Source organism: Pithys albifrons, chromosome 3 (assembly GCF_047495875.1).
Source record: "Pithys albifrons albifrons isolate INPA30051 chromosome 3, PitAlb_v1, whole genome shotgun sequence".
Lineage (NCBI taxonomy): Eukaryota > Metazoa > Chordata > Aves > Passeriformes > Thamnophilidae > Pithys > Pithys albifrons.
The window spans coordinates 79,850,848-79,995,026 of NC_092460.1; the positions used below are offsets into that span (position 1 = coordinate 79,850,848).

At 40.2% G+C, this 144,179-nt stretch overlaps 3 protein-coding genes and 1 pseudogene across 6 annotated transcripts; all 4 read left to right on the forward strand.

The window, feature by feature from the left end:
• Nucleotides 1–6,769: 6,769 nt before the first annotated feature.
• Nucleotides 6,770–15,657, forward strand: LOC139669508 (hyaluronidase-1-like). Its single transcript, XM_071550005.1, has 3 exons — nucleotides 6,770–7,687; nucleotides 14,014–14,103; nucleotides 15,229–15,657. The coding sequence occupies exons 1-3, from the start codon at nucleotides 6,770–6,772 to the stop codon at nucleotides 15,655–15,657; spliced, it is 1,437 nt and encodes a 478-aa protein (XP_071406106.1).
• Nucleotides 15,658–29,952: 14,295 nt separating this feature from the next.
• LOC139669588 (hyaluronidase-4-like) lies at nucleotides 29,953–30,898 on the forward strand (annotated as a pseudogene).
• Nucleotides 30,899–46,198: 15,300 nt separating this feature from the next.
• SPAM1 (sperm adhesion molecule 1) lies at nucleotides 46,199–90,433 on the forward strand. 4 transcript variants are annotated; one of them, XM_071550007.1, is made up of 5 exons: nucleotides 46,199–46,233; nucleotides 67,348–67,619; nucleotides 83,588–84,775; nucleotides 84,938–85,027; nucleotides 86,838–90,433. In XM_071550007.1, exons 3-5 carry the CDS (start codon nucleotides 83,807–83,809, stop codon nucleotides 87,540–87,542), a joined length of 1,764 nt encoding a protein of 587 aa, XP_071406108.1. In that variant the 5' UTR covers nucleotides 46,199–46,233; nucleotides 67,348–67,619; nucleotides 83,588–83,806; the 3' UTR covers nucleotides 87,543–90,433. The 4 variants fall into 4 exon arrangements, with proteins under 4 accessions (XP_071406108.1, XP_071406110.1, XP_071406107.1 ...); XM_071550009.1 differs by lacking the exons at nucleotides 46,199–46,233; nucleotides 67,348–67,619 and adding an exon at nucleotides 71,920–72,014 and having other exon boundaries at nucleotides 86,838–87,276; nucleotides 88,978–90,433; XM_071550006.1 differs by lacking the exons at nucleotides 46,199–46,233; nucleotides 67,348–67,619 and adding an exon at nucleotides 71,920–72,014.
• A 4,427-nt stretch (nucleotides 90,434–94,860) lies between these two features.
• On the forward strand, nucleotides 94,861–120,217 carry LOC139669511 (ADP-ribosylation factor-like protein 8B). The gene is made up of 7 exons (XM_071550011.1): nucleotides 94,861–95,214; nucleotides 99,730–99,810; nucleotides 110,976–111,049; nucleotides 111,705–111,798; nucleotides 113,899–113,966; nucleotides 117,157–117,227; nucleotides 119,962–120,217. The coding sequence occupies exons 1-7, from the start codon at nucleotides 95,026–95,028 to the stop codon at nucleotides 120,009–120,011; spliced, it is 627 nt and encodes a 208-aa protein (XP_071406112.1). The 5' UTR covers nucleotides 94,861–95,025; the 3' UTR covers nucleotides 120,012–120,217.
• Nucleotides 120,218–144,179: the final 23,962 nt, after the last annotated feature.

Consider the following 144,179-nt stretch of genomic DNA (forward strand, 5'->3'; position numbering starts at 1 on the left):
AGGAAAAGAAAAACCTGTTGGTGCAGGCGAGGGCTGTGGTCTGGGCGAGAGCGGGGATCTCCTCCTGTCAAGGTCCTGCTGCTGCTCTGGATCCGACGAGAGGTTCCCGAGGTCTTCTTACCCACCCCTTATGTACCCTCAGGGAGCTCTCAGTCCCTCCCCCTGGGCGGGGACTCACACAATGGGTGATTAACTCTGGGAGCCAGGGGGTGTTGAGCTGTTGATGGCCCATTAGCAGCTCCGCCCCCCTCAGGCTGGGTGTGAAGTGATAATGGCTCCCTGGGCAGCTGCTGCTAATGGCCCATTGACCTTGGGGAATGAATAGAGGGGGTAGAATACACAGCTTTGATCACCCCCACACAGGGTTAGCTGGTCCCTCCTGCTGAACTAGGACACTGCCCCGGCCGGGGCGGGCAGGCTGTGACGGTGCAGGCGGTGGTCAGTGCAGGCGGTGGTCAGATTGCAACAGAGGCCGGGATCCCAGATGCAGGAACCAGGAGAAACAGCAGCGGCAAGGAGAAAAAACCAGCGTCTCTGCCAGAAGCCCCAGCAGTAGCCAGCAGAGCGGCTTCCCTCCTCAGCCACCACCGCTCCCGCCTGCTGCCGAGCTAAGAAAAAAAAGATGTCCCCAAGAAACAAAAGAAACAAACCTGTCCCCATCCAAGTGATCAGCAGTTAACTACTTCTTTTGTTAACTGCTGGCATGGGTAGTTAGTGGCAGGGGAGAGAATTTACATAATAATCCCAAACTACAACACATAGAATCACACGATCATAGAATCACAGAATTATAGAATGGTTTGGGTTGGAAGGGACCTTAAAGTTCATCCAGTTTCAACCCCCTTGCCATGGGAAGGAATGCCACCCACTCACCCACCCACTAGGTCAGGTTGCTCAAAACCCCATCCAGCCTGGCCTTGATTGCTTCCAGGGACGGGACAGTCACAGCTTCTCTGGGCAACCTGTTTCAGTGTCTCACCACCATCACAGGGAAGAATTTATTCCTTGTATCTAATCTAAACCTACCCTTCATCACCCTAAGGCCATTCTGCCTTGTCCTATCACTGTATGTCCTTGTACAAAGTTCCTCTTCAGCTCTTTTGTAGGCTCTCATTAGGTACGGGAAGGCTGCTCTAATGGCTCCTTCTTTTCTCCAGGTTGAACAACCCCAACTCTATCAGCCTGTTTTTTGTAAGAGAGGTGCTCCAGCCCTCTGAGGGTATTCATGACGCTCTTCTGGACTTGCTCCAACAGGTCTGCATCCTCCTTATACTGTAGGCCCTGGAGCTGGATGCAGTACTCCAGGTGGTGTCTCACAAGGGCAGACTAGAGGGGCATAATCACCTCCCCTGGTCTGCTGGTCGCTCTTCTCTTGATGAAGCTCAGACCAGGGTTGGCTTTCTGGGGTGTGAACACACATTACTGGGTCATGTTGGGCTTTTCCTCAACCAACACCCCAAGTCCTTCTCCTCAGATTGTTATTATCCTTCTGTTCACTTTTTGAGATCTAATGTGAGATATATAACCTGGGGAATTATGAAGACATGTGAGTCAAGAGACTGAAAACTGGTAGTTGTGAGGACACAGTGAATGCTTCATCTCTCTCTGATGCAGTTTTACACTTTTGCATCATAGAAGGTTTCGGGATAGGAATACTTCTGTAAAGATGGTCACAGGTTGTCTGTGTCCATCTTACCAGCTTACTAATATGAGCCATGATTCAATGAAACTAGGAAAAATAGGGCAAACTTGGAAAAATGTTGTAAATCCAGTTTAGATCCCAAAACATGACTCCTTTGTGTTGGAACTCTGTGATTTAACTGTACTTCTTTCTTGTTCTGGATTTTAAATTTTTGTTTGTCAGATACAGGTTAATGAGAGAACCTGAAGTGGCTGTTACCATAGAAACTCCGGATTTTTTTTTTCCAAAGTGCGTTTCTGAATTCTGAACTAATTGTTGAGTTCAGTGATAGATGTGCAGGCTAAATCATACTTCATTGATAAAACCAATTGTGTTACAGCTAATTGTATGGAATATACTTCAAGTTAACATATGGATGAGTATAGAATGAGAGGATGCATTTGCTGGCTATTATGAAGTTGTGTTGGCTGGTTATATGACCAGCATAAAAATCATAGTCAAAAACAGCATCTCTAATATCATGTTACAGTGCAAAGAATGCCAGAATAATCCACAAAAACCTACAGAGAAGAACTGACCATTTAGAGAACACCACTGATCTGTATTGGAACACCTGGTATGCAAACAGGTTTCTTTACCATGACAATCTATATTTTTATGAATTTTAAATGGTATATTTTGGAATCAAAGTGTGTAATTAAGATGTCTAGCTCCCCTGTTTTCAGCTATTTGGAAAAGAAAATATAGTAGAATTCTGACTAATAAACACAGTTGAATACAGGTTGGACTAAGTTAACAGCAGTTTCCTGGGAAAAGCAAACCTTTTCTTGTTTCTTTTTGCAAAAATTATGAAAAGAATATGCAGAAATTAACTATTTTTTTCTATTCTAGAAATAGTAAAATTGACGATTACTAAATGATATATTGAAATGCAGCCATAATCTGCTTCAGCCTAAACTGCATAGTAGAAACCAAGGCAAATAGAAAGCTACATGTTATTTTGTTCAGTGAAAACATGATCCAAGATTTCCTGAATGCAATAAAAAAGTACCTCATCAACTTCATTGGATTTGTGATCAAGCCCTACTTCCTTCACTTATGAAGAATTAATTTTTGTTTTTAGAATATAGAGCAGAAACACTGAGAGCATATTCTGCTCTGAAAACACTGTAGTGCCTCAGAAAGCTATCTGCATCTTTGGGAAGTTAAATTGACCATGATAATATGTCATTGAATAAAAAAAAGAAAAAGAGAATTTGAATCAAAGTTGATAATGAGCTTCATGGAGGACTTGTTAATGTCTGTGCTCATTAAAAACGAGGGATTAAAGCAGTCCAATTAGTGCCCATGCATAAGAGTAAAAAGGATGAAGCCCAAAGACACAGCACAGGAAATTGTAATAAAAGATGGTTTGTTCTTGTGTAGAGGTTCCTTCATTTGTGAAATGACAATTTATTTTCTGCTCTTTCAGAACTATAGGCTTACCTGGTTTTTTTTTTAAAAAAAACTTGTTTCACTTGGCTTCAGATGACTTTTTAAACAAAAAATAAGTATCTGTAATTAAATTCCCATCTGCAAATAGCATCAGAATTAATTGCAGATTAATGCAGCTAGATTGGAACCTTTTCAAAGGACCTTTTTTCTTTTATTTATCTCCCCTTTAATGAATTGTGTATATGGTAATGTCTCTTGTGTAGAATAGAAAGTAGCAGGAAAAGTGAGATGCTTTGCAATGAAATGCAATACTTTATTGCAGTGAGATGCTTTAGATGTCTAAGAGGTGTGCATGCTATCTAGGTAAGTACCACCTTATTTTCAGGTTAATAGAGATGGCTGGGTGACTAAGTCCTTATAGCTTTAACTAAGGAATTTATAGTAACTTTTGGAGGTGTCCAGTATTCATTGGAGAATCCTGAATTACTATCCTTTACCAGACCACTAAGTTCTAAATAACTTAAAAAGCATTAGACAGATTCCTGCCTTTTTCATGGGATTTATCTTGCAGATGCAGAAATTTACATGTCTACAGTTCAGCAAGGTGACCAGCCTTCTTCACAATTTCAAAGATCCAGTAAAAAGACCTTGACAATTATTTGATATGCCCTGAGATAAACATTTTCATTGTGTCACTTGTGGTTTTATACATGGTCCTGAGTGACTTGTTCTAGGGGTGGGCCAGGTAACCTCCAGAGGTCTTCCAACCTTAGCCACTCTGTGATTTAAAGCCTTGTCAGGGACAGAAATAAGAATTGCCCAAGAATTAAAAATATAACTTAAAATTACCCTGCAATGTTATTTCCTGGCCTGTTGTGATTTATTATCTGCAATGTTCTAATGCCTAAAGCTGTCAGATCCAGACAAGAGCTGTACTGTATTAGTCATTAGTATCTGACAAAATGATCTAATTATATGCACATAATAACACAAGGATGAACAATCCAGCATTTGGATTGTGGGAATAGGCAGCTGGGATCTTTTCGCAGATTTTCTTACACAGAAATTCACTAATGGTCTTTTCTTTCCTCCTGGTGCTCTTCTCATTTCATTCGAGCTATCACTTTTTGCAAAAGTCTTTGTTTATATTATGGACTTGTGCTCATCTACTGCAAAGCAGTCCAGTCCAAATAATGAAAAATCACTTACCAATCCACTAAAATAATTTGCTGCATCAAAGCAGGAATGCAGATTACTGTGGTGCCTTCCTCAGTTTGTATAAAACAGGAAGTGAAAGGCACATTTTGTGCCTTGTTTGTTTGTTTCTGAGCCTATGGCATTACTTAGAGGGTTATGCAAGACTGCAGGAAAATGGAGAAAAATACACCAGTTGCAAGCATAAGACTTTCTTCCAGCAGATCAGTAGACTGAAAATAGCCTGCCATCCTTTTCCAAAAGGCAGATGTGTACTTAGTACTGGCCTGAGAACCTGTGGCAATGGCCCATTTCACCCAAGAGTATTAGGACCTTAATAGGACCTAAGAAATTGTGAATAAAGTTATAAAACTTGGGTGCTAAATCTATATTTAGGTATGCAAAACAAGCATTCAGAGAGTGGGTGAGGTGACAGCATGACTGTAAATCTCTAGTTTGCTAATGAGGGCTTGCCCCTGGTGAGTCCTGCATTGTGGCTTCTTCCTGCTCTCCACTCCCTGCCCCCAGCCACTGCTCAATGCACATTGCCTCTTTCCCGTCTCATACCAAACCACAGGTTGGGGGCACTCAATGCTTTTCTGGGACTGAGGATGGAAAATCTCAAGACTGAGGATAGAGGAGAGAAAGGCTGTTCTGTAGGAGACATAAGGACTAAGTAAGAGACTTAAGGGAAAGGGAAAGATTAAGAGAGCGGTGGCAGACTGGAAAAGATACATTGAACCCAGAGAATGGAAAAAAGGCAAGGAAGGACAAATGACAGAGGGAGAAATCCTGGATTATATTACTTATTAGAACAAATCTATTTTCAAAATGCTGAAAGTTTTTTCTGTAATAAGTTCACTGTCAGATTTGAATAGGGGTACCTTCAGCCTTCCTGTACATTTGGCATCCAATTACAGATTAAAAGGTAATATCCAATAAGTACTCCAAAATCTAGTGTTAAAGTAGCATGTCATCACACCGGTTTGGAAAACAAGAAATGTAAAGATCCTGGCTGTGAGCTCTTGCATGATTTGGTGTAAACAGCCCTCCTTGTCCAGGCAAGGAAATAAGTAATTAACTGATGTTAACTGAGAAAATACCAGGGACAAGTGAAGCTAGACTAATTCTGGTTTGAATACTTGGTTTTGACTTCACAGGCAATAAAAGGAGTCATTAAAATGGATTTAAAAATAGGGAAACATCCCGTTTCGGAACATTTCAAATTCACATTTGGTGCATGAACAGAACCTGCAATGAACACAGTGATTGCAATGATTTAACATGTGACTAACATGGATAATCTAGACAGGTGAATGATAGAAGATAATAACTGAGATGATAAACCATGTCGTGTCACTTTTGTAAAAAAAAACATTTTTATGATCTCTGGATTGTAAAAAGATCAGCAAAGACACCTGAATGACAAACTCACGACAGAGCTGAGTTGTGCTTCTTGGTGAATAGATGAGAGCAGAGGCAGACTCTGGAGAGGCCGCCTGCAGGCAGTGAGTGAACAGTGGCTCCTGGGGTGCAAAGTAGAGGTGTGGGTGTCCGGGGTGCCAGCAGCCTACCAGCTCTGGCAGTTCCCAGAGTACTAGCAGTCCCCAAGCCAATGTCACTGTCAGGAAAAACAGCAGACTCTGAAAGAAAAAATTAATACCCTCCACTTCTACAGACTAGGTCCCTTTTTCAAAGACACAGCATGTTGCTCCAGCTGGTTCAGATCTGCTTAATACGTTTCATCTTCTTTAACGTATTGATATTTAATTTGGTTTTTGTATAATAGCTTAAACTATTAAGACATTAATAGTACCACCCTTCTAGCCTGCAGATTGATTATAACTCTTGCCTCTATTAATTAGAAAGTGAAAATGAAATTCAGGGGTATTTCATACACTGAAAAATGAAGCATTTCTAAATTCTCTTCATTAATCTGTGTGAGGTAGAAGTGTCTGCCTTTTTTTCTAAATGATCCTTCTTATTGTGACCATTAGAATTTACAAAAAATAAAGGAGGCCTTAGCCCCACTGTGATGATTTTCTAGACAAGACAAGACTGACCACAGCAGAGTTTGCTTGGAAGCTGAAATTTCAAGAGAGCAGCACATTATTTTTTTATACTGTTGTTTTAGGTTATTACTTTATTAACTAATGTTTTGTAGACATCAGAGAGCAAATAAATATTAGGGAAGGTCTGAATCAACTATGAGAGGTGTCTGAGTGAAAGGGAAAACAAAAAAATCTGAGCATCAGAACACACTTCTGGACAGCAAAGTCTACCAAAGAGTTTTTCAAAGCATTTGAAATTAAGCTTGAGTTTTACAAGATCAGTTTTGCACTTTTCTGTTTGCATTGACTGTTATGTTACCAAAAGCAAATCAAACCAAAATACCTATCCTTGTCATCATATCTGCCTTCAAGCCACCCCTCTAACATGTCTTATCTTGGTTTTGTTTTCAAGGGCACATCATAGCAATTTCCCTGAAAAAAACATACCATGGATGTCTGGGCCAGCCAGTTAGCGGTGATGTTGCTGCTTATTATGGTTGATGCTCACCTGCCAAAGCCGGCACGGGCCCCTCTGGTTCTGCACAGGCCTTTCATGGTTGTTTGGAATGCACCAACCGAGCAGTGCAGGCTGCGGTACAAGGTGGACCTGGATCTCAGTGTTTTTGACATTGCATCAAACATCAATGAGACTTTGAGTGGATCCAATGTGACAATCTTCTATCACACTCACTTGGGATACTATCCTTACTACTCAGATCACGGAGATCCTGTTAATGGAGGGGTGCCCCAGAATGAAAGTCTTATCAAACATCTTAGTAAAGCAAAGTCTGACATTGACTATTACATACCCATGAAGAAATTTCAGGGACTTGCAGTCATTGACTGGGAAAACTGGAGGCCCCAGTGGGATAGGAACTGGGGCAATAAAAGCATTTATAGAAATAAATCTCTTGAGATTGTTAGGAGACGGCATCCCCGATGGGCAGAGGAAAAAATTAGGAAAGTGGCTAAAGAGGAATTTGAAAATGCTGGCAGGAGTTTTATGAACAACACTATCCTTCTGGCTGAGCATATGAGACCAAGTGGTTTGTGGGGTTACTATCTTTACCCAGACTGCTACAATTATGATTACAAAGAACACCCCCAAACTTACACAGGGAAGTGCCCACCCATTGAGTCTTTCCGCAACGACCTCCTGCTTTGGCTGTGGAAGGAAAGCACTGCTCTCTACCCTTCCATATACTTGGATTATATACTGAAATCAAGTCCAAATGCACTAAAATTTGTTCACTATCGAGTTAAAGAGGCAATACGTGTTGCCTCAATTGCTAGAAAAGACTACGTTTTACCTGTGTTTGTTTATTCCAGACCCTTTTATGCCTATACTTTTCATGTTTTAACAGAGGTAAGCAGACAGACTTCTATAGAAATTTAGAGATTAAAAACAAACTCTTAGAAAAAATATTTTTAAAAGCTTTTCTTCTATAAAAGAATTTACATATTTGCTTATCTTATTTAAGACAGCCCCTCTGAAAGGAAGTACTGTAGTCACAGTACAAAACTCTATACCTTTCAAGAGTTAATATTCCAGTGGTTTGATCTGATTCTGTAGGATAACACTGTATATTTTTAATGAGGGTAATTTAGAAAGAAAGTACAAAGAAAAAATTTCTTTAAGGAAGTAATTCATTCTGATATTTTAATTCTTCAGAACAGCTTGTGAAATGAACTTGACAAATTGCAGTGGAAAGAAAAACTTTCATCAGAAAGGACACTCAGTGGGGCGGGAGGGTGTGTTTTTGTTTTTGTTTTGGTTTGGGTTTTTGGTGTTTTTTTAATGCAAATGTAAATTCATTCAGTATAGAAATAAACCAGTCAAGTAAAATAATTTAGCCTAGAATTCCAACTCCTGCATGATAAGCATTGGCCATCTATCACTTTTCAGAGGTACAACATCTTCATTCCAATATTTAGTGATAAACTGTGGGGCCCTTTTATTGAAGAAACCAACTTTTTGAGTCATGCAATGTTCCTCAACCAATAATCAAGTACAATAAATATTTAGTAACATTCATAGCACTGATGGTAAATTCTATATGATCAAATCCCACACTTTCTGAATATCTCATGATGATTGTTGCTTTGACTTCAGTTATGCACATAACAGAGGGGCACAGATGCCTATTCATATTCTCTAGTGGTTGTCTCATGTGCCAAAAAGTTTTTCTTCATTTGCTATCAATTCTGTGAGAGGTGAGAAAATCTGGGGCAGAGAACTTAGGGAAACAACCCCTTGAGAGTAAGGGCATTTGTCAGTGCTCCTTCCCTTTGTTTTATAGAGATCTGCAAGACATCTTGCTTCTACTGCTGCCAGAGGCAAGTTCTTACTCAAACTAGAACAGAAGAAGGCAGAGAACTGGCAAGGGAAAAGGCAAAAGTCAGTCCAATGAACCAGAAGCTCCATGTGGCTGCACAGAGCTGGAGCTGAGGAGGTGCAGCAGAGCCCTGAAAGCCTGAGAAGTGTTTCAGGCTGACCCCAGGAAGCAAATGGTACTTTCAAGCTGCCTCTGGAAAGCAAGTCATATATAGAAGTAACCATGAATTTGCTTTGATTCATTTTTAGCAACCAGAGACTCTCTGGAGCTGTTTTCTGTGTGGAAATCACAGGTCCTATCTGACTCAGAAACCATGGGCAGATAGGCAAGCCTGGGTCACACTGAAGGCAAGGAGCCACTGGGGTCAGTACAGGCAGAATTCATCCAGAACACCTTTAATGAAGAACTCAGGCTAGGAAATACATGAGCATTCTTCAAATGCAGTCTGTAATACTTTTTAATAAAACTAATTAGTCCCTTGATTGATATAAAAATACCATGAACGTTACTGAAAACTATCAAACCTAAGGTGCTGTTACAAGTTATGCGTGAGTTCAAAATCTGTAGTGGTATAAAGTTACTGTTTTACCTTAAGCTATTTTCTGAACAGTACAGTGGTAATTTGAAGTGATGCTCCTCTCAAGTTATACTCTTTAACTCACCAGCCTGTTTTCCAATTGCATGTAGCCTTTTACTTTTGGATATTTTAAAGTTTGCTTTACATGCAGCCAGGGAAGATCTTTGCATAGCCAGAGAAATGTATTTGGATTGTGCTCACTACATATTTTCTAATACAGACAGTACCCATCACCACAGGCAGCCATGGGACAGGGCTTGACACATCTCCAGGCTATACACATCATCTGTGAGAACAGCTTGGGGTCTGATAGGATCTTGCAGGGTTGCATCTAATGACATTTTAAATAGCAATGATCCAGAAAATAATATTCTTGGGGTTTGGATTTTTTTCATAACCCTGGAGCCAGCAGGGTATTTTAAATGTGGGGTTTGTGTTCAGATTTTAGTCTAGATTTGAGCTTCTCATTTGATCCAAGCCATACCCCTAAGAGATGCTCCCAAAGTTACAGACAAGGCATGAAACCTCTGAGTTCCAGCAAAAATCTGCATGAAGGTGACAAGAAAAGCTGCCAGTGTAACACAGTGCCATCCAGGCTAAATGGCCATAGCAAAACTGGGATAGTGGGCTAATAGTTCAGTAAGCTCTCTCAGGGACTGGGCCGAGAAAACCACTGCCCTGCTCCATCAAGTTGGGCAAGAGCTCTGTATTCTATTCCAACAGAAACACTGCTGACACATGCAAGACTTGTGTGTAAGCCCTTCTGTAAACAGTATGAAATATACAGTAAATAGCATAGTGGAATTAAATAAAATAGTTATGAGTTGAAGTCACTGAGGGAGGGACACAGGTGTAGCAGACCTTCAGAAAGATGAAAGGCCCAGGTCCTAAACAGATGCTGTAGTTGTGTGTGCTGTACCTTTCAGCCTGACTGCATCTGGAAATCAGGTGAGTTGTACATACGTTGTCTGAGAAATTAATCCTGCTTTTTATCTTGGAAACAATTTATAAATTCTGAATTGGGATTCAAATCATTATGAAAGATTTCTGTATTTGCTGGAAATGCAGTTTGCCATCTGTAGGGTATTTAGAAACTTTGCCTTGACAATTCACTACTAAGTGTGTGGGAGATGGAAGTCACATAGTAGCATCTGTGCTTCCTGACTAATGGCTGAAGTAATTGATAAAGCAGGATGACAACTAGCAAATGATGAATAATGGATAGCAATCCTCTTGTTCACCTACGGATAGTCTTTTCTGATGACCAGATTGTGCATGTGTATAGATACTGCTCCCTGCAACTGTGCCAGGCTTGCACTACCACTCCTGAACACAGAAAACATGTAACTTAAGACTTCAAAATTTGAATGAAAGATTATAGATGTATTTATTTTTCTCTCCACATCATGTAACTAGAACTGACTGTCCTGTTTCTTCTCTAGCTCCAAAACTGAAATGTTTTATTACACCTCTTATTTTTTTAGTGTCCTATGCAGTGACTTGGCTGTTCTAAATATGGAAAAACATTGGCAGAAACTAAAGCCTCCTCCTCCCTGCCAAATCAGCTGTCTGTTTGGAGATAGCCCAGCACAGTCTTGAGGATCTTTGGTTGTTGCACACTGCCCCCAAAAGCTTGAACAAGAACGAGCATCAGAAGGGAAGAGGCTTTGTTCGCTTGTTAATCCTTAGGAGAAATATCAGTTGCCTATGTGTGATATAAGGAACAAATTAGGATTCTCCACCTAGACAAATGCCAAGATGCTTGTATTTAATTTTTTTTAATTGCCTGTTTTCTTCTATATGAGGTACTTCTTACACTCAGACAGCAGAGCCATGCCAATGAGCTCCAACCAATGCCAAGCTGTGTGAACTTGGTTCAGGCTCAAAACAAGACTTCTGTGTCAGCGGCTGCTAGTGGAGCTCGAATACCTCTCTCAGGTCTTCATGGAGACACCTCTCTATCTCTGCTCCAAATTTGCTGTCTCAGCCATTTGGAGAGGCAGATATCTTTCCTTTTCTCTAAATTCCCAAATAGGGAGTGAAACCTTTCTTTTATAACCCTGTTTGTGGCAGGGGAGGGGTATGATGGTGACTTCCCCCTCATGTGACTATCCACTGATCAGAGCACCTACTTTTGGTGCAGAAGCTCTTGGCTCTGTTCTCTTCCCAGTCTGCTCAGGATGAATCCAGCAGCCTGTGTTAGACACCAGGGAGGAGTTAAGGAATCATCAGACCAAAACCAACAAGTGATGAGACAGTAAAAATAAAGGTGAGGTTTCAACCCCCTGTCCATAGGTTATTTGGAGAAGAGCCCTTCTGTGTTGATGGTTTTTGAGGTACTGAACATGACAGAGTCATTCAGTAAAAAATGTAGCTATTAGTAGAAATGACAGTCAGAAACCTTACTTCTTTCCTTGTGGGCAGGTTATCTAATTATTAAAATGAATTTACAAACTGTAGTCACTTTTCCACGTGTTTCTTGCTCTCCTTTGAACCTTCATTGGCATTAGAATGGCATCAGAAAGACATCGTCTGTAACTGCACAGTGAAAGTAACCCTCTCTAGAAAGTTAGATGAAAATTATGTATCTTATGAGCATAGGGAAAGACAGAAAAATTCAGACCATGTCTTTCTAGTTTTTTTTTCTCCTGGGTAGGACTCTGAGCATGTAAAACTTTGCTTTAAATAATATAAAAAGAAGACATGCAAGATGAGAGTGTTTAAATGAAGTCCCATACAAATTTTTTTTGCAGTGAGCTGCTGTTTCCACCAGCATCCAGCACCTGTGCAGGTGCCATAAGAGTCCTTAAAGCATCCTTAGAGGAACATACCTTCCAATAAAAAGCCAGATTTTGGCCTTAGCCTGAGAAAAATGCTGAATTTCTCAGTTAATTATTGATTGTTTATTCTTGCTGACCAATAAGTTTTAATTAATTTGTTAATGAGCTCTGAAATGTGTTAGTGATAAATCACTCACCCATCATATGACTAATGTAGAATCACAGTCAAGCCTTTGTGTCTGAGTAAACTTCATAAAATGCTTTACAGTTGAAGAAAGCCTAAGAACTCTCATTACCAAGACCTCACACTGTATTTCACATTCTTTTCACATGTGATATTTGGATCTTTAACTAACATACTTCTTTTTTTTTTACTGATTAATTAATTCACATAGAAAATGACACCTCCACTTACCACTTGAAAATAACACCTGCAGCTCACACCACTATGCTTTTAAAAACTTACACTGGACTGTACACTTTTAAGAGTAATGTCAGTCTTTAAAAGACTGTTTGGATGATCAGCAGCAACATAAACTTCAGGCAAGACCAATTATATCATTCTGAACCTGCACTAAGAGCCACTAGGCAAGCTCTACTCTTCCAGACTTCTGCAGGTTTTCCTGCACTGTTTCGTCCAGCCTTTAGTTAAGGGTCAAAGCCTCTGCTCACTCTGACTTCTCTGTAATTGTCTTCGGCTGTTCAGCAGATTCTCCCTTTTCCAGGGTATTTATTTGTGACTGCTTTTATACCTCTCAGGCCATAAATATTTGAGGAAAGGGGACTCAGTAACCTTGCATTGATAAATCAACAGGCCCACTTACACAGAGAAATAAATTATTTAGTAGTAGTTAACAATGATAACATGGTTCTCCCACTCTATAATTTTCCTTTTCTAGGGTGCCACCACCATACCAAGATGATTTGGCTGGTCTTTTGCATTGGTTTTTCCATAAATTAGGTGCCAAGTGTATCAAAGGCCATCAAAGACTATCACTATCTTTTTAAAGCAACTTGCTCTTTCTTCATCAAACCAAGAAATATTGTAATGTCTGTCATTCTGTCATTACAAATACTGATCAGGAATTACTTTTTAATCAACTATTGTAGACAGGAATGGTTTCAGGTGCAACTGATCATGCTTTGAAATTCGGGAGAAGAAGAGGTTCCTTTCTTCATATTTTCTAAGATTGAATTGCATTTCTCTAGGCACAATATTCACAGGCTCAGGGAATGGCTTTAAGACACTTGCAAGATGCATTGCTATGCTGTTACATTGCTATGCTGTTATATTGCTATGCTGTTGGCACCAGTTACTTCTCTTCTACAGTCAGGCTGCTCTGATAGAGTTGCTATTGCTAGTTATGGCTGCTTGTTGGTTCAATTCTAAAAGCAGATATGATTAAATCAGTATGCAAATATGTGTGCTTTTCTTTTTTTCCCCCACTTGACACTTGGTAGCAGGGAGAGAGGCTTGTTTCTCAAAGCTATATTTCCTGGACTAATGGCATGCATTCTGGTAAAAACAGCAGCCCTATAACTGTGTTGATATGGCTGAACCAGCATGAGTTAGACTCCTGCCTGAAGCCTATCAACAGCAATTAGACACCATAAGGGTGATCTGATGATGTGTGATCATACTTATCATCACTTGCCAAAAATTGTGCCTATGTAGGTTTGTTAATCATTCAAAGACTTGTGGATAAAACATATCATTCAATTCTTCCTGACTCCACCAGTTTGGTTGGAAGAACCTTTGTGAATAAACTGTAAGGATTTCTATTACTATTATTTAGTAGGTCATCAATGCAAACCTTTGGAGAGACACAGAAGAGCTGTCAAAGATAAACAGTGATTTTATTATGAAGCATATACTGCAGGAACAATGCTGCCTCTGCGAAAAAAAATAAAAAGAAGGCATGATGCCCATATTAACACAGTGCTTTTTTACTTTTGTATATTTGGTTTTCTGATGTACAGTTTTGATCTGCTTTTCCAGAGGGATCTGGTCAATACCATTGGGGAAAGTGCGGCTTTGGGAGCAGCTGGAGTTGTTCTCTGGGGCAGTATGCAATACGCCAGCTCAAAGGTAGGTCTTACCAGTTTATCAACATTTAGGTGTCACCTCAATACTTCTTCTCTGCCACCACACCATCAAGAGCACTTATCTGTCTTTATCAATATCATCAGCCAGCAACTGAGGATGATGGCTCAAGTCTTGTTAGTTCTACACTTTTGCGAGGTTGAGAAGTTCCATTGATTCAGAACACATTGCTTTGGGCAGGTCATTTGTAGCTCGGTGGAATACTGAGTCCAGGTGAGAAGAGAGACATGTTTCAGAACAATGTCATACAAATACAAGAACAGTTTGTTTACTGTGTTCTACTTTGTAGCTATGACAGTTGTGCACATCCACTGAGAAGGAATGGAGTCTGGAGATACAGTATTTTCTCTGATTGCTAGTGTTGAAAGGACACACTGAAAATAGCAGTGCCACAAGAAAAGCCCTAGTTTCTCCTTCCAGGCTCTCCAGTCTTTCACAAATAATCCTTGAAGTGATTGAGGAGATGGGAGGCTGCACTGGGGTTTTCCAGGAGGCATGCCAGGGTCACCTACACTCACTCCTAAACTTCGGCTGGGCTTTGGTGCCCACTGCTTTTCATGCAGTCTGCTCTCCTTCTACTAAGTCTATAGCAAAGCACTGCTGGCTAGGGCAGAGGAAGCAGAAAATCTGAACTGCAACCTTCTAGCTGCAATTGCAACAACTTTTTTGCTGGTTGATGAAAAATTTTATGGCTCCTGGTAAACTGAAGGATTTGGAGAGATTAGGGCCAGAGTGGTGACCCAATACATCCTTTAAAAGCTGTTGGTTCCATGCACTGCTCCAATCAACACTTACCAGAAATATCTAGTTAAGCAGCTAGTTAGTCTTAGATTAACATATGAACTCTCTTTCTGCTTCCTGGGACTCCTTCCTAGTCTATATTTGCATTCAAATAAACAATATAGTAAAAGTCAATGTGTTTCTAATATTACATATGAAAATAAGATCATTATAACAAGTAGATCACTTCAGCATCCAACTCCAAAAAGACTTATCTCAACTGGTTGCTTTAGCCAAGAACAGTTTAGTACTGTCATCTTCTTAGATATAATAAATGTGGGCATAGTGCTAGCTACTGAGAAATATATCATGGTCCTTTATTATTTACAGGAGAGCTGTTTAACTGTGAAACAGTACGTTGATGGACCCTTAGGACATTACATCATTAATGTGACCTCAGCAGCCAAACTCTGTAGCAAAGTCCTGTGCAAGAAGAATGGAAGATGTATCCGCAAAAACAGCGACTCTTCTGCTTACCTCCATCTGTCACCCAATGATTTTAAGATCCGAGACCATCACTCAGAGAGGGGCCCCAGGTTCCAGGTGACTGGTGAACCCAGCCTGGAGAGTATTGAAGTCATGAGGCAGAGATTCATTTGTCAGTGTTACCAGGGCTGGACAGGAATATTTTGTGAATTGCCTGACCAAGGACTATTGGAACACTGGGTTCATGTAGTGTTCAGTAGATCAAGAAAACAAAAGCTATTTATCTTCCTCTTAGGAGCCATGCAGCTGCTTCTGCTTTGTTCCACACACTAAAGTATTCTGAGTCACTGGAAGGAAATGAGAAATGGTGCCTCTAGGTGTTCTGTTCCTTAGCAAAAGGGTAAAGGCATTGTTGATTACATAATTTTACTCTGTTTTATTAATTTCCCACTTCTGAAAGTGCTTCAGACATTAAATATTTTGAAAGCAGATCGTTTTTTTTTTTGTCAGGTCCTTTATTCCTAACTCATGTTTTACTCATATGTGCAACAGATAAAGTTTCTGCAGCAACAGTTGAAGCTTTACCTGAGTAAAAATGTTGAATGAACTTTGTACAAAGATTCAACCACATAAAAGCTTAAGAAAGAAAACAAACACAAAACCTTTTTATTTCAGGGCTGAGTGATTTAACATGGTGATGAGGAGTCTTCATGTGGACCAGGGATCGCAAATATAACTGCAGCTCTTGCTGCAGTCAAGTGGCACTTTGTGTGAGCAGCAGCGCTGTGCCCAGACCCACAGCCACTACAACTCACTGATCCTACTGTTTCTCCATGGGCAGTGTGAAGAGTATGGAGTAATACATCAGCACACACTTTTAAAAATGTATATTTCAATATTTTGAGTCCTCATTTGATTCTCTTTACTTCTAGAGGTCTCAGTATTTACAGGGCCATCAATTTCAAAGGTACTGTTTGACTGAAAATCTCTGCAAAGGTTTTTAGGTGAGGGGCTCCTAAGCTTTGAGAACAGCACTGGCAGCTGGTACCCCACAGTGCTTCTGCCTGGGCAAGCAATAGGGAAGCACTTCTCTGCTCACTCTAACCCCTTGGGAAGGAGGCAGCCTTGCTGCTTGGCATTCCTGCTGCCTTTGGAGCTGCTGCAGCTCTATGCTTTCTGCTCTCGGGTCAGCAACTTGGAAATGGGAACTGTCTCACAGACCCCACTGTCACTGTGCATCTCCCTCATGCAGACCAGAAGAAAATGAAGAACTCTATTCAGTGGAATATTTTGGCTTGCAGCCTTCAGTTTCAGATAGGGACCTCTTAGAAGGTGGTACAGCTTAATGAACTACCAATTATTGGTTATTTTATCATCCACCCACCACACGCCATCCTGTCCGGCTGTGGCCTGTCCACTTGCAGTTATTCATTGGTTCAGGTTCATGGGTGAACAAATGTATTTTCTTCCAAGACCTCTCTGTCTTCCACACAGCCTTTAGATGTTACAATGGATGCTTTCACCAAATTGAAGACAAAACCAAAACATTCCCTACATCTCTCTGATTTACTGAAGATACTAAAATAATTTTTATTTGAAGCTTTTGTACAGTGCATTAAACTGAGCATTGTTCCAGATCATGGGCACAGAGAGTAATAACAAACCCACATATGGGCCTAAAACTTATTTTTTGGCCCTTACTAGTGACTGTGTTGATCATCTGTGGCCTGACTACATTGCTTACATTACACAGAACCCTATTCCTGTAAGAGCTTGACTAAGATCAGTAAGGCTATATGGAGAGGATACTCAACTGAGTAAGGAGGTTTGAGTCTGACCCTTTGCCAGGCCCCCTTTTTGATACTGCCCTAAATTACTTCAAACATTAACATCTCTCTATGAATTGTAATCTGCGGAGGTGTCCTCTGTTCTATGTAAACTTCTGTTATCTCTGAACATTTCTTCATGGTAATCCCACAAAAAAACCCCTATCTTTGCTTTGCCAGGACCAGTTTCACAGCTGGTGTGAAATGTAAAGCTTAGATTCACTCAGCCAAGGACCCAGCTCACAACAGATTTGCAGTGAATATGTTAATGCTGCAAACCTAAACACTGAAATGGGACTGACTTCAGTTAAACAGAGACTTAGTGCCAGCTCTAGTGAGTCACTCTGTAACAACATGTGCTGAGAAGCTACAGGAGAACTTTGCCACTGACCTTTTGCTCTATAATGCTTGGCAGTTAATGACAACAAACTTGAAAGTAAAAAACTTCATCACTTTGGTGTGGGAGAGAAAAGATTAAAATTAAAGTGTAGAAAAACTGATAGCTATGAAGAGTTATGCCTTTAGACTGGAGTTATGGTGTTTACCTTTTCATTATTTCTTTTTAATTTTATATATATTCTGTTTTACCTCCTTCATTCAGTTCAGAGTTTATTAAATTTCAAGGGAACTTACACATAGTTTAGTATCTTGAGAGCACAGAAACTATTGTGCCAGTTTTGCAAAATAACTGTCACCAGTGTAAGTCCAGATGCTTCTGTTTTGTGTAATATCCTCCTGTGTTCTGAAACCAGAACTGATGTGAAAATTCTATAATGTTCATGCACTGTGTCAGTGAAATGTGTTTATAAAATGTTCTTTGTCACTTCATAATGTGTTTTTATTATTTCTGTAGACCTATAAGAAAAAACAGTGTTGTGACTTATATACACAATTTTTTGGGTAGCATAAATTCAATTAAACTGACATAAGATCTTCAACAACAAAAGTTCTGCTACTTTGTGAGAAGTTTATGCAAACTAAACAAATGTTGTGTGTGAAGTATCAATGTTCCTGATTCAATCTGTGGTGTATATTCTCTATTAGAGAATACTGGTAGAGCCCTATGCCAGTCCATAAGGCTCTGCCAGTTTATGTCAGGTGTAAATTTGACCAATGACTCTTCCTAGTCTAGGTTACCACTTTACACAGAAGAGTGTATGAATGTCTGTGGTAGTACATCTACCTGGATATAAAGGTGTTTTAATTTGACTCCTATATTTCTGTGAAGAACAGCAAGCCCAATTCTGTATCCTCATCCCTAAGTTTTCTTAGGTAGAAAACCAAAATCAGAATTTGGTCTGGGATTAAGAAAGGAAATAAATATCTGAGAGAATGTAATTTTACAAATTTTTTTCTGTTTCACCAGGTTAGAGCCCTTTACTTTGTGAAGAAAGTAAGATTTACCATAAGACAATGCCCATGGAAGAAGTGTAGTTGCAGATAGCCCTGGTACTTACTGAGGACAGGCAGAGGTTGCAGAGATGCATGTAAGGGCTCCCACAACATAAGTGCTCCCATGTGGAACCTCTAACTACACCAGTCAGTACCAAAGTCAGGGTATTTTTGATTCCTTAGCTCCACAGATGACTTTGCACTGAGTCGTCTACCAGAAGAGGGTTAGACTGTGCTGCTGCATTGGTGCCCTGTACCAGGGAGAGTGCAGGATGGCAAGGTTGGCTGGAACCTGATGCTCAGCAGGACCATAGAACATGCACTACCTTGCATGCACCTGTGAAAGATAGCATACAAATGTTAAAGATAGTCAAAACCTTGGCAATGAGGAATTTTTACTTTCTGTTGCCATTGAATTCATGCAAGTCTTCAAAATAAACTGTGAACTAATTGATTCACTTAATCACATCTGAATAATGAAATCAAATTCAAGTGAACAGGATTTCTTGTAAAACCCAGCTACCTGGAAGGTAGGAAAAATACTTCCCTCTGCCCTGCCCACCCCCCTCCCCTCCCCTCCCCCCCCTCCTTCCTTCATTGATCCTCCCAGTCTTTGGAGACACATGATCCAGCTTGTATCTGTGGGAGAACTCTTTGGAGATGGGAGAGTTTGAAGCAGCAGAGAAATTTTACGATGATGTCTATTAGCTAGAACCAGCTCTTAAACCATAGTTGATCCTGGGAAGTAAACACTGGTTTGCAGAGACAACAGTAATAAGTATTTGATTTATTTTATCTGAGTCATTTCTGCTTCAAGATGATCATGGACTCAGATTTGTTGAAGATAAACAAACCCAACACACTGGCAGACTTACAACTTTTCACAAGTTTGCTGATCTAGCATTCAAAAACTTTGAAATTTGGGGAAATGTTATGATCATTTCCTTTTTCTCTCTCACCATAGCTGGGTGTTGTGCTTAATGAAATGTTGTATGTTCTGTGCAACTCATAAATGTATGAAAAGGCTGGCACTCATTTTGTTCCGCTTCAGTCTTAGTGGCAGGTGTGTGGGGTTGTGGTTCCAAACTTACCTGTTTTGGATGCCACTGGCATCTTCTTCCCATTGCCAATGTTTCCTCTCACTCCCATCCCTGTATCATGGTGTGTTGTCCCCTGCTTGTGTTGGCACAGCTCTTCAGGGGCCCTTGCCCTGTTCCTGATTGGGAAACCATCTGGGTCAAAAGTTCCCTTGTTAAAGAAAAGGTGCTTCCCCACAATGCTTATTGTCTGAATATCAGATTAATTCCTCTCTCTGACTCACATTGTTCTGCTCATACAGTTGAGCCATGATTCAGGAAGCTGAAAAAACCTACAAGGAAGTGGTAGCAAAGCCCTGAGCTGAATATTGTCACTCAAGACAATAAATCAGACAAAACCTACAAGGAAGTGGTAGCAAAGCTGTAAGCTGAGTATCGTCACTCAAGACAATAAATTGTGAGTAAACTGCCTTGGTATGTAGTTGACAGCATCAGTCATGGTTCACCCAAAGCATCTCCTGGGGTCTGTGTGTCAGGGGAAGGGTAGGGTCTGGCAGCCTCTGCCCTCACCCCTTTCTCCATGGGGAACAGTAGTCAGCACATCAGTCCAAGGATGGGGGTACTGCCATGCCAGGGCATCTGCTGGACTCCCCTAAAACTGGGGACTCTGCAGTGATCAGCCCAGACCTTGGTGCTTCACCAGATGGCAAAGTTGGCATAGTTAAAATTCTGCTGGCATGGCCCAACTCAGGAATGTGGATAATTAACATGTTTTCTGAAGTACCCTTTTGCCACTGAGTCTTTAAGTTGAAAAAAGATGAGAAAGACTTGCTGGCTGAACCTTATCATAGGGCATTTTGGTGTTTCATCAGTTTTTTCCAAATGCAATGTTTTCTGCTAGGGTCAGTGGCTTTGTGGAAATGGGAACAATATTGTTGTTTAAAAAGGAGCTAACAGCTCTCACAGATAAAGCCAACAGAATGAAATCTCAGGCCAGTTTGGGTTTGTAATGCTTCACATAAGTAAAAATGTGTGTACATTTCTTCCTTTAAAACTCCTTTCCAAGATAAAAAAAATTGCTTAAGTTAAAAATTACACCAGTTTTCCACTGAAAGCATTTGTTGTGGATAATGAATTAAACTTGCATATCATGCACAATAAAAATACATAGGAAATATTTTTGCCAAAGAAACATTGATATCTTTAAGACGATGTGGCAGTCATAACTTTGCTTTTGTTTACCTTTCAGGAAAAGTAATTTCCTGTCAATCTGGGCTAGACTCAGAGGGTGGGAGTGTTTGCAAACACAGGTTAGTCTAAAAAGAAGTTGGAGATGATAGTTCTGTGTGCTTCAAAGAACAATACTGGCTGGGAACAGTACAGCTTCTCAAATATAAAAGTTTGATCCTTCTAAAAAACTAAGGAAAAACAATGCTGTTGCGTACTGCTTAGTGAATGTAAAGCCTCTGAGTTGTTCTCATTCAGCAATGGCATGCTATGCTTTTCACAGACCATAGCACAAAGCAGTAAGGAGCAGTTAGAGGTCCCATTAGGAAAGAGAAGAGAACTCTTTTGGTGGTTTCCCAAAGTAAGTGTGCGCTTGAGAGATAACTTTGCAGCTTTTGATAGTTACAACATACCAGTTTACCCCTTGTTGAATGTCAACAGGCTAATTCCATGGTAGCATTTTTCCGATTTAAAAAATACTTTGTTTAAGATGTAATAAGAAAACAAGGGGAAATGTGTATGTTTGTTGATATCCATACATATTTACGTGCACATGAGTATACAAATGAAAGTATGGATATTAATATTGCAGTGCATGTGTCTGTAAGTTTGGCTCAGAAGCAACAGAACAGTCCTGAGAGGCGTGAGGCTTTGTTTTCTACCTAGCAGGAGCAAGCTTGGAGGCAGTTGTGTAACCTTATAGCTTGGCATGTATGGTCTGTGCTGCTGTGTGGATTATGTCTATTATGTAACCCCGTTTATACAGGAAGCTAACGGCATCTAACAAACTAAAAATAAGCAGACTTCTATAATTTCAAAGAACAGTATTTTAAACTTTGCTTATGTTGCTGCTCTTATTTCAACAATAAATGTAGCCTCTTCAAAAATTTTATTTATTTTTATGACTGGGGAGATATTTTAACACACTGGCAGCCTGTTTTCTCAGAGAAAGTCAGAGCTTCTTTCTCATTTTTCCATTACAGCAAGAACTTGCCTGACTTTTATTTAAGGTGCTTTCCTATATCTGTGAGAAGCAAAGCAGAGCAGAGCATCAATCTGCTTTTTCTCCTGAAACAGTCAAGAAGTCTGCTATTTATGGGCAGTTTTTGGAAAAATTATGTTTGTTTTCATGATAGTAATAACCTTCTCAGTCAATTAGGCAGCAGATTATTAAGAACAATTTTTATATTACTCCTTCTGGTACTGAGTTTCCAGGGTAGAACTTAGTTTTTCCCTTTGCTGAAGGTGCTCCTTACCCTGGCTTTCTGTCCACTTGTTGTATGTTCTATGGAAACCGTACAGCGATAACACCTCCATCTTCAACTGTGGTGTGGGCAGCAGGTCATGTACACAGAGAACAGCTGGATTTTATTTAGCTGACCCTTGCATTTACCTTGTGTTGTTACCCTTGCCCTCTGCAAACAGCTGCTCATGCCTGTCCCCATCATGAGTGGACGCGAGGGAATCTGCCTCTCCATTTCTGTGAATAGGTCCTGATGGTAATGTTAAAACAGTCTTATGCCAGGTACTGCCACCCCCATGCCAGGCTGCTTTGGCTCTGCAGGTATGGGGAAAACTCAAAGCATAGACAGGGCAGTTTGGTATAGGATTTTCCCACATGGGAGACCACAGGCCCCCGTAATGATGCTGATCTTGCTCCAGTGGGACCTAGAGATGGGGGAACACTGCTATCAGTCAAGATGCAATCTGGCCTTTGTAGGGACAGGACAGAGGCAGGGCCAGTGTGAGCCACTCACTACTCTATCAAAGGTGCTTCTTCAAGCCTGGTAAAACTGAGTTAGGCTTAAAGGTGCCACAAAGCACTTGAGTACCTACAATGGAAAGTGATGCTGATCGCATGGGATTAATCAATATAAGCATGCACTGAAGCCCTTCAGAAACTTTGGACTGCTCCATGGACATCAAACTTTGTGGTGTGGTATTTGGACAATTTTCCTAAACCTAGAAACAGGGAAGAAGAAGACAAGCTCTCCTTGGACCTCCACAGGAATTCAATTACTGATACACCTTGATTTAGGAGTACTGGCATGTACGTCCCTTTGTTGTATTCCTAACTCAGCAGCAATATTCAGCTCTGAGCATACTTTGATTAAAACCCATTAATAAACCAACCTGATAACATTGAAGATGCTAATTTGAGTGGTAGACTTACCTCACCTTTTACATTAACCTCACCAAAATGCAATTTCCTATTTTAATTTTGTTTTGGTCACTCCAATCTTAAAGGGGCACAACTTCATCTGCTGTAAGATGGTATATTTTCACTGATTTGCAGTAGCTGAAAAGCAGGCATGAAATATTCATGTTTGCTTTGTTCACCCTTGGAATTTCCCTTTTACACTGGCATTAGTCCATTAGGCCCCAGCATCCACCAGCTGCTGCAAGGACAGTCACAGCAGTTCCTCAAAATATCCTCCCTGCGCTCCTGCCGGTGAAGCAGCAGGTCCTATGACAGCTGATGAGAGCTGGATGGAAAAGCTCCACAGTGGCATGGCCACTGAGCAAGGCTCATTGGGTTTGCTCAAAGTCTCTGTCCATACACAAGGCTTACCCGGGTTTACATGACCCCTGGCTTAAAATAATTGCAGTAATCCCTTAAACTGACAACACTGAATTGTTGTATTTTCTCCAACACTAACATTTAGTTGTAATGCAGTGCTCAGCTGCTGAAGGTGAAAAAAAATCAAATGCTTTTTTTGTTGTTGTTGTGTTACAGCTATTCTGTAGAAATGGGAAGACAGGAGTGTCACCCATATCTGCTGGTGCTGGGTGTGAGGTGTAATCACCACAGTGCTCAGTGGGTGCTTGTTCTACTCAGTCTGGGCGCGTGATCTTACCTAGTGCAAATACACAGTAACTCTGCTGGACTCCTAGGAAAGCTCGTGGGAGAGAGTCAGTTCCTTTCCATTATGCAGGGCTAACCTCCTGTTTAATTTCTGTGAGAAGAACATGCTCAGAACATTAAGGACCACCTGATTAGTTTTCAGTTAGGATTTGCCATACAATTGAATCAGGAAAGTGGACAGAGAGGAAAGTTGCTTCCCAAAAGAACCAGTTCAGCACAAGTTAAAATGCTATGGGGAGTAAGAGTAAGGTAGCAGTAATCTGTTGCTGTTTGCTCTTTTGTCTCACCCAAGAAATTCACAAAGAAAAGGGTGGTGATGACATTCCATGAAGCCCATTTCTGGTCCAAATGTGGCCTCCATCTGTCCTGAATGGATGTACCATGAGCACAGGAGCTCTTGGACAGGAACAGACTAAGCAGTTCCGATGCTTTAAAATGGGCTCCCAACTTTTTTTCTGATGCAGCCTGAGCTTGGGTGGCTGGTTATGCTGGACTGTGGTCCTCTAAGCACATCTCCCAAGCATGGCTCTTTGCACTGGGGGTATTTTAACTACAGGTAAACTAGCTGTGTGGCAGGAAACCTGGTCATCCTGGGAGCCTGTTAAAGCCCACTCCTGAACACAGCCTTCACATCTTGAGGCTGACATACCCTCAAAGAATATGAAACAGCTTGCTTTGCACATGGTGTACAAATTATAATCCATATATTTTTTTCATATTTTATACCCTATAAGACAATGTGATAGCAATGCAGCCCTCTCAGACTTTTCTAGGACTCAGGCCATTGTGCTGATTCTATAGTATAAGCATCTAAAATACAGCTCCTAGTGTAAAGGCTACAGTCTTTGGAAATGCAAAGTACGGGAAAGCCTTTGGGCTTAAAACACGGGGGACATTGTGGTATGAACCACTGAGAACGTTGCCAGGGTGGATATAGGCCAAAGGAACTTTGTATTATTTCAATGTAAGCCAGAAAATGACCCAGGCACTGATATTGAGAGTATCAGGAAAGTACCAGCTAAGTATAAAAACTACTTTTATGGATGCTTCAGTGGGCCATTAAATCAATCCACAAAACCATCTGTCTTTTGCTAGGACTAGGCAGAAATCTAGTCTGCCAGGCTGGACCAGGGATGATTGTCTACAGATGAGAGACATCTATGCAGCATGAAGTGGAGGACAAGTAAGGACACTTGGTCAATTTTCTTCCTTTTTTTAGATATAAAAAACCAGCTGTCTAGTAGGCCATCAGAATCCATATGTTCCCATGTATGCTGGGTTGAGCTGGCAAAATACCAACTGCCCAATACAGAATCAAAGCCTTCCTCTCCCTGCTAAGAAGAGGGAAAGAAGGAAAACACTTAAAACAGGTTTATATATTTATATAGAAAAGAGAAAGTTAAAGAAAACTACAATATAACACACCTACACAAGTTAGAAATAACAGACAATAACTCCCCATTCCCCATCAAACACAAATCTCACCATTCTAGCTACAAATCACCCAAGAGAACTCAATCCCCCAAGGGACAGACCCAAGCAGAGAGAAGACTAAGACTAAATATTTTACTCTCCTAAGATACCATAGCAGCAAGTGATGGTGGGGTCTGGTCCAGGAGAATAACAGAATATGTCTTTCCCAGATGAGCAGCCATGAGGAACTGAGAGAACTCCTCCTACTCTACTGTATTTATATTTGAGGTGACATCAGGTTATGGTATGGAATACCACTGGCCAGTAGAAGTCAGCTGGCCTGACCCAGCTCCTGTCAGCTGATAATCCAAGTCCTGCTCTAAAACTAAAGCCTAAATTTAGGCCTAGCTAAACCCAAGAAAAGGTCACTATGGTGGGAAAGAAGCTGAGATGACAGAAGCCAGGTGAATGTCCTGATGAACCCAGCACGAACTTCTACTTATCTCCTCTATCCAGAAGTCCCACAGAAGCCACAATAAGTTAGATTTTACTACAGAATTGCCTTCCAATAATGCAGGATTTTAACTTGTGATTCTTTGTTCAACTCATTCCTTACAAGTGCTAGGGAAATAGTTCTGCTGCATCAGATTTATACTTTAATTTGTAGGATTTTGAGTGGACTCTACCCTAAATTTGAAACATTCCTCAGCAGTTACTGCTGCTCAGGTTTCCTAGCACCTTTACTGGGATCAGTGAAGGACGGCACTAAAGGGGTTTGAATCTGAACTAGAATTAGCCGTCAATGTCACTGGATCAGGCAGAATATTATGAGGTGACGTACTGCTCAATTTTTCTTATCCATTATATAGCATATTCAGTCCCCTGCATTTACTAACATAACAGAGATACTGTACAGAGTGTCAGTGAGGCAAATCACTAAAGGATGCCTTGGTCTAATAAGCCCCCATTTCCATGAGGGAAGGCAGAGACAGCAACAATGCATCCACCCTTACCATCCTCTCTGAGGCTACTGCAGCTCTGTGGCTTTTGCAGTCATCTCCTCTGTCACCAGCCCCCGAGCTCATTGCCACCAAATCCAGGTCCAGCACAGAGAGCATGATTCACTGCTGACAGCTGGGAAAGAACTTGTTCCACCATCAGAGTTCTGAGTCTATCAGCTTTAGCTTTGCTGAGAGAAAGTCAACAAAAGGATTATTCTGTAAAAATCCAGGGATTTTACTGGATCTCTGTGGGTGTGAAAATTCTTGTTTCAAAAACCATGCATGTCTTTGATAAGAGTATTCTGCAACTGTTTTGCCTACTTAAGGTCATCAAGGTTGGGCTGCATCAATGTCACATTTTTGCAGAAAGGAGAAAATATCACTGTTTTATTAATAATTTGTAATTTTTCTAACCCCCTGATATGAATAGTGCAACATCAATAGAGTGGCTATTTGTTACACGTGCCAAAGCTTGGAAGTGTATTCCTCAGTTCTAGATTAGCTGGGGGAGAGGGATACAGAGTTTATATCACCTGATGAATGCTTAATCATTTTCTTATCATTTAGCCAGATATTTTTTTCAGCAGTTTCCTGTGACCTGGTTCAATTACTTCTTTCTATATCTCTTCAATTCAGAACTGCCTGTTTTGAGCTGATCTTGCTTAGTCTTAGCTGGAAATGTTTGCTGCCTAGTAAAGACATATGGTTTCTCTTTGTTGGGAATTTCTGTTCACCCTGCATTTTCACTGTCAGCTAGACACCAAGATGGGCTGCCTCCATGTTGCCTTGATTTACAGAGAAAAATGTAGTTAGCAACAGGGGTATAACTGGATACATTCTTTCTGGATTTTGTCAAATATAACAGATACAAGTGAAAGAAATACCAAGCCCAAAGAGAGGGATATTTTTTTAAGAAATCCTGTACGACTGGAAGCAAATTTCAAAAGTCTGGGGAAAGAGAAAAATATTTAGCAGAGCTTGGGCACAGGACATCCTTTTTGCATGCTCCAGTCAGGTTACTTCACAAGCAAGTTACTTCTGAGTCTGTTCTCAGATGCAGCATGCATGTGTTTTTGTGGTAGCTAAATGCATCAAATGGAATAAAATCAGAAGCCATAAGTCAGTGATTTGCCATTACACTGAGTATAAAACAGCAACTTTTTCCCCTTAACAATAGAGCAACTACAAATATCTTTCTATGTTGAGTCAGAATCACAGAATATTCTGGGTTGGAAAGGACCCACAAGGATCATTGAGTCCAACTCTTAAATATGAAGTCCTCCATAACAAGTTTGTCTCAGGGGGCAGGGTGGTCTACCACTTCCTTGCAGTTGTCAGTGACCTATAGTGATATTAGTGTTGTTATGTTGTTGCTGCTGCTGACGATTTTTATTACTACTGTTTTCTTCAGCTTGTTGATAGTGCCTTTGCCATGTGCCAAATCAGAAGGCTTTGGGACAGCAAATCAGTATATCCAGTAAAGCATAGGGTTAATTACACTCCAGCCCTGCCTAAGGAGAGATGTGTGGACCTGTGGTGCAGAAGTGTCTGACTCCCCACTTCCCACTGGCAGGCAGATTCCAGCAACAGCAGCCTCTTGTGAGTCCCATGGGTTTTGGTGTGATGCCATGAGATGGCCTAGAACATGGACGGCTGCCAGTGTGTGCTGCTGGCATGCTTGTGACATAAGTCCTGTGTGGGAGGTGCTCCCTGACATCGGGGGTAAATCCCCCAAAAGATGTGCCCAGCCCAGTTAGTGACACCAGGATGTGACAAATGTGGGAGCAGAGGTGCAGGATAGTTGTACAGCTCTCACAGGGGACACTCAACATGCTGCAGTTTAGAATCACAAATAATTGTAGGGATTTGCTGCCCTCTGTCAGGATTTTGTTACAGTTCTAGTTCTCTGTGAACTGCAAGAGCAGTGCTCAGCAACAGCACTGCAGCAGAACAAGGTTTGTTTTTTCCAGCTGCCTGTTGGCAAAGCTGCAGGACAGCAGTGCTGCAGCCTCCCTGGAAAGTCAGAAACACATGCCGACCCCAGGCATGGCCTGGTGTAAGGAGCAGAGCTGCTGGACTGGCAGGAGCTCCCTGCCTTTTTCCCCATCCCTCTGGAGAGACAAGCTGGCAAGTCTGACTCTGTAAAGATGGTCCTTTCATTGGTTGTCTCCTCAAAAGAGCCAGCCCACCATCTTCCAGCTTTGGCTGTGCAACCTTTTGGTGAGAGAATTCAGTTTGACCTCCTTTTAATGCTGACAAGCCATAAGTGGCTTTGCCAAGTTTGATTTCTCAGTATGGCATGTGCTTTCTGAGAGGTAGTCAGCCACTCAGGCTAATTTTCTTTAACATAATTTTCTTAAAGGCTCATTAATGCCAATATGACACTTAGAAATATTTGGATACTGATTTGAAAAACCTGGGCTTGCTCTTCACTAAATGCATAGTATTGTGAGTCTCATGGAGTGAGATTGCTCTGACAAAACATTGAGTTGTGCAGTATTTACTCGCCTGGTCAGCAGGAGGAACAGGCACATCTCAGATGCTCCAAAGCACTCTGACACCTCAGACTGTCAGAAGACTATATCCTAAAAGCATCAATGGCTTATTAAGAGTACTTAGGTTGATTACTTTGCATGTTGATTTTTTTGATGTGGATACCTGAAATTAGGTTGTACTACTCCTATTCTAAAATAGCAGAGAAATGGGGGAGTGTGGAGGCCTGTAAAAGTACCTCAGGTGCATAGGCATTCAATATTGCTTTTCTGTTTTGAGAGAAATGAAGGATAGCATAACTATGCTATTCCCCGTAATAGATATATAACAGTCTGGCTGCCCATATGACAGCCATGATCCTCACCTCCAGCAGGTCACAATCCCAGGAGTGATAAACAGGTAGGCAAGGACTGAGGAAGAAGAACAATAGAACTCAAATACAAATCCATGATGATTGATTGTACAACTGTGTGGGATTTTCCCAGGGTTTTGAATTCAGGGGAAATCTTGGAGGTGGAGGACCGATAAGACTCTCTCACTCTTACACATAAGTAGGTAGTTTTTGCTGTGTATCTGGTTTCATCTCTGCTTGATACACACACAATTTACAGGGACTTTGTGATTAACGATGCTGCTCATAGCAGTGGCCAGAGGCCTTACCTTCAAAGTCTACATTGCACAATGCAGTGCTCTCCAGAGCTATCAGAGCTGGCCTAGAAGGTGCTAGCTCCATGTGTTAGGGCAGCTAGGCTAATAAATCTCTCAGAGCAACCTTTCCCAGATCTGCTTTATTGCTATCAAGGGTTTGAACTTGGATCCCTTTATAGTACTGCACAATGACAATGAAAGATGTGTACTTGTTTAGAGCTATTTGGAACAGCTCTGGCTGGCACTGCACTAGACAGGTCAAAGATGCCCATGAAGCTGTGAAGGTGGTGATAAAAGCCAAGGTTTGGTTTAACAGTTACCTTTGTTGTTATTGAGAAAGCTTGAAGAATAAGGAAACCATTTATTCATCAACCTTTCCAATTGCAACAGCCACGGCCACTAAGACATCCTGGGGCCCACTGAAGTGATGGCAACATCCTCAGGGATTTCAGAAAGACCTGGATTGATGAGACAAGTAACTGTGGCACACTAACTTACACATAATTATACTGATTTACTTTGGCTAGGAATTTCCCCCCTCCCTTTAGGTTAGATTTGTGTGCACTTTGTTTCTTCAGTGTTAGCATGGTAGATGTCTTAGAAGTGACTTATACCCATTCATATATTTACATATGAAAAAATACCAATACTTCTGTTATGTTCTACAGGCAGACTGGGAGATCTGCCTGATGTCATCTCTTAAGTCATGAAACTACTGCCTGAAAATGGAACACTGTTATGCATTGTTCGCCTTTCAGCTGCTGACATGGCTGTGCATAGCACTCATCTGGGCTTCCCTCGCTATGAAACCAGCCCAAACACCAGTTTGGGAAAGCAAAGCTTTCAAGACTGCCTGGAATGACTGACAGAACTGCTCCCTGAGGTATGATGTACTGAACATGAAAATGTTTTATATGTTTTGAAGCCCTCATCTAAAGCAATAGGGCAAACACATCACAGGTAATCCCTGTTAATGGTGGCATAACCTAGAACTTCAGTTTTCAAACTCATCCAGAAATAAAAGGCATGGCATTAACTAATATGTCCTGGTTAAGGATTTTACTAGGTTAGCTGTCACAGACTGGGTGCACTAGAGACCTCAGTGGGCCCACAACTGGGGTGCAAAAGGTACCTACAGAAGAAAGTCCAGGAAACTCAGAACTGAAGTGAAAGGGAATATTTCAGCAAATGATTCTGAATATTAGCCAATTTCCTTTGAAGAAAGTACAAAAGCTTTCATGAAGGAAACAATTGCCTTAGGAATGAAAAGCAAACCAAAGCTCCAGTGGGAATATTACTTATACCCTGACTGTTATAACTACTTTTTCTGTAATTAGAACTACAATGGTTCCAGCCCAGAGAGTGAAGTTTTGAGGAACATTGAATTTTCCTGGCTCTGTGATAGCAGTGCAGACCTTTGTCCTTCCACTGACATTAAGAAACCCCTTGGAAACAGTCATAAACATTTTGTACTTTTCTCACTTTAGGTTGAATGAATCCATAAGAATTTCCTCCATGACATCCCAAGATTATGCTGGGTGTGTATTTGTGTATACCTGACTATGTTATAGAGACAAACATTTATTAATTCTCTCTATGGGAAGTTTTTGTTGGAACAAGGTAGCCTACATTTATCCTTTAACCATTCTTCCAGATGGTGCATCAAGATGAAGAACCTCCTACTTGAGCCAGGTCTGCTGGTTCATGTTAATTACCTACAAGCTTTAAAGAGCTCAATGTTCTGAAGAAAAAATGCAGCCTTGAATGCCTGATTTTTTCCTTTTTTTTTTTTGTGTGTATGTAATTCATTGTTATGCTGTACTCAAACATGCTTTTGAATGGATTAAAAGGATTTCAGAAATTTGATGTAGTACATAGGAGGCTGTTAATACATTAATCCTCTCTGATGTGCTCAGGTATGCAATCACTAACTAATCCTCAGACACCTGACCTTTTTACAGAAGGAAAAGTGAGGCAGAGATGTCACCAACTTGTTCAGTGTACATAAGAAAGGGAAATTAAACCAGAAGTCTTTCTGCATCCCTCCATCTCAAAACCATTTAATTTAGTCCCATAATACCTTTATTGGGACACCAGATCCAAGCAGTACTGCTCACAGCAGCTGAACACATACAAACACACACATAAAAGTATTTTTAAGGTAAGTCCTTTTTTATATAATCCTGGGCATCCTCCCAGAACCTGGATGAGGATGGTAGGCTTCCCGTGAAAAAGCAGCATAACCTGTCTGCCACTGCCCTGACTCTGTTCTTGCTTGTAGACAGTGTCTACACTATCAGTAGGACCCAGTTTCTCTGTTTCAGAGTTCAGAAAGTGAACAGTATTAACTTTTTAAAAGCTATGTTCAAATTTTCTGCCCAGGTATAGAGTCTAAAGCTGGCACACTGTCTGGGAATGAGCTTTAACTTCCTCTTCTACCAAGTATCATTACTCCCCTATCACTGCCATACATCACACACTATACTTCCCAGCAGGGGCCTCACTTCTCTTGGTCTTGAAGACAGCAAAAGAAGTGCAGACCCCTGCTTTGGTGGTTTTATCCAGTTTGCCCTTCCTTAGCTTTGCAAGGAGAGGATAGACAGACATCAATAACTGCTGTGCCTGGTGTGCATCCCCTTGGCCATTTTATGTCCAGTTCCTGCCTCTTTTCCCCTTCAGGCAACTAATTCCTGTGAAGCTTTTGTATTTTGATTTCTTGATATGCTGTGGCTCTCAAATTCCCCTAAACCAGTGACAATGTCTGGGAAGTCACTTGCATATCAATGGCTTTTCAAATTCTGTGCCTGTGGCACAGTAATTCACTTGTTGCTGATCCTTTATCAACGTTCAAATTAAGGATAAACATTGAAGCACCAAATACCTCCTCCTTACAGCCTGCTACATGAGGGAAAGGTACATTGAAAGAGATCTCTGACACAAAACTAGAAAGAGTATAAAAATTGAAACTGAAATTGTTAAGATTCATTAAGTGCTGCATTTCCTCTTTCATTTAAGGTTGTATGATGTAAATATTTCCTTCCTATAGTGTGTGACTATTTACATTCACTTTTTCTAGGTTTTTATAAGAATCTGAGTGAGCTGCTATGGAAAGCACCAAGAACAGTGCACGCCTTTGGAATCACAGCTTTCAACTTGGAGAGGAACTGGAAAACAGCTGATTGATATATCAAAATGGCTCTCTCCTTCCCTTTATCAACGAAAACAGAACTGAGGGAATGATTTGGAGAGTTCTTGTGTTAAAAATTCCACTTTAATGAAAGGATTTAACTTGCTTCTAGTAATCGATGAGTTATCAAATAACTAGGATTAAATTTTTCCATCAAAGTGAATTAAAATGTTTTTGTCTTCCCATGTTTATTCACTTCTTATTACCAACATTTCAGGCAGTATGTAAGTTTCCAAGTTTTGTTTAAGAATCTAGTTTTGTAGTCTAAACAGGAAACGTTTAGCCAGAATAAAATACAGTTCATGGGGACCAGATTGAAAGGAAAACATAGTCCAAGAGACATCCACATACCATAGCACTGGATTACTTTAGAAAGGCTATGAAATTCTGAATTAACCTGGCAGTGATGTCTATACTCTCTTTCCCTGTAGCAAGATCTTACTAACGCTGTTGAAGAGAACACCCTAGGAGCTGCAGACATTGTTACTGGTGAGATGAATTTAACTTCTTTAAAGGTAAGCTTGACCCTGATTTAGGTGTAATATGTAAGGTCCTCATTTATCCTATTAATAGACACTGTCTGACTGCACTAGTCCTGAGTACTTGGTACCAGCAGAGCTGGTTGCTTAACCAGCCTTTGCTGTTCTCCAGTCAGGACAACCATGGAATATGGTCAGTTCTTCCTGGCTTAACAAGGTCTCATCAGGCTCCTAGGCAACTAGTGGTAGGGAATGAAGCCAGTGGCTAATACCAGGCATTTAGGAAAACAGTTCCTCAATAGTAATTATCCTAGTCAAATTCCTTTCCAACTGGTTAAAACACTAGGAAGTTATCTAGAGCCTGATTAGGACATCAGTCAGACCAGATGAAGTGCATTAGTGGTGCTCAGCAATTTGTCAGGTTATGAGAACTCTTCTTGTGCCTGTGTGTGGGCAAGTAAAATGAAGCAGGCTGATAAGATTAGATGGAGAGGTTTTGTATTACATATCAGACCTAGCCACATTAAAATCAAAGATTGATTTCCACAGCTCTGTCATGTCATGGAGTGTCCAGAAAGCCACACGTCAAACTTCATCATGAAAAAAGACTTGTTCAATAAGGCTGTGTGAAATGGGTGTTCTAGTTTTTTTTATTCCTGGCAGATAGTATAGAAAATGCAGTCAGCATGAGAATGAATGGCTGAAAATAAGTGTTCACTTGTACTCAGCAAATTCAATTACTTCACCCAATTTTTTAAACATTTGGATGTGATTTCTGTCAGAATCAATGTGAATAGGAGGGTGAACTTCCTTCTACCAGAGTCAAGTGAGAAAGACAAGCCACTGGAGCATTTCAGCTCCAGATCCCTACAGTTTTGCCACACAGCCATGCTGACATCACCTGCAATTCTAGCATACAGCATGGCTTCTTTGCACATCTACACACTGTGGCCTTTCCTGAGGAGTGCAAGTTGCTGAAGCTCTTTGCACCTCAATTTGGTTGTATTTTCTGTATAAAACTTCTTATTAATAGTTTTAATGAGTCAAATTTTAGTCCTTAATGAATTAATTAATGCAGGCTACTTACAAATTGGATAGTTCTTAGAATGTTAAAGGAAATAATAAAGTGGTTAATTTCACATTAGTTAGAATTTCTTTTCTACCATTTACAGAGCAACTGCACAGAAGTGCAAAAAAAATCATTGATTCTGAATTTGGGCCCTATGTTATCAATGTCACAGCAGCAGGAGAGGTGTGAAGGAGGCATCTTGGTCAGGACAACAGGTGATATGTGTGAAGAGAGCCTCAATATATCTACATTTGAATCCCAAATGCTTTTGGATAGATGCTTTGGAAAAAAAAGGATTTATTTTGAGAGGAGAAACATCAAATGAAGATCTGGAAACAATAGCAGAGTCGTTTGTCTGCCACTGTTGTCAGGGCTATGAAGGAATTGACTATGAGGAAGTTAAAGTTGCTGATGCTCATTCAGGGGGCTCTGCAGATTTACAGCAGTCTTCTCTACTGCTTAGTCGAAGGGCTCGTTTCAATCAGTCAAAGGGGAAAGGTAGAGTGGATCCAACAAAAACTGTCTCACATGCTCGTCATCTGGGGAGTGAACATGTCCTGGTTCCAGGCAAAATCCATACCCTGCAGCTGTGCTCTGAGGGTTAATGCCCATAAGGGACAAAGAGAGTGGAACACCTTGGAGGCTGAGTCAAAACTCCACAGGTCTTAGGAACATATCTGGCCCTTGATCCTGTCTTCTGAGATTAGGCTGCTCTGAAGGCTAGAAGCCTGGTTTCTGCCCAGCTGACAGCCACAATCAGGACACCAGAAGACTGTTACTCCTGAACAAAATAGTGTAAGATTCACTTTTTTCCTTGTAAAGAGAAGAAGAATCTACCCATATCTACCCCATACTGGATATTATACTGGAAGCTCCCAGAAAATGAAAGATGATGGGAGTTACTTGTTTCTTTTCCATTTCAATGGATTTGAGCCCATGTTTTCCTCTTTCATAGTCTGTGATGAAGGTGTTTTGAGCCTTCCTCAGGATAAATGGGAAAGAAAAAGTCAGATCAGGAAGAAAAAGGACAAGCATCACTCAGCTGATTAGTATATTTACTGAGAGAGGAATGTATATATTCCAGTCCAACAATAAGGGGTCTTTCTGTGTTTTTTTGTTAAAGCCATGACTATTGAAAATAAAATTATTAAGTAGTGCTGAGAGTAGGAGTATTATATATTATATGTATAATATATATATGTCTTTATATTAGAATATCTGTAGCTGGATAAAGAATAGACAAATAACCATAACACAAACAAAGATCAGTGAGACCTATGCTGAGTTCTGCGCTTTTTTTTCTATTCGATCCAGGCAAACATTTGAAATATACCATCCAACTCCCACTTGTCCCCATTATTCCCTTTAGTCTCAGAACCTCAAAGATCTCATCAGGGATTTTGCACCTCTTAGAAGCTTTTCATTTTTCAAATGTATGTTATTACCCTCATATCTAAACCTCAGTGAGTTATTGCCATAATAACTGTGCTAGAGTGATTGTGCGGTGAACAAACATTATGTTAATAGAACTCTTGAAGGGTAGTGAGAGAAACTTCCATTATTTTTTGATGGAATTCCACTGCAGAAAGAAATATTTTAAATTCCACTTAAGTTAGGGGAGACTGACTAAACTACACCAAATCAATAAGAAATAAATAGAGTTTAGAATGTTCCTTCTTTAAATGAAAAAAAATACAAACTAAATTCAGGCTATTTCTTTCAAAAATGAATGTAGTATATCTACTACAATTTTTCTGAAGCATATTTTTAATAGCAAATAAAACTAGAAATGTTTTACTTCATTTTTTTTCATGGAATGGCTTTCTCAGAAAAATGCGGAAGAGTGCTGATTGTGATGGATTTTTCAAGGCAAGCGTGTCAAAATTATTCATTTGACATTCTGATTGTGCTATAGGACTGAAGTACATGTTAGCAGGAAACAAAATGACTCAATATCTTCTGAGCAGTAATGGATTAGATGTTAGTTCTGACTCTTCATGCTGTCTTCATTAAGGTCACATCTTATATTAAGACAGTCATGCTCAGAGTAACTTAACAGTGGGATAGTGAACAGGTATTCTACAAAATAAAATTTCTGACTGTCCTGTGAATATGTTAAATTTGCAACTGTCTGTAATACATGAGTACATCCTGTATAAATATTATGATATTCCTTGGTATCCAGGTATGCAGGCCCAGAGTTGTCCCACACAATGTATCCACTGAAGTGGGACAACTAAATTAGAAGCATAACCCTTAGCAGGGAGGGCACCTCCTGAGGAGCACTTCAGGTGCAGTGGAGTCTTGCTGGTTTCTACCTCTCAGCAGTTTTGTCAGGGCATTTAATTTTGTGAGGGTCAAGTCGCTGAGATTTGCAGTGTTGAGAGGATGTGCAAGATGGTACTCTGAGGAGATGCTTCCCAAACCACAGCAGGGTACCCCACACACAGAGTCTGTTGTCACGAGGAAAGCTGACCCAGGTAGTCCTTCTGAGTCTTCCCCTAGCATCTCTCTCTTTTTGAGCCTGGACACTCAGCTGGGTGAGCTATGATATAAATTTTTATCAGCTGCACCTCTAAGATCTAACCACTTCTGGTCTCCAGAGAGATGCTTTTCTGATTTCTAATTTTATAACTCTTTGGACTTCTGTTTTCTTCTCTTTGTGTTTCCTGTTTGCTATGTTCTTCTATCCTCAGCTGATGTAATGACATTTGCACTTTTTCTTGAGATCCAACTATCATAGAGCATCCTGTAAAGATGACTTAAACTTCAGATCATGGGTTCCTCTCGATGTCTATATCCTTAAGATTTAGACATGCCAAAAATTGCCATTACAGTTGATAAATTATTTTACAGATTTCAGTAGGAGTTAGACACCTAAACAGGCCTGAAAGTCTGCATCTGGGCTCTCAGTGGCTGCATGGCTAAAACTCTCACACTTGGTATGCAGAACATAACAATTCATAACAAAACTGACAGTGGAAAAAATTATTCTAGCTGTAGGCATTTTCCCTGCAGAGGATTAAAGTTCAGTTTATCTTATTATACCTACTGAATGGTAGTGATAAAATTAAGTAGTCCCTGTACATCCATGAGAATGGATGCTTTTAAGTATAATAAACATACTTTCGCTTATCATAGTACAAATAGGGATTCTTCCTATTAAATAGAAATATCAGGTGGAAATAATAATATATAAAACTAAAAATTAGATGACAGATGATAAGAACAGGACTCTCTTAATCAATGTTTTTGATGGTCTGACTGGAAGTCATATGAAGTCGATGGTAAACTCCCTTTGTTTCAATAGGCCTGGCATCAAGCCAGGGTGCCTCCCAGGGAATTACACAGAAGGGTCTTGAGACCCTGATGGGTGTCTCTTCCAAGCTAGGACATTCCTAAAGTAGATCAGAAGGCACATGTTATGAGCAAAAACAAGTTTTCAAGGAGTTTGTATAGACACCTAAACACAAAAATATCGGAAAGAGCTTGTTATCCAAGTTGTTAAAGATTTTATAAGCTACTAAGCATTTAGATAACAAATAAATACCCTATGTGATTTTTTAAACAATAATTATTGGTATAAGGTATGAGAATTAGCTTAGATGTTCTTTCACCTAACCAAAAGTTAACAAACAGATAAAAATAAGCATGTATCTCATTAATTATTGAAACCATGTACAGTTTTCAGTACATCTATCCTTTTAGCAGAGTCAGCCAAGGTTATTGGAATGGTTTTGTAGTTGTGAATGAGAACAGGACAGAAGGAAAACTGGTCTGACATAACTAGCTGCTGATCAGCTTCCTAGGTTCTTCTATGAGTTCACTTTGAAATCCAATACTAATTCTGAATTTCATGTTATGAGAAACATCCATTTTTAGTAATTCTCTGGCATTGACATAATGTACTACATTTCCCCCTGGCTTTATGTTGACCAAGGTATCTTCTTGTTTCACTTCTATTTCCTCTCATCCTGGTAAAGGACAGATGTTTGATGCTGACACCTGATTGCCATCATACTGTGAAGTGGCTGTAAAATTCATGGCCTTTTTTCTTCATCTAGATCCAATCAGGCAAATCCCATCTGCATGTACAGTCAGTTAGGAGGTACAGATCCAAGTGAGAGCAAGGTTCAATTAGTGTTTCAAATTAAACAAGGAATTCTGATCCAGTATAGGCAGCCCTTGTCCCAGTGATCCTAACTTATTCAGTATTAAATTATTTCCTCTCATTAGCCTCAAGGCAGCTGAAGGATAACACTGCACCTTCTTGCCCACTTCTGCTGCTTGATCTTACAGTCAGGATTTTTATTTTTCATTCAACCAGTTCCAGATGTCTGGATGCTGATCTTAATCCCAGGCTGGGGCTTTGCTGCAAATCAGTTTGACAGTCAAATGCAAAATAGATTTGCCTAGGCATAATTCAGGTGCTTAACTCCCTGAAATAACGTCAGCAAGAACACTGTTAAATACAGCATTTGAAACACTGTGTAGATTGCATTGTGCATTCATTTTTAGTTGTGTTCTACATTGAAGTTGATGGGAATAGGGTTCCAAAGTACATTTAATGAGTCAGATTAATAGTTAGGAATTTGTTTCTGTTATTCTCATTTTTTATGGGGATTAAAGAGTAACTACCTATCTTAGCCCTAGTACTCTCAGTTATGACAGATTATGTCATGCCTATATTGAATAATTTAATCACCAATGTCATTGTATTGCAAATAGTGGAACAAATTAGATTTCTTGTATCTTTTCTGCACATACTTCCATCTTGTGCTCCACTGGTAAGTCTGAAGAAGGCCAATTTCTGAAAATTACAGAATTATATCTAAATCTTAATATATCTTGAACCATAACCTGCTGAAGAAGTACCTGAATTTTCTACTGGGCTACTATTTAATGCAGGATTTTCTGACTTAGCCAATGGGTTTGCTTATTCATATCATTTTTCACGGTCTGGTATAACCTATGAACTCCCTACAGAAAAATGATGTCTCAACTGTGACTTCCTTGGTATTTAGAAGCAGCTGGGGGGTTTTTTAACCCTCACTGGATGTGGTGGGTGAAGGCTTGAGAATTGATTCTCAGAAGATTTGTTTAGAGCTGGGACAGCTCTGCAGTTTCTTGCTGCATGTGGAATTTGCTCTTCAGCAAAGAAAAGCCAAGCCCTTTCTCAAATCTTCTGGCACAGGTCATTGAAACAGGCTCAGTGCTGAAGTTGAAAACTTTCCTAGCTTTGGGCTGTATCTGTCAGAGATATAACAAATAGGACATTGGCTCATTTCTCCCAGAGATGGAGGAGGGATGATAGCTGAGCATTTGGGGAAAAGTCTTTAGTTTAAAAGACTGGATTTCTGAAAGGAAGACTAATACACGCCTCTGCTACCAAGAAAATCACTCTTTATTAGAACACAGCACAGACTTAACTAGCATTCAGCTAAGGCAGCATGAGTACACAAGATTTACAAGTAACTCCTGGAGGGAAGAAGTGGGTGTTTCTATAGGTGGTAAAATCCTTTTCCCCACTTCCTGAGTATATATAGCTTTTATTTTAATAGTACACATTTTCTTACATTTCTTTCTATTCAGCATTGTGACTTATTGTATGCTAAAATCAGAAACAGTTTTGATTATATTTTAAATGAGTACAGGATTAAAGAAAATGCGTGATTTACAGTTTGGTCTTGCTTTTATCTAAATAATTAGTAGAGTTTCTGGCCTGTAAAATGAAATATCACCTCTCTGTTTCACATATATCATTGTCTTACGTTGATACAATATAGACTTCAGTAGCACTGACTTCCTTGCCCAGTAGTGTCCAAAGGAGCAGATGGATAAAACAGTGTGGTTGTACTTATATCTGGAAGTAAAATACATACACTGAAGGGCAACAGCCACAAACCAATTCTCTTTGGTCTGGAAACTGAAGGAAACATAGGAAGAATTACAGTCAGGATTATCAGGTTTACAAATATATTCTAATATATACAGACCTTCTGGGCAGACCTGATGTTAGACTTGCCAGAAGATATAAAAGTTTAGGCAATGTTGGTTTATCTCCTGAGATGAAGCATTTTTATGTTACAGGAGAAAAGGCAAATTCCATAGCTAACTTCATGTTCCTTTGCCACCCTAATTCTCCCAAGGCTGTTCAGCTCCTGGGTCATTAGTTTCACTAGAGCATTTGTCTGGAACTAAAAATTTGATTCCACATTCCTAAAACTTAAGTTTATCAGGTCCATGTTTGTGGGGGGTTTTGGTTTGATTTTTTTCAAACCTTCAGATGTTTGCTTTGCACTTTTATTGATTATATCTGGTCCATGAAGAATACTTAATGTGAAAGAGCATTAGAAAAAACGTACTATCTGAATTTTAGCCAGCTGTTTGATGGATAACATCAGCAGTTTAAAGCTCCTGCTGAATTTTTAACCATTTGGAAAATGAATCAGAGACTTCAGTGGGATTTCCCTGATTTACACCAGCTGGGAGTTTGACCCTCAGTATTTTAGAACAAGCAAATTGCCAACCAATTAGAAAAAATTTCAGTTGGTATGTGAAAAATAGCATTGAAATATCAGTTCAGTCCTTGGCTTTTCTAGTGGAATTCTTGCAAAGAAAATTATCTCAACCTTTTTTAGTGGCTGTCCATGTAGCAGTTACAAGTTCTGCTCAGAGCAGCTGCTATGGCCTCTCATGATTTGGGGAAGCAGGGGAAGAAGTCAGAAAGGACATGAAAAGGGGAGAAATGGGAATACAGCACTTGTGTGCTGGGATCAATTTTCTCTTAACAAATGGGTAGGAAAAGGCAAAGGATTGACCATGGAGCCAAAGGAAGGAACCTGAGTGATTGGGTCAAGCTGATATCCCACACACATCATCCTGGGAAGGGCTGTGAGTCAAAACAGGACTTAGCATAACAGTGTGTCTGATATTAGCACCAGCTCTCTGAAGTTAACCAGATTCCTCGATAGGTACATAAAGACGGACAGTGCCAGCAAAAGATGATTCATTTAGCAGTCAAGGTACTGATGTTCAGTGTGTGGACCAAGTATGAAACAAATGGCAAAAGTCAAATGCCCACCTTGAACAAGTGTGGCCAACATCTGCTCCCACTAGAATGACCCTAGTGCGACCTCCTGCGGGAGGTGCTGGCAACTGTCTTACAGCTTTGAAAACACTTACAGCACTTGCTATCAAAGTTTACAGCATTTGCCCAGTGGCTGGGGCATAGCTGAGGCTGCTGGATGAGCTACTTTCATCAGACCTCCAAAAACTGATATCATAACCCAGTAAGTTTCACCTATTTTACTATGAATTTTTTTAGTCATATGGAGGATGGATAGAAAAGATTCTTTGAAAGATGGCACACTGGCATCTCCCCATCTTGGATTCCTACCTCTCGGCAGTGTGGCTTGAGCAGCAGGTCTGCCACTCTTGGCTGAGTCTGGAGCAGCAGGCACACAAATGGCCCACGTGGAAATATCTATTTTTAAACTGATTTCTGCATCAGTAGGAATTGAAAGCTGATCTCTAACTCCAAAAAAGCACTAAATCTCTCTCATACCCACTCCCACACCAAGCTCACATCCTATTTCCCTGGATTAAAGCTTTACTCAGAGAAATCACCTCCAGGTGGATGAATTTCCTAGAATGTGCCTTCGTTGGTTACTGCTGGCATAGCACAGTGAAGGTGGAGAGTGTAACACAAGCAAGTAATAATGCTAGTAATATGTGCTATTATTAAGGCTATTAAAATACCAACTGGTGCTGCAAAAAAATTGGTGTCATTAAACACGTATTAGGGCTTTATAATGAACAATCAGCTTGACTGGTTCTGTGCAATCTTGGCAGACAGAGCTTGAGAGGAACATGTTCACCTGCCAGCTTTGTAGTGCCAGGACTGTACTCTGTGGTGGGATGTGAAGGCAGAGCTGCGAGGGCACTGGCAGATATTGCCATAGAGCCAGGCCTGGGGTGCAGCGCTGCAAACAAGTTGCTCTCTCCAGTGCTCTCTGCACCCTGGTCTGTGCCACTGCCTCCCTTCATATGCCAGTGAACTCCTGGGCAGGAATGCACCTGAACTGCAGCCAGGCAGAGTGTCTGAACAGTGCAAAACTTGGAAGAAAGGGGAAGGTAGGTGTGAGATGAGACCTCTGAGAAGTGTGACCCATCAGCTCTACAGGGGGTTGAGTCACTGGTAGGTAAGTTGCTGGGCTATTCGCTGGCTGCCATCAGACAACTTGTCTGGTGTATTGGCAACCAGTTTTACTAACTGCTACCTATTTACTCTTGCTTTCAGTACCTGGAGGATTTCCTCCAGTGCTGGCAGGCAAAATATAAAGTACAGAAACAATAACAATTTTAATTCATGAAAGAATGCATTTGTCTGGGGTTAGCTTGTTAGATGGATTTCTCCAAGCATGACAGTTTTTTCTGACTGAAAATTTAGTCTGACATTTCTATTCATGTTCATGGCTATAGATGAGATCAGATAAGTGACATCTGAGCATAGAATCTGACCTTTTTAAGAAATGGCATGTCTATTCTGTGTATGTTTAAGATCCAATCTACTTCAGACAAAGTAAATGCTCTTTGCAGATCAGCTAGAAAACTTCTGCCCTAGAAACACTTCCTGAAGGTGGTGGACCACTGCTCAAAACACACTAGGTTTAACCTATGGGGTGTGGAGGAATGACTCAAACTTCTAAAGCAAAATGTGAGAAAGAACTTAATGTCTATTGGGTTTAATAGTTGGTGGCTTTTAAGTCACATAATGACACCAATGAATACCTGCTCTTTTATAATGTGCCCAGCCCATGGATCTTGAAATGCTTTACAAAGGCCATAAACAACCATTTTACAGATGGTCAAACTGTAGTACAAAGAGACAGTCTTGCAGATGGCTGAGTCAAGAACAGGGTAAGAGTGCTTGGGCCCCAGATGGACATGCTGTCCCCAAAGCCAAAGAATGAAGAGGCTCTCACCTTATCAACAAACTGCTGGAACTGTATATCCTGCAAAAGTAACCACCCCCAAGCAGAGCAGAGGGAGAGCACAGTGAACAAGTGGTCCTTTCTTGGCCTCAGAAATCTAGTGTCCTCCTCTGAGGTCTTTCTCGTGCTTTTTTTCAGTGCCTGTGCACTTACATAGTTCTTGTCAGATACGTGCAGTTATGGTACAATCGAACTCCTGACCGTAGCTGTTCTCAGAAAAGGCAGTTAAATATGAGGAATGGTAACAGAAACGACCTATGGTCTATTTCTACTGTGCACTTTCATTCATTCATTAAAAATAAAGAAATCACAGACTTGCGTAAAAAGAATTAAAAATATGAATTGGAATTTGCCAGTTGAAGCTGTAAGTAGTTTGTCTGTCTTAACTGGTGTAGCTAAACTCCATCATGTCCTTACTTGAATGCTTATTAGCTATTAAAAGTAGCTTTGATTCATCCCATCTCCCTTTACTCCTACAGTGACTTGAGGGCCCTTTTGAATAAAAATGCCACACAAGGGTTTTAATATAGTTAGTCCCCCTCACCTTAATTGCACACCCTTAGCTACTCCACAGCACAATTCCTGGCTCTCTCCATCTGCCTACTACTCCCAGTTCCAGCTGAATTGAAAAGTTCTAAATTACTGACTCCTGAGATTGTGGATGCAAGGTTCAAAAAGATGGCCTTCAGACTCAAGATCTACAAAGCAAGGAGGAACTCAATCAAAAAGCATCTCTAAAATGTCTGAGCAGCTCTGATGACCTGCCTCACTGTCATGGTCTGCTTGGGGACCAGCACTGCTCCTGTACTGCCCACTCTGCAGTGCTGTGAGCAAATCCTCCCTGGGCACACACCTTTTGGCACATGGCACCACTGGGACAAGAGATACCAATCTCCCATGTGATGCCTGATTAATGTCTACTTAGTTCAGTGTATTACAAAGATTAGTGTCTACAGAGCTATTGTACTGTCTACTCTTTTATATGGGCCTGAATCCTGGGTTATCTACCACCACCACCTGCGGCTTCTCGAACGCTTCCATCAGCGCTGCCTCCGTTCAAGCCTAATCATCCACTGGTCTGATTACGTGACTAATGAGTCTGTTCTTGAACAGGCAGGGGTCAACAGTATCGAGGCCATGCTGATGAGAACGCAGCTGTGCTGGGCAGGGCATGTCTCCAGGATGGAGGATCACCGCCTCCTGAAGATTGTGCTCTATGGTGAACTTGCCACCGGCTTCCACAAGAGAGGAGCCCGGAAGAGGAAATACAAGGACTCCCTGAAACAACACCTCAGTGTTGGCCATACTGAGTGGCATCAATGGTCCACTCTGGCCTCCACTCGGGATTCATGGAGACACACCATTCACGATGCTGCTGCTTCCTTTGAGAATGTACGCAGAATCAGTCTCGAAGAGAAAAGACAATGCAGAAAGAACTGTTCCTCGCCAATATTGCCTAAGGAGAATTTCTGCTCTGCCTTTTGTGACTGGACTTGTGTATCCTGCCTCCGCTTCTTTAGCCACCAGCACGCTTGCAGCAAGCATGGGTAGTGCCCTTCCCAAATCTACGTTTGCAAAGCCTGGCCATGATGATGATTAATACCTGAGCTATAGACATATAAGGACTGTGGCCACTGCCTACTCTACTTGCTGAAAATGTTACTGTTTTTACATAATTCTGAATAAAGGAAATACAGTCTATGAAAAGGGATTTCTTTATGTTGTCACAAAACCTATGAAATAGAAATTTGCTTTAGTTGTAGCAGATTAGTTTTATTGACACTGTTTGTCTACTTATTAATTTGGAATGCAGTACATGAATTTTACATTAAAATCTATAATTTTTTTGTGTTCTGTCATTTTTAGAGATAGGTTACTTACCCACAATTTTATTTTGTTACCTGAGTGACTCCATTTCTCTGACCAGATCAATCAAATTATTTCAATCAGGCTTCAAGGCAATTGTTAATAGAGAAAAATTAAAAATTTACTGTTTTAGAAATTTTTTCTCCCTTCAAATGAAATTTTCTCTTTCCTCAAGAGGTTCTTTGAAGAAAACTTGCTCATTAAAACATTAATTGGAAACAGAGAAAAAAGTGTTATGAAGATGGTTCCGTATTTTTGTATCTATTGAATTCTGCCTAGGGGAATGTGATTACCTAGTTTCTAAAATAGGCTTTGTAGCACTGATCAACTCATTCCATTGGAAAACATGACAAGATAACCCTTCTATTTTTTGTGTAGCTCAGTGGAAGATTTGATGGTGTATAAATGAACAAATATGACTTATTCATATTATTTCATATTTCTTGGGAATGGGCCACTTCCAAAATAAGGTAAACCTGTCTTCTGATTGAAATAGAAGAGTGACATTGCCTTTCCTTATTCCAGACTTCTTTATTGAGCATATATTTTTACACTGTCCAAGTCTTTTTCCAGGATGACTCAAGAGAGGAAAAAAGCCCAGATATTTGGTGACTCAGTTTTCCTTGGTAACGCTATGTCCTATACTGACTTCCAGGGCTCTGCTTTCTGAAAAGTTCTGTGTCCCTTTCTGTGCCATGGTGCTGTGAGCAGGAGTCTGGGTAGCTGGTGAAGCAGCTCAGCAACAGAATCAACAAACCAAACTCCTCCATATAATTAGTGTGGCCACACAGGGAGAAGGAATCAGAAATGCAGCCTGCTTACACTGGCAGAGGTGGGCACCCATTTGCTTTGCTCTGATTATGAGGAGCAGGATTTGTACAGCTCTTTCCCAGATCTGCTCTTTAGACGTTCTGGATCTGCAGCAGTGCATATGGAAAGAGTTTTCATAAATGTTCTAGGGCTGCCTGAGCATCCCCATATCCTGTTGTTAGCATTGCTGGCCAGTGGGTTATGTCCAGCTTGACTAAGGAGGGCTGGTGCACTAGTTCAAGAGGAGTCAGTAAAAAGCACAAACACTCTCACTTCAAGCCTCTGTCTGCTTATCACATTTCTGACTTGAGCCGTTTCAGAAGCTTGCAGATTTTCCAATGGTTGGTTTTCATTCTCTTTATATCTCTGATCAGGGACTTCAGTTTTTACAAAGCACCAAATGCTTCCGTCTGCATACCAAGGGCCCTCACCCCTCCTGATCTCAAATGCCTGGAGGAGGTTGGGATCACTTTGTTTGCTGTGCCAAAAAGTACATGTTGTAACAAGTGAATGTGGGCATAAGTGGTGTGCCACAAACTTCACTCCATGCCACTTAGGGAAGAACTGGAAGAACTGAAAGTCTGCCAGCCAGTAGAAAGGTAAGGTAGCCTGGGAACAGACAGTTCTGGTAGTTCTCTCCTGCAGAGGCTTGTAAGCAGCAGATCTCATCAGAACCAGGTAAAAAGACTCTGTATGAATTTGCTTATTTTGGTTTAAGCCTACTACTCTTTGAGCTGGGTCATTCCTAAGCAAAAGGTGGGTTTCAGGTATATCCCACCTGACCTTCAACTGCTGTTCCAGGTAATTGTGGGACTTCTATGCACCCTGTGTCATACCTGCCAACCCTATGGAGATACCTGGAATAGAACATAGTAGTTACAAGATACTGTATACAGATGAGTAAATCACCACCAAGTGTTTTTAAAACTGCTTGCACTGGGGTTTTGGGGTTTTAGTCTGCATAAATTCCTGTTTAGGAAAGAAATGTCTGTGTCCTAATGTATGGGTAAACTCACAAAGACGTTTTATTTTTCTATGCTTATTAATAGATGCAGATGGTAGCAATCACAATGAGCCAAGATGCTTACACCTAGCATATAGAAGTTACCAAACCCCTGAAATCTTTTGCTCAGGTATTTCCTAGCACTTCAGACTGCTACATTCCTTCAACACACCAGATTTTCCTAGTAATGTCTTATCACCCCTTGACCTGTATTGCCACCTGGCTACCTGGAGACCTACTTCATATTTACAGTTTGGTGCAATTCTCAGGAATTCTCATCTATGTGACCAGCAAAAAGTGCTTTGCTGAGTGTCCTTAGAACATACCTTCTGGATATCTGAGGGAGAGCCAACAGATGCTGATAAACCCCAACTTTACCTCATTTTATTTGACAGCCTCATACTACAGGAAATGCATTTGAAAGGCCTGTTTGCTGATCTTGTTTGGGAGCAGAGACTGAAACCCAGGCCTCCTGAACGTCTAACTCAGCCTGAGAATTACTTTTGCTGAAACATTACAGTGGAAAAAAACTGAGAGCTGCTGTTCTTTGTACACATAATATGATTATTTTCTCAGAATTGAAAGACAAAGATGAGGGTGTTGAGACTGTGAGGGCCAGCTTCTCCAGGAGGGCTGGGCAGCCCAGAGTGACCCAGCACAGGCCATGCCCCCACAGACTGATGGGGCTGGGCATGGTGGGCAGAGCCAGCTGCTGGTAACGGGCCCCACTGAGAGACCCAGACCAGGCAAGTGGTGAACCAGCTCCAAGAGGTGTCCAGAGAGCCCAGTTAGGAGCAGCAGGAGATGGAGACAAGCCAACAGCTCGGGTCCAAGGCATCCATGCAGAGACAGCGGTGGAGACAGGCACCAAGAGCCCCAGGACAAACTAAATGGGCTCCTGGAATATGGGCTGGAGAGGAGGGAGACACCAGGAGAGACTGGGCAGGGACAGGGAGGCCATCAGGACCCTCAGGGCTGCAACAGTGACCTATTTGATTCTCTTTTGTCAGTCACTAAGAATACATTAAAGATAAGGCCTCCTGGCAGGGGATGAGCCATAATCATGAGAAGCTTTGGAAACTGTGACAGGTACCTCTTCTAACATCCTGATGAAGGAGGAAGAAGGGTAAAGATCCCTAAACCCTTGGAAATGTGCTCTAGCTGGTTGTTTATTCTGAGAAAGCCAGGGCAAGTGAGTTTTTTAAAGCCTACAAGTAATACCTTTAAAACAAAAATGATCCCTGTGAAGTGAGGGCTCTGCAGGCTGTGGGCAAAGTTCTGAGTCAAGACATCTCAGAACTGCCCTGCCTTCTGTCCTTAACATATTTTATGGCCATATGAAGGTCTGTGATTGTTTTTCACCTTCAAAAATTTCTTAATTCACCATCTTCATGAGATGTCTTGTGGAAATTTCAGCACTAATTACCCCTAACACAATTTCTTTTTCTGACTGGAATTTACATATTTATTACAGTATTTATCATCTGTCTCATTTAATCTTAGAATTGAATAGACAGGTCAGGAATGTAGAGAACTAGAAATACAAGGAAAGTTATAGCAGATAGGGGGAACCTCCTTTAGTAACAAGCTAAGAGTAACAAAAGAGTAGCTCTACCATACAGATTCTCAGCTGACAATCTTGGAAACTCCTCCAAATCACTTAGCAGATAAAGTGCAGTCTCCCCATTCTTTTAGAACAAAGCTTCTAATTTAATGAGCCATGAAAAAAATAAATCAAGAGTTTTATGCAGAAAAATAGCAAGGAGCTTAAAATACACATTGCTTCCTTTGGAAAAAAAATAGCTGAATTATGTGAGTAGTAACTACTAAAAGCTGTTCTTTAAGGATACTGAGCATCACTTCATTAATATGTTGCACAATCTGTCAAATTTATTTACATGTACACAGCCAGACCGGCTATAAACATTACAGCATTGGTTACTGCTCTTCATAGTGTTAGTGTTGATAGCAAGACTGTTTGAGTTTTAGTGTGTACATTAATTCCCACCAGTCTGGCACTGTATGCAGTAAAATATCTACTGAACAGGCATAAACTGGGGCGGCAATATCAGAAATAACTCTCAACATTGCCCCATACTCAAGATGTCTTCCTACTAAGTTAATGACAATAGTAATGGCAGAGGGATTTCAAAAAGTCACCTTCTCTTAGAGAAACTTGGTTAGGGAAGAAATGTGATGGTCAGGAAAGAAATGATGTGCTGGCAGGTAGACAGACTCCATCAGTATGAAATGGTAGAGCCTGTTAATCTTTTTACTTGGAATTCTTCCCATCAAGGTACTATAATTAGTTTTTAGTCAGTTGAGCAATATAGTAAATAGAATAACTTTTGGACTGTTATTCCACCACACATTTTTATGCAAGATAACACCTTCCAGCCCAAGCAGAGCCTGCTGTATCCCTGTTTATCTGCACAGCAAGGGCCCATACATTATGACAAATTTATTTTTACCATCAGTTGAACTAGTAAGCACCATGAAGCAGCCCATAAGACAAATCAACAAAGGAAGATTTTAGAAGTGAGAATGCAAAAGGGTTTCTTTTTATTGAAGTATCACCTGTCAAAATATTCCTTCTCCTTTTCCTTCTCCTAAAGAGTAGCAAAAAGCCAAAAGTGCAACAGGTAGGGTAGAGATGCAGGCAATGGGATAGGAATTCTGTTGCTTTCCCCCCATATTAATGCTCTGCAAGGAAGTGTTCCAGCCATGGTGTGACCCCAGCTCAGACCACCCACCAGCTGCATGGCAGCACCCCGGAGGAGGAGCTGATCCTGCCCCTTCTGAGCGAGAAGTGTTGGTGCCCTGGGCCAGGTTTGACCTTCAAAGCCAGAGCAGCTCCAGGACTTCTGAAAGAAACCTGGAGGCAAAAGGCAAGACGTGGGGGGGGAAGAAAAAATTTGGAACAACTGTCAGAGATCTTTATTTTCAACTGCATTTTTCAGCACTTACGTCCTCTTCTTTCCAAGGGATACAGATAACACAATCCAGATGCTTTTCTGGCTATCACTTTAAAAATTCCATTTTTTTTTTTCAGTCAGGAAATGAAAAAATCCTTTTATAGCTCTTTCATTTCAACAAATGATTTTGCCTTCAGCTTTTTAACTTCTAACTAAATGCAAAATGAAAATGAAAAGTCATTTCAACTAACAAACAATTTTTTTTTCCCCGAACATTTTGATATTGTTACAACTTTCTTCCCCTTTTCACTGAGATTTTATATTGGAGAAAACATAAACAATTTAATTTATCTCGGATATATGTTTAATTAAAAGCAGCACTCCTTTTAAATGCAAAACAGCTTTTCTAGCAGATTTACCTCCTGCATTTTAAATACTAAAGTCAAAACATTCTGTAAAACATTTGCTTATTCCTAGCCCTGCACAATGTGTTTAATATTTTAAAGCCTGAGATATTAAGAATGTAAATAAACAGGTGATGGGGATATTTTTCTAACATTACACTGCAAACTCTATATTCTATGTTCAAGAATGTATTTTTCCAACCAGCTCTAACTGATCTAAATAAAATTCAGGCTTTGAAATGCTTTAAATACTTAAGTGGCTCTGTGGGCCTAAATCTTACTCCCTCTGGTCTAATGTATAGTGATAATGGTAATTCAGGGATTACCACACTGAAAATAGAAACAAGAAATACCACCCAATTCAAATAAGAACTGAAGCTAGCGAGCAAGGTTCAGTAACAATCACCTGCACCTTTAGTCATCCTTGCCCAAAGCCTGAAGAAAACTAAGTCTGAACCCTTGGAGAAAAATGGGGAGTTTTTTTTTTCAGCCTGTCACAGTCCATGCTCCTTGCAACAACTTCTGTTTTTTTAAACTGAAAATAGAAATGGCAAAAAAAAAAAAAGCCACAATATATCCTACTCTCATGACTTTACCAAAATCAAGAACAGAGAAATTACTGGAAACTGCACTAGAAAACCTCACCTAGGAAAGTTACCTGATTCAGGAAACTTAGATTAGTTTCAATTACAGCTGGACAGCTTTTCGAAGCTTTTGAACATTCAAGTCTCTGAAATTCCTCTTATTGGTGAAAACATTGCTTTTAATATTTATACATCTGAATATAAAATCAGATTTTATACTTTAATGAGCATTTGAGGCAAAACAGAAAGTCTAGAATATAAAAAAGTCACAAAATGAGACACTGAATTTACTGGCTTTGGGCAGAATTGAAGGTTCTTCCCTTTGGGGCTTGAATGTTGTCAGTTTTCCACACTGCAAAGAGCAAATGCTTGTAAAAACTCTAAGGGTCACAAGCCAGCTGTTCTTTTCTACCCCATATAAACTGCAAAATGCAACAAAATAATGCTTCTCCTCACTACTATTGCATTTTCTATTCTGCAAAACTATTCTTCGCCCCCACCTCCCCACCCCCCCCCGATTTTCTGCTTTCTTTCTGCAAGAATTCTGTATTCCCTATCAAAAGGTTACATCCAGCCAAGTTCAATGACAGACAATCAGCCATCGGCAAGCACAGCTGCTCTGAAATTCTGCTTGGCTGAAATATAGCCCTGTGAGGTGAGCAAGATGGTAAGGTTTGCTTTCTTGTAGCTAAACCTTTGCGTGAGGCTGTTCCACTCTGTCCTGCAGAATCAAAGTAGTTACAAGTACCAACAACAACCACAAGAGCTAATGGGCTTGTAAGCTGATTTGCATAATGAAAAAATCTGTATTAATGTCAACTAATTAACTGACAAAAATTACTTTTGAAAGAAAATATATTCTTCCCTTTGGAAAATAGTAATATATGTGGACAGTTCATACAATTGCTTTATTGCCAAAAAGGCTGAGTATCAGTGTAAGGGTGGGGAAAATATCAATATTTTTATAAAATGTGGTGATGTAAAAAAAATGCAGGTCAAATGGGAAAATTTTACATAGGATCCGGTAGTATGGTGAATTTTTTGTGCAAAAATCTTTAAACTGTTATTTTCCATACAGACACATTAGAGACTTTTTTATCAACTGTGCAGGGAATTCAGTTTACCCAAGACTGCAGGCTGGTACAGCCAGATTCTCAAAGATGGAGATAGCTCAGGCAGAGCACTGGGAACAGGGCTCTTGCACCAGGACCCATGCCAGCCACTCAGTACCTGTATTTCAGGAATTTTATACACCAGTGCCCTATTACTTCCCTCCATAAATATAAATCACACACTGCATTATTAATCCACACCTGTGGATTAATATTTACCATTACTCTTGCACTTTTCTACAAGGAAAATGATGTGATGATGACAAGATAAGAGGAGTGGAACCAGAAAGGAGGAGTTCAAGAAGGTTCAAACTGATTCCCTTTAAAGTATCTTACACTTTGGGCTCTGGAAGAGGAGGAAAACAGATATTTTTGTCTTTTGCCTTTGTGAACATGAGATTCTGTGATTATTTACATGCAAATTTACATTGTATCAGGCATTCACATTTTAGCAATAAAAAAAATAAGGTCAGAATTAAGCAAAAGGTCAAAAGCCAGCATTTTCTCTCTGAAAATACGGTGCCATTGAAAAATATTCAACCAACTCAAAGCTGAGTTCACACATCCTTTTCTCAGATATTGGACGTGATGTTTTCAAAACTACAAGGAAGTTGCTACACACTGCCTTCCTGTGGCTTCTGGAAATATTTTCACTCCAAGTTTCATCATTAAAATGCACCACAGCAGAGCAGTAGTTCTTCTGTTCCATTTACAAAGTAATCTCCACCCTCAGCTCATGGCAATATAACAGCCTTATTCCATTTAATTCGTCACATTCTAAATCTTCAGGTAACTCTAGAGGCTGGTCCTACTCATAGCACGGTCAATGAAAACAAAAGCACTTTAATTTTGATGGCACAGGATCAGATACTTAGGCAAGGCATTTTGTCAGCAATTTTTAAAAACTGTGAATGAATGCAATAAAAAATATATTTATTGCCCCCCTCAGTCAATACATTTTTATTGTCTTTATTTCTTTCTATTAGCAATCTATCATTTTTTAGCATTTGGTTGCCTTTTTTACCCTCCCACCTCATTTTTAACTGCTCTTTATCTCTTCTGTGTAAGGCCAAGCTCTCTTCCATTCTCCCCTTTATTAAAAAAATAATTGCTTTATAGGAGAATGCTGATCCTCTTTAACTTATCTTTCCATTCTGCAGTGTTTTAGTTTTACCTTGCATAAACAAACTCAGAGTTATTCAGATGTCTTCTTGATTTTCCCTCAGGGACAAGAAAAAACAGTGAATAAGTAAATTGTATGCACTGGGAACCAGAGTACATTTTCTGAGTTAGTAGCAGTTCTCAGGGAAGTAGTTGCAGTAAATTGCTCAAGCTTCATGGGCCAATGGGCACAGGCTAAACCGACCGATAAGAAGTGAGAGGGAAAGATTTTTCTCCCTCAAGAAAAGGGAGATAGTTGGAGAAAAATAATGTAAAGCTTTTGTTCAGTGAAAGAGTTGTATCTAGGCAAAGAAATGCTGAAAGATAATAACAAATATAAGTGACTAACAAACTAGGGGCTTCATCTAATTGCAACACCCCCCCCCCCCCAGAACACAATAACAACAGCAACAACAAAACAAAACCAAAAAAACCCAAACCCCAAACCCCAGAAAACACAATCAAGAAACAACAAAACCCCCCAACCAAAAAACCACAATTGAATTTGATGCAGCAGTGGGACATCATGAAGCAGTATACTCTGCACTTGCAATATTGCACATTGATGTGAGCGGAACCTGACCTCAAAAATACATTGAACATTATAAGCAATTTTGGGAAAAGAAATTGAACGGGAACTGAAGACACCACTATAAACATACAAAAAATTATAATAATAATATTGATAACAATATTAAAAAGGAATTATTAGATCATAACATGAATCCTGTTAAAAGGACAAAATCATAGGCTATAATAAAAATTTTTGTGGATACCAGAAAAGGTAAGACCTATCTTGTGTAATGTCAAAGATTATAAATAAAAACAATGCAGAAAACCTAGGAAAGGAGGAAAACTCTGGTGAATATTAGGGTACAATGAAAATCGTAAGATTATTTTATTCTGTGGAAAGTATTTGAAAAGAATCTGAATTTGGGAATATACATACATTTTCAAAGAACAGTACAAGTGACCTACTAAAGTTTATCTCCCTTGGAAGATTCTAACAAATAAATTCAGGGAATGAAATTGTATTATCTTCAATACCATTAATGCTTTCAATAAAAGAAGCTAATCTGTCCTTTTTTTCCTGTATAAAAAAGGTAAAATATTTTATTTAATATGTACATTATCGTTGTCTGAATTATTTTGGATGAGAATTAAAAGAACTGAAGCATTTGAGGCCCATTTGGCAATTTCCTATTCCCTGCAGTGCAATGCGGAAACATTCATTTGCAACTATAGCACCACAGTCTGCAAAAATATGCCAAGTTGTTCCGTACTATCCATCTGAATTCTCCCATCCTCCCTCTGCAGAACTGATGGGGAGAATGATGCTCACTGTCAAACACACTTTGTAGTGCAGGGCCAAAGTTAATTACAGAGTACTTGGGCTGGCTCAAACCCATTCGGGATCCAGCACGTGGTAACACTCACTGTTGGGAAAGGAATTGACAAGCACTACCCTCCTAATGCATGATGTAACCATTAACTCAAGGGCAGCCACAGAGAAAGCTATAAAGCAGGTAAAATCAGTAGAGCATAGACACTATTTGCTAAGTGCCAGCTGTTAATCCAGGGTAGTGAGCTAATTTCCAAAGGAAGAATTTTCTCCCACAGCCCCCAGACAGATTGCACCTTACTGGGATATAGAGAACCCAGTTTGGTAGCAGCGGTGAGGATGGTACAAACAATTTTTCTTCCTGAGTTTGTCTGTTGTCTTTACCTATTTTGCTCCATTTTATGACTCCTGCTTCCAGATAGCTTAGCTGGAAAAAAAAAAAAAAAGGTAATTTTCCTCCCTGTTTTGGAGCTTTATTCTTTAATTGGGATACACAATGAATATCACAGCAAAAGTGTATAGTGTTTTCAAGTGCTGCTGAAAAGGCATGGGCAGTACACTACAGTGACTTTTGCCAAACACACTTTTACCTATGGTGGTGCAGAGAAGAGACTGAAGCAATGCCAGATCTTTTCTACCTCATCCTGCTGGAGATGCTGGGGATTGGCTGATACAACATGTGTTGTACATTCACATGTCATGGGGAAGGGCAGCCAGCCTGTGTAAAACAGAATGGTGTCTGTTACTGGGTTTCTACAGGGCAGTTCCTTTATTCTGGTTTGCTTTAACAACAGTTTGTGAAAATAAATTTAAGAATTTGCTTTGAGTAATCAGTTGGTAACACAAGCTGATTTGAACTGGTTTATTTGTTATGTTAGGGGAAGATGAAGGAGCGTTTGGTGATGGCATTCATGAAGCACTCAGGATCTGTTAATATTCAAGATCTTCTAAAACTAGGTTTCTAGCCCTACTACTGCAACTCATAAAGCCAAAGGGTTTGAATGCATGTGTGCCTGTACATATGAAGTTAAGCTGCTGGTGTCTGCATTGTTTTTTTTCAGTCACCATTACTGAACCTGCCCCAGCTGGTGCTCAGACTCTAACATGAAGATGCCCTATATTTGTTCTTTATAAAAATATTTTGTCCAATTTATTACTGCAGCAATTTGATAATAATTGTTTATATCATGGGCGTCTTTTGGAAGTAACTTGGTACAGGCAATGCTTTGACTTCACTGTCTAACAAAGTGTGCTTTTCAGAAAAGTTATCAGCACACATTTTTTCATTTTACTTTTTGTCTTTTTTTCCTTTAAAGTAGGAATTATTAGAATTTATGCAATTTTACTTAAAATTAGGCTAGACATCAAGCATTTGGTTATGCAGTATCTTGGAGAAAAAACAGATGAACCACTAAACCAGGCAGTTACTGCCCCAGTGGGTCCCTAGCACATCTTCAGACTGTGCACTGACTCTCAAATTGAGCAATTTTATGTGATGTTATTCACATTGTCTTCTCCGGGGACACCCCCTTGTCGCGGGGCAGAAGCTTGCGTGCCCTCATGAGGTTGAGAGCTATGCTGGAGGTGGTTTGTGCCGCCGGTAGGGTCTCCCATGCCAGAATGGTCTCAGCTGAAGGGTCAGACAAAGTGTGTCCATGGGCAGGATGGGTTCGCTAGCCGTCTGGCAACCATCCTAGGAGAAGGACAACTCCAACCCCAAACCTGGGCAGATGGAGCTCACTTAGCCCTGTAAGGCCATCCATCTAAGAGAAGGATACTCTAAACCAAACCTACGTCCTGAGGTATTCGCTGTCACCGTCCAAGCTCGCTAGGCCGTGGCAGATGAACCTTAGGAGTAAAGGGGTGGGGCCAGTTCTGTGCACGCTGTGCCTCACCTAAAAAATCCATTGCGCAGACTCGAAGGGTTCACCCACATTGCAAAGCCCTGTAGCGACAGATGAGGGTCGAAAACAGCAGGTGATAGGAAACAGCTGGAAGCCGCAGACCCAACCCTGCATGCAGGTGGTTCAGGATATGGGTCATTAGAGACTTGACCCCGGAGATGACAGTCTCTTGAGGCAGCATCCTGAATGACCAAGCAGCCTTTTCTAGGGACAGTACTGCTTGCTCCACACGGAGAGGGGCCTAGCAAAGGTGGCCTAAACCGGCATCTTCCATGCATTCAAACAAAAACAAAGAGATTTCAAAGGCATACACCTGCCTGCAAAGGTGTGCTCAAACTAACACTCGCATGTTGGAATATCAGAACCATGCTTAATACTGGGGATAGTGGACGTCCTGAGTGTCGTTCTGCTCTAATTGCCCACGAACTGTCACGGTTCAACATTGACATTGCTGCTCTCAGTGAAGTTCGTCTTCATGAGGAAGGCAGACTTAAAGAACATGGTGCTGGCTACACACTCTACTGGTCAGGCAAACCCAAAACCGAAAGACACCTTTCAGGAGTTGGCTTCATGATTAAAAAGTCCATTGCCTCCAAACTTGAAAATCTGCCGACAGGTCATTCCGATCGCATTATGTCCTTACGCCTCCCTCTACACAACAAGCAACGTGTTGTCCTTTTTAGCGTATATGCCCCAACTCTCCAAGCTGACCCAGCAGAAAAAGACAAATTCTGCACAGACCTGCGCCGCCTCATCCAAAATGTTCCTGCAGATGATAAGATCATAATCCTTGGTGACTTCAATGCCAGAGTAGGTAAGAATTCTGAAGCCTGGAAAGGAGTCCTGGGCAAGCATGGCGTTGGAAACTGCAACGACAATGGACACCTCCTGCTAGAGTTTTGTGCAGAACAGCAGCTCACCATCACCAACACTATCTTTCAACAGAAAGACAGCCTGAAGACAACCTGGATGCATCCTCGATCCAAGCACTGGCACCTCATTGACTATATCTTAGTACAACAGAGAAATGTCAGTGATGTCCATCATACTTGAGTGATGCCGAGTGCAGAATGTCAAACAGACCACCGCCTTGTGCGTTGCAAACTTAACCTCCACTTCAAGCCCAAACCTAAGAGAGGCAGCATTCCAAGGAGGAGGCTCCAAGTCAGCAATCTTCAAACAGCCACAGTGAGAGACAGCTTCCAGGTAAACCTTCAAACTAGACTTAAAGATAATCCCATAGATCCCTCTCCTGAAGCACTTTGGCAACATATTAAAAGTTGCATCCTGCAGTCCTCTGAAGAGTCCCTAGGGTTCTCCTCCAAGAAAAACAAAGACTGGCTTGATGAGAACAATCAAGAGATCCAGGAATTGCTGAAGAAGAAGAGAACTGCTCACCAAGCACACCTTGCTCAGCCATCTTGCCATATAAAAAAAGCCACCTTTTGTCTTGCATGCAGCAAGCTCCAACAGAAACTTTGAGACATCCAGAACAAATGGTGGCTCAGCCTAGCAGAAAAGACACAACTATGCGCAGATTTGGGTGACCAAAGAGCATTCTATGAGGCCCTGAAAGCAGTGTACGGACCCACACACCAGGTTCAAAGCCCCCTACTCAGTGCAGATGGTCAACTGCTTCTAACCTCCATCCTGAACTGATGGTCTGAGCACTTTCAGACTCTCTTCAGTGCCAACCGTGTAGTCCAAGGCTCAGCAATTCAACACAACAACCGGTGAAACATGAATTGGATGAAGCCCCTACTATGGGAGAGATACTCAAGGCCACACAGCAGGTGAAAACTGGCAAGGCAGCCGGGGTTAATGGAATTCCACCTGAAATCTGGAAGCATGGAGGTCAAGCACTCCATGCCAAATTCCACGAGCTTGTTGTGTGTTGCTGGGAACAAGGGGAACTACCACCAGATCTCCGTGATGCAGTCATCATCACCCTGTACAAGAAGAAAGGAGAAAAATTAGACTGCTCAAATTACCGAGGTATTACTTTGCTCTCCATTGCTGGCAAAATCCTTGCAAGAATACTTCTGAAGAGATTAGTACCCACTATTGCAGAAGATCTTCTACCTGAAAGCCAGTGTGGTTTCAGAGCCAATAGGAGCACCACAGACATGGTGTTTGTTTTCAGACAACTGCAAGAGAAGTGTAGGGAACAGAACAAAGGTCTCTATGTAACCTTCATTGACCTCACCAAAGCTTTTGACACTGTGAGCAGAAAAGGCCTGTGGCAGATCTTGGAATGTTTAGGATGTCCCCCCCAAGTTCCTCAAAATGATCATCCTGCTACATGAGGATCAGCGTGGACAAGTCAGATATGGCGATGCACTCTCTGAGCCCTTTCCAATAACCAATGGTGTGAAACAAGGTTGCGTTCTTGCACCAACTCTATTCACAATCTTCTTCAGCATGATGCTCCAAAGAGCCACAGCAGACCTCGATGAAGAAGACGGCATCTACATCCGATATCGTACCGATGGAAGCCTACTCAGTCTAAGGCGACTGAAGGCCCACATCAAGACCCTGAATCACCTTGTCCACGAGCTGCTTTTTGCTGATGATGCCGCCCTCGTTGCTCACACAGAAGCAGCTCTGCAGCACTTAACATCCTGCTTTGCAGAGGCTGCTGAGCTTTTTGGGCTGGAAGTTAGACTGAAGAAGACAGAAGTTCTCTACCAACCTGCACCTCAAGAAGTCTTCCATCATCCTCACATCACCATAGGCAATTCAGAGCTTAAGTCAGTCCAGCAGTTCACCTATCTGGGAAGTATCATTTCCTCAAATGGTAAGATTGACAAAGAGATAGACAACAGGCTAGCAGAGGCATACAAAGCCTTCGGAAAACTCCATAAAAGAGTCTGGTCCAATAAACACCTGAAGAAAAGTACAAAGATCAGTGTCTACAGAGCCATTGTACTGTCTACTCTTTTATATGGGTCTGAATCCTGGGTCATCTACCGCCACCACCTGCAGATTCTCGAACGCTTCCATCAGTGCTGCCTCCGTTCAATCCTAAACATCCACTGGTCTGATTACGTGACCAATGTGTCTGTTCTTGAACAGGCAGGGGTCAGCAGTATCGAGGCCATGCTGATGAGAACGCAGCTGTGCTGGGCAGGGCACGACTCCAGGATGGAGGATCACCACCTTCCGAAGATTGTGCTCTATGGTGAACTCGCCACCGGCTGCCGCAAGAGAGGAGCCCCGAAGAAGAGATACAAGGACTCCCTGAAACAACACCTCAGCCTTGGTCATATTGACTGCCACCACTGGTCCACTCTGGCCTCCACTCGGGATTCATGGAGACACACCATTCACGACGCTGCTGCTTCCTTTGAGAATGCATGGAGAGTCAGTCTTGAGGAGAAAAGACAATGCAGAAAGAACCGTTCTGTGCCAATGTCACCTAGGGAGACGTTCCGCTGTGCCTTTTGTGACCGGACCTGCCTATCCCGTATCGGCCTTTTTGGCCACCAACACGCTTGCAGCAAGCATGGGTAGTGCCCTTCTCAAATCTTCGTTCGCGAAGCCGGCCATGATGATATTAACATTGTCCTTTATCATATCCTGAGTAGTGCAGGATAGTGCAGAAAGTGCTTCTATCTCCTAGGGAGAGAAATTACTTCTCATTTTCTGTGTGAATAACTGACTATTTAGGTCTTGAATTCATCTACATACCTCACCTTTCCTGCACTAATTAGAGGCCTGCTCTTTTTAGGTATCATCTGCAGGCAACTGAGAGAGGTAGGCCCTTCTGCAGGGTGAGTCCTCCCCCCTCCCCCACTGTTGAAAATTTGAGATGAACTTGAGAGGTTCCTGCAGACAGAGTCTATGACAACTGCATTCCTAAAGCAGATACCTCACCTAAATGCCTGAAGTCACCTGGGTAAAGTGCTCTGTGTCATCCAATTAGTACAACCTTATGCTTTTCTGTGTTAGATCTGTGGACCCAGCTATGTGTCCATGATTTACTGAGTCATTATTAGAGGGAGAAGTTAACACCTGGCACGGAAAAATTTGCTAGATAGATGTTGTACATCAATGGAATGAGTCATGCTCTAGTGGTTTCTGTCTTTTTCTGTCAATGATAAAGAGTGTCCAGAATAACTACCTCAGAGCAGGGACATAACTTTTAGATGGATGAGAAAAATCACATCCTAAGCGATAAAGGAAAGTATCAATTTCGCAGCTTAATAGTCATCTTTCAGCTTATCCAGTAGGATAAAATAGGCAGCAGGATGCAAACTTCACTGTAATCCTATGTGAGTATCATTTGAGGTTATTAGGCTCCAATTTGCCTGAAGAGTGGGAAAATAGCTCAGTTTTCATTGCCATTAACTCAATTACTTTCAGCTGTACCACAAATTTTATGACATAGCACTGAACAGTCACTACACCAATTTTATGTGATGAAACAGGTAGATTAGATGCTCACTGAATAGATTGGAACTGAACTTTCAACTCAATTGTGATGCTATGATAAAGGAAAAAATAGATTTAAATGTAGATACTTTGCATCCATTAAGAGAAGAGATGGCGAGAACACCAGTATTGTTAAAATATGAGACAAAGACTATAGATTAAGGAAGATTTTAATGTTTTCAAGTTTTGATAATCTTTTTTTGATAACAATGCACACAATTTTTATTGTTTGGGGGTTTTTTATACATCTTAGGTTGATAGATTTTAAAATACATTAAATGTCCTAATAATTCTGTAATTGGATTGCACCCAAGAAGGAATAACTGAAAAACTTCTTGCAAGGTTACACAGACCAGCCTTGGACAATTTTCTTAGTATTGACTTCTGTGGTCTTGGAGGAGTTCTGAGTGCAGAAGCAAGACCAAGCATGAGTTTAAAGTTTAACTCATTCTAGTGTTACTAATGGCATTGTACAGAAATTAAAAGTTTGGGTTTGTTCAAGGAGGCAAAAAATGATAGCCATTGATTCTTGGTGGTGCAATATCTAAGTACCTATTTTGAGAGTAGTAGTTAAAATTTCTGAATTAGCCTTACACTGGCTAAGGCAGTGTAAGAAGCTTTTAATGCCTCTGGAGACAAATATATGGCACCAGAGACTCAAAAAAGTTCTCAAAATTAATTTGTTTCTCATGTTTCTACACTGGTTTGCAATGAAAATGTGAGCAGTCTTTAAAGGCTTTATCTAGCAAACAATCCTGCAACATGCAGGTCTCAGAAAGGGATCTGGAGATCCTAGTCAATGGCAAGATGGATATTAGTCAGCAGTGCCCTGGCAGCCAGGAGGGCCAACTATGTCCTGGGGGCATCAGGCAAAGCATCGCCAGCTGGTCAAGGGAGGGGATTGTTCCACTCTGCTCTGCACTGGGGTGACCTCACCTTAAATATTGTGTGCAGGTTTGGGCACTGCAATATAAGATAGATAATAAGCTATTAAGAGAGAATCCGAAGTAGAGCAACAAAGATGATGAAGAGCCTTGAGGGTAAGCCATATGAGGAGCAGCTGAGGGCACTTTGTGTGTTCAGCCTGCAGAAGAGACTGAAGGGAGACCTCAGTGCAGTTGCAACTTCCTCATGCGGGGAGGAGGAGGGGCAGGCACTGATCTCTTCTCTGTGGTTACCAGTGACAGGACCCATGGGAATGGCCTGAAGCATGTTTGGACAACATTCTCAGGCACAGGATGTGATTCTTGTGCCTGTCCTATGCAGGGCTAAGAGCTGGACTTTGATGATCCTGAAGAGTCCCTTCCAACTCAGGAGTTTCTATGTTTCTATGCCTCATTTTTTGAATCAATAAATTGCCTGACATATCTGCAGCTAAAAGGTATTATGTATTACAATCAACCAAACTAAAGAAAATAATTCTAAGTCAAAGAGATTTTTGAGTAATGTAGAATTCAAAGAATACAATCCTGAAAGGGTTCTCTGGAGATCTCCTGATTATCCCTTGCTTTCTAAAATTAGGGATTATTTATAACTGTCACTTCCTTGAAAGATTTCACAGTTCTCCTAGATCAAGTACTCTATTGTTTGTCTGCTCTTACTGCTATGAGGCTTTCTAATATTCAATTTCAGAATTTGTTAATGTGATAGATATTCATTAGTCCTTGTCTAACCCCTAGCGGACATGGAGAGCATAAATGTTCCTTCATCCTTTTTAATCCTTTTTCCATTTCATACCAATAAAAACTATTACCAAGTTTTCCTAATAATCTCCTTTAAAGAAATATCCTTCCTTTCTTCCATCATACAATGTTTTGTTTCCTAGACTTCTATTGATTTCTATGTTCTACTGCATCTTTGTTCTACTCGGTTGATTATGTCTACCTTGGTACATATGCATGTCTCTCCTCAGTTGATCCAACTTTTTCCTGGTCATTCCTTCCATGTGAGAATTAATTCCTTTTGCATCATAGGCCAGAGTTCTGGCAGACCTGTAGGCCACTTGTGTTGTGGGCCACATTAAGTAGAAAATAACACTGGTCTGAAGATACAGGTAAGCCTCGAGTAGGATCTTGAAGAGGCTGTGCATGCTGAGCTGACATGTAATTTTAGTGCTGATGAACACACACAGAGGAATATATTCACTTTTCTGCATTTTTACTTCTGATTGTGTATATGTACATGTCACACTAATGAACAGACTTATTGCTACATGCCTCTAGCAAACAAGGGTTACCAACTGGGCATTCCCATTTGTTTGGGTTTTTACAATTTTAAAAAATATTTATGTATTTTCCTCATGATTTTTCTATATTTCTTTTGAAGAAAACTACTTCAGCATAATTTTTCTGCTCATATCTAGCCAGTATGGAAATATTTACAAGCAAGAAGACTGTTGTATGACAAAGAAAAGTTGAAAATTATTAATGTAATTTAAATGAGCGGATCAAATTTTGGATTAATGGCAATTACTCAGACCCACAAAAGGTGACATAGATTGAGTCTACAAAAAGTGAAACAGTAACTCTGGCCAAGTTCTTATAAAGTGGTCACAAAGAAAGACTCTGCTTTCTCTCTCTGCTCTGGATGGATGCCGAATGCTTTAGCATTAATCGTAAAAACTTCCTTCTGCATAGAGCTGCAGCAGGTATTTAGGGCATGATCAGAGAAAGATGTATCTTCATTGACTGTAAATCTACTACTGAGATACCCCACAGTAGTTTATAGATAATTATGTGTTATAAAAATGTTTGAAGTAGCAAATAAAAGATGAATCACTAAATATGGTTGCAAAATGGTTGTGTATTCTGTAGTAATTGGAAGTGATTTATGTCTTTGAAAAATAATTATTATTTCCCTAAGCTTTGCTTAAAAAATTAGTACAATAAAAACACACTTTATGAAATAGAAGACTCTAACTATTTTGTAATCCATTATTAAGTTGTTTGGTTTTTTTAATCTGGGAGCATGTAAATTTGCAATTAATATAACAGCAGAGAAAGAGATGCTTCTTAACATTTTTCATTGCTGATATAATTCAGAGTAGGAGTGCTACATTTGCATGATTTCATCAGTTGCAAGGTCTTTTCCATTTCCTCAGTAAAGTGATAATTTCCTTTATGTTCAGAGAAGTGTCTGTTGTAGATGACTTACATAGAAGCAAGAAAATAGCAAAAACCCCACCATCTAAAACAATAATACATAAAGCTTTTGAATGTTTTAATCTCTATCTCACTCTCATGTTCTTTGTGTTTTATAATGATCTGATTACATGTGGCTTTATTAGTAAGTTCAAATATCTGTATGGTCTGAAAAGTGGAATTGGAAATAAGTAGTTCACTCTGTTTTATAGAGGCATTCTGGAAGTTCATATATCATCTTTATATAGACAGTTTCCAAGTAGAGTCAAACATAGAAGAAACTGTAATGGTTCTCAAATGACTAGTTGAAGAGTATAAAAAATACCCTCCAGAAATTCTATTTCTATATTGCAAAAAATTAAACTATTGGAAATCACATGTAGTCTAAACATGAAATTCTCATGGAAATTGCCATTTCCTAAAGCTGTTCCTCTAGGGCCTAAAAAATATTGCTATCTTGAATTGTAGTGCAATTTTTATAGCACACAACATCTTAAGACTGTGCAAGATAAATAACCCGTGAACACTGACACTGCTGCCTAGATTCACTATTTCACTTACCATGGGTCTTCCTGAATGTATTTTGGCACTAGGCTTTATGACTTCAAGTAGTTATTTCCATGTCTTTAACATGTAGATTGCTAGCCTGGGAAACCACTTACCTTTTCTACACTGCTTTGCAATCCAAATGAACTGTTACCTCTGTAGCTCTCAGAAGTAATTTAAATTAGTTTCCCAAGCAGGTAAAGCAGTTCCAAGGAAGTTTATTATGCAGATTTTCTTTAAGGCTGCATTCCAGCTGTGTTAGGTGTGGAGACTCACTGGTGTGGGAGTTAGCAGGTAAGCAACCTCCTATCACAGTCCCTGTGAAAAGCCTTGACTTTTTATTTTTAATTAAAATTCAGGTTAATTTTTGCATAGAACATTTATAGTCTACTTGAATTGGAATTTTTCTCAGCAGACCTAGTAAATTGAACTCTTAGTTTTTGAAAGTAACAGACTACAGGATCTGTTGCTTCAAGCACTCCTATAAAATGAGATTCCTATTTATTTAAATAATCAATTTTTTCAAAGTTATTTCAGAAGAGCATAAAGACTTTGTCAGATGGGACTTACAATGATTTATATTGTTGTTCTTATTATGGAAATCACAAGCAAATCTGGGCTGATGTCTCACTCTGGTAGAAACAAGTAAGGACTATCTTCTAGTAGTCTGTGTAAGTTGGGCAAACCGTTTTTAGATAGATCTACTTAGAAATGGGTACTAATCTACTTCAGATTTCTGCAGAAGAGATATGTAAACCAGCAATAGGTAAAGAAAATAAACAAAAGAGGCTTCTGGAGCCCTCGAATTTCTTGTAATAAAGGGCAAAGATTGATCATAATCTTTTAGTACCTACATTTCACAACTTCCTTCCAGTGCACAAATAGTTATAGGAAAGCTGTAATGAGTTTTAACTCTTGAATTCACAAACAGGGTAAGGGGGAGAAAAGCAGACTCAGCAGACAAGTTTTGAATGCTTGGAAGAAAGAGCAGATTTAACTCCAAGAAAGTCTTGGGGTAAAATCTGTGAGATCAAAGTCTGAATCAAGTTAATACATGCAAAGGTGAGGAGAACAAAAAAACCCTATCAACCTGTGAAGTACTACTGGATGGAAACTGATCAAACTATTTCTTGAGAGAAAATGCAAATCTGTTTAAAAACAAATCCTAAAAAAAAAAAAGAAAAAAAAAGAAGACAAAACAGACCTTACAGAAACTAGTATCGAATATAGTAGTCTTGTAGAAATAAATCTAAGTCCACACTGACTAGTCAAATACTGTTTCTTGGAGTTGGAAACTAGTAGCAGCAGAAGAGGAATTGATGTGCATGCTCCAGTAAGATATAGTTGAAGGTGATTTTGGCTGAGGAATGTTGCATACACCTGTGCTGTCTCGGCACACATAGAGAGCTTCTAGATGAGAGACAGGAGGGGACTGTAACTCCTTCAGTCAGCCCAGCTAGAAATGGGAGAGCTTATTTCCAGGTACTCTCCTTCCTCTTCTCCTGCTCTCATCTGCCTCCTTTTACGCAACCTGTTGTGAAGAAATAACTAGGAAACAAAACTCCCTGCCTTGTGAGCCTTGGGTGTCTCTTTACTTGGGGCAGTGATACAACTCTGTATGTTGGATGAAAGCCAAGATTATTTACCAAAGGTAGTAAATTGCTGGTCAGTATAATGTCGTATTTTCTACCATGTATTATTCTCAGTTAATAAAAACATTACCATTTTAGAAAAAAGTAAGTGGAGAACATTAACATGGATTTTGCTTGTCTACCACATGAATAGGACCCAGTGGGATTATATTTCCACAACAGAAATGTTCTGGCCCATAAGACACATTCTGGTACAAAAAAGTAAAGACTGCCAGCTGAAAACAAGAAGCTGGATTTACTGAGATCCAGTGGTCCTGGTGGCCTAAATTGCAAGAATTTAGGAGTACAGGGAAGACTGATAAGTGCCTCTTGTACTCTCCAGTATTTACAATGGCATGGTTGGTTAAATTCCTGTTCTATGCTGTTGTAGGAAGCACCTGTGCTTCCCTCTCTTCTCCCCAAGTGTGCTTTGAACTTGTCTGTGTGGAAGGGATCCTTTCCTAGATGATCACATCAGTGTGCATGAATAGGCCAGAGGATTACTCTTGCTAAAGGCGTTATCCCAAATATTCACTGTATTAATTAATGTGGGCTTATTGATATAAATTTGCACAGACACATCAGAGCGACCTGCACTGTCTGGGTTTTCACTGTGAGACTTTGGGATGAGATAAACTTCAGAACCATCCTGAATATTTTGGTTTAAGTTGGAGTTAGATTCCCAAACCTTTTTTCACTTGGGCTGGGTGAGGAAGACTGACTCTTTCTGTACCCCTCTATTAATGCTGCTGCTTTCAATATGTACACATGATACACAGGAATATATCTTTCTTGACATAAAACCATTTCACTGAGATTGCTTTTAGGTTTCACATTTGAATATATAACTTGAAAGTGCATCGGCATAGAATGATACAAAACACAATGAGACATGAATGGCAATCAGGTAAATAGGAAAATTCATATTTACTGATTTTTAGAATGCCTATTGTCATTCCAGCTTTGCAAAGAAATAGAAAGATTTAAATATAAATTAGATCTGTCATTGTCAAAATGAAAATGAGTTAGTTATTCAAAATTTTAAGGGAAAAAAAAGGCAAAAGAGCCTTCTGTGTTGCCTTCAAAAGCTTAGATCTGAGCCCTGGAAGGCACTAAGTACGAGCCACATTGTAGGAGGTCTCCCAGGGGAGAGCTGTGCTGCTTCTCTTAGTATTTTCTTAGCCTGCACAGAGAAGCACAAGTCAGAGATAGCCTTGCATATGCAAATGTGCCAGAACAGGAAAAAAATGTGACTACAGAAATGTGGTGCTGTGTCCAAACTAAAAGCTTTGCAAGGAAAACAGAAGAGCTGCTTTGCAAACCAAGTATGGGACTGAAATCTGCCAGTTCAATCCATGGCAGCTTTTAGGCTTCAAAGGTGCACTGCAGAACTATCCCACATGGAGATCATCTCAGGCCCTAAAAATAGTCCAGACAAACTGAAAATGTCCTGTGTTGAGTTAATACGCTGCAATTTTTTATGCTTTACCATTTTCAAATCTAGGCTGGGGTCTCTCTTTTTCATTGTATCCTGCAGGTAAACAATTTTATTTGGAAATAAGGGGAAACTGTTCTTTGGTCTCCGTTGCATGACACAGACACACCCCCAGAGCACCAAGTTTGCAGTGGACAATGGAAGCTGTCAGAGTAACCTAAACTGCTGTAATACAGAAGAGGACCCTGATGCATTTCAGACATAGTTCTACCTGGAAGGTTTATGTACACATGGGAAGGAAAATATTCTCTCAAGGTTAAACAGGATGCTCCCAAGCTACCGGGTTTTGTTAAATGCTTCATGTACATCCTGTGGTGAGTGCACTGATTTCCATGTCTCTTCCCCCATGCCCTGGTTTCTATAGTTGGGAAACTTGGTGGCAAAGGCCAGAATTGAGACCATGTGTATTCAGGTCAGATCCTTGATACAGATGCTCAGGCAGGAAGATTTGAGGATGTCTGTAGTATGTGCTTGTCTTAGTTTGAGGGGCAAACCCCAAAATGTTTACCCACAAGCGGAGGAGGGGGTTTCCTCCACAATAATCACGCCACTCTTTATCAAATTTAAGAAGAGGAACTTTAATCAGACAATGGATACAAGAAGGATAACTGTTCTTAACTGATATATATATATATATATATATGTAAACAGACCAGAGCAAAACCTCTTCCCCGACACCACAAGAGAAAAAAAAAAACAACAAAAACCCCAAACCCAGAAGGTTTCCTCCTGGAGAAAAGTTATAGGCAGTATCAGTGTCACAGCCCGGCTGGCAGCAGGGTGAGGTCCCAGATGAACTCTGTCTCTCTCTCTGTGTCTCTTGTCCCAAACTAAGAAGGAAAACTGGAAGCGATGAACCGCTGCGTGTCCTGGAAAAAGCAGCTGCAAGTTCTCTCTCCCGGGTCACTGCCCCAGCCGGGGCGGGCAGGCCGTGATGCTGCAAGTAGCGGTGAGACTGGAGCAGAGGCCGGGACCCCAGATGCAGGAACCAGAACAGCCGTGGCGAGGAGAAAAGAAGCGGCTCAGCAAGAAGCAGCAGCAACGGCCTCTCTCCCACAGCACACACACACACACACCTCCAGAGCCGTGTGAAGTCCCCAAGAACCAAAAAGACCCCAACAATCCAAGCCCGTTTCCCAACCCCTTTCCCCAGTCTCTCCCACCCAAAACAATCAAGAAGGAATTGGTAGTAGTTAGCTACTTCTTTTGTTAACTAATGGCATGGCGAGTTGCTGGCGGGGAGAGAATTTACATAATAATTCCAAACTACAACAGTGCTTATTGATCAGATTTCATGCAGACCTTGACCCTAGAAAAAGTAAGATTTACAACTTCACTAGCACTTGAAGTGGTTCTTTCAAACAAAAGAGAGCACACGTGATTGTTGCTTATGATGTCCCATCTCTATAGGTAGCTGAACCCTGTACCAGATTTATGGTACAGGGTCTCAATGGAGTTAAGCCATAGTTCTCAAAAAAGCAGTTTGAATTTTCTAGGCTGGAGCTGACAGCATACTGTGGGAAACATCTAGAAAATTTTGACTAAAGACAAAGAAGGGGTAAATCAAGACAAAGGCAAGTGACAAAGTCATTCCTACATGGGGAAAGCAAATCTTAGATGTGTACAGGACATGCCAAATGCACATGGTGCTCACTGGAACTTCTGGTGCAACTTGAGATCCCATAGCTTACCTGCAAGGGATACAACACTGGCCAGATCTGACTGCATGTGAGGGCACTGATCACCAATGACAAGAACCCTGGGAGCAAGTTAGAGGAGTCAGTCCCATGTTGTGATGGGCTGAAGGAAGAGTGTCCTGGGGATGTAAATTGGAGGATGGGCTCTCTCCCATGGCCATGTGGGTAAACATGATACAGAGAGGGTCCTTCTGCCTATACTTTGTAGAGGTTAGGATGGGCACTTTGGAGAAATGAAGGTTGGAGTTGGGGGTATCCCAAGATGTGCTGGAATACAGAAAGAGAAAAGGACCTTGGTGATGGGTGGGAGAAGGGGATATGATGTGTGCAGGATAGGATCTGACGTGTGACTGAGGCTCAGAGGTGCTGCTGAGAAACACGTTACAGGTGCCTTAATGACTTGCTCTGCTGAGTGATGAAGTGGTGTCAGGGAGGTGGGATTCATCTCAGTGGAATCAGACTGGCAGGAGAGCAGATGATGTGTGGAAAGAAGGCAAGGGTGATACCACATCCTTAGCTTAGACCCCTGCCTCCCTTCACTCTACCATCTGCCCTTAGCCTTGCAACCTATTTTGCCAAAATCACAATGTTGATTTTTGCCACTCGTTAATAATGGGACCAATTCCTCCATGCTTCATTCTTAGGTCAGTTCAATGTTTGTTTACACTGCTTAGAAGTTTTGGGCCACATTGACCTTTGCATATTATGCATCCTATTTTTCAATTTATTTATTATCAAAGTGAAATTAGGAGCCATGCAACAGCCATATTCACGATTTGGAGGAGCACCAAAATGTTTAGTACCAGGTTATTGGGTTGAATCCAGCTCATTCAATACCAACCAGAAAATGCTTGTGCCTACTGATGGGGTGGCAGCTGTGGGGTGGGATACTGGTGGCACTTCTCCAGTTGCTAATGGACAGATGGCCACATAATAAAACCCCAAACAAAAATTAACACTGTTGCTGGCAGCCTCAGCAGGCAGTGAGATTGTTCTTAGACTGAACAGAGAAGCCCAAGAGTATTGATAAGAATAATTTGCAGACCACCCCTCTGTGGGGCTTGTTGTGGGGATGAGAACCATCTATACCACTAAATGCAGGTCTTGTTTCAGAAGAAATAGTTTTATGGAAGTAGGAGACAAACTGGTGGGTTAACAAGGTGTGAAGAATGGTTTGATCATTGTTCACTTATTTTCTTTTTGTTTCCCATACCTCTGCAGAGCTATTTCTGCATCTCCTCAGTCTCCTTGGTTTTACTCTATTGTGCCCCATCCTTCCACCATGTACAGTAATACTTCATTCAAATGGTGAGAATTATTTCATTTTTTTCTTAATCCTGAAGCCAGCAGTAGCTGCCATATTCTGGGAGGAAATTTCCATTTGACTCATGAAGTGAGTGCTAGACCAGAAAATGAGTCTTAAAGATGCTGGATGGGATTCTGGCTTTAAGAGTCCTGTGGAGTGGATTCTGCATCATAAAGATGCAATATTACAGAGGAGGAAGCTGCGGCTACATGTGAAGTGGAAAAAGCCTTGTAGTCCACAGCTTGGGCTGAAAAGAGCAATGGGAACCATGAGTCTCTGTAATTTGACCTACATAGTCTAATTACAGTCTATCTTATTTTCCTTGTTCTTCTGTCACATAAAGCTGGCTGCCCTTTTTCTATGAAGAAATAGCAAGGGGAAGAATTCAATCCAGACAAAAACATATTTTAGCATTGACATTGAAAATTTCAAACCTTTATTTTCACATTTTCTAGACTTTTACCAAACAATATTGTTTTAAAATTATTATGTAAAATAAGTGTAACATATAGTAGCATGTTACTGAGGAATGATAATGTGAAAATATGTATTTTGAAAAGTTCTATCTTCTTTCTTCATCATAGCAAACTGCTTTACTTTTTATCATAATTTTAGAATAGCTTTATGAAATAATTTTTAAAACATTTTTCCTAAATAATTATTTAAAATAATTATTCTACAGCTGACCTTAAAAATAACAGAATATTTTGACTGTTTTCTAATTTGGGGAATTTATCATTATATACATTTAAGCAGGACATGTCATGAAGTACCAGAAACTTAGCAAAAATATTACACAAAGAAAACATGATATATGACTTCTAAAATGACAAAAATCTTTCAATATAGAAATGAAAATCTTACACTGAAATTCATTCTAAAGACAAAATTGGTTTTATCCTGTGGAAGAAGAAAAATATTTTTTAAATTGCCACATTGCAAGTGTAACAGAGGGTCCACAGCTCAGAACTGCTCACCTGTAGCATTGCCTGCCATCCCATTGCTGCGGTAAGCCCTCAACCTAAAGAGCTATGTGAGCATAATCAGAACTGAGAGTTTAACAAGAGATAGTGGAAGGTTATTTAATTATCTTTATGTGGGTGTTAACAGACCCTTCATTAGCATCCGCTAAGGATGCTCCAATGGTCCTGCCCAAACCTTTGTGACAGCAGTCAGAAGGTCAAATGTGGCGCTCAGCTCAGCGGTCTGCAAGCATGATCTGCAAGATCAGTATCAGTTCTCCAGCAGAGGATCTCTTCCTGCGACCTTGTTTCCAGCTTGGCATCGATGGACGGTCTGGGGGTACTCTACACTCTGGCAAAGCAGAACACGGTTTTTCTCCCCTCATCCCCCTGCTGCATAGACATTTTTACCTCTATTGGACAAGGCACTGCTACATTGAAAAGCAAAATTCAGTCAAACTGTATTTCTTACTTTAGAAAAAAGGAACTCTTTCAAAGAATTTATTCAGTAAACTATAGAACATGGTTCAAGACCTCTGACAGATGTGTTGTTACAGTACTTACTGCAATCAGTTGTGTCAGGAGAGACCTTTAATTAACTACCCTATAATTATGCTAAGGGTTTCGCAAATGCCAAATCCCAATTGGCTGGGCTAGAGCCCTGCCTTTCGAGTCAAGGATAATTGTTCTGTCCATTCACCTGTTCATTCATTTCTGCAAGACCTGCCTCGTGGAATCATGGAGGTGAGTATTTACTGATTATTTTTATGCTGTTGAAACTTTTATTACTTTTAAATTCAAGTCTCAGAGAGGGAAGGTAAATTTTGGTAGGACTTTCCAGAAAGATTGTCAGGAATCATCAGTTGTAACACCCACTTTACCTGTGTATTACACACCGTGAGTGACACTATCACCTGTTTATCTCTCAGCATATTTAAACCTTTTTTTTTTCAATGCAAATGATTCCTTGAACTATCACACACATATAAAATCACTTATTACCTGCACATATATAGCTGTCAGAAGTATTGAGTAAAACCAACGTCTCTAGATAAACAAAATTGTTAAAGCAATCTTACATAGGTGTCTTAAGTGTTTTAGGTTAAGTTGTTAATCTAGGCAATTTTTCTTGGTGGGTGGGAATAGGCTTTCATTACAGCTAAGAGTAGGCTAATAGATATTTGTGTTTCTTTAGGAGTCGGCTGGCATAAATTTATTCCTGTGAAAGTTTCTAAGAACTTACTTGTCCCTAGTAAATGCTTCTAATCAGGGGTGAAAGAAAAGACACCTGCATGTTTTCAGCCTTACAGCTCCTATAAATAATATGTTGCAGTGTAATAGTTACTTTTTACATGAAGCCACAGGCAGGCCGCAGTCCAGAAAATATGAGTCAAGAGGTTTGAGTCAGAGTTGCTTGTAAGCAGCGCAGCACGTGCTGGGCAGTCCCGCACAGGTGTGGGCTGGCACGGCTCTCCCCTGGAGCCTCCCAGGAGGAGAGTGAGGTTATGGGCAGCGAGAACGGGCCTGAATGGCACACGCTGTCCAAGTTCTGCCTTCCATCGCAAACAGTCCATACTCTGTCTCTCAACGTGACAGATGTTAAAGGGTCTTTTAATGCTAAACCCAGTAGATATTGTGTTTCTCAGCTTTGCTGTTAAGTCAAAGTTTGTGAGGATTTGCAGGATGTTTCAGTCAGAAGCAGACGTGGTGATGGGGTCAGCTCTCTCAGCTGTACGTCCACAGAGACAGCAACAGCTTTGCCGCCCTAAGCAGGGGCAGGTCCAAACAAACAGAACTCGCTGTTCACTCAGCTCAGAGCCGCAAGCCCCTGCTTTCAGCTCCCGCGCTCTAAATCCTTTTCCTCAGGCTTTCTCCAAGGGTTATGCTAATGTGCTCGCTCAGGCAGGCCCAGCAGTGCTCCTTTTTTCTTTTCAGTTGAAACTGTTGATTCCCTGCGTTCTCGTTTCCCAAAGCAATGCTCGATAATGCCAATGTCTCCTTCATAAATCACCGGTGTTCTGCATAGCTTTGTACTCGCTTTTGTTTTGAGACTTCTACATCTGCTTTCCCATCTCTCCCACTTATCTCCAGGGATGGGTGGCAATTAGACCGGCTCCCTGGTATTAGTAGGTTTATCAAAATAACAAAAGGCTATGTGAGGATTGTGAAGAAACAGCAGGTGTAAAGGGACATTATAGGAAAGAGAAATTACCCTTGAGGCAAGGTTTATTTCTTTACTGCAGTTTCATATTTTCTGCAGATTGTATTTATTTATATATAATCATGTGGGAGAAAGGAATATGGAATGAGTAACAGTCCCAGGAGAGGAAGATTAAAAAGAGAGAGCATTCAGGTACTGCAGAAGAGAACTTGAAACTGCATGCTGTGAAGACATATGTTAATGTACAAACTGGTACTGAGGTTAATAATACATATTTATTTCCAAAGAAATTTGCTTTGAGGAGCCCTCTGCCTCCTGTTGCTCTAGCAACACACTCTATGGAGTGTGGCTACTGAAACTCGAGGAACAATTTCATCCATGCAGGTTTCATTTACTTCATGGGTGTATCCACTTCCTTACTTTTGAAAGAGAACCTCACTATCACCCTTCTTGAAAGCTCTAATTTTTCCTAGAAAAAGAGGGAATAATTTTGTGACTGAAACATATAGAATTGACTGCTGTGTTAATTTGAATACTGCAATACATTCAAGGATTAATCAAAGTTCTATTCTGGTCTCTTCCCAAGGCATTCTTCAGTGCAATCTCACCTTTTCCAAAGGCACAGTTACTTTTGCTACAGTGTAGATAATTTTTTTGTCATAATCCCTAGATTAGGGTAATGATTTGTTGGGACGTAAATATATTTTTAACACAGACGTGAAATACCATCTTCTTTCTATAAAATGTATTGCAGTTATTTATTTGCTGCATGAAGGCTTAGAAGGAAAGAATATTGTACATTTTATGTTTAGTTCAGATTTACAGTTTTCAAAATAGTATTGTTATAAACGATCACCCAAATAACCAATCATTTTGCCATAAAGGGTAGTTAAGATTTATAATTAATGAAAGCTATAGAGTAAACAGCACGGCGCTGGGTGCACTGGGAGTCTGCTCCATCAGTGACACACATTTGAGCTCGCAGGCTCCTTTTTTATACAGTCAAAGCAGGTTTATTTTTAACCAGTTCCAATAAATGATTTCCTTCTTTCTCCACGTTGAGATCCTTTCATCTGATTCTTCCTGTTGCTTCTCCGTGGTCGTGGAGACTGGCAACTTCTTTGGTGTGATTCTTAACTTAAAATTTAACTAGAGACAAGCTTGTTAGTTAAGCCTTATCTGTTGTTTTGAGGTGTTTCTTCCTTATCTTGATTGGGTTTACTTCTCCATTGTATTTAGGTATTCTTGGATTGTCTTTGTTTACATCGTTTCTATCATATCAAAGGCTGCTTAGTCATTAACTTTGGCTTTCTTCTTTTACTCCTTTTTTGTATGTTAAACTAAGTTCATATCTGGCTTATAGTTGCTCTGTTGCTAAATCTTCACAGCATATTCCGCAACACCCAGATTCAGTGCTTCCAGAATCCCACTGAATGATTTGGCAAGCCATACAGTATACTTTATTATATTTTTGACACGAATTAGGCCGACATTTCTCACAGTATTCATGGGGGAGATGATGATCACACATTTTTATTAACAGTGTATTATAATATTCCATATTATGAGCCACCTTTGGTACTGTCTATACATTTGTAGGTATAGCATTGTCTTGTTTTGAAGAGAAGATCTAGTAAACTGTTTAGGAAGTTTGTTCTTAGGTGCAACTCCAAGTGCATAGTGATCTGCACTGCAGTTCTTTTTAAAAAATGCTGTCCAAAAGAGTTTAAAATGATACTGGAATACAAGAGACTGCTGCAAGAAACCCTGATATTGGACAACTTAGATGGAATTTCAAAGCATTATCTTACTGAAATTATTAATATTTATTTAATTTTCTCGGTTAATAACCCCAGTGGGTGTTGAACTAAATGAGCTTTAAAGGTCCCTCCTAACACAAACCATTCTATGATTCAATGAAAATTCAACCTACTACTTTGAGAAGTCGTTAAAAGGAAGAAGACTCTGAATATACAGGCCCAAAGAAAATTGGATGGGTTTTTTTGTTTATTTTTTTTAAGGCTTCTAATTAGAACTATTCAAGAGGGTACAGTGTAATACAGTGATAAACATATTTGACTAAACACAAATCAAAGAAAACCAATAGCTGAGTTTAAAAACTGGGCTGTCATTTGCCCGATATTGTACGTAGGGGTAGCAGTGGTGTAGCAGTACGTAGGGGTAGCAGTAATCCAAATACACTCACGGGTTGACCTGTGTTCTAATTAGCAGTATATTAATCTATTTTAATGGCAAATACAGTTTTTAAAATATTGTATTGGCTAGTAATGCATATCTCTTGCTATGGAGAATATGTTAGGACTTGTCACAAAATACTAGAGATTCAGCAGATGGTGAACATTTTGCAGAATAATCTTAGTGAGACAGAACACTTTGTGAAGTCACGTGATGGACTCTTTTATCTTGTCCCTGATTCCTCTGCAATGGAAACTGTCATTACAGAATCTGAATTCTGTCGAATCTATTTATACATAATATAGGAAAGGAAATTATTCCAGATACTCCTGGAAATGTATTTAGACATTTTATTTGGCTAACTTGCTAAAAGCCAAACTAGAACATCACTAAACAGATCGTTAGGATATTAACAATTTTTATAAAATTAAGATTTAGAACTTGCAAGAGAAAAAAAAAAAGAGAATGAAGAGGACAGAGATTTTCCTAATACAAGAAACTAGTCATGGGACACTGCAGTAGTCATAAGACTATGAAAATAACTGGGACTTAATAATAAAAACATATAGTTTAACTAATTTAAATAAAATGAGTTAAAAATATATATTTAACTCATTTAAATAATGAAAAAGTACCTTGACTAAATCTTTTGCATACACATTTTTAGGAGAGGCTGCTTGGTTTCTGACCTTTACATAATTAGCACATTTTGATTTCTTCCACATGCAAGAGTCAGAAATGCTGGCACAGAAATTGGTTTGGAGGTTTTTTCAGGCTTCAGGTCCTCATGCACTCATTGCCCTTGCTGAGAAATTGAACTCAAGAATGAGGAGAGGGAGCAATGATGAAAGAGATGGTTTGGCTCTTCTTGATAAGGACAGCCCACAGCCCTGGGGTGTAGTTTGACAAACATTCTTAAATCAGAAATGCTGGGTAAACTAGCCAGTTTTGCTGGTTCATGTACTTAGTCATAAAAAACTTCTTCCTCTCTTCTATTTTGACTGAGATGTTTTTAACCGAAATAATTCACTACATGGCCTCATTCACAATTGCCTTGGTGCAGCTGAAGGTGGACTTTTAAAACCATTGTAAGGATCAGTGCTTACCAAATCTGACTTTACAGACAAATGCTGCTTAATGCATTTGTAACAATGACACTGCATCCTACTATGCAAAGACTATCCTTCACAGGTTAAACCTGCAATCAGCTGTGCAGCACAGGTGGTTCATGCTTCCAGAGGTGGCCCTTCTGTGGATCTTTCTATTACTCACAAATGTTAATGTTATAATCACAACACCCATGTGTGTTTCAGTTAATTTAATATCACTGCCTTCTCTTTAAGAAATGCCAAATGATCCAAATGGGGATTGCAATATAATTACAATGTTATTCTTCCCTTTCTTCTGTGGCTGTTTAATGACTCTGTTTGTAATGAAGAGTCTATGGCCCAGAAAAACGCACCTCTAAAAACTGCAGGAGGGTTTAATTTCAAGTTCCAACAGTGATACTGTTCCCTTCATTCAGAATAAAGACCTCTCCAGAATGGAAGTGACTGGGGTAATTTTTCACAATAGCATGACCTGGGGCACACAAGGACAGAGCAGGAGGGATGTCAGACACAGTAAATATTTTCCATTGATCTATGAAAAACACAGCTGCTGATCTCAGACAGCTCTTCCCTAGCAGTTTGGGCTGCTTTGATCCTATTCAGAGATACTTAAGTGTATGGCTGTATCAGTATTTCTGGATTGCTAGTGCCTTCTTATTTTCTAAAAAACCACAAACAACAAAACCAAACAAAAACCTTTAAACAACCTCCCCTCCCCCCAAAAAAAATCCACTTTGGGTTCAAAATTTAAATATATTAGCATTTACTTTAATGTATCCTTAGTCTGTTCCTCTGCTTCTTAGGAGTCTGTTCTATTCCTCCTTAGGACTTAATCAGTGCTGATCTCTTCACAGAAGCTAGAGTTGAGTCTTTAGACATCTTTTACATGTTTACATTTTCATAACCTTCAGATAAAGGAAGATAGAAAGCAACTTGTCCCAAGAACTTATAAAGTTACACTGTCTTGCACCATATTTTGTCTGTAATCTCAGGAGTTATTTCTACGCTAAGCTAGCTGGTGTTTATATGAAAACAAAAGAATAGGGACTTCTCAGTGATCCTGTCCCACCTGCATATTTGACCATATACCTTACATCACAGCTTCACATGGATTTAAAGACTTATATGTAAAGATTTAAAGAGCTAGATTATTCTGCCCCATCAAAAACGGCAGTTCTACTGCAGACTTCTGTAGTCATACTTTCTTTGGCACAGGAAAAAGACCTGCCAATTTTCACATCAGTAATTTTTGTTATGTCACTAATTAATAGGCAATAGCACATACATTGTTTGAAATGCAAGAAACAGTTAATAACACTTGAGAACTATGTAATCTCTAATCTAAAATGATAATTACATTGATGATCTCAGCCTTAGAAGTGTCCCTAATATGCTAATGTTCAACCAGATACCACAGCTCAGTAATGTCCCTTTGGAGTTCCTTCTGCCTGGGTGGTGCTGCAAACTGGGATGCAAACTGCAATGGTGTGGATGATTCTCCTGGTCTTGGAGGTTATTCCATTACTTAGGAGAAAGTGTGCTCCCCACTTTCCCTGACCACGTGGTCCCCGAGAGCCCCTGAGAAGGACACACAGACACCACCAGAGAGGAAGAAGAAGAGGAGAGTTTATTGCTGCTGGTCAGGGGTTATATGGGCCTTGGAGGGATTCCAACCCCACCAATAGAAAACAAGAGGGGGTTTGTCTCTAGGCCAATGGGAGTAAGGGGATTTACATTCAATAGGAGAGGGGTTCAGGCAACATGCATGTCGCAACCTTCCTCCAGAGCCCTGAGATAACAGGGTATTCGGGGAAGGAGAAGCAGTGACTTTGCAAAAAGACATTTTAACAGACATTTTGTACATTCAAACAATATTAAAACCATCAGTTGTTATTGTTAAAGCATTATCAGTGGCTTGTTGATCTTCTTCACGAATCCATTTCTGGCAGGACTTTCTCCATTCCAAATATTGTAAACCAATTCCTGACAATAACACTCATCTTCTGCCTTAGAAGTCATGAAGAGAACTGCAGCTTGTGTGTTCAAATTAAACCAGGGAAAGTGCAAGATTTTATGGACTTTTGCTTGAAATTTGAAAAGTGTAACTAAGTCTATTAACATAAGAATGTCAGATACTGGTTGTGCTTATTGGCTTAAGTTTATCTTTAACATCAGCAGCTCTGACTTGACTAAGCAATGTCTAATTATTTCAAGGCTAAACATGCGCTCTCACGTCTAATTTTTATAAAAAAACTCAAAGCTGAATTCCTCTATTGTTTAGTGGCACTTTTTGAACATCAGCCCAACAGCTTAATAAATGATTTTTCATGGCATACACCATCCAGTTGTGGTGCAACACACAACATTCATTTGTGTGACATTCAAAGGTATATATTAGCATTCCTCTCCCTTTTATTTTCTAGCTGTCTTTGGTCAAGTGAGGCTTCTTTTTTATTTTTCAGTAACATGTTGCATGGTCCTGATCTATGACTCTGTGGTTACCAAAATACAGAAGCACATTTGCATTTTCGATTCTGTGTGTTTCTGCAGGCCAGTTTATGCTGTGAAAAATGATGCAATAATTAAACCAAGAAAATTAATATGATTTCTTTTAATACTCAACCTTTACAAATGCCAGATTTGGGAAAATCTAAACCAGAAGCTATTTCCCTAGATGAAGAGCACTTAGATCCATCAGGATGTACTTTTATTCAGGTAGCCCCTGAGCAATTAGTGTTAATACATTGTAAAGATATTGACTTTTTGACAAAGACAAGGGCAGTTTTATGACTCAGTTCACTTAGACAGACATTCAAGGAGACTGATGAGAGTAACATTTATCAGAGCTGTCATTGTTAGACCGGGCCAACAGCAATTCTTTTAACCATAAATTATCACATAAAATAATCTACTAACTCATACGCAGTGGAGTACATTACAGCAATATTTGGAGGATAACCATTTTCCAACAATCAGTTAAATCAAACTTTGCAAGATTAGCCAATAATAAATGAATTCTAGTTAAACCAGTAAATACAGTATTCAAAACAATGCTTTCTTTCCTCTTTTCATTTACATCACATCAGTCTCTTACTGAAATCCACTTATTAAAAAAAAGCTTACAGGAACAAATAATACAATTTGCATCCTGTAGTTTTCTGACTTTGATGAGGGCAAAAAGTCTTTTATAATCAAAGTAATAGCTGAACTACTTCTACAGCTTCTTTCTGAGGTATCCCACTTTGTTATGATGAAATCAATTACATAAAGGATCATTGTTCTGTCAAGTTTGTATCAGCTGTTTATGTATGATAGTTTTAGTTAATTTGAATAAGATGTATTTGCATAAGTGTAAAATATATTTCTTCAGAATTACTATATGGAATTCTTTAAGTTTGTCCAGGAAGTCTCCGTCTGTAACATCACAGGAAATGTCACTTGGGATAATGCGGGAGCCAGCAAGGGGAGACACTGTTGGACCTCACATTTACAAACAGGAGAGGTGAAGGTTGAGGACAGTCATGGCTCTAATGACTATGAGATGGCGGAGTTCAAGACACTGAACAAGAAACAAGGAAATGACAAGATCATAACCACTCCTTCAGGAATGTGCACTTTGGCACCTTGAGGCATCAGCTTGGAAGAATTCCTTGGAAGACAGTCCTGGAGAAAACTGTCCAGGATCTAATTGATTTTCAAGAATCAGCTTTTCCAAGCTCAAAAATCTCCACATGCACAAAATCAAGCAATGGCAGGAGAAGCTCCTTACAAAATTCTGGCATAAGAAGGAAGCACACATGAGGTACAAGCAGGGACAAGTAAACAAGAGACACTGTCTGAGGTGTTGGGATGGGGTTAAGAAAGCCAATTGGAGCTGAATCCATCAAGATATGTGAAGGGAAATGTGCAGGGCTTCTACAGGTCTATGAATAGCAGAAGACAAGGGAAAATACGGGCCTGGTGCTGAATGGGGTGCAGACAGGAGATCCAGTAGCAAAGGACAAGGAAGAGGCAGACGTACTCAATGGCTTTTACTGGAAAGACTGACCTTTAGGAATCTCAGGCTCTGTAGACCCATGGGAATTACTTACATGGGAGGAAGGGAGACTTACTTTCCATGCAGAAGGATTAGGTTAGAGGACATTTAGACTGGACATACACAAGTCTGTGAGACATTACAGTATGAGCATACTGGAGCAAGTCCAGCAAATTGCTACAAAGATGAATAAGGGATTGTAGCATTTGTCATACAAGGAGATGCTGAAACAGATAAAATTGTTTAGCTCAGAGGAAAGATGGCCTTTTGCTGCTGTCACTTCTGAGCAGTTGGGAGAAGTACATTCAGCCTTGTTTTTTACAAGTCTCATCAGGCAGATACTATGCAAATGAGGTATTGCTCTTTGAGCAATTTAAATGAACAGAGCCCTACCTTCTTTCCTGGTGATCAGATCTATGATCTAAGTCTGAATTATGAAACTGATTCTTGGCAGGGTTTCTTTGGTTATCACATCCGCAGCTGTAGAATGTTAAAATATCTGTATGAATTTTTAGATTACAGTCCACCTGTTGCTTCTATACCATAATTTGTAGTTTCCACTCCTAATTGAATTCACCAAATACAGGCCGAAATCTTTGCTTTGTTATTAATCTGTCCTTGGAGATCTTACATTGTCAGCCACCCTGTGGCCCTCTTCACGGTGACTCCTATATTTTCATGCACACTCATATAATCCTACATACTCTACAGCCTCGGCATAAGGCCTCTACAGAAAGTGACATTCAGGTTTAAATCATTTAAAAATCAGAAGGAAAGTGGATTCAGGAATTACTGCACAGAAGAATGCTGTATCTTCTTAATGGTTGCTGACTGAGGGGAAATGGCTCCCAACAACACCCTCCATACTCAGAGTGAACTAAGAAGCATTTTTAAAGAAAGAGCCAACCTATAAAAGCTTGGTTAGGGGAGGTCCCTGGAACTGGGAGGAAAATTAAAGGGGATTGGGTCACAGTGTGTTGGAAACCACTAAATATCCAATAAGAACAGGGTCTCAGAAAGAGGAAGGAAGTCTGAGGGGAGGGATTTGGAATTTGGACGTGATTGGTTGAGGGCAGGGGCAGAGTGGATAACTGACAACTGGATAGCCAATGGAGAAACACATGTCAAATGACAGAAGAACTGACCAATAGAAACCCAGAGATAGGGGCAGAATGGGTGGTAACATGGTGTCCTAGTTCAGCAGGAGGGACCAGCTAACACTGTATGGGGGTGATCAAAGCTGTGTATTCTAGCCCCTCTATTCATTCCCCAAGGACAATGGGCCATTAGCAGCAGCTGCCCAGTGAGTCATTATCACCTTCACACCCAGCCTGAGGGGGTGTGGCTGCTAATGGGACACCAACAGTTCAACAATACCCCCTGGCTCCAGAGTTTATCACTCATTGTGTGAGTCCCCTCCCAGGGGGAGGGACTGGGTGCTCCCTGAGGGTACATAAGTGGTGGATAAGAAGACCTTGGGAACTTCTTGTTGGATCCAGAGGAGCAGCAGAACCTTGATAGGAGGAGATCACCACTCTCAACCAGACTACGACTGCCACTCTCGACCAGACTACAGCCATTGCCTGCACCAACAGGTTTCTCACTTCCTTTTGCTTTGGACTTGGGCGGAACCACGCGGGTCTCAGCACAAGGGCTAACAAACCCCTTTGGGTTTGTGCCCCAGGACACTGGGTTATACTGCTAGGTTTTATGAGTTAAAAGCAATTTCTCTTTGCGTCAGTCTATTTATTGTAATATTATTATTAAATTTTAGCCTCTGACTTACAATCTCTCTCGTGGTGAGTTCATTTTCCCTGCTGGTTCACCTTTAAACCAGCACACATGGGAGGGGAATGAATGTGGGGTGTGGAAACTGTAAAGGGGTACAGAACCAAAAACCCATACAAAATCTTCTGCAACATCCAACAATCAAAATTCCAGAGCTTCAAGTCCACAGTCCATCCCTATTGCCATTGGCTCTGATTCCTCTTGATCCTCACCCATTCACTGCTGACAATATTCTTTCATTCTTCATGTTATTCATTTCCCCACAGCTTCTGGGCTAATATATACAAGTTGACTGTACCATGGCTATCAACACTAACATGTTTTTCAATGAAAGTAAATGTGAATTCCCACTGTGGGTGTACAGACAGCCTCAGCTTTGCTAATGAACTACATCCCTGGGCAGATTTTGACTCAGGGTCACTTAATCTGTAGATCTTCAATGGCCAAAAGCAACATATAGATAATCATATACCAAGACTCACCATAGATTTTTGAGCCTGTTTAAAAGATCTCTCTGAACAGGAGATAGAGTGCCTACAATATTTCAGATACCTCACTGATTCAAATGATGTACATGGATTGTTTTTTTGGAAGTGTAAAACAGTGAGTGTTTCAGTTTTGCATTATCTTGTGTCTTCCCTTAAGCTCTCTGTAAAATTAATAAATTTAAGATCTAGAAATTTATTTTGAGGTAGGTGAGAAATATTACATACACATTACTGCTGATTAAGAGAAGCCATTGTGAAACTGCTTGTGTTTACAGACAACAGTAATCAGGACTACTTCCAAGCACACTCACTCTGATCCATGAGTCACTGAATACCATTCCACTGTCAGTTTTATATCTACAGTTTTATGTAATACAGCTTATTCCCCCATGATTGTACATTGTTCTTTTCCTTCAAAAGGGAATTGTATTCAAACATTCCAATATATTCTAGATCACAAATGGTATTTGTTTCATGGTTAGAAATGAAATATTTATAATTTCTTACTTTCTCTACGGTTGCCTCTTTTTCTGCATTAGGTCTGAAAAGTTGTTGAGAAGTTTCCTGCAGCCTGAGATGACAGAAAGACTTGTAAACAGGACACCCCTATTTTAAACTTAATGAATACTGCTTAATAGGTATTAATCTGAAGAAATATATTGTACGGTAAAGCTTTTGACAGATTACCAACCTGAACACCCAGAGAGCATTTAATTTTTGTCTGATCACAAGCACCTAATGTCACTGCACATGCTACAATGGAAACTCTAAGACAAATACAAAGCTTTGGCATCTGTGTTACCTGTACACATCCTGTAGCATCTGGTGTGGTGTTCACCACTCTTCTAGTTTCTTGCTGCTCATCGCTGAACATAAGAGCTCGCCCACTTGTTTCTAATTCACCTTTTCTTTCTATCTGGAATGCTCCTACAGAACTTTGTACTGAAAAGACTGGAGTGCAGCTGGACATGAATTTTTTTCCTCTTATTGGAAGCACACTGAAAACATCCATTGGGCAAAACATCACACTCTTCTATCCAGACAGGCTTGGCTACTACCCTTACAAAAATGAAGTCACAGGAGAGGCGTTCAATGGAGGACTCCCTCAACTCTCACTGCTGGAGAATCATTTAAAAAAAGCCAAAGAGGACATCCAGTTCTATATTCCTTTGGATGAACAGCTTGGATTGGCTGTCATTGACTGGGAAAACTGGAGACCTGTCTGGATAAGGAACTGGGGATCAAAAGATATTTATAGACAGGAATCCATTGAACTAGTTCAGCAGAGAGACCTCAGTCTATCAGAAGCTGAAGCCAGAACTATAGCTAAAATAGAATTTGAAGCTGCAGCAAAATCATTTATGTTGGAAACTTTGAAGCTGGGCATAGAAATGAAGCCAAACCGTCTGTGGGGATATTACCTTTATCCAGACTGTTATAACTATGATTACAAACAAAACCCACATAATTATACAGGAACCTGTTTAGATATTGAAATAGAAAGAAATAATGAGCTTAATTGGTTGTGGGAGAAAAGCACAGCACTTTTTCCATCCGTCTATCTAGAGACAGCCTTAAGATCTTCCACAAATGCCCAGCTCTTTGTTCGCAACAGAGTTCAGGAAGCCATTAGAACTTCCTATGTCTCTAATTCTACTCACCCCCTTCCAGTTTTTGTATACACACGTCCAGTATTCACAGATGTCTACGAGGAATATCTCTCTGAGGTGAGTGAAGCTAGACCTAGACCAAAACATTTGCACAACGTGTAATTGCTTGCTGTCTTCAAAATAGTTATTTTGGATTTGTAATTTACTATATGCATTATACCTTTTGCCCTTATTTTATAGATTACTTATGTTAGTAATTCTTTGCACATTTTCCCTCAGGTAGATCTAGTAAATACCATCGGAGAATCTGCTGCACTGGGTGCTTCTGGAATTGTGATATGGGGTGATATGAATTTAACACAAAATAAGGTATGCCAGTTCTACTTTTACATGGAATTTTTAAGGATAAAGTTAAAAGGATATAAAGCATTATTGTTACGTACATCATATCTTCTACTTTTAAAATGATGACTCCATATTGCCAGCAGTTTTCTGTAGTCAAAACCCAAGCACATCTGAGGCCTACGAAGATCACCATTGACTACACAGAACAAGAGTTCAATCTTTCAAAGTACCAGTATTGTTGGCTCTGAGTAACTGGACAAGCCATCATAACTGTAGGCAAGTTAGCACTTTTTAAATCAACATAAGTAAAGAATTGCCATGTCTTCATTACTTTCTAGTCATGAGGTAAAGAAAAAACTGCTTGGGCTTGTTCATAACAATTTTTAAAAGACACTTCTGCTTTTTGAAGTGTTGCACTTGGCAATAATATTTCAAACACTAGGAGGAGTCAGCCTGCAAAATTTCAGCCCTAGCTTGTTTTGTGTGTTGTAAGTACTGCATTGATTCATTTAATTGTATGAAAGATCTGAGTCAGAAGAGTTAAAAACATCTAGTTTGTTTTAGGAAGGGGAAATACATAGTTTGAGAAACACTGTTACATGGATATTCTCATAAATCTTTTGAACCAGTGCATTCATATCCAGGCAAGTTAGATGTAACCAACTATTTTATGGGAAGACTCTAGTGAAGTCTTTTGAGTGCAAAGAACTGGAACTCCTCAGCCCTGCCACTCCTCCTATCACAGAAAGCATGGCAGAATAAACTTCCACAGCTCTGTAAGGGTGTTATCGCCCAAAGCATCCCACTTTGACTTTTTTTTATGTGCCTGCCCTTGAGAAAGGAGTTTCACCTGGAACATTTTTTCCCATTATCACAATATCAGAACATAGATGAGCAGTAACTTTTATTGCCTGAATGTTGAGATTTCTGTGAGCAAGAAGAACTTTCCACAGCCCAGTCATACTATGTATTTGTGCACTAATTGTACTTTTTTTTTTACAGCTTTCACAATAATATTTCCTTTTTGAAAGGCTGTGTTTCTGCATCAACCAAAATTTCTTGGAAGTATTTTTATATATACCTAAAAGGAAAACCAAAAAACCTCCGTATACCTCAGATTCACCAAAGTGATCTCTATGGGTATAAATATCAGCTGAATCTGCATGTGGTATTGGGCAATTGCCTAAGGAGACATAGTGTTAGAAATAAAGAAGGAGTTCCCAAAACCTCTGGTTATTAAACTGTGCCAAGCATACACAGATTATATGCCAATTTCATTACCAGTTAGAATGATCAATTCTCTTAGTATAATTTCAATTTGATCATCTGACCCAAGTTCTTTCCATTCAAAAGTGACATGAAAGCTCCCTACCTTGCAGCCTAGTTTTTCAGGCTAGGGGAAAGCTGAAGTCTCACAGAGATGGCTTGATAGAAAAAGTATTTGTTCAGGCTGGAGAAGTGATGTTTTTTCCCAAGAAATGTTCAAACTATTCAAGACATAAAAATGAACTTCAGTTCTTCATGAAACTTCTTTAAATGCATCTGATTCGAAAAGCTACTTGAAATATAGAGATAAAATGAAAGCTTAAAGTTGTCTGCTTTCTGATATAAGTGCTTTTTATAACATCTCCAGCAACTACACAATGTAAATTTGCTGTAATCCTTGAATTTTATAACAGCTTCTAAGATAAACTTGCTTCCAAAGATCAGTTATAGCTATTATCAAAACCTCAGGAGAAACATTCATAGATATACACTATGGTACTGTTATTAGAATGATAGTATTTTAATGGTTTCCATACTAAACTATGGAGGTATGATGTTCTTTTTGCAGAATACCTGTAGAATTCTGGACAACTACCTCAGGAGGACTTTGACCCCATACCTCATCAATGTCACAATGGCAGCCAGAATCTGTAGCCAAGTGTTATGCCAAGACTCTGGTGCTTGTGCACGGAAAAAATGGAATTCCAGTGACTATCTTCACTTGAACCCTGAGAATATTGTAATTCAAATGGCAAAGGATGGGAAATACACTCTAAAAGGGCAACCATCATTTCAGGATCTGCAAACATTGACAGAAAAATTTGATTGCCACTGTTATGCAGGGCACAGCTGTGAAACTAGAGCTGATATAAATGACCTCCATTACCTCCATGCTTGCATTTCAGAAGATATTTGCATTCAGATATCCTCAAATTCTCTTTCTAACATAGAAGCCTCTGAAGAAAAGATCCTGCCTAACAGAACTGCATTTTCATTTACCTCTGAAAGTAAGGTGACATTATCTACACATCCTGAAATAGAAGATTTCCAATCTACTTTTGGAAATAATACACTTAATATAACAACTGCAGAATATAACACTGTCACAGCTGCCAGTAGATATGATTTAGAAGCAAATGATACTCGTACTTTCAGTAGCTCTTCATCCTATAAGATAAGGATGTTTAATCTGTTTTGCTTAATTCTGCTTTTGAGAACCTTAATACAAATAACCCATGAAAGTGAGAATATTATTTTCCCTGGCTATGTTTGAAATTCTAAAGCTCTTTTATACAAAACAAACAGAAAAATCATTCCTGAAGGCTTATGGCCTTATCTATATCAGGTAACCTTTTCTAATTCATAGATGACACTTCAGCTTGAATGTATTTCTTCAGTTTAGTTCTATAAACTACTATTTGTGCCAAAGATATACTGATCTGTAAATACTGACTATACCATATGAGAGAATAATCCAGAATAAGAAACAGTTTTTGCCGTTTACATTTTTAACTGTTGTATTAAAAAAATATTGTTGACAGTGCTGTTTTGCGTACTTCAAGTTAAAACAGTTAAATATATAACATATAAAATAAGTAATCAGTTTTGATGCTCTATGCAAGAATTAATTTAATTCCATATGAATGGAATTAGCTTTTAAAAATATTTGGCTTAACTTTAGATCTGTGGGACTTTGCAGCATAAAATTTATCTGATTGGTGTAATGTTTCTCCACTTTCCACAACATCGATAGGGAAGCTGTGATTTTTTTCTTTTAAGCAAATATATTTCTAACTCTTCAAAAGGTTCTAACTTTAATGTAATTGTTGACTTCAAATATAATAGCTTCATTACTTAAAACTTCAGCTCTAGTCATTTATCCTTTCTTCTCACAAACCCTTATTTCAGATCTCTTTCCTTGGCTTCTAGTTGTTTTGTCTGGCCAATACTCACAACTCATCTGCTCTGCCTCTGCACTCCCTGCCAGCACTGGTCACAAGTCCTAGTTTCCCCATCCAGTCATCCCTAGCAATTGGACAGGGCTGTATATGCCATTAGGACAAATGTCTGTGAATGTGGGACTTTATGCCTCATTATTTCCTGAGCAGTCTCTTTGGTGGCAATCACTTTGCTCCTTAGGAAAACCCAGCAGTGGAAGGTAGCAAGATGAGTGGAAGGTAGAAAGATGGGGATCTGGAACTCCTTTTATTCAGGTCCCATAGTCCCCAGTCTCAGGACCACCTTTTTTGATCCAGTCTGCTGACAGAACTCACAGTATTTGCTTAATGCTATTCCATTGCCAAAAGCAGTGTGAAGGTAGCAGAAATATCTCAGAAGAAAACCAGTCCCAGTATCCTATCAGGAATCTAGCTATGATTCACATATAGTCAGTTTAAGCATTTAGAGGCAATTAATGGCAGTTTATTTGATAAACTAACCTTTTCAAATTATGAAACCAAGACAGTCAGATGCTTAATAGATGGTTGAACTTCTGATGTGTTAAGAGTGGCTGCTGGCATTGGCACTTTAAAATATCTCCCTAGAGCTAGGCATGATCTGCATAAATAATTCACCCTTTCCCACAGATACTGCCTGCCTCACTAATGAAAATAACCAGGATTTCAATATAGTCGCCATTTACTTATGAGAAGTTCATTCCTTAATCTAGCAGAAAACACATATTATATCCATTCTCTTTGAATTTGCAGGTTGTTGGTCATAACAGAGGTGCAGAAAAATAGATGAAGCTTTTAGACTAAACATGGAGAAATAATGTTTCATGGCTTTTGAACAGCAAGTTATCGAGAGGATGTGACAATTTTCTTATCCCAGTTACCGTGACAAGTCCACAAGTCAAAGCTATTTCTGCCATTAATGTTTCAAGTGGAATCATGAATAAAAAATATATGTGTAGCAGACTGCTCAGCACAAAATAATCCAGCTGGTTTTGATCACTTTTGTAAATGCATGCTTTTTTCACTGCAGCTTTGATATTGGTTATTTCATCTTGGGTAAACAAAAGTCACAGTATCATAACTCCTGTGCCTGAACTCCCTTTGGACTACAGTTGTAATTATCAAAGGGTTTCTGAAAACTGAAAATATCACTGGTAATATCTTAGCAAAACTTACATGACTTATATGAAGTTTTATTTTTTTCAGAATGCTTTTACATGGCTAAAATGTTATACTGGCATACAGAATTCTAGTTCAAAAGCTGTGTTACTGTTAAATGTTTGGCAAAGTTTCCTGAGGTTAGGCTTGTTTCCATCCAGCGCTCTGCAAGACACCAGATCTGTAGCACCTTGTGCTAAAACAACATGCAGGTTCACAAAATCTACAAGTCCTGTCATAAATATTTTGACTATCAGTCAACTGATAGCAAGTAGAACATTCGTAATGGAGAAAACAGGAAATCACCAGAAAAGGAGAAAAGAGAAATTAAAATCACAGAACAGTTGAAACAGAGCACCAGGACCTCCTACTGGATGCAGAGGAAGTGAACTGCAGAACTGAAAGAGTAAAGCAGGGGAGAATGTGGACAGACCATTCTCTTCCCATTTGATGGCTTTTACCTACCTGGTACTTAATGTTGACAACCTTTCCCCAAGGTTCACTGTAAAGATAAAGGAACACAGTAAGTGATATGTTAGACCTACCATCTGATCCCATCTCTTTTTTTCTTGAGAGTAGCCAGGATGAGAAAAGTAAAAGGAAGGTGAGAGGAAAGCAGACTATTGCAATAAACTGTGTCTTCCTAAGGTGCATGTATAAGTAGCGATCTATCTTGTGCTCTGATGCACAATGCTTTCCCAACCCCTTTTCAAGTGTTCATTCAGGATTATTTATGTTACCTGCATGTAACTGCAATTCTTGCTTTAAATCCTACAGACTTCAGGATTTAGGTCTGATGTGTGTTAAATTACAGCATTTTCCAAATACATTATTTTGCTCTGTATTATATTTGTCTTAACCTATATTCTATGATTAAGAGTCATCATGGAGTCAATGAGTCTCCATGGAGTAAAAGAAGAAGTGAAGGAAATGGGTGCTATACCTTGCATTGCTAGAGACTATCTTATGTTCAAAACCAAACTTGTATTCTCTTGAAGTGGGCCCCCTTCCAAAAATAATTCCTTCCATTCACTGTATTTCCTGTAATCATTAGTTACCCTTACAGTTTTCATTTCTTATGTTCTTGTATTTTTCAAGATTAAATACTAAAGGAACAGTTAATTTTGACTGCCATTCATTATTTTGTATTTCTCTGTTCTAGGCAGAACTCAGGCTGGCAATACTTAGGGACAGGGAATTGCTAAAGTGGGTTTGATGAAAGGGTCTAAGTGAAAGCTGTTTAACTACCTGGAATGCCCTCTAAAATGTCTAGACATTTTGCTAAAATTTTAATTGAAATTCTGCTTTTCTGTCTGAAGAATCTGGATCTAGTTTATTGTGTTGCTTATTCTGGGAAATGCAAAGATATTGGCACGTCAAAGAGAGATAGGAGTTGGCACGTACAGAATCTGAACAGAAGTGAAAGTATAGTCCAGTCCCTGCCTCACTTTTTTTTTCTTTTCTGTATTAAAAATAACAACATGGAGAGATATTTTGAGAGGCCAGTAAGACCACTTTGCAGACAGTCTAGGATGCAACTAGCATCCCAAGGAGTTCACCAAGATTTGCTTTAATCGCTGCATCACACTGGGACACTGCTGTATATGTAATGACCCATTTAAAGGAGGCAAAGGGCTTTAACATCCCATAACCATAATATGGTTAATGTCACAACAAAGCACAAAGTACCTTACTGCTGGGGCAGCCAGTAATTAAAGGCACTGGACTAGTAACAGACTGTGTGTAAATCCTATACATTGTTTCATCATGAACTGCATATACCAAGTTCAGATAACCAAACCACAGCATTTTAAGTTAAAAACCTTAATCTGCCCCACTCTATCAGCATAGCAGTCCTTACAGGAATCCTTTTGCACCTCTTCCCTCAATGGAGTGACTAGAATTTAAGGTACATACTGAAGAGCCTCAGAGGCTCTGGCCAGCAGAGGGCATGGATGATGCATGCAGACTCTGGCGGGTACCTTATAAAGCTTTCACTGAAAGGTTCAACAATCTTTCTGTTCCCTTCAGCAACGCAGTTGCTTGACTCTGGCCTACAAATAGAAAAGATGATTAGTCACTCCCTAACACATTAGCAGAAAATATGCACAATTACTCGACAGGGTTTTTTTCCCCAATCATCTGGTATATCAAGACAAACCTGAAAACACCAGTGAGACATTAGTTCTTCTCATGCTCTCCTCTCTGGGGATTTCATTCATCTGAAGGCTTCTTCTGCTTAATACCTGCCCAGAGAGGTTGTGGAGTCACCGTGCCTCAAAGTGTTCAAGAAAAGACTGGACATGTCACCTAGTGCTACGGTCTAGCTGAAAAGGTAGTCACCAGACAAAGGTTGGACTCTTATGATCTTGGAGGTGTTTTCCAACCTTAATGATTCCAAGATCTTCAACTGTCACTAAAATGCATGCTTAATATACAGAGAACGTGATCTGATCTCCCTGGTAGTGCTCTGAATTACAGATCTGAGTCTCATATACTTTGTTTCTCCCCAAATGTGAAAGGTCTGGATACGCAGTGTTGATTCAGGTCAAGTTTTGCCAACCACGTGTTTATAGCATCACCACCATTGTCACCTGAAACATAAGATTCTTTGTTGTATGCATAAATAAGTCTTTGCAGTGGAGTAAGCTGCTTTGCTAAGCCTTCAGAAACCAGAAACAGAGCACTTGGAAGACTCGATAAGCTAGGTGCTGCATGGCCCCATAACACTGCTAAACTGCTCCTGCATTGTGTAAATCTCAATGGACAAGACAGAAAAGTGAAATACTTTATCAGTGGTTAAATGTTTCCCAGAAACATTAAGTGACTTGTTTACAGTCACACAGGATAACAATTGTGGCCCCAGCTCAGGCTTTTAGCAGCAAGAACAAATGTCCTCTGAGCTACTAAATGTAGCAAGGCTGCAATAGTTTTAATTGTAATATTCTGTTACCAAATTGTCTGTAAAATAAAGAATTGCCTTTATTAATCATATAGCTTTGCAAAAGACATAACAGATTTTAGAACAATATAACAGATCTTTGAACTTGGACAAACCCTTCAAAACTTTTTCATGTATTATTTTGACCCATAGACACTGTAAAATACTTCAGTCATTGTACAATTGAATTAATATTTTAGAATTTAACTGTGCATCCTCTGCCAGCCTTTTATGAGGATATACCTGAAAAGGCTTTTTTCAGACTGTTACTGAATCTGTAATAGGTAGTTCATTAAAATTCCATCACTACAAGCCTTAAGCATTATTGAAAAATCTAATATTGGAAAAATTCTTGCAAAGACAGAGACTGCTCAATTTTATGAGTTTTCACCCATGCAGTAATCAGATCCACTTCATTCCCAGAAACCACTCTCACAAATGGACTGTCTTTATTCCACACATCACCAGCTGAGTGATATATGGAGATGAGGGAAATTCTTACATTTATCAGCTTTAAGGCAGCCAGAATTATTTCACGTATTCACCCCAAATTTGGCAATTGCTTCGGCCAAAATGAATTTTTAAAAATAAAAATATACATAGCAGAAAAAAAGAAAGATTACTGCTCTGCCTGTGGGTTATTTCTTGGTCTTTTTACTCATCTAAACAGAATAATCCATTTCCTCAAAGTCAACTTTTCCACCCATTTCTCCAGTGATCTCCCCAGTTCAGTGTAGTGTAAATGGGCCCTGGTGGTAAATCTGTGACCGCTGGTGAGGAGGTACATATGTGTCGAGCTGCCATCTGGCTGCTACTCAGGGGCAAGTGAAGGAGCAGAATTCTGGTACTCTCCACCAACACAGCAGCTCATCAGGTTCCTTTCTCTGTGCCATCAACTTTCAGACGACTTCAAGAGCTGTAACATACTCTGACACTGCTGTAGGTACCACCACTGCCTCAGGCTTAAGAATGGCATTCAAAATTCTGACTCTAACTCAAATCACCAATGCTATGGAACACCATTAGGAGAAAGGTACTTTCTGTATCCATGGCAAAGCCTTATGCTACTGGGGAAAAAAAAAGCACCTTGTTTAGTTTGTTTGAGACCTGCCACTGAATAAAAAATCAGAAGGAAAGCAGATATATTTGAGAGAAGCAATGAAAAATAATTCCTGTTGGATAGCAGGACCAGCTCCACTGTCCAACTCCCTTTTGGAAATGTGCAATTAAATTTACAAGAGCAAATAAATGAATATCTGAAAAAAAAATCTTAGAATTACACTATGAATAATTTTGACTAAAATCTAAAACCAGGGCATGAAAAATCATGAAGTTTTTAATCTCTACAGCTAGCCCAGAACTAACTACTCTTGAGAACCATCTCAAGAGCTTCCAGATTTTTTGGCCCAACTGATGCAACTAGTGAGATTTTGTCACAAACTGCATTCCCTGAATTGATGAATTATGTCTCTAAAATCACCATGAAAACCAAATGTCAAAATGTTGCGATGAATTTGCTAGGTTTCAATAGTACAGGTATCCACACTCACTGTGTGCCTTGTTTATACGTCTAGGAATGTCCTTCATCAACCAATACAATCAGCATTGTAACCTTTCCAGAGTATCACGTATAATTTTAGTAACAACTTCAGAGACTGGCAGATGGATCCAGGTGAAGTGTTAGCTCTGTGTTTATGGATAAAACAAGTCTTTCTCAAATGCTGTGTGCTAAGACTGTATGTTAAACATTGCTTTTTCAGTGCGTGCAGAATATTCCTGGTAAAGTGGCATGTCCTGTCATTGCCCACAATACAAAACCACTGTCACAGGCATCTCTTGAGGCAAGGAATCCTACTAAGGGTGACTGTGCAAAAATTGTGTCAGAACAGAAATAAAACCATGTTATGCCCTGGATTTGAACACCTCTCACTACACGATGAAGAGTTCAAGAAGACTTTCATGGGAAGAGTAGAGGCGCTAGGCCAGGGATGTGAGAACAGCCATTACTGGAGGTGAAGGACCTACCAAGTCGACCTTGCCAACCAGCCTAACCCCGCCAACCCTCGTGAGCCAAAGCGGATAGCGCGGGCCTCGCCCCCGCTTACTGGGCGTGGGATGCTGTACAGCCCAGCCCGCCCATGGTGCGGGGCTGTCCCCTCCCGGCACACTCGGCAGGGGCCTGCTGTTCGCCCCTCGGGCGCCCGCGGTGCCCGGAGCGGCCCCTCCGCTCCCTGAGGCTGGCAGTGCCTTCGTGCGCCGTCCCGGGGTCTCGGGGCCGCCGAGCCTCCCGCGGCCCGTGATTCTGTGTGACAGCCGCGCCCCCGCCGCTCCATCCCCGCCCCCGGCCAGCGCCGGCCCCGCCGCTCCATCCCCGCCGCCCCCGGCCAGCGCCGACTCCGCCGCTCCATCCCCGCCGCCCCCGGCCAGCGCCGACTCCGCCGCTCCATCCCCGCCCGCCCCCGGCCAGCGCCGGCCCCGCTGCTCCTCCGCCCGCCCCCGGCAAGCGCCGGCCCCTCGCAGGCGCTGCTGCCGCTCGTCCCCGCCCGCCCGCACGGCCCAGCCCCGTCCCTCCCCTGTCTGCGGCAGCAGCGGCGCGATCGGGGGGGCGGCGGCGCCGTCATCGAGGGCTCTGCCCGGCGCTCCATCCCCGCGCAGCCGCCGCTTCCCCTCGCCTCGGCTCGCTCGCCTCCCCGGGTGCCCCCATGCCCAGCAGCGAGGCGGTGCCGCTGGGGCTGGGCGCCTGCCGCAGGTCGGGGGCGCTGGGCGGGATGCTGTCGCTGGTGGCGCGGCTGCTGGAGTGGCTGCGCTCGCTGTTCTGGAAGGAGGAGATGGAGCTCACCCTGGTGGGGCTGCAGTACTCGGGCAAGACCACGCTGCTCACCGTGCTGGCGGTACGCGGCCCCGGCCCGGGACAGGGCAGAGCAGGGCGGGGCGGGGGCCCGGAGGGGCGGCGGCCGTGGCGGTGTGGCCCGGGAGCCACCGCCCCGCGTCCATTCCCTGGCAACAAGTGCGGGCTTGGCCGCCGCCTGCTGTGAGGCCCCGCGGCGGTGCGGTGGGATGCGGTGGGGTGCGGTGGGATGCGATGGGATGCGGTGGGAGGGAGGGCGGGGGCATGAGGCAGCTCGTGCGTTGTTTGCAGCCTCGAGAATTTCGCAGCAGGCCCAGGTGGGTTTGGAAATGTTTTCAGGGAGAGAAACAAGATGCCTGTGTCTGACTGCAAAGTGTGCCCATCTCGGAGCAGATTTTTGGGCATGGGCTCTTGCTGTAATTCAGAGCTGGATTTTCATGGCCAGTGTATCCTAAAATAATACATTGTGTTTCTCCCAAGGCCACAACTCGCCTATTACTGAATTCTCTCCTCCCATCAGGTGCATCAATATTAATGCCTCCCACAATTCCTCCATAGCTCTTTCCCAGCATTCAAGTCTGATTGCAACATTCCCTTCTCCCTGTGCTGATGGCCTAACACTAACATCTATCACATTTTCTCTTGTCACCATCCTGAAATACATTCTTCATCTTTGCTGTGCCCTCCAACCTGCATTTGGGTCCATCCCAAATATTTCCATCAGAAGATGGAAACAAATACCTATATGTTACATGTGCTTGCTACCATTCATGAAGCTTAGTGCATACCCTTTTCTGCAAGTTGATCTCTCTTGTGAGTTGTATCGCATCCTCACCTGCCATGAGACAGAAGTCCAGGTCTTCTTCAGTCCTTATGCTCAAAAGCTACTAGATCATGAATCAAAAGCAGACTGGGAGGTGCGTGGCCTAAAGTCAAAGATATTGAGACCATGAAGACATGAGTATATGGTATTTGTAACTTGCTTTTGTATAAGATTATAGATCAAAGGCAAAATAGGAGATTATGCATTGGCATGAATAAAGAAGCAGAGAGCACGAGAAAAAGGAATGATGTAGTGCAAGTGCCCAGTGGAATTGTATTTTGGGTGACATCAGCAACCAACTAACAGAATATCTGTACTTATTCTAGTTGGTTTGTTAGGCAATCAAATGGTTTTGTTTAACACAGGCCTCAGTGCTTCTCATGCCCATTGAAAGTGTTCATGTCCCAAGAGTGGCCCTTGCTGAGGAAAAGGTAAAAGGCATGACAAATGACATTGCTACTTGGATTGTTTTTGTGAACAGAGCAAAGAAGTACACAGCAGTTCAGAAACCCCAGTAGTGTGTGGTGTCAGATTTTTTGTGTGTAACTGTTTGTCCACTCACTTGTACTATACCTCCTGTGGAATGGCATCACAGGTGTTTGTCTCTCACATGTTAATACCTTGAATACCAGAGCACTCCTATTACTGCAGGTCTGATTTCCACAGGAAATGTTACTGCTTAAGAATATTCTACAAGGCATTCATGCCTTCTGACTTGCGGAGGATCACAGACTGCAGGCTTTGTAGCTTTTGGATCTTTCAGTCTATAGACAACATGCCATGATAATGACCAAAGAAGAGTGGTTGGAGAATTTGGAGAAAAATGATTTAATAAGGCAATGGGTGATAGCTTACTCTTGAATATTGTTGATACAGTATTGTATCAGGAATGGTAAATAGATTGGGAACTCTGTATGTGTTTGTGTATATCTGGCTAGAGTGTGACAAGACGAAAATTACTGTTGCAAGGTAGTGGCTACTTAAAGTGAAAGCTGCAGTGGATGAAGAAGAAAATTGATAGGAAATGATTATTATTTTTCACTTTGCAATAGCATTCAGACATCCTATCAGGCTAAAACTGAATAAACGCCCTTCAAGGCAGTCTCGGTCCTCAAAAGTTTGAGCCGTGTTTAGTCGTCTGTTACCAGTGGAAACCTTGGGTCACATCACTGCCTTTTACTGTGGACGTGCACTGATTTAATGGAGTAGAATCTGGCCCATGATTGTTGATATGGTAGGGGCTAATGTATTCATTATCAGTTCAATATTCAGCAACTTTTAAGGGACATTAAAAAATTCTCATCAACAGTTATTTTTCATCTGCGTTGGAGTGTAATCTGCTTTTTACTGAGATACGGCAATAAACCTTTTTGCACATTTTAAATATTCACAAATATAGGTAATTTGCCATGTAACACTTCCTTGGCAAGCAAAATGGAACAGATTTTTTGCTTTACAGTGCTTACAGCACTCAAAGCACAGTAATCAGAGCTCTTATGGGCAAAAGATTCAACTCATTACTTTCTTTTCTTCATTGTGTGGGAAAATAAAGTACTGTAAGCATAATACTTTCTTTGTGCTGGTTTCATTCAACCAGAATGGGAAATTTGTACAAGAAAAGACTAAAGTCCAATAAAGGGGATGGTACTTATTTGCATTTTATCCAATACCAGAGCAGTTATGATTTTTGTTATTGTTATTGTTGTTATTATTATTTTTATTATTTTATTACTATTATTACCTTCCAATTTAGCATATTACATATGATGTATAATTGGCTGGCAAAAGTGGAATATTGACTTTCTATGAGTTTGTTTAAACAATAGTCTCCTGAGTCAGCTGTCTGGTTTTCCAGGCATTCCTGTCCTTGAGTAAATGATTCTGCATTTTCAGGATTTATGTGTTCATGTGTGTTTATATGTCAGTCCTCTGCAAATAAACATACTATATATTTTAACAAATTCTTAGAATCATTAACTCTGGAAAAGTCCTCCAAGATCAAGTCCAGCATTTGACTCAACACTGCCCTGTCAACTAAACCATAGCACTAAGTGCCACATCCAGTTGTTTCTTGAACACTTCCAGGGATGGTGACTCCACCACTTCCCTGGGCAGACCAGTACCTGATACATGAGATGGTTACTTATTGGCTTTGTCTTACTACCTACAATTTAAAACTTCTGTTGCTGCCAGGTTCATGTATCTGTATGAAACTGCAGGTGCATTTGTCTTCACTTCTTTTTCCCCTACTCCTGTTGATAAGTTAAGGAAGCAAAAACAGAGGAGGAAAAAAAGAGGCAAAAAGATGGTAAAAATTTATAGTACATATTTTAGCAAGCTGGTTCCTGTAAGTAAGGTTGAACAAGTAATTGATGGCAGTTGTTTCTTGCCTAAAAATTCCAACACCCAAAATTTTGTGAGAGAATCAAGTAACTGTCAAATGTTATACTGCCTTTAAAGTCCCAGATTAAAATTAATTTACCTAAGTTTGTAAATGCAAACTGGAGGCAAAGTGTAGTCTCACTCCACTACAAACAGCAAAGAGAAAAGTTGCAGAAATCGTACAGAGCCCAGCAATAGCACTGCGGGGGTGGATGGTGGCAGTGTGTGCTCTGAGAGGCACATGGTTGTTACAATGCACCCTGAAGCTCTGATCCTTGTTTTCTTAGACAGGGAACTGATGAAGCATAGCTGCATCTCTCCTTGTCCATATATTGATATTTTCTTCCAAAAAAACCCAAAACCCAGGGCACATGGGACAATGAGGTGAATATGGGCAGATAGATATGGAAGGGCAGTGGCAAATCCAGAAAGTCCTGCTTTCCTTGCTGGATGACTGGAAAACCAGGACACTGTGTATGTTGCAGAGTGCCTGGGCCTCTATGGAGATGCAACTTAAGTAACTAACTGCATATCTTACTGTATCATGCCTAGGAGACACAATAACTTGTTAATGATACATTTTCAAGAGGAAGAATGAATAATAAATTATCTACTTAGATTTGAGTTTAGTCTTTGTCCTCAAAAGCCATCTTATGTAGCGGGTAGACATCTGTAAGATTCCTGTTAACATGATGACAAGTGTCTCTGTTGTGAAAATACTTCTCTGAACTAGGCAAAGGGGCAGTCCTTTGGGTTTGTGTTTGGGGTTTATGGTGTGGTGAGTTAGTATGTTGTATTTTTCTGTCTTAATGGCATTCTCTTAACTGCTATGGGGGGACTCCTCTGCTCTCACCTACTCAGAAGAAAAGGGTTGCATGTAGTGCTCTCTATATGAGTAATTTTATATTTGGAGTTAAGTCATTGCTTACAGTAGTGGGAAACTGCAGGGGAAAGTCTTGCAAAACTCAATTTTATAGTATTTTATCATACTATGGGTTGGACTAGATGACCTTTGAAGGTTTCTTTCAACTCAAACCATTCTATAATTCTATATTTTGGCTGTGCTGCTTTCTGGTTTGCTGAAGGATCAGATGAATAATTATCTGAAATCTCGTGGTTTCTGGGGTGATCTTTGTTGCTGAGAAGAATAAAAGATCATTTAAAGGGGCTGAAATGAGCAGTCTTCTTTGGTGTGACAATGCAGTAATTGAAGTGCTGGCCAGTGCTCTTGATGAAAATTAATGTGGTATTTTACAGTGTTGTAAAATAAAATGTTTTAGATGGCAAATGAGAACCTTTCTTGCTTGTATCAACTGTTTTTATAATAAATATAATTTTGTTTTTGTATTCTAGTCGGGACAGTTCACAGAAGATATGATTCCTACAGTAGGCTTCAATATGAGAAAAATAACAAAAGGAAATGTTACCATAAAGGTAGGTGTGCATGTTCTAATTATTAGAGAGTGAATTAATAATAGAGTAGAACAAGAGTAGAATAATTTTAACTGGAAATATGAAAGCATAGGTAATAGATGCAGTAGGGCAGTATTTATGCTGCGCAACAGGAAGGTGTACTGATCAGCAAAGAGCTGTTTCCTCTCTTTCCTTGCTGTGGAGTTTCCCTCCAACTCTACTCATGCCCATTAACTTCTTGTCATCAAGCATATTCCTCTCTTTCCCATTTTCCTTGTCTCATCTGCTTCCACAAACACCAAACTACCTGCTTGTGTCCCTTAAAGAGGAAGCATTGTCATTGCTTGATCCACAAGTAAGTTTGCCAGTGAATGAGGAAAAAAAAGAAATTATAGCTTTGAGTCCTTCTGTTGAATGTGTCTCAACAACCATCCACATGTTGCTGAGGAAAAAGCTGAACTCTGCTACAGAAAGAACATACTTCAGCCTAACAATATTGTTGTGTGTTTCTATTTATCTTCTCCCCAAAGAGTGCTTTTTAAATCAAAAATCAGATCTTCTGAACATTTTTTCCTTTGGGGTCCAAATTCCATTTTCCAAACAAAACCTTTCTTGAAAAGGAAATAACACCTGCACCTCTTAAAAATGTCACAAAATAACCTTTTAGTAATATACTCATCGTAGCAATTCTAAACCTTAGTATGATGTTTTTAATGTTAGAGACAAGCTAGACTTATCTTCTGGGAAAGGTAAAAGAGAATCAGATGGGTGGCAGAGATTAAAGGTCAGCTTTTACAATCATCTTAAGTGTGTAGTTCTACCTTCTACTTTAGGCCTGGCCCTGTACCTTGCAGCCCTTTTTCATCACCGTCCGTGATCACAGGGCAAAGCAGTACTCAGATCAGACAACTGGTCTAGGTGAAGGCAGCCTCCAAAAACCCCACCAACCAAACCAAACACATGCCTGTGCCAGCTTCTCTTCAGTCAAATTGCCTAAGCTGTGTCCTCCCAAAACATCTGCCTAATTGCTGGTGCCAGCACACTGTGGAAAAGCAGCATACAGTTACAGGCAAAATGATTCATTTTTGGGGTCAGTCTGGACAGATTGACTTAGACAGCTGCAAACCACCATATTTAGAGTGCAAAATCTTAACTGGGAGAAAGCAGTCTCTCTGTTTGGTGAGAAAAACAAAGTTTTCCTGTATCCTTCCATGCTGGTAGCTGCAAACTTTCAAGTGGAACTAACACTACCTGTTGCTAAAGGATTGCAGAGTTACGTATTTGGTACCCACACAGAGATTGCTCATGGATTCAGATAGATCAGAGACAATACTAAAAAAAAGAAGTTTAATCCTATGTTGTTACTTTGGATAGTATTAAGTTTTCTAGTCCTTACGATTAATTTATGATTCATATTGGTTTTGAGAGAGAATTTATGGAGAAGCGTTGTTGGGCCTGATATCAGAACAATAGTTTGATTGATATGCTAATTGTATAGGTTTTCTCCTCTAGTATTCTGTTTATTATACAGAAATTAACATGTATGCTAGCTAGGACAGCAAATCAAATATTGTATTTACAATGGGAACATCAGAAGTACTGCCTTATTGCTGTGGCCATCCCATGCTTTCTTGACCTCTTATACATCAATTGCAGATGTGCAGGAGAATAGCACCAGTATCAAAATTGTGATGAGCATTGTGATATGAAGTGGTAAACACAGACTCAGAAGCAAAAGCTGTGTGAGTTTAAGTAGTCAAACTGTCTTAAGTTTTCACTTACTCAAAGAGGTAGTTTTTCTTACAGTTTTTTCAGGCATGCAGGTGTTATTTGTCCACCTCCCTGAGCCTTCCCCTTTCTTTCAGAAGGGTACATTTGTACCAAAAGCACTACTTTCCACCTGAGCTTTAGCAACGCTTCTTAATTCATCCAGGAGAGAATTCTGTTTTCAGTATTCCTGAACATCAGTTTCATACACTTTTTATCACATCTGCCTTGGTTTACCACTGATCAAAGAAGTCCATAGTCACTAAAAAACGTTACTACATTCAGCCATAATTCATAAACAATCAACCGGAGTAGGAATTTCTTTTCAGTTCTTTTGTTTTCTGTCTTTTGCCTAGAAACAATGAGGCCATGATTTGTATAGAGAAAAGCATAAGGATAGTTGGAGTGTTGCTGCAGAATTGTCAGATATGGAAGAAAATTAAGAAATTGGTGGTTCACTAAACTAGACAAAAGCCCTTTATAAGTAGGCAGAGTCTTCAAAATAAAGCATTTTTTGAGCCAGGATAGCTCAAGTACTGGAGTTGTCTACACAAACAATATTGTAAGATTAAGTTTGTGCAGGGACAGTATGTATGAGTTTCTGTGGAACTGTGCCTTGTTTTACACTTTGATCTCAAAAGTGATATTATATATAGTTGTTACAATAGAATTTTTAAGAATAAGGAGATAAAGCTAACATTATTTAATGTATTTGTTAGTTTTAAAAATGATACTTGGTTTGGAAGTCAGTCTGCACAGGAAAATATCTTAATGAGCTCTTTTGGTCTCTGCTGCAACAGCATACAGTGAAAGTAAGAGGTGTAGAGGAATATGGCTCTATGTATAGATGCATATATCCTTGAAAGTCTGTCAAGATGAAGTACTTGTATATCAGTATCTATTCCTGTGTCTTGGTTTAAATCTTGCACCCTAACTGCTACTTAAAATTTCCAAAATTATTTTACTCTTAGAGCATTGACATCATTTGTTTATAAGTTGGTGAATGAGGAATGGTGAGGGGTGTTCCTTGCTAGAATCCTTTTAGGAGCTATTTGCAACTCAGTAACAAGGATTCAGAGTGAAATTTTTTTTTAACCTTTGTATCCCAACAAAACAGGTTACCTTTCTCATAGAAATATTGCAATATCCAACTGTCAGCTATTAAAATCCCTGGATAAAGTGTTATTTTATTAAACCTGTGAAGTTCTTCAAACATGTAAGGAATGATCTCCATGCTAAGCAGAGACTTAACATAGTGTCTGACATTTTTCAAAGGTTTCAGGGGACACTGCAAAACATAATCAATCAAATTTACTATTAAAGTGAGGCTGAGAAATCATCTGGGTCAAAAAGTCATCAAAGAAAAATTGGAATTCCAGAAGTCTAAGATTGATCACCTTAGGCAAAGTAAGTTGCAACACCAGCAAGTAGGTTATACTTATCCTTTACCTGTTTTTTCCCATGTTTTGGGGTAGTCTACTAAGAAGGAAGTCCTATGCTAGTGCAGTGTCACTGCCTGGTTTCTTTACTACAGTTCCATCTGCAAATTCCATACATGCAGAAAGAACCGAGGGGCACATGGTCTTCTTTACTGTCTTTTGACTTTGGCAGTCATTTCCAGAAGGCAGTCGGTTTATTCTCATTTTTAGTCTATAGTCTTAGTGTGCAAAAGTATGGTGACCAGCATGCCTGTGTGTATGTGTATTTATCTGAACCATGCTAATAGAGAAACGTTGATTTATGAAAGCCAAAGAGCTTTGTAGGAAGATGACAGTTTCATGTGCCCTTTAACTGAAGTTGAGCATGATCAGAAATGAAAAGTTGTCAGCTTGAACCATGAATTTTCAAATTTTGGGTTGTCAATATATCTACTAACGCATCACCTGTTATTTCCAAAACAGAGGCAAAAGGAAAGATTTTACAACACAGTATTTGAAATCTAAGCAGGAAGTGTTGTGGTTGTTGCAGTTGTGGTAGAGGCATTAGAGTGCAGGATGATTTCCAGCATCAAAATATCTAATGTACTACAACTTAGGGATCTATTAGAACTATTTTGATGAAGTTTATTACAGAACTGGTGGCTATCTTTTTTTTCCCCTGCAAAAAATCTGAATTACTTTGAGATTTTATTTTCAAACAGTTTTTGTTTGCTGAGTGATGGATTTTCTGTATTTTTGCATCTGCTCAGTTTTAGTAGTCCTTTTGCTTTGATGGGATTTACTGATCAACAAGCTAAACAAGCAATTAAAAAAATTATTTTAACAAGCCAGGTTTCAAGGGCCTCAGAGGACATGCATCATGAGCTGTTGTTTTAAGGAATTGTGAAGCTCCAGCTAACCAGCCTTTGACTCTTGCAGTGATGGTCTTAGAATAGTCTAAGGTATAAAAAGGAAATAGAGTACCATAAGACATGCATATGCACAGATAATGCTGCAGCTTCATTTTCCTTGCTTTTGCATGTGTTTTTCTTAAAATAATGATGCCAGGCAGATTCTGCACATCCCAGCTTTTGCAGTCCTGAGGGAGCAGAGAGTGGGTGCTCAGAGGTCCGGAGTTGCCGGAGCTGGACTGTGGTCACCCCAGCTGTCACCGCTAGATGCCAGCGTCCCTCCACCACACCCGTCACGGACCCGGCTGTGGGAGAGCAAACCTGGGCTACTTGGTCTTTTCTCTGGTATGGCAGAGAGGGAGATGAGGGATACTGGCTCTATATGTTCCTCTTCTAGCTGCCTTCATTGCAGCACTCCTCCTCCTCTGGACAACAGTGTTATCAAGTCTCCACACATCCTCATAGAAACAGAATCCTCCTGCTTTGTAATGCTTCATCCCACTGTTCAGGATATTTTGCGGATCATGTTATCTCATGTGTCATGCAGCAATACAGGCCCTTGATAGCTCCAGCAGTGTTTCAGATGCACTGGCTCCGCATGGCTTGGGTCGCTCTGAAAAGGCCATGCTGTATCTGGGCTGATTCCTGTAAAGAAGAATTTTTGCTGAAATGTCCCACTGATTATTACAATGGTGTGTAAGAAGAGCTGTACTGGTGGATTCAAAAGTGCTGTGATCCACAGCGGGAAGTTCAGTTACTCATGATAAATCCCGGGGATTGTTTGATGTGTTCATTAGTGACCTGGATGATGTGACAGGGTGCATCCTTCAAGTTTGCTGATAACACAAAACTGCGAGCAGTGGGTGGTACAACAGAGGATAGTGCTGCCATCCAGAGGGACCTCAACAGGCTAACTGATGGGACCCTTATGAAATTAAAGAATGGAAAGTACAAGGTCCTGCACCTGAGAAGGATCCAATCCCAGGCGTCACTACAGGCTGTATGACTGGGAAGCAGCTTTGCAGAAAGGGACTTGGGAGTCCTCATGGACACCAAGTTGATCTTTGCCAAGCAGTGTACCTTTTTAGCAGAGACCAAAAACATCCTGAACTGCATTAGGAAGAGATTTAACAGCAGGTCAAGGGAGGTGATCCCTCCCTTTTATTCAGCACTGATAAGGCCAAACCTGACATACTAGCCAGTTCTGGGCTACCCAGTGCAAAAGAGATGTGGAGCTCCTGGAGAGATTCCAGTGAAGCGCCAAGAAGATGATTAAGGAACTGTAACCTCTCATGTGAGGAGGTGCTGAAATATCTGAGACTGTCTAGCTAAGAGAAGACTCGGGAAGATCTCATCAGTGTAGCCAGAAGATGTAGCCAAACTTTTCTCTGTGGTGTCCAGTGACAGTAAGTGCCAATAAATGGTAGTGGGCCCAGAATGAAATATGAGAAATTCCATTTAAACCACAAGAAAAAGTGTTTTCACTGGAACCAGGCAGATTCTGGAGACTCTCTCCTTGGAGCTATCTCCTCTACATGACCTTGCCTTTACCAGGAAAAGTTGGATTATGCAATTTTTGAAGGCCTCTGCTAGCCACAGTGGTTCTCTGAGGAGTTAAATGAGTGGCTTACAGAATAAATGTAGAGCACACTTGGAATTACTCAAGGATCAACTAAGAAGGAAAAGTATGAAAGTACTTTCCCTTCTGATAGTTTAAGAAAAGCCTTGGAGACTGTGAATGTGCTGGGAGTTGTGTGCTGCAGATTGTGATACAGGATCATGCATTAGATGGTGGTCCTGCCAAATGCTTGGGGCCAGAAGGCAGTGTCCTGAGTCAGAAGAGGTAATGCTGAATGTTTCACCAGTCATTCAGAATAACTGTTAGGACTCCTAAAAATGAGGACCGGTGTTTATCTTGAGGATGAATCAGATATTTGCCAAATATCTTAGGTAATTTCTTCTTAAAATTTCTTCTTTCATGAAGAAGGTTCTGCAACATCCCTTGTTTTGAACAATGTTCTTTCACTTGTGTTAGAAAGCTTTTTTCCTAGTACCTGACATAAGTTGTTGTCATCACAAATTGAGCTGTTTTTTTCTTCTCTTGTATATCTGGCAGCCATTTCCTGGGAAACATGATTTTGTTCCCCCCTCCCCTCTTAATGGGTCGTAACTTTCAGAATCTCACCCTTTCTTACCAGGAGTTTCTGAAATTTGCCTGTGTCTGTTCTATAGACTAATGCTCAAAACCTATATAGAAGTCTCCCTGACACTGAGAACAGGGCAGTACATACTTCCAAAATTGTACATAAGATCCTTCTGACAGTCCATGCTGATTTAAGATCTGCAGCACTGTTGAGATGCGTATTTAGGTTTGTGAACTAATAAATCTTTTTGTCCTGCGTCTCTACCTGGTTGTTACTCATTTTGTGTGGGTGTATTTGGTTCCACTGGTGCATGTATGTGTTAAATTTCAGCTGCCTTGTTTCAGACCATTTCTCTGTCTGGTCAAGATACAGTTATCTGCAGCTTATATAAACACATGTTCTATGCCAGCATCCTGTTGGAACACCTGGGAACCATACATGCTGTCCCTGCTTAGGTCTGCCTTAAACATATTTTCTTCATTGCTAAATGCTGTAAATCTGTCAGGACTGCTCTGACTTCAGAGGTGGAGGACAAAGAGATTCATAAGGAGAGTGGCAGGTGGGGTTAAATCTGTTGTGGGAGAATGTCCTTTTCTTGTCCTATTTACCAATATTAGATTAACTTTTCCCAGCGTACCCACTGTTGTACATCCACCTGGATTTTCTCTGCTGTTGAGCAAATACTAATTTTTGCTTTCCTGGTTATATGTTCTTCAAGGACAAACAAAATTAATAATCAGTAGTTACTGATTGACTGTTTTGAGATATAAGTGTCCTTGCCTCTGGTCTCCTTGCCCTCAGAATTCTAAATGCAAGTTCTGCTTACAGCTTAGAACTTCAAAATCACGTGAAAAGAGCGTACAGAGGATTGCACATGGTCATGCAGAATCAGGGCTTCTGCTTCGCGGAGGACGCCATTTTGAGGCTAGGATGGGTTGGCTCCTTTGCATGTGTTATGTCTTGATTGAGAAGATTGCAGTCTTACCTCTGAAGTTGGGTTCCCTGGTACTCTGCTGCCTGAGAACCCAGTGTGGAGTTAAGCACCACAAGGCTCAGAAAACAATTTCTAAGTACGGACTTTGCTTTATGTCCTGTGTAAAATCCACTTGTTGATCCTTCCGATGTTGTACCTTTTGTCTGATAAAATGGCAAATATGCTCAGGTCACTGAGAAATACTGTCTGTTGTTAAATTGCCTGTACTTGTCAGGAGTTGAAGTTATTCAGCCATTTTGTGTTGCAAGTCAAAGTCCATTCCCAGTTTTTCAGTGAAAGTATTATGATTAAATGAAATAATGATAAATATTGAAGTGTGTGTATAGCTTTTTTTTTTTGTCTGATATGCTAAAATAACATACCTATTGGGATATTTAAAAGTTGAACTTTATTGTCAGTGAGGAGTGACAACAGGGTTCTTTAAAGGACTGTGTTGGATTTCAGATAGCACAGTGTTCTGGGAAGTATTGTCTGCAGAAAATGTAGCCACGTGGCATATTTTTGTCAGTTTTAAGAGCAACTGCAAAGACATTTCCAAAATATGGGATAATAAGTAGTAAGTGATCTAAAATAGTAAGTAATCTAAGTAGTAACTTCCCTATTAAATTAGGTGACTGGTACTACAAGTAAGGTTCTATAGTTTTGTATGCACAGGGCAATTTATTAAAAATATTATTAGATTTTTTTGTTCTTCTGTTTATTAGATGAAGAAGATGAACATTGCTGGTTGAAGATTCCATCTAGAATATGTGACTATTTAGGATTTGTCTCCATTGAGCTTAGCCAGGTAATAAGTAAGCCAGCCTGAGCCAGTTGGCTGAACTCGATGGAGAGCAGTGTGTGCTTTGCAGGAATAGTTCACCTGGTAGGCAGGGTGGGTGAGACAGATGGAATAATTTCCTGCTCTTGATACCCTCTGTACTCTTCAATATCCACAGAGAAATTTTAGTCACTTGGATTAGATACCTACATGCTTTCCAGTTTCTCCCTGTCATAACACATTGAGTTGGCTATGAAGGCAGTGACTGCTTGCTGTGTGTACTTGAGCTCACTGGTCACATCTTAGTGTCCGCAAGCTTGTCTGTTTACAATATGGTGGTGTTGGGTGTTACTGGTGCTACCTTATTCTGCCTGAATACTCTCCTGTGTTTACAATTTCCTGACCTGTTGTTCAGGTTAGTTTTCATGGCTAATATTTTCTAAATACTTCCAAGGAGAAAGATACATTTCTGAGTTCAAATATTTGTAGTGTTGGATTCATCTTGCAAGTTAATATGTCTGAATGTAAACATCTATAGGTCTGCATTTGGGTTTAAGCTCCTTTAATGATAGTCAGAGGAGCTGTAGTCAGTACTGTCAAGCCTAGAGTGTAATTCTGTCATCCTGAAGATGTTATATCTCATCAACTGAATGGCTGTCTAGACTTTGCTGACTACTGTGATTGTAGGTAGTGAACCCACGCATTGACATCACAATACAAATGTGTCATTGTACACCTCTCTGTCCATGAGAAATACCCTACCCAGCATGTCTGAAAAAAGCCATGTAAACTGACATCTAGAAAATACTTTTCCTGCAATTTTCTCATGAACTGTCAAGGTTTTCCACAATATAAGTTAATTAAAAGAAACACAACTAGAGTGTTAATGAGCCTTCATGTAACAGAAAGCTTTCAAAAATCTTTGAACCTATTCCTCAGTTCCATTTTTGCTCCACTGTCATGATAAAGAGGTGAGGATTTTTTTTCATTTCATGCATTTATTTTCTTTCCCTATTTCAGATAATTATAACTTGATATACTGACATAAACTGAGTTCCCAAGCACTATTAAAAACACCTAGTCTGTCTTGTGTCCTTCATGTTGTAATGAATAGCTATAAGCCTGATTAGGGAAACTGACTGGAAATGACTTATCTTTCTATTGTTTCAAGGTGACTTTTTCTCATAATGAGAGTAATCTTATTCTGCAGTGCAATTTAATAGAGTAAGATACAGTGCATCATCAAACAAGGAAAAAACTGGTATTTTTTTATCTTGCATTATTTATTTTGTGATTAATCCATGCTACATCATCTTGTAGATTGTCATGGCTACCACTACTGCAAAAATCTAATCTGACTACTGGCCTGCCCTGTCCTCTTTCCTTTTCTTTTTTCTCTGATATACACGGAAAAAAATTTTGTTTCTTTTTCCAGACACACAGATGTGCACCAGATGGCTACAGATAGTTTCAAGGTCCCGATGAGTTATTAGAATAATTAGTGTTGGTATACGGTTTTTCATCTAACCATAATGCTGAACTATGTACTCATCACGTTCAAGCTTTTATAATATGTGTTTATTTTATTAAGACTTTTGAAACTGCTTCAAATGTCAGTGCAGATAATAATTGATACCCGACTCATGGTCAGAAGTTCCCTCTGCTTTTTGTATGTAAAATTCTTGATCTTATACAGGGCATCAAAGAAAAATCTACATTTAGGTGATACACTCATTTCTTGTCAGAAGGAACAGTAAGATATCAATCGGGGAATGATTTTAATGGTGAATTGGGAAATACTTTTCTAAAATATGGGCATAAGATTTTGAAAATTATGCAGAAATTGATGCACAAATATTGTTCATGGGCTGTGAAATTAACAAAAAGTAGTGGATGTTAATTGAAAAAGTCCTTATCCTAACAGTCTATTAAGTCTTGCTGTTTTGTGCAAGTCTTTGTTGCCACAGAAGATATATTACATTTGGATTTATAGTGTAAGTGTGAAGACAAATTTTAAGAAAATTTTGCTTCTGTGTTTACTGCTTTCAAATTCAGTTTCTTCTGTAATGTATATGCCTCCTAGCTCTGGTATATGGTACCTATTGTTTTGATAGCTAAATCTGACTGAAGTAAGAAATAATTACTTCTCTTTGTCCTTCAAGAGGAACAAATCCATTACTTTTATTTTTCAGTGTTCATCACTATTTTAATAGATGTGTCACTTGTATCACAACTGTCTTTGGATGTAGCTGCAACAGCTACATTATCACGCAGTCCTTGCCTGCATGATTTAGATATTTTCCCTGGTATTTTGACCTGGGAAACAGTTTTGAAACAAGATTATTGTCATCCACTAAAAATACCGAATTTTTTGCAAGCAAAGCAGAATAAGTTACTCCTGTAAAGAAAAATAATTAGTTAGCCTTTTAACAATAAGGAATTCTGTGGGATTGCCAGACACTAATGCCATGCATAAGTATTTGCAGAACTGGAGCTTTATAAAATCCCAAACAGAGTTTGAGCTTTCTGCTTAATCACTTCAGGCCAACCCTATACTACTGTTTCCTTTCTGGTTCTGATCACACATGTCTTCTAAAGCACATTTGATGAACAAATGGGGGAGCTGTGGAGGTATTGGAGCTCCCTAGAGTGTATCATCCCTTATGTGAATGCATCCTTCTCTCCAACCAACTCTCTGTCTTTAGCCTGCTGGGGGTCTTATACATTCTTAACTTGAGTCTCCCTAGCTGTATTAATAATTCAACTCCATAACTGTTTTCATACAATGATGGGTTTTTTTCTGGGTTTTGGACTGTGTGTTTGCAATAATTCACTTTAGTATCTCGGTAAGATTTTTCTTGCAGTGAGTGGGAAAGGGTAGCATTCTCTAGATGGACATTTGGAGTTTTTAATGTCACAGGACTGACTCGCTCTGTGAATGTCTGTCCCCCTCCATTGACTGAAAAGAACTGAGAAGAGCAGTCTCTTGCAGAAGGTGTTGTGAAACAAGTGTTTGAAGCAATGAGCATTTCTCAGATCATAGTGTGACCAGGTTAGGTGGGGAGTTGCACCATCACAAAAGGTCATTAAAAATTTTTTGGCATGCTGCATGTAAGAGGTCATTTAATCTGTTGGGTTAGTACTGTGTAGTTCAAAAAAATTTTGGGGCTGAGGTGTTCTTACCTTTTCCAGGTATGGGACATTGGAGGACAGCCAAGGTTTCGAAGCATGTGGGAGCGTTATTGCCGAGGAGTCAATGCAGTTGTGTAAGTTTTCTTTTGTATGCCCATAGAAGTTGTACTTTGCTATATAGTTTTCAGTTTTTTCCTTCGTTTCCTTTGTCTCAGATTCTTTCCTCTCTTCCTTTCCAGAAAGCTCTTCTAGGTTTTCAGCAACTTTGTCAGCTCTATCATTTTTGTCTGTGCCTGCTTTCTTTGCTGTCTTGCCTACTTCTTTCCTGTATTCTTCAAATTTTGCCTTGAATTTCTGTGAATTCTTTGCATTTAATAATTGGATTGCCAGAAGTTCAGGCTTGGGGCATTCACTGGCAAAGTCAGCATGTGTGTTCCAGACCCATGGATCCCATTATTATCATTTTATATATTACATTTATAAATAATGTAGTTACAGTTTTGTTTCGGTCCACCTCCATCACATAAGAAGACCCAACACAATAAAAGTAGTGTGTTTTACACATCCATCAACCCAGACATACAAGTAATTGCATATTCCAGACCATTTTTAACTCACAGTCTGTATTTAATTTTGTTTCTTCCTGTATCAAAAAATGCAGGGCATATACAACTGAGAATGTTTCTAATGTGATTGTCAATATAAACATGGTTGTCATATTTATGATGTTTTAGTGCCTCTTTCTACAAATAATGGGCAATACTATAAATAACTGTATTCTCATTGCAGTTACATGGTGGATGCAGCAGACTTAGAAAAAGTAGAAGCTTCAAAGAACGAGTTACACAGTTTGATAGATAAGCCACAATTGCATGGAATTCCAGTAAGTATTTTGATTATTATTCTTACTGGAATGTAGGCAGGGTAGCCTAAATCCTCAGGAGTCCTGTGGACTCTTGAAAATATTAGGTTAAATATGATGCAGCCTTGATACACTGAGCACTTTTAAAAACGTTGTTGTGGTATTTTTTCAGAGTACTCAGCATCTTATGAGTGCTGCAGTGCGTTTGTATGTTTTCTTGTCTAAAGGTCAGAATAGATTTGGAAAAATTCTGTTTTCATGTGTGGTATTATCAGACAGTAATTACTTTGAGTAACCAGGCCTTACTGGCTGGGTTTGAACCAGTGACCCAGATATGTACCTGAGATCTGAAGGCATGTGAGATTCATCTCTCTGCAGGTTGTCAGACGCTACCATCAAGTAATGTCTTCTGCTTCCAGAGATTGTGTAGGAGCTTGGCTTTTTGTCTGTCCTGACTTTTTCTTGACTTAGTTTTTCAAACTACATTGTGTGGAAAAAATGCAAATATGCATCTGTTCTCCAGTAGGAAGTGTCAAAGAATAGTGTATTCAGCTGAAATTCTAATGAGGGATTATGAAGGTGAAGACCAATGTTTAATTAAATGTCATCTGCCAATTTAGAAAACCATCAGGTTACTATTGGTCTTTATATTGACACCTCTAAGCGAGAGTTCATGCCTTTGATTGTAAGAAAGAAAACAATGAGGAAGAAGTTGCTCAGAACTTCATGGCTTCTTACTTGGCCCCTTTTTATAAGCAATTGGACAGTTGGCCACTGCAAGTAATTCAAGTCATCTGAGGATGAGTAGACAGAATGCCAAAATAAAAACAGCCTGAGAATGAAGATTTCACACATCCATTCTCAAAGGAGAACTTTTTAAGTGACTCTCCATCTTTTTGTACAAGGTTTGCTATTAGTGTTGTGATTTTATGGCTAATTACCTATTGAACAAATTCTACAAAATCTGGAGTCTACTGTTCATGGCTAGTGATATTGCCTGTCCTTTGTGCTCTCTTCATAGGCTGTTTTACTTCTCAATTTTCATTCCCTAAACCATAGGTCTCTCATATCATCAGAAGTATTTAGTTAAGTTCCTTGCCTTTTATATGTTACACTGTCACATTCCACATGCTCAGCCTGACCAGCATGGTAATTTCCAAGGTGCAGTGATGTATTTTTTAGTTACTTTTATTTCATAGGTAGTAACGAGTATTGAACTTCCTTCAATTTATTGTGCTCAGACTTTTTCATTACGGATTTTGAAATGACTTTATTAATCTGAGACTGCAGGTAATGAGTATTATGTTCCAGATTCATGGAAAATAATGGGACAGCCCTGACTTAGAATTGTAGCACATCTGGAAAACAATAATGCAATCATAATTAGAAAAAACCTTTCATTGCTTACTTTATCTTAGAATGTGCTCACCCCATTTAGCTGACCTTCATTCATACTTGAAGCCTTAAGTATTGCATAGGAACTCTGAATTTCCAGCATCTGTTCAGTAAATTTTCTGTGTTTCTCCAACTTAATTCCTAATGGCTTCCTTTCAGATTTCTGCCATGGATGCTCAAAGTGGAGGGAGAGGAACTGGTCATTTGGCTGGTGCTTGAGTGATATACGGTTCGGATGCTGGGCTGTTTAGTATATGTCAATGTTAAAAAGCAGGGAAGCAAAACTCTAGAGACAATAATGTCTGGGTCTTTAGGACCCAGCCTCTGCTGCTGGTGCACTGCTTTTATTAACATTAGTCTGGTCCTGTGAACTGAATCTCCATTGGTAGCTGGAGTGCACCTGGTGTATGCTGTCTTCCATACTTAGTTGCACACAATCTGATGCCATCCAGAATGGAGGGATTCACTTCCAGAGGAAAATTCTGATACTAATACATCCAGAAATAATTGGGTCCAATTTTGAGAGGTTATGCAGCTATCATCTGGTCCTGATGAGAAGTGGGATTTCCATGATCCTTCCACAATCATTGGTCATTTTGATTATGTCCTCTATTGCATTCTAAATGCTTAGCTGAGAGGACCAGAAGAATGCCAACAGACAGTTAAAGACAAAAAAACCCTTTTATTGCTCCTGGATTTAATATGCATATGAATTATTTCTTTCAGGTGTTAGTTCTTGGAAATAAAAGAGACCTCCCTGGTGCACTGGATGAGAAGCAGCTAATTGAGAAATTGTAAGTAGCTGGCTCGTGTAAAAAACCAAGACACTGTGAAATTTGATATCTACGAGAAAATCATTGGTAGTCTATGGCAATAACCAACTATAAAAGATTCATTTTATATTCTCAGATATTTCACTTTGAGCCCTGCTGGCAGTTGACATAGTGATCTAGGCTGATAACTGACTGCAGTAGATTTGAACATCTCCTGACTGGTTTTTTCGGTTGTATGAAGTTGTTTCAGATAATCCTGTTTTCCCATCACTGAAGCTACAACTGCTATGGATTGTAATAGAGTCACTTAAACTTCTCAGAGTACGTTGTAGTGGCAGTTTAATGCTCAAATGGCAGTAGAACAGAACCATTTCAAACTACTGTCTGTAAATGTAAGCAATTCAGATATTTTTGGCATATATCCAAAACAAACACTTATGGATTACTGAAACTAACAAATTGATGGATTGTAATGGCAATTTTAAGGAAATACACAAATTTGTAAAAATGGCCAGTATAGCACTAATTTTGTAGAATAGGGTTCTTTGTCACAAGTCACACAGTTTTGATTAGTAGAAGTGAAGTTTTGATAAAGTATAATCAATTAAACTGGGACTCACAGAAGGGCTGAGGTTGGAATAAACCTTGAGATGATCTTGTCTACCCAACTGCTCAAGCAGAGCCTTTTGCCCCTTAAAGCTCATTGCCCTGGACAATGTCCAGACATTTTTGAATATCTCCAAGGATGGAGACTTTGCAGCCTCTCTGGGCAACCTTTGCCAATGCTTGGTCACTCTCAGATGTAAAATGTTTTCTGTTTGCTCAGAGAGAGCCTCCTGTGTTTCAGTTTATAGCTGTTGCCTCTTGTCACATCACTGGGCTCCATCTTGTTTACAGCCTCCCTTCAAATTTTTGTGCAGATTGACAAGGTGTGGCTCCCTAAGCCTTTTCTTCTCTAGGCTAAATAGTCCCAGTTCTCTCAGCCTTTCCTAATATGTGAGTTGCTCCAGTTCCTTAGTGATTTTAGTGGTCCTTTATTGGGAGGCACACAATTAGACATGAGTATAGCCTAACCTTTTTTGCTACACTGCTAGATCATGTTCAGCTTGGTTGCAAAGATGCTTTCCTAGACAGTCTGCCTCTGACATTTCCTGGTGCCTGGGGTTGTTGCTTTTCCTTGTTGAACTGTGTGAGGTCCCTGTCAGCCCATTTCCTCAGCTACCTCTGGGTGGCAGCACAGCCCTCATTTGCTCTATCAGACACTCCTCCCAGTTTCCTCTCATTAGCAAGCTGGTACCCTGCCCCATCATTCATGACAAATGACGATGTAGAACAGGACTGGACACAGTATTGATTCCTGGTGTACACTACTAGTCATTGGGCTACAGCTGACCTTTGTGCCACTGATCACCTGACTGTTCAACCAATTTTCAGTGCACGGAACCATCTGCTCATCCAGCCCATACTTCCTCTCACCTTGTCTTTGAGGATATTATGGAAGACACTGTCAAAAGCCTTACTGAAGTCAAGGTGCACAATATCCATTGTTCTCAAACTGTAGATTTCATTGTAAGGTTACTGTGTTGGTCAAGCATGATTTTCCTTTTGTGAATCCATGCTGACTGCTCCTGAATCCATGCTGATACTCCTGATTACCTTCTCATTTGTCACATGCCTGGGAATAGTGTCTAGTATTAGTTGCATTATCACCTTCCCGGGAATCAAGGTGAGGCTGACTATCATGTACTTCCCTGGGTCCTCCTTCCTGGTTTTTCTGAAGAGTAATGTTTGCTTTCTTCCACCCTTAGACATCTCTCCCAGTCGACACGATTGTTCAAAGGTTATTGAGCGTGGCCTCACAATGACATCAGCCAGCTCCATTATCACTTGTAGGTACATCCCACCATGGCCAACAGAATTCTCTATGTCCAGTTTGCTTATTTATTCCTGGACCTGATCATCTTCCTTCAGGAGTGCAACTTTCTTGCTCCTGATTCACCCTTGGTCTCTGAGGTCTGGGGTCTGAAGGCTCATCTTAACTAGCAAAGGCAGCATTTTCATGTCCTGTCTAACCAGGTTCCCTGTCTCACTGAGCAATGGGCCCACGTTTTCCCCTGTGTTCCGTTTGTCACGTACGTCCTTAGAGATGTCCTTCTAGTTTTCTTTGGCATCCCTCATGAGACCAACTTCAGTTAGACTTTGGCTGTCCCAGTTGTGTCTCTGCATTCTTGGATAATGTTTTTGTGTTCCTCCCATTTCACCTGTCTCTAGTTCCACCTTCTGTTTGCTTCCTTTTTATTACTGGGTCTTGCCCAAAACTTATCATTCATTCACTTAATGCTTTCCAACTTTTTTTCTGGACTTGTTATGATGGATTGCTCTTAAGCTTGGAGATGATGTTTGAATATTAGGCAGCTTTCTCAAGCACTTCAATACTTACAGGGCTTTATTCCATGGGGCTTTTCAAGCAGATCTCCGAAGAGGCCAAGTCTGCTCTCCTGAAGTCCAGGGAGGGCATTGTTTAGTGCTCTTCTTTATTGGAGTCTCTTATGGTCTCAAGACTCTTTCTTTCTCAGTGCCTCTCCATCTGCTCCAGGAACATAGTCTTTTTTTTTTTTTCTGCATGTCTTTGTCACTTATGTGAGAATAAATAAGGGGAAAAATAACAAAGTGCTCAGACACTCTGAGGGAGGGTAGGGAAATTCCCAGAAAGAATAGAAGTTGATTAAGATTCAGTTTCTTCCTAAATGTAGAGGCATCCTTTCAATAGGAATCAGATAATAAGTATGATATAGTAAACAGTCTGAAGATAAATGGTGTGATCATTTGAGTACTGTTACTTGGTTATGAATTACTGGAGATAAAACCTCTGAATTCTAAGTGAAAAGAGTAACACATGAATGATAACACATGGATAATACTTGGTTGCTGCTACAAAATGTTATTTTTATCTCCTAGATTACTACATAATTACTCAGTATTACACTGACTTAGTGAGAAATTTGAATTTTTTGTGAAATGACTTGGTAACATTTTAGTCTTTATTGTTTAAGAAATATGTGGTTTTCTTTGTGGTATATTTTAAGAATTTAACACCTGAGAACAGAACTGAACCCACTGAGTAAAAAGCAAAAAACATATAATTTAATGGAAATTTCTGTTGTCAGTTTTTGTGGCATTATAATAGTACTTATTATTTTTGTTTCTGTAGAAACCTTTCAGCTATTCAAGACAGAGAAATCTGTTGCTATTCTATTTCCTGTAAAGAGAAGGATAACATCGGTAAGCTTCTTCCAGTATCATCAATATATGCTTTGTACTTTGAATCAGATCTTGCAAATGTTAATGAGATTTGAGCATCTACCTTTAATATATTATTGAAAATCTCATTTTATATTGAAAGATATTTTACAAATATTATGTGCAACTGTATTTGTTTCAACATAGAATTATGTGTAATTTAAAAGTAATTTGTGGAATTCCATGAGAAGTTAATTTGACAGGGACCTTGGAAAAGCATATTTAAAGCCCATAGTAATTGAACCCTTTACAAAAAACCTGTGTTACTTTTGAAAAAACGGTAGCTGCATATGAAGACCTTTCGATTATTGTGTGGTCCTTAAAAAATTTTGGTGTTTCACTCCATACATGATGTTACTTGGTAAGCAGGTTTTGCAAGCATGTGGCTGTATGGTGGGTGGTGTTTGTTAAACTGAGAGCATAGTGCTTGTGTCCTTTGGAGATGAAAAGAGTGCATCCTGTAGTCAGGACCTATAAAAGCCCCATGAATTTGTCTTTCACCTACCTTTGCTCTTTGCATTTTCTGCTCTCTCCTATCTTCCACTTTGCTATCCCTTTGCTCTGTTATATTTTCCTCTTCCCTTCCCTCCACAGGGCAGGAGAAAAGGATGAAGCGTAGGCTGAGCCAGCAGCAGTTTCCTGGGGCCATGCTGCCTCTGTGCCCCTTCTCTGCATGCTGAGTAGTGCTGGATGGGAGGGGTGCAGCCTGGGTACATATTTATAGCTGCTACTTGAGGAAGCCAGTCTTGTTAGAAGACCTGGGCAGCTCTGTAGGGCTCAGGTGAATGAGACTGAGAGTGGGAGTGGGAGGAAAGCCAGTTTCTCTCAGCAGCATGGAAAATTTCCATCCCACAGAGAGGACCAGGTAGTGGCGATGGTAAGGAGACTATGCTATTACACCCCGTGGTTCACTTGAGCTGTGAGAGTTTTCAGCTGTGTGCAGAGACATGTTAGGCAGGTAGGGCTTCTCCTGGAAGTGAAGTACCTGATTTGGATATGTCAGTTTGAAGGAGATCAGACCCAGGTCTGCTGCAGCTTGGGGTGGAACTGTTGCCTCAGACTGAAGAAAATACACAGAATAAACTGTTACACTGGGAAAGATTTGACTTCAGGTTATAAAGACTGTGGAGGACAACATAGAATAATCTCAATAGGTGAAAGGCAGTGAAAGTGATTGAAGTTTTTTAAATACTGTGCTCGATTCTCATCACATTGACAAGGCTGCAGTGGAGGTTCTCAGAAGTGGTATTGTGACTGGAAACTTGCAAAACCAGTTTAATTTCTGAAAGAATCTTGGAGAAATTAGGTTTTGATCCTGGTTCCTTTATATGGATGTCCTGGAGGAGAAAGGCATGCAAAAAAGGCATGCTAAAATTTGCTAATGCAGGACCATATAGATCAGTTACTTGTGGAAGTTCTGTGAGTAGTGATGAAAAAGACTCAAATCCTAACTGTGAATTGGTCACATATCTTCCAGTGTAACTTGTGCCTAGAAATGCTAGCCTGGCTCATGAATATTTGCTGAGAGAAATAATAAATGGGAGCAGACTGTGTATGTCATTTGTATCTGGAACTGTGTGGGCATTGCTGAAGCACTGTGTGCTGTATTTTGAGGAAGACTTTGAGAAGCTGAAAAGGGGTTGGACAAGAACCTGGGGAGTTCAAAGGGCTGGAAAATATAATTTATAATGAAAGACTATAATGAAAATATATTAAGCTTATTAAAGTGATTAAACTACGTGTCTGTTAAGCAGAAGACTGGGACCTGTCTTCTTCCTCTGCATTTTTGGTTGATGTCAATGTAGCTGAATGAGATGATACTTGTTTTTCAGTGAAAACTTCAGCCTAGCAAACTGGTCTCATAAAGAGGTATAGGTGTCAGGCTGCCAGTTTCTGTGTCCTGAGAGATTGTGGAAGATTATTATGTAGTTATTAGCTTTGCTTTAGGTGCTATGGGATCCTTTTGTCTGCAGTCTCAGTGCCTAAGCTGGTCTGCAAGGATATTCATGGAGCGCTGTCTTGAACTAAGTACAAATATGGCGACAAATTTCAATTTGAGGGCTAGAGCTGTTGCTGCCCCCTGACATCCTTTCTGCCTTCCTGACAGATGTTACTGCCTTGAGGCGAAAACATCTAATCTGCTCATGAATCAGTTTGTGAACTGCTGCAGTTTTCAGGCCAATGCATTAGATTGTATCAGGAGAGGGGCCAATTTCAGCTATCAAATTTTAGTCCAGTGTTGCATGTCTTTCAGAGACCTTGGACTCCTACAACCTACCTAAATAGCTTTTTAATATATTGTACTTAATATATTGTCACATGTTTGCTCTTCTCATTCCTTCTGTTTTTGTATTTCTGCCTTTGTTCTCACATAGCATTTCATTCTAGTCTGGATTTTACAGTTCATTTTATGGTCATCTTAAATCTTTGCTTTTTCAACAGTTCCTCATCTATCGCTTAGAAAACTGGATGTCAGTCATCATATTTCAGGAATACAAAATGCACATAATTTAAAAACATATAAAAAGCAACAAGAAAAACCCACCTGGACATTTAAGTTCTGAGCTTTAATTATGTGTAAATGAGAGCATCTGGTTTCTGGGTTTTGTTCAGTTGGAGTTTTTGTATTTCTGTTAACCTGCTGGTGTTATGTTGTGCTTCTACACTCTGCAAACAGCCTGACGAGTTTTTCATTTTGTTTCATCTGTCCTGGCAGACATAACATTGCAATGGCTTATTCAGCACTCCAAATCAAGACACTGTTGAAGAATATTTTGGCTGAAGATAACTCTTCCCCAATCACTTTGACTCCTATCAGCTGTACACAACCGAAAAGATAAGGAATGCAACTTGCGTATTACCAGGACTCACTGTGGTCGTATTTGTTAACAGAAGTAAATCTGAATTGTAGCTTGTCTCTCTATTTTGATTGTTGTTTTGTGGTTTTTCTTTGTTTTCTTTTCTTTTTTTTTTTTTTAAATCAAGATACTTGTCTGCCTAGGTGAAATTCCTGAATGCCTTAATACAAGACTGGAAGAAATCAATACCTTTTTGGGCTTTGAGTTTATGCATGCAAATCGTCAAATACATAGTAATTTTTTTCTAATTTGAAACTGAATAAACTGCACAGTGGAAACAGAAATGACTGAGGTTTTTTATATATATAATTATAATTATATATAATTATTCATACAGAATAATTATACAGAGCATATAATTATTCATACAGAATGTTTTCCCTGCAAACACGTGTAGTTAAGTATCAATAATCAATTAAAACTATAATTAAGAGTTTCTTACTTGAACAAATGCTGATACTCAAAATACTTAAATACTCTGGAGAAAAATTATTTCCAAAGTCATGTATCTGTAGTTATTTAGTTTTTCCAGTCACTAATGTAAATTATTTATATGAATATTGTTTTGGAATTGAAAGTAAAACAAATTCTAGACAATCCTGTCCTTCTTTATGGGAAAAGAGTCTGGAATTGTGGTGGATATTTTTCTTTCTTAAACAGAAAACAAAATAGAGAGAGAGAGTAGATGAGGTCATGTGCATCTTCTCTGATATTATTAACCCCAAATTAATGGATTTCCTAAGCGCTTTTACCATAAATTCTGGTGTACTCTTTCCATTCTTGAACCTGTAGAATTTTCAAGTATACAACCTAAAATAGCTGGGCTCCGAACTAGGATTAGTCCTTTTGAAACAGATTAAAGAAGCAATTCACTTTTTAAATTCTGATGCTTTGCTAACACCTTGCAGATACTTGCTTCCAAGTGCTTCACTTAAAAAGCACTCTGATGGGAACTTTTCTGTGGGTTTGGAAATTCGATTAAATATGGAAAGGTCATGTCAATAATAGTAGATAGATGCTCATTGACCAAGTGTTTCAAGGACACTTGCAGATCTAGGAGAGAGAATTTCTGGCATGGTGTTCTCAAGATGTGGTAAATCGATGAATTGCTACAGTATTGAAAGGGTTATAAGTAATTTATGCACTTCTTGCACTTAAGTACATGAACTATAAAAACAGCAACACTTTTTTGTCATGTCTGTTTGAGGATATTTTTAGACCGGTGGCTCTGATAAACTGCTAAAAATATAAGGCACATACTTGATAAAATCTTTCGAGTTTCACAGGAATGCTCTACAAGCATGATAAATCAGCTTATAGCACTTATTCGTAATGTTTGCAGTCTTAACCTGTAGCACTGTGGCCAGAGGGGGTAATTGTTCTATGGTAACATGAAAATAATTTGACTAAGGTCTCAGTGCTCAGTAAATAAGTATATGGTGGATGCTTCTGAAATGGGATGTTGCAAATGACCTTCCAAAATCTGACATGTAATCCATCTAGTGACATTTGTGTGCTGAAAAGAACAGCACTAGATGACAAAAGTGATGAATTTTCAATATTATTGTTGCTCATGGACTGGAGAAGGAGTAGAGCTGTTGCAAAATACACTGGAATTAAACTTACTATGCATATAACACATGAGAAGAGACACTTCTGTACCAGTTGTTGTGCTTTTTGATGGTAATGCCTCATACTTGCAAATTACCATCATGGTATTGAAAGTCTTGCTTCTGGCATAAGAGCTCCATATAAAATCTCACTGCATCGCTCCTTAATCTGTCCCTCTCTCATCCTTTTGCTTCAGGAGCAATGTGGGAGTAGACACAACATCTTTGCAGTTTGATTAGAACCAGGCAGTTTTCCAGGCCAGCACTGGTTAGAAAAGTGGTGTTGGCTCCTATCCTTCCATTTCTCAGTGTAGTGCTTCCTTGGGAGGTCACCAAAGAAGTTCACTTCCTATACATGGTACACACATCACCAAGTACCAGTGCAAGGTAAGGAGAATCTGTGGAGGCAGGGAGGTTAGATTTCAGGTTGGCTGAATGCATCTTTGTGAAAAAGAGATGAAAATTAGCCATTTTGCTATTTAAATTATCCTATTACACAGCCGATGCTGCCTTTTTTTCATTTCTCCTATGTGACCTTGTATTTGAACCTAAGGCAAATCAGCACAAGCACTGGTCTCATTGCACTGATTTGAAACAACCTGTCTGTTTGTCAACAATTTGCCTTCAGGTAATTTTTCAGAATGAACTTAGCTAAAGGTGGATGTTTACTGTCACACTCAATAGTTTTGTAGGAAAGATTAATTGTAGGTGACTGACAACTCTGACATCTTTTTTCTGAGACTCTATATGGGCAGAAAGGGTTACGAGATGTGGACCACTGGAGACAGCATTTGCAGCGCAGTTGTTTGGAGAGTTCACAAACATCTGTGCCCAGGAGCCTCTGTGCAGGGAGTGTCATAGAATCATAGAATCATAGAATCATAGGTGTGGCCTCAGCAACGCAGAGTACAGGGGAAGGATCACTTCCCTGGTCCTGCTGGCCACGCTATTTTTGATACAGGACAGGATCCCATTGGCCTTCTTGGCCACCTGGGCACACTGTTTGGCTCATGTTGAGCTTCCTGTCAATTAGTACTCCAAGGTCCCTTTCTGCCTGGCTGCTCTCCAGCCACTCTATGCCCATCCTGTAGCGCTGCAGGGGGTTGTTGTGGCCGAAGTGCAGGATCCTGCACTTGGCCTTATTGAACTTCATCCCATTGGAATCAGCCCATCTCTCAAGTCTATCCAGATCCCTCTGCAGAGCCCTCCTGCCTTCCAGCAGATCAACACTCCCTCTCAGCTTGGTGTCATCAGCAAATTTCCTGATGATGGACTCAATCCCCTCATCTAAATCATCAATAAAGATGTTAAACAGGACTGGACCCAATACAGACTCCTGGGGAACACGACTGGTGACTGGCCGCCAGCTGGATGCAGCTCCATTCACCAGCACTCTCTGGGCCCGACCCTCCACTCAGCTCTTAATCCAGGAGAGGGTACACTTGTCCAGGCCATGGGCTACCAGCTTTTCCAGGAGTATCTTATGGGAGACAGTGTCGAAGGCCTTGCTGAAGTCCAGATAGGCCACATCCACAGCCTTCCCCTCATCCACCAGGTGGGTCACCTGATTGTAAAAAGAGATCAGGTTGGTCAGACAGGACCTACCCCTCCTAAACCCATGCTGGCTGGGTCTAATCCCTTGTCCACCCTGAAGGTGCTGTGTGATTGCACTCAGGATGAACTGCTCCATAACCCTGCCAGGCACAGAGGTCAGGCTGACAGGCCTGTAGTTGCCAGGGTCCTGCTTGCAGCCCTTTTTGTGGATTGGGGTGACATTGGCCAACCTCCAGTCATCTGGGACCTCCCCAGAGAGCCAGGACTGTTGGTGTCCCAGTGCTCACACAGCAATACAGAATGCTGTGCCTTGCATGGATCCACGTTTGGTGTGTTTCAGAAGCAAGGAAGGCATGCAGTGACATGGAGTGACCACACTGTATTCTGCTATTCAGCACTCCCAAGAAGCTCACTGCAAGACAGGGCAGCAGAGGCTGCTGTTGTGCTCTGGTTTGCTTGGGAGGTGATAAGTACCCTGCTGTGCTCAGAGCTCCTGACTCCTAGGCCTGCATAGGATATTCAGGTCTACATGCACAACATCCTCCAGGCTGTGGGAAAAGAGCAGCATTGGGGAATATGGATAACTAAGGAGCTGGGACTAACCTTCAGTTTATGCACAGCTGGTAAGCCCAGGCCTTACAATGTCGAGGACCTTAGAACAGCACAAGTGCAAAAGTGATGCAGACTTGTTTCACTTCCCTGTTTTCTTCAAGTATAGGAACAGGTTAATGGTCACCCAGGGCTATAAAGAACTGCCAGGTGCCAACCATCTGTTTTACTTCCAGCACATTTTGTTAATTTTTTTTCCTGCTAGCAATGTAATTTCCCCCATATTTCTTTTCCATTTGCATTGTGCATTGTAGAAAGCAATAACAACCATAACCTTTCAGTTAAATGATATTAAAAAAAAACAAAGTCAAGTTTTTTATCAAATGCATTATAAAACTTTCAACATTAATTCCAGAGAGCAGTGACATATACATAATTTGTTCCCAAATAAGCTATTTTGTAAGATGCTGGTACTTCAGTCACCTGAGCAGCATAATAAATTGTATGCCTCTATTCTGTGCGTTAGGACAGGGTATACGTACTGACTGTCACAAGACTTTTGAGCAGGCCATTGGAACAGGTACAAGAATTATGTATAGTGACCCCAAAATTTTAAAGCCTGTGAAACAGAACAGACTGGCTGACATCTCCAACAAGGCTCTTCACCTCTTGCTGTTCCCAGCCTCATCTGTAGCATGCACATTGTGATCTTGCAAGGGCCAGCACAGCAAACTCCACCTAGCTTGGGCTGTAACATCATGGCTTGAAAGCTAGCTAAGGAAATGGAGTTTGGGTGGAGGGCTGGCTTCTGGCTATTCGTTTTCTGCACTGTGGTTTCCAGGCCAGTTCATGCCTTAGAGTCACTAAGTAGCTGTCTATACAGTGTGCCTGTGCAGCATGTGTTCCTATGGATCTGTCTTACTCAAATGCCATCAAATACCAGGACACATTTACTTTTCCCCTCAGAGATTCCAGGGTAAACTGGCAGGAGTCTTAGTATCTGTCCATTATGTTTTTATGCTTGAGATCTAAGACTCAGACACTCTTTTACAAGGAGTGCCTGCTAACTTGGTCTACAGCCAGAGGTCATCAGCACAGAGTGATGCAGGACAAGATACTGAAAACAAGAGAACATGAGGAGAGATGTCCTTATATCCCCCTTACTTATCGGGAAGGATGGTTTTGAGATCTATGGGGCAGTGAATGAGAACAACATCATATGACATGAAATAAGATGATCAAATTTTATCACTGGCAAGAGATGGCCTGGCATTATGGTCCAAATCAAATGATTCATGCCATCATGCATTCAGGCTAGAGGCATGGATAAACCATCGTTACTAAACTGAAAGAAAACAGTATTCCAGGTTCTCAGAAGATATGGCCATCTATAAGTCTTGGGGCATGGAACAAGGTGGAACTACTTTCTTCCTCCACTGCAGAAGAAATGGGACATCTGGGAGGAGTCAGATTCTGCTCCCTCAGCACAGACACAAGTGCTCCATGACAGATTGCAGGCTGGATGCTGTTGTGATTTCAGCTTTCAGCAGCAGCCTTTCTAGATTACTCATGACCTAATGGCAATAGTGTTACCCTCAAAAATAGTGAGCTCTGCCTTTCCTGGTTGGCCCTTTGCCAAGACAGCCATTTTCTCTTGCAACTCAGCAAATGACCTGACAATTGTCCATCCTTTCCAGGAGCTATTTGCAGCATTTCACATTGGATTGTGTGAGCACCAAATTCCAAGGTAGGTCTGGGAAGGCCTTGGTCTCATTTTTGTGTGGCTTTTGCACAACAGAAACACTCTTTTCTGTTGTTTCCATTCTCTGCTCTTAACTGCTTCCTGGCAAAATGGGCATAATCCAAAGAATCTTCTCAGTACTACTGTCACCTTGAAAGAAAACATCATATCTGGCTTTCTGGGGACACTGTCTTCATTGCAGCATCACATACAGCATCCCAAGAAGAAAAAGGTGTTTGGAACTGGGCTAATGAGAAATGCTGAAGAGGAAATGCAGTCCAAGTGGAATGGGAATGTAAGGAAAAGTGAATTTGTGTCATATGCCATCATGGAGAGTCCCTTCACCAGCCCCCAGTTCTGCCAAGAGCTGGGGCAAAGCCAAGCAGCAGGCAGTGGCAGTGCCTGTGTGCTTCAAACGGTGCCCAAGTGCCTCAATTTCTTAAACTTTTCTCAAACTTTTCTCTACCTGTGTGATTCTGTTTTCCTGGCTCTGGCAATGCTGCCTCTCTTGCCTTTCAAGGTGTGGCTGATGAGCAGTTCTCCACTGGTTGGCGGGGAAGGGAAGAAAGCTGATGCCATCACAGCTGTGGGGCAGCTAAGACTATTGGGACCAGCAGCCCTGCAAGGCTCATTGCTTGCGGAGCCTTTCAGGCCTGATGACTTGAGAAAGGACAGAAGATGTACTGCTCACAGCAGCCATCTGTGGGTCTCTGCTCTCCACTTGGAAGGGAAGGAGCAGGATGAGGAAGGCTATTACTCTATGTTACAGTTTCCTCAGGGTGAGCCAAGTGCCAGGCTCTTTGTGACATGGTTTGGTAATCCTCCCTGCAGGCACCTTGAAATGCACTCAGTAGGATGAAGGACGGGGCTGGGATCATTTCTTGTGTGTAAGAAATTTTGGAGAAGCACAGCTTTTAATAGAGTGGACAGGCAGCCCTGTGACATCTCGTGGTACAGGCTCTGCTCAGCTGCTGCTGGGCTGCACTAGTGGCCTTGACCCCTCTGGAGAGGACTGTGTCAGTAGAAACACTTGGATTTACACTGAAAAAACATTCAGAAGGGTTAGCCACCTCTGCATAGATTTTCCCAATGCTTCTCCAATGCCGTGGTGGTGTGGACAAGGTAGGACCTTGTAATAATTTAGTTTCAGAGCTGCTGCTCTGGATGAGTTCTCTTTTCATGGGTTTTTCACGGGTTTTTCACGTGTCCTGTGCATCTTGTGATGGAGTTAAAGCCCCACTGAGTTGAAGAAATAGGGAGGTAACTTCTCTGCCATCTCTGAATACCTAATCCTTGCTACTGGAGGCAATTTATCCCTGGGACTCCCAGGCATTTAGAATATGCTTTTGTTTTTTGACTAAGTGGACCAGATTGCACCTGATGCATATAATTTTGCTAAATTGTCCCCAAGGAGGGTAGCTCATCTGCTTTCCAGTGCTTTCAAAAACTGAAGCACTATGATGCATATATGTAGGCAGTATACTTTGTCAGGAGTAAAGTATTTACAGATAAGTGGGTTTGTTAAGCAGCATCACCTGACTTTTTGCTCATTGTTATCTATAGATTTCATGGGAAGTGTTTTCACTCAAGTGGAAAATAAGTCAATATATTTCCCTAATCCATCCTTCAATGTAAAACCAGGCACATGCACTGCTGGTATTTAAAGTTATTTACCAATTAAAGGACAAGGAATCCAAGTTTGCAGCATGTCACTTGATTTGGAGGCTGCACAGTACAGCCATATTGGACCAAAAACCTTGTTACAGAGATTCAAGAATAAAAGACCTTCTATGTTTTTGAACAGCCTGTCCTCTCTAATACTGACAGTGTTACCTGTGCAAGATTCTGCCCCTTCTGTGCTATGGAGAGGTTGTCCTCTAGTCTGAAAGAGACTGGAGCAGATTTCAGGGCAGTCAAGACCATCTATGCAGTGTCTTGTACATTCCTTCTTTTGTCTTCTTCCTCAAGTTTATGGCAGTAAGACTTGAATGGAGTGTTTTAAAACAGTTAGCTGTATCTTTTACTTTTTTTTTTTTTGCAGGTGTGGTGAATTCTGGTGGTGAGATACTGTGTGTCAGCTTTTCTTCTGCTTTCCAGTCATATACAGACACAGAAATTCTAGGAATGAGTAGGTCTCACTGAGTAAACAGCTATTTCTGTAACCAGAAATGCAACTTTCTGGCTAAAAAAGTGATCTGATGCCTCTATAGTTCAGAATACAGTGTAGAAATTTGTTGTATATGTAAGTGCATGAAGTGGTTGAACATATATAAATCATAAACAAAGAGGATTTCTTGACATCTGTTGGACAATATGTAGGTGTATTGTTCAAAAAATAGCTAAAATGAGACATTTAGCAAAACAGTTGTTCCTTTTCAGTCCCCAGAGAAGAGTAAACTGTATTTTGAAGGCTTAGGCTTTACCTTTGTTTTTAGCCATTTTACCCAAATCCACATGCTAGGTCTTGATCCATGCACGACCTCAAATACACATGTAAGGACTTTGATTGGATATAAAAGTGGACATCCATGCACTTCATGTGTAGTTGTACATGCAGATGGGTAGTTGAATACCTGCCTACTTGAATAGAGTCAAAATTAGATTTTTGTAAGGAGAGATCAGTCACAAGGAAGAAAGAGCCTGATGTGTCCTCTCTTCTTTAGAAATTAATGTGGATTATATGTAAGTCTTTTTTGCTGTACTCATGCTGTATGGATGTCTGTAAGTGCTCTAGGAAGAATCTATAAACATGGTCCACATTAGTTTCAATATTTACTATACACTGTACCACATAATTCAGCACTCAGATAAGATGAATTAAGAACTTGTAATACTGCCCTGCCTCTGACAGGCTTCAGTATGTGCCATTTTGGATCAAAGTCTCATTCCTCAGCACCCCAGAGTTCAGCTTCTGAACCATCACTCTGCCCATTTCCTTGGTGCTTGGTCTGCAGCAGATGAAAGATGCCTTGGCATCCTGGGTCTGAGTGTTAATCTGAAAACTGCCACATTAAAACATCTTTCATCTTTTCACAACTTCAGCTTCCATACTGAGTGAAGGAAACCAGATTTATCATGCACCTGTTTATCAGCCAGTTTATTACCTTGTGTCACACAGAAAACTCTACTGGTTTGCTGTAGGACCTCCTGAGGAGTGAAGAAATGGCTTGGTCAAAAAGTTAGTTTCATTTCCCTTTCAAAACTGCATCATCTTTCAGAAAGGTGAATTACTGTCGCTGTAAAGCAAGTCTGCCATGAAAGTAAATGGAAGAAAATATGGTTTTACTATAAAATGCTCAGGAGGGCTGTCTTCTATTTCCAGGACCTGAGAGCTTGATTTTGTTAGTTTTGCTTGCGAGGAAGTCAGATATTCCAGGCAGCAAGCCTTTTAACCTTTCTGTTACCTCAGATCCTACTTCTGACTCTGCACAGTCTTCCCTGCACTCAGGTTTTCTCAGTGTTTATGACCCAACCCGTATTGAACTTCTGAAATCTTATGAATCATGAGTTTCAACTTTTGGGGTTAGCAGCTGCCTCTTTTGTAAATGCACTAAATGACAAAAAAAATGGATAAAACATAAAATATCTGTATTTGGAGGTACTTCTTAGTTAATATAGTGATGCTTTAATAAGGTCCTAACACCCAGAAATTCTTTGTGTTTTGCCCACAACCATCAGCAAATGCTCATGATCTTTTCTAGATATCATTCATACTGCTGCTATCTCCATTGTCTGTTTTATGGGTGGTGGTCTGGTTTAAAGGAACCCAAGATGTTTATCAAGACTAGAGGAGAGGACTCCTCAATAACCACTCCACCCCTTATTAAATTTTAAGGAACTTTATTTGGAAAATGGTCAGAAGAAGGATAACTGTCCTGGGTTGAGCTGGCAAAATGCCAACTGTCCAGGACAGAGTGAAAAGGGTTCCTCCTCCCCCCAACCAGCTAAGGGAAAGAGAAGAGGGAGAGGAGAAAACCCCTCAGAACCAAGTTTATGCTGAAACTAACTACATGTATTTATACAGAAGAGAGAAAAATAAGAGAAAACCACAATATAGCACACACTTACACAAGTTACATATAACAAGAAATAACCTCCCACTTCCCAGTAAACACAAATTCTACCGTTTTAACTACAAATCATTCTAGATTAGAGAAGTCAGTTCGTCAGAGACAGACTTAAGCAGAGAGAAAAGCTAAGAACAAACATTTTACTTCCCTAAGATAACATGATGATAAGCTGGGCTCCAGGCTTGGGCCTCCCCATCCCTCCTGGGACAGCAGAGTGCCTTGCTGGGACCACAGCTGTGAAGTGACTGCCCTAGTCACACCCACACACCAGCTCTTACCCCTTTTGAGATGATGTAAGATGGTATGGAATACAATATTATTGGCTAGAAGAAGTCAGGTGTTAGCTAGCTCAGCCCAGATCAAGTCAGCTGACAATTCCTAGGCCTAGCTGAACTTTTAAAACCTAAATTTAGGCCCATCTGGCTAAACCCATAACAATAACTGTTCTCAACTACTATATATATATAGATACATAACGATAAACAGGCCAGAGCAAGCTACCTGCCTCCGTACCAGCACAACCCCCCAAACCCAGGAGTTTCTTCCTGGTGCAAATATTTTATGGACAGCAGGTGGCAGTGTCACACCTTGGCTGGCCAGGAGGTAGGCTCTCAGTCTTTTCTCAGCGAGGCAGAGACAAGGGTGTGTATGACTCACGTGGGGGCAGGATGGAACCTTTACCGTGGGAAAGAGCAGGCTCTTTCTCCTTGTCCTTTGTTCAAAGAAGGAAAACGCAGGAAGTTAGGTGATGGTAGTAGTGGTTCCCAGCGATCCTGGTGCAGCTGTAGTGGGTCCTCAGGAAAAGAAAAGTTTGCAGCGTATCCAGAAAAACAGACCTGACCCTTCTCTCTCTGTCTCTCTGAAGCTCAGGGTGTCTGGAGAGTGGGAGGGGACAAAAACAGGGAGAGCTAAGCTGGAAAGGAGCTCCCTCCAAGCTGCTTTCACCAGCTTAGATTGGCTTCTAGTCTCAGCAGCCACTGGAAACAGATTGAAGTTCCAGCTCTAGGGAAAACTTCTCTCCCTCCCCCCGGTTATCAAAGTGGAATTCAAAACAGTTGGCCACCCTTTGGTTGTCTGGTGGTGTTGGGGGGGTTGGGTGTTAACTCTCAAACTTCTGTGTTGGTAGAAGGAAATTCCATGACAGATTCTGAAACTATAACAGGTGGTCTGGGAAATAAAGGTATTTTATCTACCTAAAGTTAACATTAGCACATGACACAGAATATGTAAGGCTGAAAGGGACCACAGTGGGTCACCTGATCCAACCACCCTGCTCAGGGTCACCCTAGGGCACAGAGCAATCTGGGCAATCTGTTCCAGTGCAAGGTCACCCACACACACCTCACATATTTAGGTGGAATTTCCTGTGCATCAGATTCTGCCTGTTGCCTCTTTCCTATTTTTTGGCACCACTGAGAAGAGCCTGGCTCCATCTTCTTGATCCTCAGACTCTTACATTCATTAATGAGGTCCCCTCTCAGTCTTCTTTTCTTGAGGCTGAACAGGCCCAGCTGTCTCACCTTTCCATGTAAGGGAAATGCTCCAGTCCCCTCATCATCTTTGTAGCCCTCTGCAGGACCAGCTCCAGGGGCTTCATGTCTCCCTTGTACTGAGGAGCCCAGAACTGGACACAGCACTCCAGGTGAGGCCTCAGTAGGGCTGAGCAAAGGGTCAGGATCACCTCCCTCAGTCTGCTGGCATTGCTCTTCGTAATGCACCCCTGGATACCATTGGCGTTCTTGGCCAGCAGGGCACACTCCTGGCTCATTGACAGCTGGTTGTCTGCCAGGACCCCCAGGTCCTTTTCCATAGAGCTGCTTTCCAGCATGCCAGCCCCCAGCCTGTACTCATGCAGGGGGTTATTTCTTCCCAGGTGTGGGGACCCAATCAGACTTGGAGGCAGACAAGGAATTGAGAGGCACTTTGATCACTGGAAGAATGGAAACACCTAATATGTTCTTAACCTTCTTTAACTTCTCAGATTCTCTTCATTCTTATTTCTCCTATAACTAGGATGCACTAAAGCCATTTTTCATGTATTCAACTAAACACTATTACATGCTTCATTTGCATCATTTACACAAAAATCAGAGATGAATGGCCTCTGAGTGGGGGTAGAATGGTACCTTTAATGCCTACTGAGAAAGATCTATAGTGCTAGAACCAACCATTCTTTCTGAAAACATTGTGTTTTGGAAATGTAGGAGTGGAGAAAGATAATGGAATACATTTATGACTTACATTTTAAATATATTGCGGAAGAGATTAGCAATTAATCCTATACACATTTGCAATGTCATTGCAATTGTTTGTTTGAAATCACATTATAGTAAGGGCACCGAAGCCCTTTTTGCCTTTATGTTTATATGATGATCAGAAAAAAAATTTTACAAGTGGGTTTATAGGTTTTGGTGAAAAAGATAAATTAAATGACTTGGGGAACAAGGCAGGCTTTACTGGGGGGAGTGATTATCGTTCAAAAGGACTTTGTTTTTCTCATAATTTTCTGACTGGTGTGTATTTATTTGTTTTCATTGAGAATAAAGTCAAGTTGTCACACCGTCTTACTTATACCAAAACAAAGTACAAAGCTATGGTTCAGTCTATGTTGAGCTAAGCATAAAAGAGGGAAAGACTAGTAAAAGACTGCAGTAGTTGAACTGTTGGAAAAGTGACTCCTAATTAAATCTAGCATAACTGTCAAATTAACTGTGCAGTGCATTTGAGAAATGAGACTCAGAAGTCATATGTAAGAAGTCTGAGCATCAGGATTTCTCAATTTACTGCAGCTGTAAACTAATAAATCAACGTCTTTAAAACAAGAGATGAAAGATGAGGGAACAGCAAGAGATATTTTCCCACTGTACAGAACAAAATCTATTAATAATTTTAGTGGATAGTTTTAATGACATTTAATTGTTGTACTCTAAGTCTTAAACACAGAATTTTAATGGGCACAGTAAAATCTTTGCCATTAGTTTTTAATTCAGTAAAATTCAATGCCTGATGCCGAGTTGCTATAAATCAATGAAACATCACTGGAATCAGTGGAGTCCCAGATACACTGAGGCTCAAGTCCCTTATTTTGCATCAAGTGCAGCCAATCTTCAATATCAAACACTGGAAAAAATGAAACATGCTATGCAAAACCTGGAGTGCAGGAACGGCACCTTTTGGGAAGGAGAATTGGAGGTCATCACTTCTGGCTGAGATTTGCTGGTCCAGAGGCTAATGAAAACTGACAGATTACTCCTCAGGAAAAAAATACCTCCTCACAAAAATAACAACCATGCAAATTAATATGATACACAAAGGGGGTGAAGATTTATGTGACTGTTTCCCCCATCCCTTTCATCTGGCTTCCTCTTTTTTTGTGCTGCTCCCTAATGATGCTCATTTGTCTGCTTCACTTTCCACTCTCTGCCCTTTCTCTCATGCCACTCCTGTGTGCAGGACTCCACTAGTGCTGGAGCACATGGGGCTTCATCTTCCTGGCCTGGCCTTTCATACTTGATCCCCCTGAGATTTTTATGATGGCAGTGGAGGTGTTGCAGCTGAGGAAGCTCTTTTGCCCATCTCTTCATGTCACTTTTCTGCCAGAGTTGATCTCCTCACAATACAGCTTCTTGGAGAGGTGGCAGCCCTGCACTGCAGCAGGTCAGAGCTTTGGTATTGCATTCAACAGATGCAGGTTCCAATTTAAGTTAATATCAGAGTCTGTGAGTTGCTGAGCCAGATGTGAGATGTTTTACTGCCTCCTTGGCTAGACCCTGGTTGCCAGGTTTCAACCTGACAGAAACAGAGAGGCAGAGCTGGGATGCTGGAGCTGCAGCCCAAGTCCATGGAGATCAGCAGGAAGATTCCTACTGCTTTTAATGACAATAGGATTTAGATTATCCACAAGACTCAATTCTGCTGTGACATTTACAGCAGAAGACTAAGGAGATCCACTTGAGCAAAACATGTTAAGCTCTCATTTCTGTCCAATCATATTGCACCTAAACTCCGATGAGAAATAATTTGGTTACCTTTCTCTACTTCCAACTTCCTTCTTACAGTCCCTCCCTATCACCTCTGCTCTGGTGCATCTGAAATGAGATTCTGGTTTCTTAGAACACAGTCTGACTCTCCATTTAGAGTACAAGATTTTAGCCTTTTTGGAATGTTGTGAGATGATAAATTTGTAAAGGAAAATGTGTTTTCTGCACTTAACTGGAGAGTAATTAATTGTATGGTTTTTTCCTTCCTTCTGGGAATGGTATTATCAGCTCCTTCCTGAGGATGAGAAGCAATTGGCAAACCACAGCCTGCTTGATGAAGATATTGAGCAGGGTCTGTTTACTAAAAAAGTGAAGTAAATGGGAGGTAATCGGAGAAGAACTGAGGAAAACCACATCACTGCCCCCTTGTTCCTCAAAGACAGGAAATGCCAAGTGATTAGTTAACTGTTGTATCTGCTCTCAATCTAAAGTAGCAGAACATATGTAAAAAATACATTTGTAGGTAAACAGACATATGTGCACATGCCTATACAGTATGATAGCTGACACACTTTTAATTTAAATATATGATATAATGTATTAATGAGCTTAGGCTTGAAGTTTGAGCTTTTAACAGCACAATGTGAAGGGCTGTTGTGGTAAAAACCATCAGCATTCCAGAACTTGCTAAATTCTTTTCTTAAGTATGGGAGAACTATTACAAATAAGTGCTCATTTGCCTTCATTTCTGCACATCTGTGTCTTGGTATTTTGCAAATGTGTTTTTTGCTTTTTGTTTAGCAAATAACTTTTATTTGCTTTCACCCTAAGAGATATAAGATCACCTTATGAGATAAAGCTATTTTTAGAGATTTCACCTTATAATATAAAGCTGTTTTTAAGGTCACTTTCAAATGTAAACGCATCCTTTTCCTGCATACATTGTCTTTTGCAATAGGAGTTTGGGAAACCTTGACTCCTCAGAACATTGCTCCGGGTTGGGAAGGGTTTAAGAGTGATGGACATGCACAGGTTGGTTTGCAAACCTGGTGTGGGAGTCCAAGAGTGCATGAGTCTTTCTGTGACCCGCAGAGTGCAGGGAAACTCACTGTCCTGTGTCAGGGTGTAAGGCACGCATGTAAAGTGCAAGTTTTCAAGGTGTTACAATAGTCCCACTACTAGATGTTTGAGAAGGCTCATGAAATCTGCTATTGAATAAACCTGAAGAGATTTTTCACTTCACAAAAGATTTTAGAATGTGAAAAATGTTTTAATAAGCATTGCCATAGTCTACAGTAAAAACAAACAAACAAACAAACCTACCACTCTTTGGCAGGTCTTTATCAAGGTAAAAGACTTCAGGACCTTCAGATTGCAAAAGAATAAAAAGAATGCATACATTGCACATGCAATTGAACCATCATTCGGTTTGGGAAGTTTCAGCAACTCAGCTTAAGCTGTTATTTATACGTCTGGGGTTGTATCTGACAGTCCCTTTGAGTATTATTGACTTGATACAGTCCCTTTAGCAACCAGTGATGATTCTTTCAACATATATATATAACATGGATTTGATATAGCCAAGAACTCCTTTCTGTCTGTTGGAGAAACGTCTTTGCCACCTAAAGACATTTGTTTCCTGCTGTATTTATTAAACTGCTGGCCTAGATGTTGCTGAAATGGATAGCTTTGGGGTAACAGTGAGATATGTATGCACCAAAGATATTTTTTTTCACTTGTTTGCTCTAGCTGAGGTTGCATGTAAAGACAACGGATGAAAGAAAACTCAGCATATATTCTTTTGTAGTCACAGAGAAATTAAATTTGCTTTTAAGTCAATGGACTGCTACTTTTACTGCTTGTTTTTCTTTTCTACTCTATATTCAAAGGTGAATATTTGACAAATAAATGCAAAACTTAATCTGAAGAAATTCTCCTCAGAAATGCACTATGCCAAAACACGTAAGCAACGCAATGTGTGCCCTGTTCTCCTTTCAAGAGGGGAAAAATAAACTAAGGTGTTTTGAGATATATACACACTGGCATCAAAATACAGTAGTTACACAAAGCAAACCTTGTCCTGCTTTTGATAATGGAGTAAGCATTCAGGATGGATACTACAGCTATATATTTGCAAGCTAGGAGGGTTAAGTGGCAGAAAGATAAATTTGTTATCCAGAATCATTCACATGTTCTGTTTGTCACCAGCAGTTGTACCTTCATCATTCTCCCCTGAGACTAATAGTGATATTTTCCATTGTCTTCAGTCTTGTGAAAGACCCTGAGTTGAATTCATGTACTGCAACAAGATAAATCTATTCAAACCAACATAAATCATGGGTAAGACCCGGGGCTACTTAAGTGTGGTTTTGTTTTTTGGGTTTTTTTTCTTCTTTCTATAGGCTTTCTTGGACATTGCTTGGCAGTTTGTTAAATGACTGCTATGTCCATTATTGGTCAGACCAGAAAGTCTTCTGAAATGCTGCCTCTTCACTGAAAAGAGCAGCAACCATCACTCCATAGTTTGAGAGAAACAGAGAAATAGTTTCATTCTATTTACTCTATGAAAGTCTGTTCCTATCTTAACTGAATTGGATAAAAGCAGTGAAAACAGGGACTTTCTTAGCTATTCACAGTTCCTTGAAAATATTAGATCTCTCTTTTTTTTTCCATAATTTTAGAATAGTGGCCAAAATGCATGTTGCCCCTAGCAACATGAACTAGGATCATGCAGTACCCAAAGAAGGGGAATAGCTTTGAATAGAGCTGACTTTATTTGCAGTATGACAGTGGCACAAAATTTTAGTGTAGGATATCACCGATTGTGAGCCAGACTTCATAGAGTACGTACCAGGCAGATCCTACTGGCATTTTGGGTGTAATGGGATGAAAGAGCCCATAGGTTTGAGATGGATCAGTACTGTCTCTGCTCATGCCACTTTGGACAAAGCTGCTAATTTAGCACATGTTGGATAAATGTAAATAAAAAGTGTTGGGTATTTTCTTTATTGCCATTTTGCAGACTACAATCACTGATGTATTCAAACTACAACCTTGTAGCCTATTGTATCATGATAAGCTTGTGTAGAAAGCTGGACAAAGATTCATTTTTCTGTTAAATTTCATTGTTTTTTTTTTAATTTCAGCTTCCTATGAAGAGAGTTGTAAGTTCTCTAAAATAGCTGTCAGGACTACATTCAGCATTTTGGAGGACATGTGCACAATACTTCTGGAGAGGTCTCCATCATCCCAGAGAGGTACCCTATATGTGCACAGGGTGGTTATGTGACTGGCCCAGTAAAATTCAGTCAGTGTCTTTGAACATATGGCACAGCAACAACTGTCTCCCTGCACAGATGGAGTGAATGGGGTGATTTATCTGTTCATGTGCAGCAGCAGCTTCTGAGACACATCACAGTCAGTATGGCCATGGAATTAAATGGAAGATGCTAGCTGAGATGAACATCCATACTGGTATTGATTAATGTGTCCTGGTGACCATTCCAAGCAGGCTTTCATCCTTATACTCAAAGATGACATTAACACTCTGTTATCTGCATATATGATGTCAAGAGTAATAGGAACCCTAAGCGAGGCTCACAGGTGTTAACAAGACTGAGGGAAATACTAACTTGTATTCAGTCTTGAAAGTTGTTCATGGGAGCCTGGTCTCAGTCTCTTTCAGCAAGTTTTCTCCTGGGAACCATTGTTTTATTAAGAGCCTGAAGAAAGGAGGAAACTCAGCTGTCTCAGGAGTAATTTCTTTTGTAGCTTTAGTCAAACATTTTCTAACTGCCTTTACTTAGTGATTTCTGCTAAAGGCAAAGAGTTTTTGCATCTCCTTATGTTTTTTTTCAGGATAGAAGTAAAAAATATTAAGAATAATAATGGCAACAATATAATAATCATGGCATTATACTGTAATCAAATAACACTTTCCAGTATTCTTTGTAACCCAGAGCCTGAAAGCTTGGAATCTTCTAAACCTTTCTTATTAAACTAAAATTATTATGTTTTAACTAACTCTTTAATTATCCAGTAATTTCCTTAAGTTCAGAAAAGCCTTATGAGAATAATTTCCACAAACTAATGGTGTATTGTGTGAGGGCCCTCAAAAACCTGACCATCTCTCTCTTGTCATGAGAGGCTTTATCTCAAAAGCTACTGTATGGTTCAAAGACCCAGACTGTTGAGTAGGGCAGCAGATTTATCTCTGGTGCAGAAATGAACAACTTTAGTTTTATTGTAAAGCTCCAGGCCTTATAGACAGCCAGGTAATATCCTGACTCTGCTTAAATCACTGGCAAAATGTCTGCTGACTTCAATAAAGTCAGGATTTCATCCACGACATCTTTAATAATCTGTGTCAAAATGAGATCAATTCTTTGCTGTGGGTGAGAAGACATGAAATTGTTCTAAAATGGAAAATGGACAGGCTGCCAATAACTAAGAGACATCAGAGAATTTGAGAAGCTTCCATCTGGGAAACATCTTTGGTAGTCTTTCATATATATAAACAATATGTTTCCTGTTTTCTACAGCTAATTTACTAGGAAAAAAAATTCTCCTGGTGGGTACATCCAGGGATCAGATTATAAGATAAATTCAGTTAGTCTATCTTTCCTAGAAATACTGCTACAACTTTAAATTCTATTGGAGTACCACCATGCTCCCTTTTTCATTAATCTGTACATCAGTCAGTGTTGAAGTGAAACCTAAGCTGGTCTTTACAATTAATTTGTATAACCTAATATTATGGCAAAATCTTTTATAGAATGATTAATGCTAGAGATAGGACTTGAATCTTTCTTTGTTTCCAATTACTTGAGCTCCAATTCAGAAAATACAGTAAATACCACTGGTAATTTTGCCTGAGATGGAAAATTTCACTGGCAGAGAAGTACTGACAGATCTAAAATGATATTTTAAAGTCACATGAGTGAGGAATTAACTTTTCTGCCTTCTCTGAGAAGTCAGTAACAATAGGTTAATGTTGCATGATGGGACAAGTCTAATTCAAAAAATGTATGCACCAAAGTTCACAGGTTTGGCATTAATTATATGAACTAATATAATTCAAGAACTAAAAGGATAAATAAAGTCTTCTAGTCTTATTACAATAATAGCTATTATCAATATATTTTTATATCAATAGATCAGTCAGTCAGGCTCTCTGGTAAGTTTTTGCCATTCTTTAGACTTCTAAATATATACTTATGTATAAACATAAAAATTGAAATATACTGAATTTGCTCTAAAAAGCAATCACATTCCTTTTCAACTGATGTTCAAGATTTGCCCAGTAATTTTTACCTTGCACCTTTACTTTTTAAGCAATGGCTGGTTATCCATCTGTGCTCCTCTGTGATAATCACAGCTGGATTTTTTTTATCTCTTTAATGACAGTAATCATAGGAAAGTAGTTGTTTACTTAATCAAAATGGCTTTCTTTTCAATTCCCTCTCCAGTGGAGATTCCAAAAAGCCAAGTCAAATGCTCTGTTGCATACAGGAAATATTTCCAGAGGGGTGTTACAGCTGCATGTGAAACAGAGAGCATTCTCTGCTAAAGCTTGAGTTTTTCTGTGGCAATGCAGCATGTAAAAAAGAAAACAAAGTCAATATAGACTCTGAAAAAGCTGAGTTACTCTCTGCTCTTTGGTAAAGGGAAGAGAACACTGCTACAGTAGTCTGGAAAAAAAGGAGTGAAATGTTGGGTTCCTTTATTGGGTTAATCCCCCCAGCAGTAGAATCACACTGTTGGGAATAGAAAAAGCAATGTCTTCATCCACTAGTTTTATAATAGTTGCTGATGCAGTAAAATTTAAGGTCCTGCATGAGACAGGGCCTTTACCTCACCTACTGTTGCTTGCAAAGCCAAGGTTTCTCTAGTGCCATCAGATTTGTATGTCCTTACTGGTCTTGCTGTACCACAGCAGAGACGAACAAAGAACTCAGACACGCGCTCCCAGATACTGCAAATATACACCCAGTGAAGTCATGCTGTATGTTGAGGAAGATCATGTTACAGAATGATCAGGCAAAAGCAAGTGGATGTGGAAGGGTTCTTCATGCATTCACTTGCCAGTCAGTCAGAGCCATAGTCCGTTCCAACTCAGATTTTATGATTCTATAGGAGTGTTTATGCCTCTGACAACTATGTGACAAAACCAGAAATAGTCCAAGGACACTGCATGATTTTACCATCTTCTAATAAAAGCATAATGCTCTAGGTAAAAATCAGATTTTTCCAAGCTACCATTCTCTCAGTGCAAATTTAATGTTCCCCAGCTTTGTAGTGGTCTTTACTGAGCAGGAAAATGCAGGATTGTTCCCACTATGAATACCTCATCTTCTGACACATGGGTACCCTCCCTGGTCCAGGGAGCTTGGGCAGAAACCCTTCCAGGCTGCAGACAGCCCAGATTCAGGGCTTGCTGTTGCTTGGCAGGGTTCCCTGGAAAGTAGGCTCCCATGCAGGAAAAGAGGCAAAGGCACTGCTGTGTTTCATATGGTAAGAGCCTGTGCTAAGTGTTGACTATTGATCATCTCTAGCTGGGTGCCTGCTCAGCTGTACAGGGACAAGTGGCCCTTTGAGTCTCTGTGTACACTGAGAAGTTGAGAGATGCAAACTTCCTAATTTAGGCTCTCTAAATTGCTCTCTGGAGGTATTCAGAGCTGTCTTGTCCTGTCTGTTGTGCATTTAAAGCAGTAGGGCATGTTTCCTGCACAGCTTGCATTACATTTAAAAGGACAGTTGCCTGATTTTAAGATGAGCTTAGTTTGGACATAAACTCAGGGTGAGGTAGGGTCCAACTAAGGTTCGCTGTGCCTGTTTTCTCCATCTATGAAATGGAAATGACAACACTCTGCATGGAAGTTATGTAGTTTTGTATACATTAAGAACTGATGTGCCTCTGATTATGCTGATGCCTACATTTGAGAGACTGAATCCCTTCACACTCTCCAGCTCATCTGGGCTGTATCTTTCCGTAAATGTTAATGCCAAAACCAAGTTTTGTCCAACTATGTCTTTTCTGTGCCTTTAATGAAATACAACAGCAATATATGATTGCAAATCCATGGCTACTAGTGGAATGTAAAATTTGTGGAAAGGAACCACTCTGTTCAAGCTGTACTTGCTGCAATCTTTGCCATGAGCAACATCACATATGCCATTTAGCAGTTGTTAATAGGAACCAGAAGCCTAATTGGCAGCTCGCCAGATGATTAAAGGATATAAAAAGATACCATTTCCCCAAGGACATGCCTAGATATCTAGGAATAAGAACGTACATTCTGCAGCTCAGTTTTTGTAAATACTGAATTTGTAGCTGAATTCAGCAGTTTCATGTGGTCAGTAGCTCTGCAATGCAGGACCTAAGCAGTAATGTATATCAAAGTTACAGCACATATTCTTCCATTTTACTCTAGCACTAGGTTGCACTGTGCCACACTTCAAGGAAGGATGCAACATAACCACACAAAACCTCTCTCACGTAATATTGCTCAGTATTCCTGGTTTTGCTTTTTTCTGCTTCTTTTTTTTTTTGAGAATATGTTCTGAGACAGATACAAATCAGCTGGAAGTATTTAAGAATGTGGTAATGTTAGAGGCAATTAACACTCCAGATGGGTAACAAAAGACTAATAAAGGACTAAGGGTCAAGCATTATAATTGTTAAGAAATTCTCTTCATTAAAATATGTGACAGTCTCTGGGATTAGGTTTTGTCTCTCTTCTGACACTGATGATGAGATGTGCTATCCCTTCTCTAGGTATTTGATTTTGGCTTTTATTAGTCTGTATGTTTTCAAAAACATGACAATCTTACCAAGGTCTGGATGTATGGTGTATTTGAGTTTACAAAAATTAATTTTGTTGTTGCTTTGTTTTGCTAGGAAGGGCATTCCAAGAAGATGGGCAGCTGAGTAGTCTGAAAGGGTTTGGGATATAGTGACTATTTTTCAGAGGTGAAAACACTGATGATAAGTAAACTCAACTGTCTTAGGAAGAAAGGAACTGCTAAAAAGCACAGACCAAGGAGGGCCTAGCTTTGTCATAATGAATACAGGAATGCAATGCTGAATCTGAACAACTTCCTTTTAGATTTAGTATTACATGAAACAGTTAGTGTGTCTAGCAAATAGATGTCTCCTGGAAAACGTATACCTACTGCTTGTGTCACCTCGGCTAATTAAACATACCTACTAAAAGCTGCAGTTGTTTTTATTACCAAAGTACACTTTGAAATCCTTCTGTCACTAGTAGCTTCTTAGTATCTGAGACAAAAACCTGCTACATTCCAGCTCGGTCCAGGTTTATGCTTTTCTTCCCTTCTCCCATAGCCATGCAGATGTGGTGAGTGCTATTATCATAGGACAGTAGGGCTCAGAGACCTCAGTCTGCAAGCCCTGTTGTGACAATGTGCACTGCAAATCACACCAGGCACCAAGGTGAGCTCTTACAGCCTGCTGATATGTAAACTGACTTTTTCTCAGATATGTAAACTTAGAAAAAAAATCCCATTGAAGTATTTGTGCCTCAGAATTAATGACCTGCAGTGGTTGGCTTTACATTTTGGGGATGATTTAAAGCAGTCAAAAATATCATTGCATCAAAGAATTTAAAAAAAAATACTGAAAACAGGTTGATTTTGGCACAGCTTAAACCAACCCCATCATACATGGCAGGTGGCTCTGTGTGCACAATATGACAGTCAGTGGTACTGGAACACAGCCCACCCTTCTTATGTGCCACCCCTTCATTTCTTCAAATTTATAATTCAAAATTATCCTATGCTTTAGCAGGTGCTCATGATAAAATTCAAGTAGGTCCACAACAGATATCCATATTGGTGTTTTTGTTGCCATATATCTACATCTTCTTTTATTTGCCATGAAGATATTTCTAGCAGACGATGAATGGAGGATAGGCTTCCTACCTCAGCTCACTGATGCTGATAGATGGACAGTCTCTGGAGTAGTTTTTAACATAGGGTATCAGAAATTTGTTACTGGTAACTCTGAGAAATAAGGGACCACAAGGATCATCTTCAGAGAAGAGGGGTAACACTCATCTCACAGAGGAGTGGACTCAGGCTTCCTTTATCTGCTTTAGCTGACAGAGCACCATTGCTTCCAGATGCTGTTTGCTGACAGATTGTATTTGCAACAAGATGTGCCATCTCAGTATTCTATTTATGAATACATTTAATTAAAATCCATTCATGCAGATGCAAAAATATTTACCATTCAAGAAGACTATGACAAGGACATAGAGAGGACTTCTATTCCTGTAACTTCTTTGCCCTGTACTTTGGGCTTTTCAGTCCCAGTATGAATTTTCCAGGATATTAGATTACCTGTTTGACTAAAGTGGCTTTCAAATATAGATGCTACAAATGAAAATGCTTACAGAGAAACCATTTAATAATCAGTCTTTTATTTCCTATTTCTAAGCTATCTGCAGTTTTTGAAATGCAGCCTCATGACTCTGACAAGGGCTCCATGCTTAATTGCCAAGATTGTAAATGGTGCACCTGCTGAAAAAAAACAAACCAGCACTTCATGAAGGATTTAAAGTTATTTAAATAACCACAGTATCTCACAATAAAACCCCCTCAAGAGTCTCATCCATATTAGATCTAATCATACAAGAAAAAGAAATACTCTGATAGTGTTAAGCTATGGAATGAAGTACTCCAAAGTGGCTAATGACAAGGATACCCATACGTTCCAGGGATATCATGGTTCAGTCTTTGATTACAGGAGCACATCCTATTTTTAGAGGATCTTTATGTATACTGCACTTGGAACAGCCTGTGGTGCCTGGATCTGTTAATCTTTCTCATGTCAATCTGAGATATTAATGGTGCAGAAGGCTGGGAGGGTGGAAACGGATATCTGCACAATATCTGCAGATGGGCAGCAGATTTTTGATGTACAGGAATGATTCCCAAGTGTGTATCAGACTTTCAGCAAATTAAGAAGAAGTCTAGAACAGCAAAATATTTTAAGGACTCAGAATTAATGCACTGGTTTACCATGCTAACTAGCTTCACTTTGATGTTCGGTGGCTTTGGTGGGTGGCTATAAAGAGAACGCTTTTTAAATGAGTAATACAGCTAAAGACTGAGAGCTGATCTGGTAGTAAACAGAGATTTAACAAAAAACCAAGCCACCTTATATTGGTCTGACTCATTTGAAGATGCCCAAATGTACAGAGCAAGTAATTATTTTGTGACATATATAACCACCTGTCTTTGAACACCAACTACTGAGCATACATAGGCAGGCACGGGGAGGGGAAAGGAAGAGGTGGCATGTGGCTTTTCTGATGCCACACTTGTGAAAGCACAAACACACAAAAGTCAAAAGAGGGTCAAAGAAATTCTGGAAACCAAAATGAAAAACATTTGAGATTCTGGAAGCAAAAGAGATGACGGCATTAAAGAAATGTAAAACTGCCTGGAATAACAGCAACTGGCTACTGCTGCTGTTGAGTAAACACAACAGATTCTTCTGCCTGTGACAGTTCTGCTATTAGCACAAGAGAATCATTCATAGCACAG

Bases quoted from the DNA above. Each gene is read 5' to 3' on its own strand.
- SPAM1 (XM_071550007.1), top strand. From the start codon at position 83,807: ATGGAAACTCTAAGACAAATACAAAGCTTTGGCATCTGTGTTACCTGT. The intron at 84,776-84,937 runs GTGAGTGAAGCT...ATTTTCCCTCAG, and splicing joins ACGAGGAATATCTCTCTGAG to GTAGATCTAGTAAATACCAT. The intron at 85,028-86,837 runs GTATGCCAGTTC...TTCTTTTTGCAG, and splicing joins TGAATTTAACACAAAATAAG to AATACCTGTAGAATTCTGGA.
- LOC139669511 (XM_071550011.1), top strand. From the start codon at position 95,026: ATGCCCAGCAGCGAGGCGGTGCCGCTGGGGCTGGGCGCCTGCCGCAGG. The intron at 99,811-110,975 runs GTAGGTGTGCAT...TACCTTTTCCAG, and splicing joins AAGGAAATGTTACCATAAAG to GTATGGGACATTGGAGGACA. The intron at 113,967-117,156 runs GTAAGTAGCTGG...TTGTTTCTGTAG, and splicing joins AAGCAGCTAATTGAGAAATT to AAACCTTTCAGCTATTCAAG.
- LOC139669508 (XM_071550005.1), top strand. From the start codon at position 6,770: ATGGATGTCTGGGCCAGCCAGTTAGCGGTGATGTTGCTGCTTATTATG. The intron at 7,688-14,013 runs GTAAGCAGACAG...CTGCTTTTCCAG, and splicing joins CTTTTCATGTTTTAACAGAG to AGGGATCTGGTCAATACCAT. The intron at 14,104-15,228 runs GTAGGTCTTACC...TATTATTTACAG, and splicing joins TGCAATACGCCAGCTCAAAG to GAGAGCTGTTTAACTGTGAA.